Below are 138478 nucleotides of genomic sequence, written 5' to 3'. Positions count from 1 at the left end.
CTGGAGAGGAATGAGAGATGGGAGAGGATTTAAAAGGGGAACCGACAACTCACAGCGTTCCATCGCTCGCTAAAGAATCCTTCGACGATTGGCGCCTGTAGGACCAGCTGGGTATCGGTGGCACAAACTGACGGGTAGTCATCGGGGTAGGGATGTGATTTATGGAAGGTAGGGGTAGCTAGGAATGATTTAAGGTATTTAAGGAAGGATCAAAGCGAGTGATATAGCCCCGTGATTTACCATTTTCCCTTTTTAATCCTCTCCCATCACTCATCTCATTCCTTGTCTCTCCTCACTTCACTAACATCTACCATTGAAAAACTTCAAAGAGAATATGTTCCCATTTGGCCAAAATTAGAGATACTTTTTATATTCGATGTTTTCAGGCTTAACCTTTTGAAAATTCATTATCACTGAAGTAAAAATACGAATGTATCTTTCCACTCAATTTAATTCGTTAAAACTAGTTACGACGCATCGGTGTCTTCTCAGGTACCTGAGGATGACGCCGATGCGTCGAAGCTAGTTGTACGGAATAAAATTGAGTGGGAAGATACATTGGTATTTTTACTTCGGTGAGAGATCCTTTATGACAATTAACCTATTGTCCATAGTTAACCTGAAATATAGGAAATGGCACAGAGGATATAACAAACAATGATTCCCATAAGCCTCAAAGTAAGAACGAAAATCGAACAAAGGAAAACCTCCTTGCAATAATGATACGAGTATTATTAATGAAATTATCTCAAGTCGTCCAGAATTAATTCTACAATTGTCATTAATCTACTTCGCCAAATCAAAATGAGATAACAGTAACTTATTAATATCTTAATATTGATTAAAACATCTAAAAGATCCTAAAAACCATACGGTAAATAACATTTCTCTATCTATCGCCTGCCGTCATTCAAAATTTCGAGAACTTTCCACATCCTATGCCCTCCATTATCTGCTTCACATATTCCAAACTGGCTAATCAATCCCATGCGCCTTCTTTTTAATGTCTTCCACAGTCACTGCTCTTCATCCACTTCTCTCAATACTTAATTATCCAATCGCTCTGTCCAGCTTATCTCGGCCACCCTTTCAAGACCACATCTCGAGCGCCTCCAAGTCGTTTCTTCTCTGCTTGCCCCAAAGTCCATGCCCCGCTACCATATAGCTCCACACAAAGGTCTAACTATTTTCTCAATTTTATATTGACGAAGTTAGATGTGAAGAGACTCCTTTTATTCTTAAAGGCAATCTTTGATTCGAGGATCTTACTCAGTATTTCCCTTGAACTATTCCATCCGAAGTTGGAGACCTAGCTTTGCTTCCATAGAAGCAAAATCAATCCTTCATCTAACCTAATTCTGGCATTCTGGCATTAGTCCCTGCCGACGAGTACTTCCATAGACTTAGCCGTATATTATAATGGCTGTTTGGGGTGTATTCCATTTCTGAGAGAGAGCGTGTTAACATTTCTTCGCCTTCTTCCAGGACAACGATTTCGTAAGTGGAATCACCTTTCCTTGCACTACTGGTCCCATCCTTCATCTTTAAATCAGTTCTTCCATTGCTCTTCGCACATATAGACTGACGATTTTTGGCGACAGGGGGCACCGTCGTCGTAACTCCTTTTTCTATTTCCACTAATAAGAACGAAGAGGAAGTAAACCACCAAGCCAGACACGAGGATTTAGTGCCAGACATTCGATGGCAAAACTCAAGAAATAGTGATTTTTTCACCTTCTTGAGTGACATACGATAAATTCTTGGCAATGTTCTTTTTACTAATGTTATTCCAATGAATATCTTTTAGTAGCTATGTCAGTAATTGGCGATTCTCTAAGCTCCAGTCGCTCGTTCGTATTGGGATGTAAAGAAAGAGATGAGTGGTTTCAGATTAATTTTCTTTCGAGGGTTTTCTTTCTTAATTCCAGTTAATATCGCAGTAGTAAATATATTGAAGTAATTTCTACAAAAACTAAATTTCCATCAGCGCTACTGACCGCAGAAAATAAGCTTCTGTCCTCTCCACTTTTACCGGCTACCAACTAAAGGTATTCTATGCACATTCAAGAATCTTGAATTTTTACGCTTGTGACCACGTTCAACTCCAGACTGCCGTTGCTGTTCATTATTCAATAAGTGTAGCTAATCTCCTCTTCACTAATTAATTTTCTAGCAGTCCTTAGCACACACCCCTTTGTTTACTAGCCGGTTATACATTGTGCCTAGTTTCTAAAGTCTATCCAACTATGTCACCAAGAATTACAACATTTTGGTAAAGTCCAAAACGTATCTTAAACTGGAAGGTGATTTGAAAAGTGCGACTTATATGCACGAGGACATCGAACGAAAGCTTGATAAATGATCAAAAATCTCCCATTTAACGATTTCTCTAAGGTTTGCCATATTTAATTATTTAATATAAATTATTATGAATGTAAAACTTGATACCAAAAATTCAAGAACATAAACTCGCGTAGGGATCTTCAGACGATCTTCGGTTTCAGATCTTCACCCCTACAGAGTGTGACCCTAGGTGGTGGTAAGGGAGCCTCCCAAATGCTGCTTGAGAGAAATTAAAAACCTCCCACGGACCAAGGGACTAGTGGAAGAAAAATTGGAAGAAAAAATGAACTATCTTTTAGATCGGGATTGTAAGTATTCTTTTGAAAAAGGATGAGTCGAGAATATGGAGATGTAATTACCTGTTATTAGGCTCGAGAAGGCATATTAGAGCTTTCACAGGAAAATACTCTAGAAATATAATGGAATAGTCAGGAAAAACAAGAACCAAAAGAGTTTGCAGAAATAATGTACGTTGAAAGCACGTTTCCTCAAAGCAGACTCGTAGAGATCACAAGTAAGGAACTTTCAACGAGAATGTTAGCTTTCCCACCATTATTTCAGATTTGATTGGATGTAAGCTTAAGATGGCGGACAATAAAATGTAGACGAATGCTGTTACCTTTGGCTGCAAATATAATAATTTCTAATCTCAACTCTGCTAGCGATCAAGTTACAATTTCACCTGATTATGAAGATTCTAATATAAAGTTGACACCTTTCCTCTGATTTAAATATTCCCTGACTGCTCCAAGTGACTTAGGCTCATAGTTTCAAGCTTGATGGGGCAGAAGAAGAATGAAGACTTAAAAATGTTGCACTTTTCTACCAAACAAAAGATTAACGATGATATGCATATTGACTTAATGAGCCATTAGATCTTCTATCACAAGACTAAGACCCTTGTATCTAATGATGAGTGAGCGAAGGGCGCCGAAACGAGTATCGCAATAAATCTTTTATTCAATAGAACAGTGCAATATTTTGAATCATTTACTCTTCTTGTATACAACAATACAATTACGACTATCAAACAGTTATGATTATAGAACCTTAACCAACACCGGTAGGGTGTACGTACATGTCCTCTGTACGTACATGTCCTCTGTACGTAATAACTAACCTTTCACGGGTTTTAAGTTATCAACATATGGGTAACGAGTTCATTTATTCAAGGAGTTCTACCAAGTAGGTAAGGTTTTTAGTCGGTCCTTAACGCCCATTATCTTTTGCGTATCGTGAGGACTTCATTTTGTTCGCCCTATATTATTTAGTTCACTTCTTCTTAGCTTCTACCAGCGTTCACACTCTCTAAAAAGCCTTCTTCCTATACCCTGTTTCGCTAACATTCTCGCCCCTTTCACGGCCTTCAACACCCCACTAACTTTCAGTATTTCCTTCACCTACTTTCTCCGCTATTTTCAGATTTAATCCAGCAAATCCCTCTCTTCGCCCACGAAGCTATAATTTAATTGTTTGTCTCCCTCTTTGTTCACCTTATTTTCTCTATTATTCACTATATCCGCATCAGAAAAGCTTCCAATAATTTAAGCTCATCCTCTTACTTAAAATACCAAGTTACAGATCTACGCTCCATGTTAAGTTTGTACCATTTTTTTTATTACGCCTGTACTTATTGTACCTGTCATCTACAGAATTCGTCCGGAAAATAAGTGTACTGATTTTTTCCCGCCGCTCCAGGCGCGCCCAGCACCGCTCTGACGGGCTGCGATTGGAGGGGGGTATGTTGGCAAGCGACGCTGAAAAAGGCAGTCGGCTCTGAGCTGTGGTGTAGTGAGGAGCTCTGTTAACGCGAACCTCCACGCTCGACTCACGTCACGGAACGCGATGCCGAAGTTTTTGGAGCAGCGTTATTCCATCAAATTTGCGGTAAAGCTTGGGAAATCGTCTACCGAAACTGTCAATATGTTAACCAGGCTTACGGGGAGTCAGCCATGTCCAGAAACATGATCTTCCGGTGGCACAAGATGTTCGTGGAGGGCAGGGAAGAGGTCGACGACGAACCACGGCCTGGACGCCCATCAACGACACTCACCGACGAAAATGTGCGAAAAGTTCGCGATGTACTGAACTCTGATCGTCGTCTTAGTGTTCGGATGATAGCAGAGCAGTGTAATGTGCCAAAAACATAGTGCACGAGATTATTAGGGAGCAATTACAGATGCGAAAAATGTGTGCAAAGTTGGTGCCGAAAGTGCTCAGTGATGATCAAAGACTCAATCGTTTGGAAATCGCGACACAACTTGCGGATCACTGCAAAAATGATCCACATTTTTTAGAGAACGTTGTTTCGGGTGTTTCTGTTCCCGAAGATAAAGAGGAGTTTGAAAGGAACGCGATACGGGACTTTGGACGCCGTCAAAGAGGCCGTGACGACGTGTCTTCGAGAGGTTCCCGATGATGCCTTCGCGGGAGCGTTCCAGGAATGGGAACGCCGCTGGAACAAGTGTATCGACTCACAAGGGTCCTATTTTGAGGAATATTAGCTTAAGATATGTAAAAGTGTAATAAATTTTTTTTCCTGAGCTCAGTACACTTATTTTCCGGACGAACCCTGTATTATATCTTTATTGTGAATGCTTCTTTCGCTAATACAATTCTTCACCTTATATCCATACCTCTCTGCCTATGTTCCTCTAAAATACTGCTCAAGTACATGTCCTCTGATTCAACATGAAGATATCTCGGCAACAATGTTAACAAGGGGAAGAAAAGGCAAAACACCTAGATATATTCAAAGGAAATCATATAATACGCCATGCTCTGCACAAAAATATAAAAACTGTATTCAGATATAGTATTATACCCCAATGAAGCTCCTTTAATAGTAAATTTTTGATTTACGGTGAGTTTTCTTGAATTCCCTGATTTTTCCCGATATTCTAAAATTAAATAATATATGATATAATAACCCTGATTGTAACAGGTTACCTTGGTTTTCTAGATGGGTGGCAATACTTAAATTATATGTTTATGCAATGTCACTTTCGGTAGAAAAAAGAATGAGGATATAAAATAAATTAGAACGAGACATAAGATTTAACTCCAGGAACGAAGATACAGAAATTGAGGAAATGGAGGAAAATTAAGAAACCTACTCGTTTAAAGTACACATACATGTATTTGAGAACAGGGATAAAACAACAGGGATCATCTAAATTAGAAATAGAAACCATATGCCTAGGAAAGGGCATGATGGCCATTGATATATTGAACTCCATGCTAAATAGGTTTGATGCCGTTTGCAAGAAAAATCTTTTGGGTGACGTAAAAGTAAAATCATTTCTAAAGGAGAAAATGGAAAAACTAAATGGGAGGATAGATTGGATAGAACTATGATTGTTAATAAACAACAGCTCACTGATAAACATAACAGTTTCAGGTTTAATTTTGTGAAATTCCTTCATGATGAGGGTAAAAGAGAAACTTTACACTTCCACAATAAAGAATTAGTATTTCATGACCATGTTTTCGATGCTGCGCATCATCGAAACCATGGTCGTGAAATATTAATTCTTAATTGTGGAAGTGTAAAGTTTCTTTTTTACCCTCAAAAATTCACTGCCTAAAAACTGCAATTATTTGAAGATGGGACAACTTGATGGCAACATGTCAAAGACAGAGGTAAGGACATACCGCCGTTTTGAACAAAGGACTCCATGTAGAGTTAATGCGTACATCGACATGATAATCGATTCACGTCGGCTTGATTGACATAGAAAATTCGAACGACTCGAAGTATCAAAGCCGATAAATATTTTTGTACGTGATATGACGATAGAGACACTATCGGAAGTATACAAATCTGATTTTATCTGGACCTGAGAAGAGGGGCAGCAGTTCACACATGTTCACACTAGAAATCGTCGTAAAGCAGCCAAAAACAAAGGCCGAGATTTCAATAACATTAAGAATAAATGATATCTCTATCAATATACGCGTATTGATATCACACGATGAATGGCCATACAAGGTCTGTCCAAAAAATAAGCGAAATAAATCTGGGGTGGGGATTTATTGCAGATCAAAGTAAAAATTACTAAAATTCTACAAAAGAATACCCTTATGTATGCTCCCACCAGTCGTAGTATGCTTCCTCTTAGCCATCAACAGGACCCTCGTTCAGGCACCTCTACATGGCCTTTCTAATGTAATCCAGTGGTCCAAATTGGTACTCAAAGGGGTTATACATGGGTCGTACTCAAAGACCCATGTCTCGCCACCAGTGACCACCTACTCTGAAAATTTCAGGTCACGTTATCCAAGAGATCCAAGGCAAGATGTCACACAAACAGTCTTCTGACAGCACCTTGGGGACCATCTTCGCACACCTTTCTGATGGCTCTGATGGATGGGTAAGAATGCAATGCACTGAGGTGTTCTGAACATTGCACTCTTATGCTAACATCCTGACATTTGGGGGTCAACCAGAATTGAGCATGTGTCTCACGTTTTGCACTTTTTCAACACATTGTGTTGTTGATGGATGTCCAGGGTATTCCTTATCGCCAACCACCTCGTTACCCTGCCAGAACATCCTGTGCGAGCAGAAAACCATCACTTGGGACATTTCTCCATCTCCATAATCATCCTTAACTATGGTCATCGTTTCCGAACATAATTTTCCCAAGCTTAATGCACAATTTTATCGCATATCATTGCTCCATGGAAAGTGGCATCGCGAATTCTTGACGTAACCGTCGTACAGGGTTCCAGAATAGCACCAATCCGCACATTGTAAATGCCCGCAGTTAACTGACGTGGGTCGCGTTGCTTTCCCAAGGTCTTCCATTACTTTTACCAACCAAAAATTACCCCACTCCAGCGCTCTGTATTGGTCGGTCATGGCATCGGTTTTTTTGGATTCGTGTGGGATAATTTTCATTGACTATCTTGAAAAAGGAATAACTATCAACAGCGAGTATTATGCCAACTTATTGCAAAGTTTGAGCGAAGAAATCAAGCAAAAGCGGCCGCATTTGGCTGAGAAAAAGTGTTATTCCATCAAGAAAATGCACCAGCTCACAAAACCGTTATTGCAAGAGCTAAAATTCATGAATTAAAGTTTGAATTGCTACCTCATGCACCCCATTTCGCCAGATTCAGCCCCCTCGGATTATTTCCGATCGCAAATTTGGAAAAATGGCTTCGTGGTCAAAGATTTTCCAACCATGAAGAAGTGATGCCAGCAGTTAATGGCTATTTTGAGGAGCAAGACAGTTCTTATTATAAAAAGGGTATTTAACTTATTGAGCATCGCTGGGAACAGTGTATGGAGCTGAAAGGAGATTATTTTGAAAATAAATACATTTTTTCCAAAATTTTTGTGTTTTCTTTGTTGGGTGGGGTACTTCTGGGACTACCCTCGTATGTGAGAGTTGCCAATTACCATAGAGCGCTTCGCCAATACAAGTAACGTATACATACATCGTCCGCCGTGACCAATCACGAGGCCACTAGTTATACTCCCTAGAACCTCTGCTATATTGACGATCTAAATTAAGGTTCATGTGTCTCAGGATCCCGTCTATTTTCCTTACCCCTGTGACCTTGTTCACATCAACTACAGATTCAAAATTACTCGTCCTTTGACACCCTATTGTTCTCTCTTTCGCAATTCCCACCGTGAAGAGTTCCTTGAGGACCTGTAAACCTCGAACAAGGTTTACGTTATCGGGTCATATGAAGGGGGTACGGATTGGACGAAAAATCGGCATATTTATCTCCGCAACTCCCTGACCATCACAGAAATGTCTCTTTTAGGGAGCACACGGATTTGCGTTTGGGAGAAAAATGCTTTCATATATTAAATAAAATTAATAATTGATGTTATTGCTACGTTAACAATGTGATGTTGTGATATCCTTTTCGTCTACATTTGCAATTCTAACGCAAAAAGGATTGAAATTTAGATTAAAAGAATTGAATTTTTCTTAAAGTAAAAGAAAAAATACTCAAACGGAAAAATAAGGCAAATATTTGAAAGATAAATTTGCAATCCTTGAGTAGGAAGAACTCAAAATCATATTTTCTAGTGATAAAACTAAAGCTGAATATAAAAAAATTATGAAAGTTAACGGGAAAAAAATTTATTCATACATTAATTAATCAATTTGTCAGCAAACTTCTAGTCTACGTGAATTTCATAGATCAAAACATTGTCGCATTCATACTCTAAATGTTAAATTGCTGTACCTTGCAGAAATACATGCATAAACAACCTTTCATATCTCTTTCAGGTTAGACAGAAAAAAAGCCTGGCTTGGAGTTGCTTCATGAACTTGCTATCTTTTCCAAAATCCTCTTATATACCTGCCATTCAATGCTTGTGCGCGCTGAGCTGAACCGTTACTTAGTGTGGTGATAAACAAACAGGTGAATATAAGTTTTTAGTCCCATTCATTAAGGTCTTGTGCAACAAAATAATGAGATTCAAACTTCGCGAATGACAGATAAGCTACTCTAGCCTTTCGTTTGAGGTTAGGGTGTACGGCATGTGGAAGTGAGTTTCGCACTCATTTTTAACTTGCGGCACTTTTCCTTCGTCATTTAAGACATATTTTTCACCTCTGGCCGTACGGGTATACTTAGGGGCTCCGTGGCAAACAAATGGCCTTCTAAACAAAAGCGTGCCACTGATTCGGTTGACTTCTGGAATTGTAACAACTTTTGTGTGACCCATGAGGTAGTCCTCGTATATTAGTATACGAGATATCAATTGATTAATCACTTTCCGCTTCTCGAGGCAGTGGACTTTTTTTGACCTAAGTCAATTCCTCAAATTGTAAGTACTTCTCAACGACAACTGGCTCCAGCGGGACAGGATGTTTTCGGCTCCAGCGTTCCTTACGATTCAAGTAATGCAAGGCAAGAATAAATGTTCCCGGAAAAAGGTCTTTGTACAATGCTTAAGGTGTTATTATGCGAAATGTCAAGCTATTGACGCATCGTGACTGAAATCTAAGACAAATTACCTCATACGCTTGTGAATAGAGACTTCTTACTAAGTCATGATAACCCAACACAGGACACTCGAAATGTTTCTAGTCCAACTCCACAATGAAGAAGTGTTCGAAATCTGAATCCGAAGAAGATCGTTCGTTCCACTTCGCGCAGATGTCGGCTCGCACAAGCTCTAAACTGTTCTCCAAATTCGAATTTTTTGGGCATGCAACACTCAGGGCACAAGAGGTAGTGCCAGTTGTAAGAAAAAAATGATTTAGATAAATCCAAAAACTTAAGAACAGGTCCGGTGGTCAGACAATGGCGTCATGCAAGGACAAATAGGTTGCTCTACCCTCTAGAAAATTATTTCCTATCGGTTTAGCTTGGCTAAGAGATATGGAATTCTCACGAAATTCGGAATGAATTTCCTGCGATCCCCAAAAATTCTAAGGAAGGATCGAAGAGGTCGTAAATATATGGTTCCAGAAATCATTGAAGAAATATGCTGCTGACCCTATATGATTAAATCCCTCTTTCCATATAATACGTACGTTCCAGAATTGAATCGAATCCGAAGAAAGCTCCTCTGAGTGTTTCTTTTTCAGGTTTCAATTAGCGAACCTAAATAACACGATAAAAAATACCTCGTACTTCCATTAACTTAGCAATTTCAACCTCCCATTCCGGATTTTATCAAATGATAACGTAAGTATAACATACACTGGCCTTCGAGATACGTCTATCAAGCAATTTGTTCTGCAGGGGACATTCGAAAACCATAACTCATACCGTTACCCTCTTAATGACAATGCGATCCGCTCAAGAGTCTACACACGTATTCTTTCCTCCCCTCCTCCATCTCATCATGCCCACTGTACAAGTCCACAGAAAACAAGTGACTGGAGCCGTTTAGTTGATCAAAAATGCCATCACTCAACAGAATGGTAATGAAAAAATTCCCTTTTTTGTCATCCTATTTTCTACATAATAATCCGTGCAAGGGAAATTTTCACGCTGGCCTGTCCCTAATGATTTCTTTTGACTCAAGTTATCATTACAGTACAAGGATTCATCTCTTTGTTGTACGATACGCGTGGGGAACGGGCTACGCTGCACCAATCGTGGGCTGGATAACTCTCGTGCGGGACATTACTACGTGAAAACAATCTGACAACTCCGTACTGAGTGATTTCAGTATATAGTATAAGTTACAAAAACTAAGGCCTCACTGTTCATCGACTCTCACGGAACGTCCACATAAAGGGTGAGGGGTTCTCCTTCAATACTTGTCCCGACTATTTATCCATACCATACCTTCACTCTCGCATATCCTGTTCCCGAGTGATTCCGCCTGAAATTTTTATAGCACAAAATATATACCTGTATGTTAGGTTGTCTTTTTTAACCCAGTATGGCTGGGGGAAAAAAAGACTTTCTAGACCGAATGACAGAAAAAAAGCTAATAAAAAAGACTGGAATCCGAAAAAATAATCCTTTATACGGAATAATGCTCATTTGAAAATTACAAAAACTATGTTTGAAGTATCTCCAATTAATGGGAATTAAATTAAATGCCTAGCTTAAGATTTCAAAGTACGAGAAACAGTAAAATGGCGCAAGGACCACAATGAGCCCAATGAGGAAAGCCATAATTTAAATATCCATTTGGAAATTGTACACAAATGTCTATTACTGCTAGTATTTTCATAAGTGCATTCATAAGCTTCTTTCTTAACACTTCTTCAACGGTGTAATCTCATATTCATCAATTTATACTTCGTTTTTTCCTTTGTTTTTGTTTCTGAAAGATCTCCTTTTGCAAAGGTCATCTTCTTATTTTGCTAAAAGTTCTATTTCATTTTTTTCTTTCATTTCTTTTAAATGTGTATGTTAAGAATTGTATATTAATCTCTTTATTACATATGCTATTCGACCAAAAAAAGGAAGTGCTTCATAATAGCTACAAGGTGAGATTTGTCACTGAAGAATCTTAACGAATCTTTTTTGTTGAAATAGCACTTAATGACCTCTCAAGCAAGGGTGCCTTATTTCTATTTAAGTCCATCTAGACATTGAAAAGTATCTCCTGACATCTTCATTATCGTGAGATAATGCAAAAAGTGCTCTCGTTAATTTTGGGATAGCCAAATATTATTACAACCGCGGTCTGTGTGTTATTAAGAATAAGACTTCCAGCAGTGGTTTCAATTTGCACGTCTCCAGTTGCTGGTTTAATTTCTAGCTGTAAGGATTTCTATTTATCCGGAAAAATGTCTCGTACAAATTCAATGAGAGTGATCGAGGTCGAATAATGATGTGTGTTTGGGAAAGCCTTACATTTTAGAAGCATGGATGTAATCAAGAGTATCGAAGGGTCCCTTTTCAAATTTCAAATAGGAGTTAATTGGCCGAATGCGGGTCTGTCCCAAAAGTAGTAGGACTCATTTTTTCCCGGATAGACGGACGGACGGGCGGCCTTGTACGTGGTTGTAGGCGGAGGACTGCCCTGACGCTAAACAACGGGTAACATCAATGTCGACGATATTTTATACAATCTCTGTGAGGGCTTAATGAAACGTTTACATGAATTCTCAACTCGGAATTACATAATATGAATAGCAAAATATGAAAGTCAATCAACTTGTCTAGGAGTTTTCTATTGAACATACACTTTGGGGCCTAGAAATGAACTTGATCGATATTTTACCCAAAAATGGGACATGTATGAAAAAAAGGAGAAACAGAAATTTTGAATGTGACTGTCAACATCTAAAGTTATATTTAAATGAAGTACAACTTAAGGTACACCGGCTATCCACTTTAACCTTCTCGAATGCGAACGTAGACACCAATAATCTTCACTCACCGTAGTGATACCAACTGCTGCAACCGAACAAATAAGAGATACCAATCCTGCAAGACTTCCGTCGTGAAAAGTATGCGAACTCAGTAGGCCATCAGAAAAAGAAAACCGATAAAACGTACATGGAAGACTTCTTTGTGAAATTGAGACTATCAGCGGTTGTCGTCGTAAATTAACCTAAATAAGAGACTACAAGCGAGAGAAATGATTAATGGTAATGACTATTATGCACTGATTATTTGTAATGAAGTGTCTGAAATCACAATTATTAGTAATCAAATAATTCTACGCATTTTTAATGCAAAAATACGCAAATTTTGTTCTTTACAAAATTATGACATCTACATATTACCCCGCAAGCCGCCGTAAGGGCGTGTTAGGTCACCCCCCGTAAACGAGAACAAAACCACATGCAAAAATACACCCGAAGTCACGTATACATTCATACAATATCCTTTTTAACTTACCCGAATGCAAATACATATTATCAACTAACAGACACATTCACCTTAGGATGTAGTACAAATTTATGCAATAACGCATAAACTAGAATTTGAAAAGTAAGGAGACAAAATTCCAATATCACATGGACATGCAATATTCAATGATCTTCGCCTCCAAGGGATGGGGGCGAGGGGAATGTGATACAACGCTGCAGACAGCGGGAGGGTTCCCCCCCCTCACGGAGAGAGAACAGGGATGGAAGGGGGAACTTGAAAACAAACAAAGCAGAGTAAGCGATACTGTGATGAGCAATACATTTTTTAATGCCTGTCCCCTGCGGGAAGGGTTTTGACAACAAAACACACGAGGCTAGTGAAAGTGCATGCATTTGAGTAGAACTAATTATTCCCTGAACGCTGTGGGTGACAAGAGAAATTTTTGCTATCTATAACCTTACAATTGCAATCCTTAATAAATATTATGATGTATTATAGATATTATGAATATATTTTGACCCATGACGGGGAGCTATCTAAAATCTAATCAATTACTAACTAATTTAAGAAACACACTTTCTCTTTCCATGAGTCCGGTTTTATTATGAAATGTTGCCAAACAGCGCATAAAAATATGCTATTGCAAAAATATTGTCGGATGCTTCCACTTTGGGCTAACCAGGGCCGAATGCACTTGCACATGCGAGCGCACTGGGCCTTACTCCTCATATCATTCTTAAAACTGGACGAATGGAACGAAATCATCTGAAGTAACCATCAAGGCAAATGGTTTCTTCGTTATCGTGGAACAAGCAATGGAGCGAGGCACCCGCCCCGATAGTGAACACTCTCACGTGCTGGCGCACGTAAAGATGCTCGGCTCGATATTGGCAAACCAAGATGCTTGCCTATTCCACTCGAACCGGATATAACTCGATATTTCACTTTATCAATACTGATCCTAAAGGCAAAAATGACCTCAACGGTTGGCTGACCGAGCCTAGTGATCAATATAGCTACCACACTGATATAATAAATAGAAAAATGGGGAAAGACGGAGCACGAAGATTAAGAGTCAAGAAGTAAATCACCATCGCCCCACGTTTCACTTTTGCGTGCCAGAAATAACTCAGATAAAATACTTTAAAATGTCTTCAAGTCCCTTATTTTAAAAGTACCTCGTTACCCGAGAAGACTATCATTTCTCGGTACTTTTCGAAATCATTTGATCTTTAATGAGATAAAGTTGAATAATTTTCAAAAACATCGTCCCTAATGATGAGCTTTGAAAATTGATATGCTTGGAATTAAATTTACTGTAGATGAGTAAAAAAATATCTTTTGTCTTATAATGAACCATAATATTATTATTAGATCAAAGAGGAATATACGGATAATTAAACCACAACCACGAATTATGGAAAATGCGCCGTCATTATAAAAAGTAACATACTACACACTACATTCTAATTATACTTTTAAGTAATATTAATGGAAACAAGCAATCCTCTCATTAATATCAATGGAAAGTAAGAACATTTTCTTTTTTTATTAAATTTATGATATAAATAAAATATTTATTAATTGTAATGACATTAGCGGTATGTATTCCTCGAAAATAACCATAAATCGAGGAAGAGAAATAATTGATTTAAAAAGGATTGATATTATTTTAATGTGAAAGCAATTTGGAAACACACTTCCAAGAGGAAAAGACCCCCCAGCATTAATCCATACCCCACTTATTCTGATTTGCTTACACTGAATGATTGTGCACAATGCATGATTTAAAGGTAAGTATGAAAAACTGAAGAAGGAAACAACGTAGGGACAACGACTTTGGATCAAGAGGAAATACTCATTACGATGTGTCATCAGGACTCATCTAAATCCTATCTTTAACGAGTGGCAAACTGATTCCCTAGCCTTCCGGATCGTCAGACTAAATGTGGATCAATGATGTTCAAACCTCTCGTTAGCCCAGGTTGTGTGTCTAACAAATTGTGAATAAATGACTTCCCTTACACTATTTTGGGTTTCTTCTTGAATTGAATAAGTGATCCTGGCCTCTTGCATTACCTATTAAGTGCGCAAGGCGTATTTGTCGATTAGTATTATGATCCCTGGTTTTTACTTGTCTGCATATTTATTATATGCTGCTGTCGTAACTATAACATTCCTTAGTCTTGTCACTCTTTAGGGAACTCCTTGCAAATATTGACAGTGGCTGGTCTCTTTTCAATTTTGTTTTACAAACCAACCCCCTCACCTCATCTTTATCTACCCTATATTGGCTTTGCGCGGCTATTTTCTCTCTCCTCTCTCCTTTGAGTAATCCTGTCTTCTCGTCCGACGACAAAAATTCGACATCCTTGTCTTGCCCGCTGTGTTTCATTACCTATGGCTCTCACCAGTTGGACGACGCGAGCATTGTGCGTTTGAAAGAGTGAAATTTAATTCCACATACATTTCGCATTATTTTCGGGTGTGGTCATTTTCCTTCAAATATTAGTTGATAGACAACCCAGATCTTCCTAAAAATGCAATTGAAATGTGTAAACCCATGCTTAAATACACGTACCTACGCGCAGTAAAAATATTAGTCAAAAAATTCATCGAATCACCTGATGAAATGATTTAAATATATGAAGAAGTACTGCGCAGTACCTCATAGCAATTCGTTTTACTTAAGATGGGTCATTCACGATATTTACATGATACTTCATCAACATCATACTCGCCAGTTCACGCTCAATTTAACTACCTTTAAAAATATTAAATAGACCAATATTTTTGTCAGACCCACGACGTTGTCCATGGTGGTATTACAAAATACAGGTATTCACATGATACTTACCGTTAGTAATATTACAGAGTATTTATTAGTGCCTCCCTAACCTATGAGATAGCCTAAGCCATCCGTCTATCACAAATGGGATAATTCGTTATTCTATGGCATTAAAATCAAAACCCTACCAACTGGTTGGACAGGAAGGAGAAATAACAAAATGATGTAACCTATGTTACGCAGCACCTATTCTGAATATCTCCTCCGAATCGGAAGAAGAATAAAGAAAGATCTCAAGAACTTCCAACCCTGCATCAATTCCACTACCCTATTTACGAAGGACTACTAAAAGATTTAGTCTTTTAGAAAAATGTACACCAAGACATTTAGTTAGCGTACATATGTGATCGTCCAACCCTTTACACTTTGAAGCAGTGCCTGAGATCAGTGCGCAGACGGAGGCATCCAAAATAGTAAGTATGTGTCATATGAAGAGCTAACATTTCTAATCAACCGAGTCTTCAAGTCGAAAGATCATTGGTGATTGGTGGGGGTAGAGGCCACGCCGTACTCAGATACGCGAGGGGTGGTATTCCCAAACTCAGGGTAAGGAGGACAGTTCCTTTCTCTGTGCCGCCTTCCACTGGGAGGATAAAACATGGAAGCGTCCAAAGGCACCACCCCGGATGAGAATCAAGTCACCCAGGGTCAGCAACTGAACGCTTCTTCCTCACCATGTCTCGAGATGTAGTCTTCCTCTGCGCTATCGTTTCTATCAAAGGTCTTTCTTCTCCGAACGCTATACCATCTACTAGAGGCAATCACATCAGGGGTCAATGAGAGAGTTTTGACCCGGCGGTGCTGATGGGAAAACTAACTATAACTATACGAACACTCTTGTTTCAAATATTGAATAGTAATTAGTCGTAGTTAATCAAGTACTGCTCATGGGAAAGCGATAGTTCTGAAATAGGTCGCTTCCAATTTAAAATGAAGAATTTGCGCAAGATCAAGCATATCCTTTGTGGGGGGGGGGGCACCCGCGGTCCCACACCCCTTTCTACAAAAGTGTATAACAAATAGTATATACGTAAGATGCCATTTTGCCCACGAATGGTAATAGATCAGAATAACGTTGTCCGACAGCGCTGGGAGGAAAAGATGTTTTGGGTCAAGCGTAGCCTGGTGTCTAATCACCCTCTGCCATATATCCTAGCGGTGGCTTGCTGGATGCTATTTCAAAAATAAGCAAGATTCATCCCTGAAGGGCGCCGTGAATGGCACAATCATCTTAAATACAATTCGCTCAATCGCAATGCTCCGCGCGAAGCGAGGAGAGAACTGACCACACCCCTCTCGCCCCCTACCCGCCCTCCCCCAAACTACCCCCTCCTAGCCTCTCCCTCTCATTTAAATGCGAGACGCCGGCTGCGAGCGCCGCGCACAATCTACCCCGACGCAGAAGGATTCGCACCGCACCGCCGCCCCGAAATCACCACCCAGCCGCCGCGCTTCAGCACCCCGCTCCCGAGGAGAAGCACACCCCGGGACAGCGAGCGCTTCCGGCGAGAGTTGCCCTACGACATCTCCAAGGGGCTTGGGGCTTGCGGACCGGGAGAACAACGCGCCATCTCCTTCCTCACTCCTTCTCCACGTACAAAGGAAAACAACGTGAGTTGCATGCAGGACAAAACTTCAAGTTACATGCACATAATAAAAATTTCGAGAAATGGGAAACCAATGCTTATTTTAAGCTAACACTCAGTGCGTAACGGCATCATTTGCACAAATTATTGTTAGCCCCATCGTACTACGGTAGGATAGGTCATGTTAGCAAAATCAAAGAGCTTAAGTACAGAACAGAGAGATTAAAAAAATCATATTTCCAGCGAACGATAAGGGATCAGAATAGCATTATCCGACCGCGATAGGGAGGGGGGAGGAATTTTGGGTAAAAAGTAGTCTGATGTGTGATCACCCCCTGCCACATACCTTAACAATGGCTGGCAGGGTACTATGCAATAATAATACATAAAATACCAATTTTTCTCTCTCATGGCCCAGGTACCTTGCGGGAAACCGTTTAAACACTTAGGAATAGTTACGTTTCTCCAACTTAAAATTCAATTTATAAGTTCTCAAAAATTATCTTAGTTTAGATACAAAATTATTTGAACCCGAAATAATGTCAAAAATAAACTATATAATTGTGTATAAAGGTTTAATTTACTTTAATGTTTCTTATTTGCACATTAAAATTACTTGTAAATTGAATTTTAGCTTTGAAAAACCCTGGGTGCCCGGGGGTCGACTCATCACAGATATGACAAATAACCCAAGAGGATCTCAAACACGCGATCATCATGGCACGTTTTCGAGGCCCTGAGCGAGCGAAGTACCGATTAGAATACTTTTTCCAGGGCTAATTTTCAGTGATTTAACTAAAAGAATTCAAATATTTCCTTTTTCACTCACTTCTATTGATACGGAGTGCATATTTCTCTTTCACAAATTTCTTGTGTATGTAATCCCGTTTCATCCTCCTGAACTATGCTTAATTATGATTTTTCAAATCTTTATCTCCCCAACTATTGGACTAATTATTTGGCACGGAAATAAAATAATTGCCACTTTGTCAATCGAACTTAATGCTTTAATTGTACGACCCGGATTTCAATACATGGTATGATTTATCAGGTGAAGATGATACCATGTATTGATACTATTCACCTTCACCTAAAGATGATACGATGTATCCCGGGTCGTCCGATTAAAACAGTATGTGCAATTGGCAAAGTAGCAATTTTTCTGTAGTTGATAAGTCTGAAATAACCGATTTTATATATTTGGAGTTTTTGTTTAACCCGTTGGAGTACTCTTATCTTTTAGAGCCCTTCCGTCTTAGTCAAATCCATCATCACTATGAATGCTCCTCGAGGTGGATATCAGGTCCCATTCCAGTCAAATATTACTTTATGTAAAAATAATAAAAACAGTTTGGGTGTACACGGAAAGGAACGACATTGAAGCCCGATGAAGGGAACGCTTCACTCGACTGAATAAATTAAAAGGAAAATCAGAATGCCAGTTAGTTGACGTGCAACTTTTTCATTGAACAGGGAGAATTTCTGAAGTGTGTGTTTTCGCATAAAAACCGGAGAAAAGGGAATCTTACATTTTCTCCTCGGATTCCGACTTTTAAAATTTATTTTACCGTACATCTGATCCCAAAGTTTTATTTTTACTCGTTACCTTTTAGAATTGGTGCTGAGGCACTAGATTTCGACAGAGCATTTCATTTCTTCTGTAAATCACCGTTTAAGGTTAAATATGTAGCGAGTTATACCTACCGTAGCTGATGAAATTTAAACAATGATTTTGCCACGTAAATATTTCAAATGCAACATTAGTTGGCCATACTACGTCATCTGAACCTAATGATTATTTGGAACATCCAAAACTTGATAGAGTACTAAATTTTGACGAAGGAGAACTAGCAGTTTTTATTTCATCAAAAATCTCTTCTACAAAGGATCCTCCTGAACCCCAATTGCCATTAGGGCGATTATTTTCGAGTAAAAGTTTGGAATATAATTAGTTTTAACCAAGAAATCAAGTTCTGCCATTTCTTTGAGTTTACATACTGAAAATATTTTCTGGGTTTCTTTCTTCCAAGAAAACACAGCTAAAAGGATGGCCTTTATAGGAAAGATTTCACGCCATATAGCCAAAAAAAGTTTGAAATCCGCGCATGTAGAGGAGATCTATAAAAGATTGATGTGGACAGTTTAGGGTCGAAATGAGAGCCATCGAATTATGCACCTACAAATCATATGCACAATAGAAAAACAATAAACGAATTAAGTACTCACTCTACACTGTACTGTATACAATATTATTTTAACAATTTCTGGCCGTGTTTTCTGCAAATAGTTGTCATTGGTAGGATACACGTATCGTTGAGCCATCGAAATAAAGCGTATGTTATTCAAGTGGAGTTTCCACGTATATGTATTTAATTCGTCGCGTGCATACTGGGTGTTGTGTGATAATGACTAAAAGTATAGACTTTTGATTTTTAAACATAGGCATTTTTCAATCACTTTATGCCAATTAATTTTTAATGGAGGATTTGAAATGGGGGAATTATTCATGAACTCCATTTCGTATGAAGAATGAAATTTATCTACACTTGGAATATTTTCCACTAAATTGATTGAACGGATTTCGATTAGTTAGCATAGAATGGATGTTGTAAACATATTGTCCAAATAAATGCCAAATAATTAGAAATGAGTTGCGCTATCATAATAAAAATATTAAAAAGGTGAAAATGAATAAGGTATAAATGTCAAGAAGTGAAACGTGGAGAAAGGAGACGGTTGTGATTGAAGGAATGACTTATTAGACTTCAAAATGACCTCTTTAAATAGATCAAGAACTGTTTTGTTCACCTGAAAAACTTTGAAACCACCTTTCTTTGCTGAATTTAAATTAACTTATTCAAGAATGTTCACGTGAAAGCAATCACGTAAATCGTTGATGAGTAGTTGGAATTCTATGAAGATGTCATCACCATCACTATAAAAACACTCAAAGCCAATTTTCATTAACGAAGAAATCCTGGAAACCAGAGAGGATTCGGGATTAATTCTACTCGTACCCTAAAAAGAGCAATATTTCTGGTCCTAGATGTAAAAGTTTTTTGTATTCGTGAAGCATGTTTTGTGGGAGTTCATTGTGAACATTTATTCATTCGTTTTATATGCCAGGCATGAGAATGCAACGATGACAAAATAGGAATCAGCATAAATTGCAGAAAATGGCATTTTGTCAGGTTTTTTTCTGAACCTTGCCGTGAATTTGTAACTTTATGTATCTTATTTTTTTCCGAAATTTCTGGAAGGCAATCAGGATCTGCCAAAATGAATGGATGAAGACACTTTCTTTCAATCTTTCGCAAAAAACAAAAGATATGATTACATCTGGCCCAGAGTTTTTGCCTGATGTATACACGGAAAATTTATCACACATAACTCCCAGTATTTAAAGTTTGTGTTGAGATGACGGGAAAATGTGAGTGAATTTTGAAATTCTTAAGTGCGCATAGTTATAATTGATAAAGTTGAGTAGAATAAGACCATAATATATGATAATTAATGACAACGTGGAATACACTAAGAGTCCCTTCCGCGAATGGCATCTAAGTACTAGATAAATCCCATTTCTTGGAAAACATTTATAAAAATTTTAGAACTGCGATTTAAATACGTATAAACATCCTACTATTACTTCTGATGGATAAAAAATTGATATCCTTCAGAATTACTTTGTTAAAGAGTCAATTCACTATAGACTCTTTATCTAGGTATTAATTTTCGTAGAGTTGCGCAGTTTTATTCAATGGAGACCTTATGCGTAAAAGAATGGCATAGTAAAATTAGAAAGGACTCTTACAATGTAGCCAGAAACTCAGCAATGAAAGTGGCAGCGAGATAGGTCGACGATATAAGGTGACCTTGTGTTAGGGCAAGATGTATTCTTGGTAGTGTTCCACTGATACGCATGAAACATTAACGTTTAATAGTTTTACCCTAAATGTTTTATAAGGAATAGTTATATAAACCCAACGGGAAATAATAACTTAATGCTATTAATAATAGAAATAGGGAATGACAATCAATAATGTACATTTTTACTTTTGTTGGAGGGTAAAAACGGAATTAGATGACCCCATGAATAATTTTAGCTTTGCGTCAAGTTATTCTAAAGTTAGGACACTGCACGCCGCCGATCCGCCTGCCTGATTTATTAGGTTGGCAGTGTGATGAACAAGATGCCTCTTTTCAATCGACTCGGGGGCGTGCGTGGTGCAATAAGCGTAGGGTTGTCGTTGTTGACGTATGCCAATGTTAAGGTTAATCCAGCGGATCCGTTCGTCATGGAGTACGCATTCCGAGCAGGCCCTCAAACTCCTCTCGAATGTCATTTGGAAATGCTAAACGTTGGCTGGCTGATCGGAAGGCTTCCACATCCAAGAACACACCGCGCGCACGGGCGAGACACGTGATAGTTGGGATGTACATTGCTCGTTTAAAGATTCGGAAAAGCTACCCAGGCTAAATTACAGATGAATTCTAATAAAATATTTGCAAACTAGCCATTATCATCACGTGGACACCCAATCCGCCCAACCCAATGCTCTCCTTATCCCCGCTATTTTCATTTCCTCCGCGCACCTTCACCACCAACGTTACAAGTCATTAACTTATATTTTTATTCATTTACATAATACCATGCAAGCTCCCGCTAGTGTGTGTGGTGGGGGTGATTAGAAACCAGAATAATTCTGACCCAAAGTACTTTTCCCTCCTTGGGAGGTCGGACATCGTTATTCTGATCCCTCATCGTTAAAATTGCTAATGTTAGAATTGTATTTGTAAATCCCCCGATCTATTCTCTTTCTGGTTTAGCGCATAAAGAGAAATCCATCGTATTTCTGAATCCTGACAAATTAAAACTTTATCAGAATTTTATGGATTCCATCGCTAAATCTATCGTAGATTTCCAGTAGGGGTAATATTTTCTCCAATGAAACTCATGCTTGAATCTTTGAAAGCCCCTTTCTCCTTGAGTATCTATTTTTAAATAATAATAATAATATGTAGCCCCAATTTTAAAGTTTGGTGCGTAATTTCTCCTTGCCTTGACAGTGACTTGTAGGGTACTATGTAATAATAATAATGTAATAAAGATTCAATAATTTGAAATCATTGCTGCCGTTACGAATCAACCATTCAGGGAAAATTTTCCGCAGTTTTCCTCTCGGCACCCACCGCTAGCAAGGTGCTATGTAATAATTATAATAAAATAATAATCTCATAAAATGTATCTTGAGAAGCGTGGAAAAAACTTGATCATTTTCGGTATGAAGAAGGAGTGCATTCCTGTTTTTTTTAAATTTGAGAATTATTGCTTAAACGAGTTTTTCAAAAATTGTTTTATCCCTTCCCGACCGCTTCGCAACATTTTGCCGTTATCATTTAGCCGTCAGACAAGCTCATTCCGGATTTTCCAGCAGCCGAGACCTCCTTTTGCGATTTGACTAACAGCTAAGTATTCTGGCTTGTTTTTTTGTTTCAATATCTGTTTCGGATTTCATCCTCCACTGTTGATCTAATTAACGGGAAAATTATGGGTAGTAATTTACTGATTTCTTTCGTCGTTCCATTTTGGTGACGAAGCCGCTGCTTCTATGCGCTAACAATCATTGCCCGCCGGGGCTCTACATTATAAACTAAGCATTCAATTACCTTTTGACCATGAAATGTCGACAAATACGGGAAGAACATAAAAATAGTGAATTTCTGGAGAAATTGAAATTCCAAAATAATGACGCTTCTATACCTTCACAATACCCCGCATAATTTTTCTTACACCACTCCGATATTTGGTCTAAACCGCTAGGGAGTGGTCCGCAATATGCCGTTGTCTTCATTTCTCTGTAAATCGCTGTGTCGTCTGGAAATAATCTAAGATTGCTGCTAATGTTTAATTAGGTCGATTATATATATATGTATATATATATACATATATATATATATAAAATAAAATATATATGTATGTATACATATATATATACGAGGGTCATCCGGAAAGTAGTACCCGTTCGTGCCGCATGAAGTGCTGACGACGCGAGTAGCCGCTGGACGAGGTCAGATAGCTTCAGTGGCTTGTCTGCCTTCTCTGAGCCAAGTTGCGTGACGCTAGCATTGCCTGTGTTGTTTCTGTGATTGTTTACAATGTTTAAAAAAATTGAGAACGCCGCCAGTTGTGAAGTGAGGGCAGTGATTAAATTCCTCAATGCAAGAAACGTTCGCCCATGTGATATTCATCGCCAATTAAAGGAGGTGTATGGAGACAATGTAATGGACGAGTCGTCTGTTCGGCGGTGGTGTCGCAACTTCAACATGGGGAGGGGGAACACACACGACGATGAGCGTTCGGAGAGACCGTCTGTCATTACAGACCAACTGGTGAGCTCAGTTGACGAATTCGTGAGGAACGATCGGCGCGTCACAATTGATGACATCTGTGAGCATTTTCCCAATGTTTCTCGAACAATTGTTCATGAAATTGTTAAACACCATCTGCATTATGCAAAAATTTGTGCAAGATGGGTCCCTCGCGTATCTCAATGAGCTGGCGGCGAAGGACTATGCAGCAGGAATACAGAAACTTGTCACACGTTATGACAAATGCCTTAATTTGCTTGGAGATTATGTTGAGAAGTAGTTTAAAGTATCCTCTTTCAAATAAAATTTTTTATGTTTGTTAATATTTACTTTTGTGTCTTTATTTCACGAACGGGTACTACTTTCCGGATGACCCTCGTATATATATGTATTTATACATATATATATATATATATTTATACATATATATATATATACATATAAGAAATTTAAGGGCCCTATACCATTTTCCTGTGGCACTCCTGAAGTTATGCCTGACTATAATGAACTCAACCCTTAAACGACTATTTTAAGGATTTCTTAATTCAGTTCCTCACCTTCACAGTAATACCATAAAACCTTACCTTGTGTATAAATTTCCCGTAAGGGACCTTGTCGAAGACTTTCTTGAAATCTAAAAATACAGCATCCACAAGTGTATTCCCTTTCCCCGATTCCAGGATTTCATGAAGAAAATTACCCAATTGAGTTTTGCATGATCTGTTTTTTCAAGATCAGTGCTAATTACGGTAGATTTCGTTTCTACTGTCAAGAAAGGCCATTATTTCGCTCACAATGGTATATTCTAAGATTTCTCTTAGATTTTTCTTAGGTCCGTAATCACTATACCCGCTTCAGTAAAGGGGGTTATGTGAGATAGCTTTCAGTCGCAAGACGTTGAAATTCCTATACATTTGCAATAAAATATTTCTAAAATTTAAAAGTAAATTTATGTATTCTAGCGGAAATATTTTCAGGAGCTCGGGTTTTGTCTTTTAATATTTCGGAGCTTTTTTCAATTCCTTCCTCAGACGCTAAGATATATGGATATGTCGCTCATGAGCGCTTCAGGTGTTCGAGGGATTTCGAAGTTCCAAAAGAAATTGTTATGGACATTCGCCTTGTTTACGCAGCCTGTAACAATTTAAAAATTGTCTGAGTTTAAAGAATGCGCAATTGGACAATTCGCAAGTATTTCCCTGTCGTTTCCCAGAATTAGGCCACTTAAAGTTATCTCTTAATTTTTCGGATAACATTTTGCTTTTAGCGGCACGTGCCCCTTTACAATCAATATTTTTCGTTTTTCCTCAACATTCCATTAGTGTTTCTTCTGAAACAGTCTTTAAATTTCGGTCAATACTTTTCAAACTAGTTTAAACATTTAAGTGAACTTATCTGTCTCCTAAAGACCGCCCTGACTTCTTGTTGATCCATCTTAGTTTCTTAATGTTGTGTTTGATTAATTATGGAATAAATTTCTCTATTCTGTCGCGTATAATATTTTAATTATAATTTTTAAAACATTTTCCAAGTGGTTTATGTGTCAGTGCTGTGAATTACCTACTTGAATTATTGAATTTCTTGTTTTTATTTCTCCCTAAGCCAATTAAAACTCCCTCTATTGATTAATTATACTTGACGGTCTTCTTTAATTACTTTCACGAAGTCATTGTTTGGGCTACCGTGCAGTTAACGCAATTGAAATCCCATAGTTTGTGTCCCTATGAGTGTCGTTATCTCACAGCGTTTAAGGGTCTTCCTCTTGAATGCATGCACATTCATCGAGAATCAGTGAACTCTATACAGGTCTCATATTTATAATATAACATATGTATGTGTATATATACATATATGTACGTACATATACATATATATACATACATATGTATATATTTTTATATTATATTTATTTATTCATTCATATATATGAGTCATTAGGTCAAGGAAAAATTGAGCTTTTTCAGCACTTCTATTTTATTATTTAACGGAAAGGTGAGTTGTTACCTGGTTTAGGGATCCATTTCTTAAGTGCAAAAATTCATTTACAATCCACGTAATCCTCACAAACCAAGTAAACCACAACCAATCCAAGTAAATTTCACAAACGAAGGCTTATAACAACAGGAGATGTGCACCTGCACATAGTCAAACCATAATTAATATCTACCTTTCATATGATGTTGTTTATAATGGCTTATGCTCCGTTTTCGAATGCATTTAGGAGACCCGCCTCGGACGCCTCAGCAACAGTCCACGCATGTCGGATGCTTATCGGGAAATTTCGCTACTTCGTTGCCGACGCGTGACGTTTCCCTGACGAGACGAATATTTCCACCGTTTCACAACTCTTGACGAATATTATGAATGCCCTTGCCCGCCATATTATGCAGATGTATTACAACCCGTCATTGAGAAACGAACGACCCGCCGATGCGGCACCGCCTGAAGATGCACTTCGAAACGCCTCGGAGGAGATGGATGGGGTTTCTAAGCTGTAGGAGGGAGGAAGGGTTCTTCGGAAGGGGGTGGGAGATAAGGGTAGGATGCGATGCGGGGAGGGAGGGGCGGTCCTCGTCCGGTGGACATCTCGAGGAGCATCGATAGTGGGCAAAGGTGGTTGAGTCCTCGCGGAGGGGTCACGGTCACTGGACCGAGAGAGGTCGGCCGAGATGCCGCCCAGCAACGCCCGCAGAAAAAAAATAAAAATTTCCATCTTGCCCTCCACAACCTAGTCCCCATCCTCTCCTCGTCTTCCCCACCTCCACCCCCGCGACCTCCCTCCCACACTCACCCCGCCCTCCCCCACTGCTCTTCCCTAAACGTGACACATCCACATCCCTCCCCTCTAAACCGATCCGATAACGTTCGCATGGCAATAATCGTTTCGCCCAATTTAAAAAGTCGACGGCCCGCGGATAACAAGTAGCGTGTTTCCTTCGAAGTAACCGCCCTAAGGCTTCTCCTGTTGAATGGGGCCCTCTAGGGTGATGGAATGAATAAGTTGGAGGGGTTCGATGTTAAAGTGGGGAAAAGTGGGGAAAAATGGAGATTAGAAGGGATCATCGAAAAAGGTTATTTTCAAATAAATACGATGAAATGTTAAAAATTTCATTCCTAGCCACACTTAATCAGTGACCTTTTCCAGTCAAATCACTTAGCGTTCTCCTCAGGATTTAGGGAGGGGGTAAATTATGTTTTTATCCACCTCTACCACCAACTTAAGCCGAAATTCGAATTCTAAAATGTACTGTTTTGAATGCGCAACACGTGTTTCCATATTCTTATCGGCCATCTTCAGGGAAAACTTCAAAATTAGAAATAAATTGAGAGTGGATAAACATATCGCCGAGGGCTCTTTACGTATTGGAAGGAGTAACTTGTCCCGTTGACTCTCATTCTCATAGAATGTCTACCAATTAATATGGGTTTTTGGTGGTGCCTCACTACTGTTATACATTGATCCTGTAAGGCACTTAGCAATAAATCTGCCTCCTCCCCACGTACTAATTTCTTCTTTTTTTTCTCTCGAGCCGTCCGCGCTCAAGGAGCGTGACACATCGAATGGGCAAAGGTCACCTCATAGCCACACTTCATCAGCGATCGTTTCTCATCAAATAACTTAGCGTGGTACTCAGGGTTAACGGAGGGGGTAAATGGCCCTGATGAGCGCCCCTCCCGACCTAATGGGCTGCGCCACTGCCCCCGAGGACCGTCCACAATGACTTATGTACGGTAGATTTTTATAGATGATGCTCGTAAACTCAGAATATATTGGAAAAGATAAGCAAGAATCAATGACATCGGCGGAAAGGAATTATAGCATAATTTCAAAATCCTCCCACGAGGAAGAAATTTGATCATAAAAACTACGATTAACCTGTTTCAGCGCACGTTTTCGCTGAGTCCATCGCTTTTGGCCTTGTGGAAGAAATATCGAGTTTCAAATATACTCTCCCACCATTGGGATTTAACCAAGAGTTAAAATGTTTCGCCGGCTGTGTTGAGTGTTATAATATTTGGCATGGTAGGCAAAGAGGAAAACAACTCTTGCCTAAAAATTGTACTGTATATGGAGACTTTTCCCTTGAACAATGTGAGGTAAACCGAAGAAAAGAGGTTTCGAAATGACATCCAAAGGAACAAAAGTACTGAATGCACAGATTTATGAGTGTAAATTTAATGATTTTGTATGTTCTACGTCCATACAAAATTTAAAGGTTCAATATAGTCTTTATTGAAATGACGAGAAATACAGAGTAACTCGATCTGTACGATATAATCAATGCTATCAGGGGCCACTGGCTGGAAATGCTTCTCGTTCATTATCATATATTAAAATAATTTGGAAAAGGCTTGGGCACCAACTATCACTATCAAGGTATTCGCACGAAAGCGCTGTGTATCGAAACCGTGGGAAGCTAAGTAAAAGAGAAATGGAAATTTACCCTGTAGTTTTAATTTATTGCAATGAAACTCGATCTGAATTATGAATGCATGAACTGGCACTGTGACCTTTCCGTCACAAAAATATATTTCATCCATTAGATATGAATCGTAAATACCGAAAAAATGTAACATGAGTATTTTTTTTGGTAAAAGGAGAAATTTCATTAAATAAAATTATGAAATTTCATGCATTCCAGAACAGGATTATTTCAAGTTGAAAAAAGTCATAAATAACTGTCATCAGAATTTCTTTTTCTCCAAGATCATCCTCCCTCCATATAGTCAAAGGTTCTTCTTTCATTTCAGCTCTTTTGTTTCTTTTTTTTTGTCTCGACCTATGCCGGATAACCTCTCCAGCCCCTCGGAAATTGACGCTTATCAATAATATTAAGGAAATAACAGATTTGGTAAAACATTACTTTTTAACGAATGTTTAAGTCTGATAATCACATTATCTTTTAATGAGAAATGAAAAGAAGTTATTTGACGTATTTCTACCCCTTCATTTAATGGGAAGAATATCTCACAAGCTTGGTAATTTTTTCCCTAATTTTATAGTTCGTTCAACTTTTCATCGATAGACATTCATCCATGATTCGATTCTGTTCCTTTTGTTGAGATCAGCAATAAAGGGGACACTCTTACTAAATGGCCGATGTATTGCAAAATTTTTATGCATGAATTCGATCTTTAATTAAATCAAATTCATTCATATACGAAGTGCTCTTGTTCTTATTTTTCTTCATTTTATACAATTCACAGTTGTTTTTGCAGAGGAAATGTTTTCGATTTTTAAGCATTCTATTTCCTAGTTACCAACAGGGAACTGACTTCTAAAAAGAATACAAGTTCGTCAAAAAATAGCTATCTACCGATCAGGTATTTATCAGGACCATCAATATTTTATATTTAATCATTGTGTGCTTTTTAATACTTTTATTGCGGTATTTACGCATAAACTTCGAATAAGAGAAGAAGAATTTCAATATTTCATCGACCAATTTTGGATAACATAAATGGTAAACATAACAGTTCCAGGTTTAACTTTGTGTAATTCCTTCATTATGAGGGTAAAAAGAAACTGAACATTTCCACCTCTTAGACTTAAAATTTCACGAACATAGTTTCGATGCTGTGCATCATCATTTTCTTCTTACCTGGCATCAGTTTCTTTTTACCCTCATAACATAAAAGGTAATTATTAATTTTGGATTAACGATCCGCTTAGCTGAAATGTTTTATATTTTACAGAAATTAAATGAAGCCGTGGAGATAGGTAATGATCCCGCGGAACCACTCTAAGATTCTGGAAAACGTGGAAGGATGGGTTTTTATGGGCTAATTCATAGCATTCAGGAGGGAGGAATTTGGCCAGAAGATTTTGTCGGATCAGTTTAAGTTCCATCCCAAAAAAGGGATATAGAGGAGAGCAAATGATTGCTTAAGGAATGATGAGGATATGGTATCACAGGCATGGGAAGAACTGTATATATGAATGAAAATCGGGGAATTCATAAAATTGGTTAGGTTTGCAGCTTTGGCCAGTCAGCCAAAGGGCTACAGTCATTGCTGAGCGCATAAGAAAATCAGTTGCATAAGCATGGAATGAGAATCAATGTAAGCCAAACGAATGTTGAGATTTTTCAGAAAGAGAGGGGCTTTGTAACACGTTAGTATAGGAGGGCAAAAACTAGAGCAGGTAGAGGAGTTTTCTATCATAATTTCTATCATATAGTGTTTCGGACTAAGATGGTGAAAGTAGTACGTATATGAGAAGAAAATATTTCGTAAGCTAAAGAAGCTTTTACAAGGAGGAGAGAATTGATAACAGGGACGTTGAGTAATAATGTTAAGAAAAGGCTCGTTTAAACTTTGATACGGAGCGTAGTTATCCACAACGCGGGAACATGGTCGTTGAAGAAGGATGATCGATATAGATTGGAGACTTTTGAAATTTAGTTGTGGAGAAGGTGAAATGGGTAGAATGGAAAGCAAATGAGGAAGTGCTGGGTATTTATTTATTTATCGACTTAATTGGGCGAGGTTGAGACTAATAGTCCCTTCTTCCACCTAACCCTACATTACAGACATTATATTGAAGACAATCACATACAACTAAGCCGTAGATGGAGGGAAATCCACCTAGATGGGAATCGAACCCGCAACCTTTGGGTATGTTGGGGGAGGACAGGATATTGTTGGGAAAAATCATAAGGAGACAGGAAAAATGGATGTAAAGCATATTGTTTGGCAGTGGGAGGAAAATGTTAGGCGAACGAGCAAGGCTATAAATGAATAGGATAGGCAAGTTGAACTGAATGTGGAGAGGAGACGTGCGGAATTATAGAACGATTGATCCGTAAAGTGGGGATTCAGGTTTAGTTTTGTTAGGCGAGGCTGAGAAATGTTGGGGTGTTAAGTTTGTTAAATCTTAATTCGAAGACTAGCAAAAAATTCCAATGCTAAGGGAAGGGTGGTATAAATAAAATTCATCTTCATGGTTATTGTAAGGTAACAATTTACTCAAAAGCTGTATTGCACTACAATAATGTCGACGTTTGTTGTGACGCCTATGATTTCTAAGATCTCTAAGATGTCTTCAGGAACCTAGGAAAAGGTATTCCACATAGATAAGAAATTTGAAGGAAGAAAATTGAACCCGGTGCTGTTATACTGTTCGTTTAGGAGATTATCGTCTTTAGATTATGCATGTATGTCACCCGTAATATAGGGAATGAGGTCATTTACACACGCTTTCCTATTGAGCTTTAAATAGGGAAAAGTGACTGTTTTTAATCTTTAATGTACCCTAACTCCGAAAAAATAATGGCACTTTTTGTTGAAGAAGGACGACAATGGGAATAATGGATTCAAAGGACCGTTAGGAAGAACACAAAAGAAGTCAAAAGCTGGGGCGTTTTACAGCGGGTCGTCGATATTTGGAAATGTTTTGAGGATGAACAATGAAAGGAGTGGATCTGACTCACTCGGTGAGCGTGACTCGAATTTCCACCAGTATGGTTTCTGTACACACGAGTAAAGTTTTTTCCTGAATTTCTCAATCAATGATACATGCTCTCAGACATGAGAGAACTTTACACCGACCCGCGAACCCGCCAAAAAATCTAGTCCCGGAACAGATTCTGGGACCCGGGATTGCAATACCGACAAATCCAGGGATCGATTTTCAAAATCCTCAAATCAGTTAGAAAAATCTAAGGATTCAAGAATATTGTTTACAATGATTAACTAAAAAAGCAGCTACGTAACATATTGCGGTATTAACTACGAATACAATTACTAACTGAAACGCCCGGCTTCGTTTGAAGAAGGGATTTCTTCCACGCATTTAACATACAGACGTATGTCAAGTAGCATTTAGTCTCGCCAATATGTGACTCGTTTTTGTACCGAAATTTCTACACGTATGAACAAAAGTTTCATGTAAATTAAACCCATGCATGATTGTGCCGAATCAAAACCTTGAATGCACCAGCTGGTTTTCCACGGAGTGCAAAAAGTTGATGCAAATACTTATGCAAAAATACAAACACTTACAATTGACTCGATATCCTTGCTCCTTTGCTGCATTTCCTTGAATTTAGTGTTGCGACGCTTTGAAGAGGTCAACCAATGCGGAAATTTGCTCCGCTGACACCTGGAAATCCAAATAAATGTAGAAATTTAGAGAAAGTTTTAGAATTTGGCACAAACTAACATGAAGAAAAAAATTCAAAGTTTCTAGTATTTCTTTAGTACTATGTAGTAGTTTCTAGTACTTTTCACGAGTAAAGTTTTGCATTCAAATGGACGCCACCCGTCATCCCCGAGAAGGCAAAACTTCGAGCGAAACTTCGGAGAAATTTGTCGCCCGGCATAAATTTTCATTTGTAAAAAACGAATTTCTTGAGTTCTGGGATTTAAGGACCGGAATTTCCGATTCAAATATTTTCAGCGATCATTTCTTGCCGTGATCATGATCGAATCGCGTCATTGATAAAACGCGTGGGGGGGGGGGATTCTGTGATAAAAAATACTGGGTACACCTATTGCATTGAACAAGTGTCTACCACTGAGAATTTTACAAGTTCACGTCATTTGTGTCCCAATTATATACTATAAGAGCGTCTTACAGTAGCAACTTAAACTTATTCCAAAGAAACTGCGGGAGTTGCCGCAACAGTAACTTTAAACGGAGTCATCCGCTAATGTGCATTTCAATGCAACAATTTCAGAGCGTAAAAATCATTCGCCTTGACTGGGACTCGAACCCAGATCCCTCAATATCCGGTCGAGTGCTTTAGCCACTTAAGCTACCGAGGCGTCCTCTTAAACTCTGAAATTTTGGGGCTTTTAAAGGAACTAGATGTTATGACGAAATACCGTACATACAATGTCACATGTATTCGTAGTCGTGCGCGAGGCGCCACTGTCCACGAGGTTAAAGCCAACTTTAAACACGTATGGTGTTTTCCCTTTGACAAATTCCAAAGAAACTGCGGGAGTTGCCGCAACAGTAACTTTAAACGGAGTCATCCGCTAATGTGCATTTCAATGCAACAATTTCAGAGCGTAAAAATCATTCGCCTTGACTGGGACTCGAACCCAGATCCCTCAATATCCGGTCGAGTGCATTGTGACATTGTATGTACGGTATTTCGTCATAACATCTAGTTCCTTTAAAAGCCCCAAAATTTCAGAGTTTAAGAGGACGCCTCGGTAGCTTAAGTGGCTAAAGCACTCGACCGGATATTGAGGGATCTGGGTTCGAGTCCCAGTCAAGGCGAATGATTTTTACGCTCTGAAATTGTTGCATTGAAATGCACATTAGCGGATGACTCCGTTTAAAGTTACTGTTGCGGCAACTCCCGCAGTTTCTTTGGAATTTGTCAAAGGGAAAACACCATACGTGTTTAAAGTTGGCTTTAACCTCGTGGACAGTGGCGCCTCGCGCACGACTACGAATACATGTGACATTGTATGTACGGTATTTCGTCATAACATCTAGTTCCTTTAAAAGCCCCAAAATTTCAGAGTTTAAGAGGACGCCTCGGTAGCTTAAGTGGCTAAAGCACTCGACCGGATATTGAGGGATCTGGGTTCGAGTCCCAGTCAAGGCGAATGATTTTTACGCTCTGAAATTGTTGCACTTAAACTTATCTTCAGTTTTTAAATTTAAATCGTCTCTGGAGCAGTGGCGTGTATTTTCACTGATTTCACACCTTCATACTCATGTGTATAGTACCAAAATGATCAATAAAAGCGAGAGGCATGATATAATGTTAAATAAGCCATCCCCTTTCAGTTTTGAATGCAAAATTAGATGGCCTTTAGATCACAATTAGAAGGGCGGTAGTCAAATATCACTCTTCTGAGCTGTTTCCCTGGCAAGGATACATCGCAGTTATAGCAGAGGAGATGACTTACCTAAGAGGATATAATAAATTGAATGTAACGCCACGTTAGCGACCAGTGACAGTTGGTCGGTATCATATCCTTGATACTCACAGTCCTGGGGGGGGGGGGAGCTTATAAAGCAGCTTTTGGAGAAGGCGTCTAAATGACAAAAGAGAGATAGTCATCAAGGAAAATTAATATAATCGTAAGTTAAAACTATTTAACATAAAATACAAAGCAAACGCGCAGTAATAGTTAGTAAATACGTCCACCAGAAAGTAAGGACGGCTATGATTACGATTCAATGGGGATTCAGCCATTCTTCCGAGTGTAACCGAGAGGGGTGTGAAATGGGAATTGAGCGAGACTCTGGTAGACTAAACTGCATCATCATCACATGCAGTCAGCAGTAATTGGGAGTTAATCAATTATTCTCTACTGTAAACCTACTGTACTCTTGAATAGATAAGCAATCTTTTTCAAAAAATGTGTATGGCTTCTCTGAAAGATGTTTTAAATCCAAGTCAAAGGTTCACCGTAGTCCTATATCACGCTCTCCTATTACGCTTCTGATTTCTATTTTGTCTGCTTCCTCGAGTATTCTCCAGGTCTAATTGGCACTCAAGGGCAAGAAAGCGCAGTCGGTACAATGCATGCATTAGCGAATACAATCTCGGTGTACACAAACTTAAATACTTACTTTGCTCACTTCTATCAGCGCCAATGTCTTTCCTTCTGATGGGGCCGAGAGACTCATAACTGCGCACAACGAACATTCCAATATATTGAGGGTCAACGATATTCCTATCTTCTGAACAAGCTCGTCAATGTGCCTATTTCATGGCAAAGAGAGCTCTCCCGGATTTACCCTATTGGGCAAGCCTTCGATGGAGAAAACTCGAGGATCCATCTTTGGGACACCCTTTAATCTATGGACTTTTTTTGTGAGTTCAAATCTCTTTAGGCATCCGACTGACTCTGGGGGACAAAGGAAGGAGTGATACGACCGCTCAAGTTCCCGATGATTCACTCCAGCGAACAGTAAAGGACTGCCCCGCTCTGACTTTCTCATACCTTAGCCGTTCATAGAAATAAAAAAGCAATGCTTCTGGCCCAAACAATCATACCAGTGCCTCTGAATAAATCATCATATTTATTTCTCATGTATTCTGTTTACAAAAACATGAAACTATGAAAAAACCTGTTACCCCTGCGGAGTTCATCCTCCAAGTTTCAACATCTATTCCGTACGCTTGACTTGTTTATTATTTGTATGCTAACTGTATTAGGATTGATACATGTCGATTTTTTTGCGCTAAGCTTTTTCTGCAGGTAACGGTTGCAATGGATTTGTTCACAATGCCAGTGTTGTCAATGTGTTTCACTACCTCATTCCCGGTTGATATGCACCCATGCTCTTAGGTTTTCCCATCGAGTAAGAATTTCCGATATTCCAAAAACACGAAATTGTAGATTCTCCCTCGCGCTCTCATTCTATCAAATAATGAAGAGAATTCCACATGGGAGTAAGGGAGAGCCTACGATGGAGTAAGGGAGAGCCAACGATGGAGTGAGGGAGAGCCTGCGATTTCGCGTTAACAGGCTAAATTGAAGAGTTTCCAGAAGAATGAGGGAGGTTATTTTTCACGTAAATACAAATGAAGGAATCTCTACACTTATTATAATTATCTCAATTTATTAAAATACCTGCGCATTTACAAAACTGCAGATCCATGAGAGCTTCAGACAAAGAAATTTCTCATGAATACATTTCTTTTCGAATCACATTTTTGTTCACATAGAGATTTCTGATATTTGGTTATCATTGAAAATCAACCGAATGAAGCTAAATGCTTTTAAAGACCATGGCAGACTGTGAATCGCTCTTTCCTCACACAAAAGTAGCGTGTGTGTAGCCCAACGAGTGCTAAAAGAGACTCAAGCTCATTAGTTTCAACAAATTTCCAAAAAAGAGTTTCGACAATGTTCTCTTAAAGACAAAATACATTCTATCATGTTAGCTGCTCCTTTTCAATTAACTTAGGTGGTGTTAAAAAAAAAAGCCGAATGCTTCTTCTAGGTGAACCATAGGGTGAACCAGGGGTTTCAAAGGTAGCCAAGTCGAGAAAGGCTAGAACTACTAATATTAAGCAGTCTCAAGAACGTAGCATTTAGTATTTAGGGACGAGGAATGATCAGACTTTTTTGGTTAAAGACTCGATTTATACGAGCATATAGTATGTACCCACCAATTGGGAAAAACTCATTTATTCAAATGCATGAAAGTTAGATGCCATAACCTAGCATTGCCTTTTTTACTTGATTGTGTCATCGAGTTCGCTCTTCTTTCAACTCTTTTTCCCTTAATCTCTTGCATTTTAATCTCTGCCGACATGCTCCCAGCCTCCACCCACGTCTCGCCTGCATCCAATCTCCGGGAGGACTTTTCACGCCCTTTGGAGCCGGTGACCTCCGGAAACAGTCAATCTTTGTTCCCTTGCGGCTTGGTTCAACTTACTTAAACTCATGCTTGAGATTCGAAATGGGCTGCAAGAGGGGGGTGGTATCTTGGATTCAGTATTAATGGAGCTAGTCGCAACGTGTAGTGCACCAAAACGTTATGCTAAACATGAAATCATCAGATTAATGATGTAACGAAGGTTTTAAAATAATGCGTATTGAAATTATTATTAATTCGTAATAAGTGTCCCGTTTATTTCGAAACATTCTACGGGATGAACTGTAAATATTGGACTAGATTTAATAAAAACCATAAACACAGTAATCAACCCGAAGGTCGGTTTGGTAGGTGACGGTAGAGTTCACCCAGTACTAAGCCCGACGGCGTGTGAAATTCACACAGCAGGGTAGGGGGGCCAGTTCCCTTCTCTGTGCCGGTTATGGTTTCCCAGGACAACCTGGTACCCGAAAAATCACATAGCTTGGGTGGAGCTGCAGGTGCCCAGAGTGCCTTGCCCGGAAATCGAACCCGGGACTCACTGGTCCAACGCTCTACCCCTGGACTAGATTATGGTGTTATTATTTGTTGGGGTTATATTTTATATATATTGGGGTTATATATATTAAGGTAAAAAATTATCCTAACTACACTTTTTAACAGTTTTTTACACCTCTATGAGTTGCTAAATTTGTTCGAACAAGTTTTAATAAGTTCCCCGTAAATGCAATTTTCATCCGATTAAAAAGAAACGCTTGTTAGTTTTTCGTGAGCGAAGTCAGTCATGCCATTCAGTTAGTAATTAAGTAGCATATATTCATGATGAATATTTCCATATTCGTAATGCCAATCTTTGAATTACAGTGAAAAATACATTTACGAGGTTGAGGATGAATTTTCATCCCGGAAGTGTAGGCGCATACTGTTGTTGACGGAGTACGCAGATCGTGTACCGGCGGGTAATGAACGGGCACCGGGAATACAGGCGACGAGAATACGCTGTTCATCTTATTTTCCCTCTTCCCAGCATTGTGCCTCATTTGCACATGTTTTGACCGCATAACCTATAAAACCCTCAGGGCGCCCAATACTCGCGTCAGGCATCTATCGGCTTCCCTCTCCGAAGCACGTAATGCGGCCAATCGATTCAGAAATTTACGGCACCGCTGCCTATTATATCATTTGGGTGTTATGCCACTGAGTCCGTATTGATTATCTTTTCCCCATTTGCCCGATACAAAAAGAATCATTCAATGACATCACTTTGCTATCTAAATATTGAAGCGCTATTATAACATATAGTATCAACCTTCGTGCAATCGGTCACGATATGCGGTACGCATCGGTAGAGTCCAAACAAGTTCAATTTTTTAGTAACTGGTTCAAAAACATGAACCAATTTCTTACTCATTGAATTATCAATCTATATTATCACAGCTTGAAAGAATTTCCACCGCAGGATGGTGATTAGTTAAGCCAGAAATGCAAATTTAAAACAAAACATGGACGACGACCCACAGTTAACGGAACTCAGGCGGAAAAAAGATGGGGTTTTCAATAAATTGAATATCTGCGGATACTTCTGTTTTCCGCCAAATTTTCCGTCACCTTCGTACAATACTTGAGAAACAACAATCAAAAGGTACAGATAGTTACATCGAAGAGCATTGCCCACGCGCAAAAATAACGTTCTATTACATATGACGAAGAATTTGGAATCATTTTTCTCCATAGCAATGGCGTGCGTACGACATTATGCACCTTGGGACAATGCCTGTGAGGTAAATGCAAGCCATGAAAATAAATATTTTATTTATTGCGTATTTGCTATTAATACTTATTTTTGGATTCATTTGAGAAAAAATCAGGGAAGATTTTAATATGTTATGCAGTGTTACTAGTTACCGAGACTAGGTTTTTGAGGAAAGGTGAATGCAGAACGAAGCCTTTCGAGGTGTGAGAGGGGGAAGAGTTAAAAAATAAAACTACTGGAAAGGGAGGCATGGTTGGAGAAAAGATATGAGAAATTAGAAGGTAGGGGAAGTAGATGGAAGACATATTGGAAGGATATGATATGCCGAAGACTAATTGAAAGGAATATTTCAAGCAGGTGAATCAAAAGGAAGAAAAATGTTGGTAATTTAGACGGAATTATGTGAAGAAGCAATTATTTAGATATGAAGAATTGTTGGTTATAATGCAAGTTGTATTAATGTAAAGAAATTTCAATTAAAAACTTGAGCATAGGTGAGAGAATCAAAATCATTTTTCACTGAAAAGTTTTCATGGTCCATCAACATACTATACTTGGTGTACTTGTTGAAGATAGGCTTGGGACGGTCCCTAACGACTCAATACGCCACTTATGGCATGGACTTCTGCCACCTTACTCTTGTTTGCGCTGCATAATTTTCGTCTTCATCTCTTCATTTTTCTATCTGCCTTCATATTCCAAAAACCCTTTTCTCCCCTCCCCCCCTCTCGCCCGCTTACCTGACGTTCTCCCTTTTAATATGACTCCAGTCTCGGAAATATCTTTTAGTCTGTCTATAAGTAGCTTCCTCTTCCCCTAAACTGTTTAAAACTTCACTCATTGTCTTCGTTTCCATCCAATGTATTTTCTTCATTTATCTCCATACGCACATCTCAAGAGCATTTATTCTTGTCTGATAGACCATGCATCTAACCTCTAGACTAACTAATAATAATTAAGTTTATTCAACTTCGACTCAAATGTAATGGTGCTAACCTTCTCCGCCGCAGTAATCAATCCGGATGCTGGTTTTGATAGGTGAGGGTAGAGATCAACCAAGTCCAAAGGCATTTCAAATTCACATATTCAAGAGAGGGGAGGATTTCCATTCCTTGCGCCCCCTGCGGTTTCCCATGAATATACCGTGTCCAGGAGATCAGATATCTGGGCGTAGGATAGCGGAGGCAGGATTCTCCGATCAAGTGTCGGACGGACTGACCACTAAACTATTGCGTTGTTCCAATTAAATTACTCCTTAATGAAATGGAATTTTATTTCAACCACAGTCAATTGCTGGGCGTGATTTACAAAACCTGTTCTGCGCTGCTTTTCTCCGTTGTCTGCTGAGCGAAATTAAAGGCGGTCAAATTGAAACTATTTTTGAAAGTCCGATGAAATAAAGGTGTCAAGGATCCTCTGATTACATTTGATATGGATGTTGCATTATTAATTAGTGACCGACCTTAAATATATGAACTTGTCAATATCTTTTCACTCAGATGCGGATTCAAAGGATCCTCAAGAGGCAACTATTCATATGAATTCAGCAAGAGGGCCGGCCATCTCACTGCTATTCCTTTGTGCTTCGGTAGGAATTTATTTTAGTCAGCTATTAAAAAAAACATTTAATTTGATTTGTTAATCGAAATAGATAGCAAAAATTGAAATATTTCTCTACGGTATGAGGACATGTGTTTTAAATATTCTCTCCTCCTTGGCAGATTTCATATTTCTTCCCTACGTTTTACCCTTGAAATATTGCAAATATTTTATCTAGGCCCGTCGCTGATGGTATTGAAGAATAAACGAGCATTTTTGACAGAGGTCGGGTTTTATCTAAAAGTGTGCACAATGAAGTCTGTGAAAAAAATATTTCATTTTTTCTTCAAATATGCCAAAAACAAGCTTAACTAATTTTATTTAAACCCATCCCAGCAGATGACTTTTTCCGCCAGCTTAGCCTGGATTAATTAAGCTGACTTTGAATTTATTCCCATACTCTAAGAAGAGCACATTGAATAAACAATCACATAACATATTTAATGCCATGTCCACATACATAAGATGATTCCTTGTCTACAAATGTTTTGGTTTCATTAATCACTCCTAACAAAAGAGAAGAATAGATAAGCATAGATGTTTTAAATTAAATAAGGAGAAAGAGATTGATGATGTCTTTAAGAATTGAAGGCTACTTGAGCGCACCAATGCCGGCACACCTGTTTTTTAAATTAAATAAGGATAAGGACATTGTTTGTGTCTTGAAGAAATGAAGGCTACTTCTAAATACTTACCTCCCAACTCCAATGATAAAATTCTATGAAGGGAACTAGATACGATTTAATGTACGGGAGGTTGTCATAAGTAAAGTCATCTTGTTCATTTTTTCGCAATGAACTGAATTCTCTTGTACCGATATTAGAATCGATCTAAGTCACAAAACATTTTGTTAATATTTGCTGCTTGTCATACAATTTAATCATTCATGGGGACCCTAAAGAAACAAGGCCATTTTCAAGTTTTATAATAATTTCGGTTCGGATAGGCTCATTGTCAACTAAAAACCAAGAAAGTCAGATAAAATTATTTTCACAAAAATTCTCACTGTCTCTTTGGGGAGAAAACAATAAGCGATGATTTTTACAAACCAGCATATTATTTTATTCTTTGGATGTCATAGTCAATTTTATTTTGAATTCGGAATGGATACATTTCTCAAGGTGTTCCACTTCTGCGGTGAGGAAGTATATTTGACAGAGGAGCCTAATTCAATATGCCTTAAAAGAAGATTATGTTAACCCTTCAACGATGCGTTTCCTAAGCATATCGTAACTTCGGATAAGGACTGCGTTCAAGTTAGCCACAGGCTTAATATCAAAACGGACCCCTGCTTGCACTGCCCTTGCACTTCGGGCAGCGGGAGGGAAAAAACACACTCGCTTCCCTTGGGGGTGGCACGTTTCACCGCCCTTCGGCCGTCGCGGTGGAAGGGATGGGGGTACAGGAGGGTTGTTGTCCGTTCCCTGTTGAAATGCGGCCCTTGGCTCTTTTCCCCATCCCACAGGTTCTTTCCCCCTTCCCTCCCCATCTCCTGTGAACACGCGGAGGGACCGTGAGTCGTGGGGACATGGCAACACTGTCGCCACAGGCATAATCGGCTCGAGGGAAACCCGAAGTGGCGAGCGCGGTCGGGGGAGGTCTGTGAAGGGGGTGGCGGAGGGGGGGGAGCGCGATGAGGAGGAAGTGGTAGGAGGGGGGAGGGGGCGGGATTTTAACTCGTCGTCTGAATCAGTTCTCAGCAACGTCCGACAAGTGCGAGTCGTGTGGATGCAACGCAGGTCTCAGCGTACACAAGCGTGTGGCACGCCTGACCCCTCAGCCGGGATCCTCCTTTAAAGAGTTCGCTACGGCGAGCGCCCCTAGCGATTTAAGTTCACCACCGCCTCCTGCACAGCTGATCGAGGAAGTAAATTCACCGTGCGCATAAAATAGAGGTAAGCTCAGCTGCTGCCGCCCGGGAAAACCTGTTACGTTCACCGAGGCGCCCGTTTCCAACTCCGTTACAGTTCCCATTGCTTGGTTGATTTCCCTGGACGTAACACGGATAAATCGGAGCCGGCCGAACGCGCTAGAGTGAGCACGGTCATCGCCGCACACGTGCGCCCGACTAATGAACGCGAGACGGCAGAAGGAATCGAATCGTCGGTAAATAATAGTTATTTTTCAAATTATTATGTTCCTTGATCTATGCCCATCAACCTGACCGCATTCATAAGTTCATATGACAAGAAAAGATTGTTCACAATATCCTGCCGAGTGGAGTAGCAAATGGTTATGCCTGTTCGGAATGCGTTTTCGTAAAACCAGAAAATGATTGGTTTCCGATATACTGGGGAATCAGCCGGAAGTGGGCGCCTCTTGGGATCTCCGTTTCGTGAAAATTGAAATTCGTAGAAATGTTGTCCCCCCCCCCAAGATCCGGCTGTCCTGGATCCACGAATTTTGTCTTCGTTGAATTCTTAAGGAATAAGTACCAAGGAGGTATTAGCCTTACGGCGGGAAGTTCTAGCGCGATCGCCGATTTATTGTATACTTGAAAAGAGTGCGATTTTTACCAGCTGAACATAAGTAGAAGTAGTATCTTTTATAGCAAGATAAATGTGGAATTATTAAGATTTTTACTGTAATTGGGAATGTCTGTCTAATTGTATTTAATTTTCGAAACGTAGTGGCGATTTCTCGTGATTATGTTCTTTCATATTCCACGACAGTGGTGTCATATGTTGATTTGATACAATATGGAGGCCATGTATCAAAGGATAATTTCATTATTTATTTATATAATTCTCTGATTTTTTTAAATTGAGTCATTCGATGGTAAGAGCTTGTGACATCGTTAACTTTAGATGAATTTGTAAGGCATTGCATTAGGAGAGCCCTCTATATCTTTTTGTGTTCACGTTTATGTATGCTTGATACAAAAATACAGCAACTGGGGCGACTGATTTGAACTCGTTCTTCTTTTGGAAGCGACCTGATCGAATGCGATGAATAATGTTTCTCTTAGCAGTCATGAAAATGAAAGAGTGCAGGAAATTAGGCTGAGGGACAGTTCAAGACTATTATTCTGCGTAGTCGGCGGAAAATGGTAGGTTTGCAACTCGCCTCTGCTCCGGATTTTGCCACGGGGAAATCTGCTTATCGTGCTTGTCTGCGCGAATTGGAATGCCGTTCGACGAAAGGGCCGATGCCAAATTTTTCATTCGCCGTACTCTGGTCACGGTAGTGCAGGAAAACCTTTCCATGGTATGCTCGTACATCCATTTCGTTTGCTAAATGGTACTTTTATCTACACACCGCGATGGAAGCCTCAAGGGAATGTAGTAAAGGTTTAGGCAATGGTATTTTGCTTGACTTCGTGAAATTCCATAGATATAAATAAAAGAATAATACTTTGTAACGTGCCAAGGGCAGCTTCTCAGAGTTAAAAGGCAATTAAAAGTCATGGTTGTATTCCTCTGGAGATCAAAGACAAGTCTGGTACGACCATTACCACTCAACTATTACATATTCTAAGATTTAATATTAAGTTTTTCGGTGTTGTGAAATGTCTTTCTACATGATGTCGTAGCCTCAAGACACCGGAATTGGACAAGGAGATGTTTTCATCGATCGTTGTACAGTACATTCATAATAATCATAAAATCGAAGGCACAAACGAAGTTTTATGTGGCAAAGAAATTGACTGTAATAAATACATTTCATTCAAATAAAATTGGATTTCCGTGGGAGAAGTAAATTCTTTTATGTAACCGTGGAATTTTCATTGATACAACCGATTTTGTTTATGCTACCCTTTATTAATCGTATAGTGTAAATCTCATTTAAATATATTATAAATGAATGTCATCATGCATTTTTCCTCGTGTAGTATTTGTATTAGATCCATTCCAAATTTTTGGTTAGGGCTGCTGGGTGAATGAGGAAATATTAACTCTTGATCATGGAAGTACAGCCCTCGGTTTGGATGATTCGTAAAAGCTGTTGAACTTAAGAAATCAAAGGAGGCAAGCATTTGGTGTGCTTACTTCTGGATCACATTTCCTACCGTGCCACTGCTCTTAGGATTGATTCATAAACCAATAGATCACGAAAATCTCGCGTTCTGCTTTTTTTCTTGAGCCTCGGAATTTCCAAGTATTGACCAAAATAATGTTGAGAAACTTGAGAAACAAATTAATATTTCATCTACAACGGAAGTATTAGTGTACACAATTACGGTAGCGATACATTACCACAACAACTTGGACAAGAGGTTGTTGAATGAACAGTATGGTTTCACTGACGTACGGCAATTGCGCTACCTGCAGGATTCCGATAAGCCTTTCCAGGTGGTTTTTTGTGCGTTTTGTACTGAGGCACCACAGTTTACACTTTATATCATAACATGTTATTCATCGAATTTGTAATGCTTGGCCTTAATACTAATGATTTGTACGTGTGTTACCCCTAGATCCTCCCCCAGTACTTCAAATTCTTTGATGCTCTGGAACGTTTGATATTCGCGCTTACTCAATGGATGATGATACCAAGGCAGAAAAAATATATACAAGCATATTATATCTCCGTGCCCAACACGGCGCTGGAATCCTCACCCGCTTGTCAAGCGGCGTAGCCCAAAGGGGTAACTGCTTCAACTCTTCGCTTTGCAGCAGTTTGTTGCAAGCGGTGTTTCAACGACAAGTGGTCCTAAGTCACAGCCAGACCAACAGAAAAAAAATTCCGGCTGAATTTTTCTCCGCTTCTCACAGATTCAAATGCAACTTATTCAAATAAGAAATTCTGCTCTTACCCGTCCGCGTCTCACATATTCCGTGTATCAGGGGGCTTACTCAAGGATAACGTTATTTGATTTATGAATTTCCGCATTTGACAGGTGTTTGCCTTAATAATATTCTGCCTTTGACAAAGCACTAAACAAAGAGTAAGGAATTTAAATAAAGAAATACAGAATGATACTAGCCTACGATACCTTTACGTAATGTTTTCGTCACGCTGTCACGTGGAAAATGGGTTTTCGTGTAGTGCGATGTAATGTTGCATCCGTTTTACCTCCAAGGTTTAATAGTTTAGGGATATCGGGTAGCGATGCCGTGAACTGGGTTTCACTTGTAGATAATAAAGCAACGCTGATTATTTTCGAACATTAGTGCTATCCACATAATTGGATTGCATTTTACTCAAATTAATTTATCTGTCGATAATAATGGCCAGTTAGTTAAAGGTTTACTGACTTTTGAAATGGATTATTTGATAATGCTGAGTTTGTTTTATTTTTTTATAGATAATTACAACAGAAGCCTCTTCTCGGTTCTCTTTCACTCCTTTTTATCTTAAATCAAGTACCCCATTTTGGGCAAAAATTTAAATTTTCTTTCAAAATGTCATCGAGGTGCTTGAGACTTGTGGAACTGAACTCTTCGACCTTTAAACAAAATAAGAGATTCCCTAAAAATTTAGATACTTTTTTCTCTTATAACACTTCATTCTTGTACGATTCGCCATTTGCTGTCGCACTTATGTAATCGTAATGTTTCAACGTGAGTGGCGTAGGTCCATGCCTTAGACACTATCTTATCGGTCCCTTCGAGTAGCAGATGTGCTCGCGGAAAACCAACAGTGCGACAGTATGACTAACGGTAAATGTAAACACCTCTTTCATTTTTTCTCCAAGGGCGAAAGTCATTCGTTTATAGGAGTTGAGGGAAAATGGGCGAGTGGAATCGAGTGCAGCTGAGTTTATTACTACATTATTAATAAACAATTACCCGGCCTAACTACGGTACATTAAATAGTTTTAACGATGCCCAAGATCATCATTAATTAAAAGTTAGGCGGTTTAGTATTTATGAGTACATCATTTAGCATTACTACATTATTTAGTATTAGTTTATTATTTAGTTTCATTCATCACACTATGGATGCGTCTTCCAAAAGTCATATTTATTTCGACATGGATAATAATCACGACCAACCGTTACGGTTACTTATACCCATTGGGGATCGAGATGGTGCGGGGGCTAACGTACTGGTTTCCCACCCTGAGGGCCCGGGTTTAAATCCCGGCGGTGTTGAATATTTTTCAGAGGTATCTCGATCCCTACTTGAGGTGCTTTGTGGAGGGCACTTTGAGACAGTACGCCGTCCGTCGGATGGGACGTTAAGCAGTGGACCCCTTGGCGCGTTTCGTAAAGAGTAGGCTAATGCCGACGCCGAGTTTCTCTCCAACCTTCATCCTTTCCTGTCCATCCCCTATGGCGCAAATGATCTCAGCTGTCGGTCGTCTCCCCTAAATATTACTACTTATACCCATCTATAAGATGAATTTCTTTTTCAAAAATCAATTGATTCTCGCGCCACTTTTGGGCTGTGTCGCCGACCCTTTTTCATTTATAGACGTGACAAGGTAAGCGATTCAATATTTTTGATCAGCATTTCGTTCATGGAAATCGTCACAAACATTTTCCCTTGTCACCGCTTTTAGATGCGCGCTTGCAAAGTACGTCTATACACCAACTTCCCTTTGAGGAAACTCGAGAGAGAGAGAGAAATTTTATACGGAAATCAAAACTCTTCGGTCACATGGAGATGACTCCTGGTCGGGTTATGACAAATTCGAGAAAGCTCAACGCACAACACAAAAAAAATCAGCGCCAGCCGTAACTCGACATTCGACGTACGAACGGATGATTCGTGACCTGTACTACTAGAAACATCACGCGTGACAATTCTAACTTCTTGGAAGTATTCTTGTACGGTAATGGTAATGATACCAACTACTCCAATTGGTATTGAATTATGGCGTAATACAATTTGCCTTTGAACGGCTGCTGACATACTAAGACGCAGATGAACTCTCGAGAATTATTCAACACATTCCCAAAATAAGTGCACCCTTGAGATGGACTGCAACGCTGCAAATAAAGTCCCCAATGCGAAAGACAAAAATTCGAATGCTGCCTGTTAGCCAACCCAAATCAAATTTGAATTTCCTCTCATTTGGAAGTCCATTGTGCCACCGATACTTTTAAAATGGACATGAATGCGGTAGCGCACGGAAAATTTGACACTCGGTATTTGCGGTCCCGTTTTCGTAATCTTAAATGTCACGGCCGTCCAATAATAACCTCACAGTCGCTTCGGTTAATAAAAATTGATGAGAGGGAGGGAATATTTCGAAGACTACCAGCGGTGGAATCAATTTATGTGACGGGTATGTTCAAGTATGAGGAATCACTTGAGGCTAAAACCATCTGTTTACGTCAATGGGGACGCCAAGAATATATTTACTCACATCGACGCGAGCTCTCGCCTTTGAATGAATAAACAAAAGAAGGGGACGCACACCGATGGGACTTCGCTGTAGATTTCCCCTCAGCTCCTCCAATACTTCTCGAGCCGGACAATTCGGTTCTGTCACCTCTAAGTTGTCAGCCTAGGCAAGCGACAGCGATTGACAAGATAAGGATTCACATGCGTTTTGACCAAAGTTTGCGGCAGCGTCGATATATTCCCCTTCCAAGTGGTCACATGCTCCCCAACAGTCCCTGAATAGCTTTGGGTGACGCGACACTCGTTAAGCCCTGTAAACAATCTGGTACGAAGCTGTACGTCACTCGTAGCGGAAGAGGCACCCATCATTTCTCTTCCTGTTAAAATCTAATTGCGACTGCCTCCGGTCCCAAAATAAATAGTGCAAGGCTACTAATTATGCCTACGTCTCCCGACACCAATATTTTCTAATGGGAATCATTATGGCGTCATTTATACGTCGTTATTTTTATCTTTTTTCATGATGCAGCACTTCATTTTTTATTACAAACCGCGCGATTTGACGCATAGCTGTAATTCAAGCGCAGTTTTGCATGATATTCAAATATACAATTGTGATTCTGAAAATTACGCTATGGATGGAAAAGTTTTTGCAGTTAAAAATCAATGTGTATATGAAGGATGACTTTTTCATATTATTAATTATGTCTAAAAATTAATATGTTTCTCCAAGGGCCACGTTCGACATTTATTTTTTTGAATTTTTAATTCAATCTGAAGTAAAGTTGAACAATCTGGACGTCATAGAACGTAATTGCCTACTGCAGTTTTCGGTATCCGTTTGAAGATGCAGGTCCATTCTCATACGACGGCCCCCCAAACGCACCTCTCCCGCGCTCACTTGTCGACAGCACGACCTTGTGTCGGTGTGAATTCCCTGGCAGTCGAAGCAGGTGCTCGACCCTCCGCCTGCAGTGGTGGGGGAAAAAGAGAGGGGGGAATGAGCACGTGGTCTCTCGCTCCGCCGTGTTTACAGCCTCCCTCCCACCCTTATTCCTCCTCGTGCGCGACTCGGTCGCTCCACTTGCATCGGGTCAAAGAGACCCTTGACGCTAAGGGAAAGGAACTATGCAAATAAAACGATCGCCCCCATCCCCAGTGTGACAATGATTCCTGTCAGTTTTTGCCTAGCAATTCGAATCCTTAGACAGGGAAAGGGAAGTACATTCCTCCCAGTAGTGCTCAGCTTTATTTTTACCTGTCTGATAACATATAGTTTGGTGGTGTGTACGGTACTTGTTAGCAGTAGAAATGAAATAGCCCCGCCTCTCGTCAGTTGCCTGATCACGCCTCTGAGCATAAGAGCCCACTGAAGAAGACGGTTAATTACGTGATACCATAGGCATTGGCCTGTTGGTTTAGGCTCTTGCCGACGTAATATCCAGTCACTGTCCTCTTTTCGAATCCAAAAGGCGTTTGACGTCCGATCTACAATGTCTATTGAAAGCTTATGACACCTTGCGCAAGAGGTAGAGAAGATATGAGTTGAGGACGATGGAAAGAAGTCTGATGAAATGCTAATGACACCAAAGCGGTCGAACCGTGAACAAACATTCTTGTGAAATATGCTAAGTTGCCGCCATAATTCGATATAAAGTTTCACAATGAAGATCTAAAAAATATTTAAAAAATAATTATTCGCGCTACGCTAAGCATTCCATGATCAAGTTTACCATTCCCCTTTCTCTACTGTATGGCGATAGTATTAAATGAAACGCTTCGATTACTGTCCACTTGGTTTTATTATTTTTTTCTCTTCTTTCGTTGATGAGATTTTAGAGTGGATTGCGTGTTAAATTACATACATAAAAAGCGAAGATTATTAGATTATGAACAATAAACCGTCTTCGGAGTTAAGGATCTATTTTCCGTATATATGTCGTTTCGGCACTTGTTACTTCGGATGACTCGCGATGGAATGTAAATATTTGGAAATGAATTGCAATGAGAATATGATTTGCGTTCAGCGATTGGCGTTTTTCAGTGCACCGATTTTTTTACCTCATAAAATGTTTTGTTTATTTTTATGACGGGCAATACTCATGAGACCAGCCGGCAATACGTCAAAAGCCTCAGCTCAGTCGAAAGGAAGCATTCTAAGAATGTGTGAAGAACTGTTGCCATCCAAAGTAAAATCGCTTTCATTTCTGGAATCCGGGCACATACGTGAGACGACTAGCTACACCTGTGGGAGCACGGAATTCTAAATTCGTCGACGCTGTCGTGGATTTTTGTATGCACTCAAAGAGAGGGGTCAGTGACTTTGACTGATGGTATCTTGGCGGATCGCGACGAGTGTGAGAGATGATTGCTCCCACCCTTGGAACCGGTCCGATTACGAAACCAATCTGGTTTTTTAGCATCATGGGTACCCATTCATATTGGGATGCATCGTGATTATTATCGAATAATTTGAAGTTATCAGTTTTATTTTTTACAGCCCATCCCTCGCCTCGAACGCATTTCCAGCCAGCCATTCGAAATTCCAAGTGAAATTGGGGATGCGAGATTAGACTAACCACTGGAATGGTTTATTAATAGATGGAAATTCACTCTTTTGATATTCACCCGTGCAATTATCGCCGCTTCCCAAGGATTTAGATAGAGTTTTAGATGCAATTGTGCCCGCATTTCTAAACACGTCAAAATTATCTTGTTTTTCTATCCTACATTCCCGGTCCTATTTTCCCTTTTCATTTTCTGCATGCCCACATAATGAACGATAGAAAGGTGAAAGATACAGCTGGCGTGCACGAGAGTGGGGGAAGGCATATAAATACTTGCACAGATTGGGAAACAAAAATGGGAGTGGAGGAGACTACACTCTGGCCACATTTTCCAAAATACAAAATTAAAATATCAAACAGAGATTATATAGAGATCTTTGCAGTTCATGGAAAGGAAAATTAGGTGTAGAATAGAGTAATAATGTTTGCATGATTTCCAAGCTCTAAATTAAATAATAGAATGTACATGTGCTAGGCAAAGTGGAGGAGGAGAGATGATTGATTGATGGGGGAAATCGGAAGGAGGTAGGGGAATCGGATACAGAGCATTTTTGTTGGAGGTGGAATGCTGAAGACTGTGATAGAGGAGAGAGCGTTAAGCGAACGAGGTAGAAAAAGGACGGCAATGTTGACGGAATGGTGGTAGAGTGGATGCGAATTTGAAGAACAGTTTATTGTAATATGAGGTGTCAGTTTGTGTTGTTATGTGAGGCTTAGTAATGTACCGTTGGTTACTAATTTGTCCATCCAAAATACCTTAAAACGATAGAATACATAATATTAATAACAAACTTAACGTTAATACACCCACATGCTAGACCGGTTACTCCTTAAACTGTCCGTACGATAAATGAAGAAATCAAAGCATCCGAAAACATTGTCTTGTGTAATCCTCATTGTGGTCATTAAATAAGTTAAGTATGCATGGGTAAAGTAAATTTATTAAATTTATTCGTGGTGAAGTTGTTGCTTAATGCACGGAACGATCATGAAAGTGGATGCTTGCACGACAAATATTTGTTCTGGAGATGTTGAAAAATTCCCCTCGCCGGCCGATCGAGGCCACGCCATCCTCATCCAACTAACTCAACCTGGACAGTGTCACGCAACGGTCGTACATCTGAGCACCAAGGCAACGAGTGTCAAGGAGCAAGCGAGGGTGCAGACAATCCACTTCGATCGTGACAGCCCTCACGTTGTCAGTTCGCGGAAAAATACGCGGCTCGACATTCAGAATGCTCACCCCCGTACCCCACCTCCTATCCAACACTTTTTATCATCCACTTGAAGTGACAGTGATGACCCCCCCGCCGCACACGCACGCACGGTGCTATTCGCTTGCTACGAGGCGAGCGTGACTCAAAGCACACACAATTTATTGGGAGTCGTGATATTCGGTTAGTTAATTTTATTATTAAAGATTACTCGAAAATTGCTAACGGAAAGCAATAAATGAATAAGGCCACTCAAATATTAACTCCGACAACAGAGAGGAGATTCTTAAGAAGAGTTTTCGTCATGCGTAAAACTTCTCCTCCAAGTTAAATGAGACAATCTGCTATTACGCCAATGCTAACTGGAGTTTCGTTCGTGGCTCAAGCAGTGAAGAAAGTTGGATTATAATGATTTCCACTGTTGAGATGTATTCCACCCGACTCCATAGGGAAAGCCCTAATTTTATATCCTTGCTTAAATACGTGCAGAACATTTTTAAAGAAATTCACGATTTACCTATTCGTCCGTATGTGCAATCTTCATCTTAGTTTCGGATAATATTCCAAGAAAAACTGTTGCGAGATGAATTTCATGGTCTATTTTTTTCGCGTAGAATACCATTATATATTGTAACCGCGCATTTGCCAATTTACTCTTACGGAATGTTTTTGGTTGATATCGTGTTAAAATATGAAAATAAATTTCAAGTAGACAAAAAATATAAGTTTTTCATGGAAAATTTCTCAATTGTGCGAAAATATCGCGGAATGACAAAATACCCATTATTAACTTCGAGGTGTTGTCAAACGATTGTGATGTACTTGAATCAATTCGTCATCTTTTGCATCTGGACCATGGAATTGAAGAAGTACGACACGTTAAAATATTTTCTTGTTGTATTATGACAATTTAATAGCCTTCTTGGGAAAATTTAGTCAAGGTATACCTATTGGCTTTCAATATCAGCGTAACATCCACTAACCAAGCTTTTACAATTTGATCAACCGAAAGGACGTTCGTAAGTACGCGTGTCTTCCATCTTCCATAAGCGTCAGACTGAAGCAAGTAGCCACTTGATCTATTCGAATCTACCGTGTGCGTTACCACCGACAAGCTATGCTGATTATGTTCGAAATACACGCATATGTATTGAGTGAGTGAAGTTAAAAGTTAGAAAATTCAGACCAGCATCTGGCATGATAGTATCATTCACTTCGTATATCTTTATGCACCAAGGGTAAATTTAATGAATTTTAAGCGATGCCAATAAGTATTCATTATTATGGTCGATGTCGGAAAAAAGGGCTCTATGGCAGTGTCAATTCTACCTTCCACCGACACCCTTTTCCGTTTCCTCATAACGCTACTGAGAGGTAGTCGAGGCGGACAATTTACGCTTTGGAAGAGGCGATCATGATTAGGGGTCCTTTTGAACTTCGATACCTTTCCCTTTCGAGGGAATGACGCCCTCGAATGGCACGCCGAAGCTGTTTGCTGACCTGGCCTGCTCTTTGATCCCAGCTACGTAAGGGAAATCCCCACTACAGTGGTAATCATTTCGGGAGCGCGTCCGTTTCGCAATCAAGGAAATGATAACGTTTCCCAAGACTTGAGTGACATTACCAGCCTAAAACGCGCGCTCATCACAAGCGTGGGTTTCCGTATCAATCGTCTTGCGGGAAATATACGGTTTGTCACGCTTAATAATGTCACTCGAATCACGCCACATTTCGAATTCTAAATCGTTAAAATGAATTTTGGACCCAATTTCTATGTACTACCGGTTCGTTTGTGGTTATTAAAACATTCGTATTTAACCAGTGTACCCAATGCAGTTGCTCACTCTGTATGGACTACATGAAGTACCTAAAATTTTAAAATTCAATGCAATTGGAATTTCTGAAGTTTTATTCGATATTGCAGATCCAGCGACTAAAGGATCATTAATAACTTGCCACTTTCGTCAATGGAATGTGGGCAAATTATAATTCGCCATACAATCCGTAATGAAACTTTTTTTTACAGAATGCACTCCTTCAAAGTTTTATCAGTATAATGGAAAAATTATTTTCGGCGAAAAAGCCTACAGCGTTCATTCGCAAACGTACATGAACGGCTAGACGGTCAAGAAGATGGGTCGGTCGGGAAGATGATCAAGACGTAATTTAGGGAACTTCAAAGCGTTTACCCGATTTTTAATAAATACATTACTTAATCCTATCTAAAGAGATTAACAATAATTTTGACGCCATTGTGAGCACCCCCTCCCCCGTTGAAGAAATATTAATGAGTAAAAACACTAAGCAAAAATCGTTAAAAAAGTCCGAAAAAAGACGTCACTGCTGCTTATGAACACCATACTTCTGAGTGCCCTGTGATATAATTCCATCGTACTCAAATATCTTATTTTTAATTGAATATAATTCAGTTCGTCGGTTTCCTAAGGCTACGGTCTTATCGCTGACTAAGTTCGGATGCGGCTTCAACTCGCGGCATCCCTGTTCATTGGAGGGTGGTGTAGCGGCAGCTCGATTGAAAATGCAGGCACGGGGATTGCACCAGAATGCTCCATCCTTGTGCGGCGGGCAAGGATGCGTTTGTGACGGCGAATGAAATCCCCGACCTGGTTAAATTACCCTTGATGAAAGCCATTACCACCAATGGGCTGGGAATGACTCGCGAGCTGTATGAGAAGGCCGCTCGGTGGACCAGGCAGCTTCCTTTAAAATCTCGGTGCCATGAGGGTGGGAGTTGGGGTGCCTTTAGTACAGTGATTTGCCCTTGTTAAAGTGATTATTAGCCGGGTGAATTACCCTCACGCGGGGGGTGAGTTAGAAATATTCCCGAGAGGAAGACATGTCCTATCATTCCGATCCATGGATGGACATTTATGCGTTGGCTTCCCTAGTTATCCTATGGGACACTTGGTCTGCGAACTTTTTGACTTATGTTGGCGACTGTTGAGTGCTAGAGGCCAATGATGTGAATGGTTTGCTGGGAGAAGTAAAAGCACAGCGAATGTAAGATTGTAGGATCTGAAATGAATCTACAATGATGAAATTAATTGTGGGATCAGTAAATGATGACAAACGCATGTTCTCTCTCAGAGCTCGAGCTCGGCCTCCTGTCCTCAATTCAAACATTCGACTGCTCTCTTCGTAATTATAACAAACATCCGCAGATAACACGTTTTTTCGTAAACTTAAGCCATTCGACTAAATACGCTAATTTTTAGGCATTTCATTTTTGAAAATGCTATCGTACACATCTTTCTTGTTGCATAACTCATTTTACTGGAGGAAAAATCTGTTATTTTTAATTTCTTAGCTGAAAACATGGGGATTTGTATTTGTTTTCTCAGAAACTAGTTTTATTGTGACGCGTTTCTGTTTCCCAATGGCATCAAATCAACTTAGTCACTGTGTTATCGACAGACGGAAAATTTCTGCTGGGTGGAATATTTTTTCACTGAACTTATTAGATTTAATCGTACCATTGTTGCTTTCAATATCTCCCCATAGGCAATTTAACGTCATGAAAAACTTAAAATTACATCAGCCGAATTACTACAGGTAAGCATATTATATGCATTCAGAATATATGGCAGAAAGGAAGTTCTTGCATAGATGCTGGAAGGAATATTTTTACCCTATAAACATGCTTCAGTTGCCAGTACCGTATTTTATTTGGGTATATCTAATTTCTCTCTGCAGAGAATTTCATGCAATGAAAATAATTCGCACAGCATGATGTGCTAACAAATATTACACTCATATACCGACCTCTGTAAATATTCATTTTAAGTTTTGTGGCCCGTTCTTCCGTTTGGCAATTTCTAGGGATTACTCTCAGTTCGATACCACAAGTCCTGATTTTCATGACCGTTTCCATAGCTAAAGCAAAATTGGTTCTTAATTTTGTTTCGTCTACGACGGATATAAAGCGGGGAAAACGTCTCTTTAGTATCGTCATACACGTCCACATTTTTGCTTCAAACGTGGTTACATGATTACGGGAGGATTTTTTTGCAAAAATCTTGATCCTTCATTGGGAATCAATTGCATTGAAACTTGCTCAATTGTGAGCAAGAATTCAATCTGTACTTAATGAGAGTTGAGTAGCCGATTGTTTAGCCCCACATTATTATGACCGTTGGCATGCGAAGGAGATGTCCCTTTCAGTCCGAGGGTGAATCATATTTGTAATAAGAGTTAGCTATTTGTTCATATTTATCCGTTTAAAACGAACAACATGGATATTTATGTTCGTGTCTTGTTGGAATATAAACGAAGTTCATCGGCAAAGGCCGCTCGTTTCTTGTAAGGAAGTCAATATCTGTTGGTACCTGGTGGGTGATGAGGGATCAGCCACGGATTTCCGATGTTTGATTATCGGGTCGAGATGCCGGAAGAGTGTCGACCTTTCTCCGACTTCTGGATCTCATTGAGCATTTCATGCAGCTTCCGCCTCGGACTATTTTCCTTGGGGCTTTTTATAACTCATAAGTTCAAGGTGAGAGCCAAGTCCAGCCGGGCAGGGACGAGCGGTTACCATGTTGTCTATATCAATCGCTTTTACTTCTCAAAACATCATGGTTAGTGGTAGATGAAATGCTGTACCGTGAACAACGATTACATCTGCACAATACCTGTAAGAATATGCCTGTGTAAATTGAGCAATAATTTTCGTCATTGACCAATTCATTAAATTTCAGTGTTTAAGTTAATTTAATATGTTAAATCACTTGGTTTCGATGCAGTCATGACTGCGTATGGTGCGAGAGGAGAAAGAGGGCTTGAATCTGTCTGTGACGTGATACCTATATTTCTTTTATTTTTTCACCGTGGTCGAATCTACCAATATAATTTGGCGTCATAATAATTCCCTGTGTGTCGCAAGGAAACTCGGGTGTCCTGTACCTTTTTGAAATTCAAAGCCTTACCTTACCTAGAGGCTCTCAACCTAATTCCTCCAGCATAACAGTGACGCTTACTCTCTTCTCGTGGCAACTGTTGACACACCTAGCGAATTTCCTCCATTTCCTAATCTTATATAATTCATTAATTTACGTTTACTCCCACAGATCCCAGGTTCTGGCCGCGCATTGTAAATATGGCCTAACTATAGCGAAGTAACACCTCTGTTATACTTTCTCATTGCATTTTCCTTTAACCCATCTAATGGAAACCTACAGGAAACCTATAGCTTCTTAAGGCGGACCCGAATATTTTTCTAATGCGTTTATCCCATTTTGAAGTCGGTGCAACGCCTAAGTATATGACTTGTTCTGCAATTCTTAACTCGATTCCATCCATTATATAATTTACGTATTATCTTTTATTTTACGTCCAAACTTCATTGCCGTGCATTTTCTGATGTTTAATTCTAACCCCCATTCCCTATACCATCCGATATCATGTCTATTTCTTGTGAGATTAGCACGCCACGTCTGTCGACGTCGTGAATTCCCTGGAAATCGCCCTGCCGTCTGCATGACTGCTAATGTGGAAGCTTCCGTCGTTAATGTAACGCAAGAAGAGTGGGAGCCCTCTAAGAATCCTCTGCGGCATTCCTGAAATAACGTCTGTATATAATGGATCCTTAATTTAATTTACTATTGCGTGGTTTGTGGAATTTAATTATTAGTAATGATGACATATTTTACATCTGTTAACTCGGGAATGCCACTTGGTCCGAGAAAGTCATTCTTTCGGAAGCCATGCAAGTAATGCAGGGCTCTTTATGCCAAAAAATGGCCCTTCGCATTAAATTTTATCGTCCACAGAAAATCACCCAAATGTAAAAATACTATCTTTCCGATTGTGCGTTCATCTTACGGTGGATCGTAGGTAGCTCTTCGGATAAAGGAAAGCCATTTAATTCAGTAGAACGAGAACCGAATGAATACAGTTTTGCGTCCTTGGTGTGGATTTAACTCAGCCGTGCATAGCGCTCCAAGCAAACCTGAAGGTGGTTGAGAAGTGTCCACGCAATTACCAGTGGTTGACCGTTAGGCAAGCGGGGTGGTGGACGTGGAGGAAATGGGTCAGGTAAACAAGTGAACACGTTCTCACTTGACTGGTAATCACGTGGGGTGGGGGAAAACGGAAAATATTTCGAGGTTGCGCACCCCATTCTTAAAATCCGAAAGCTCATAATGCGTCTTCGGTTACCGATGAACTTGAGACCGCGACGATTATCTTTTCCGCATTGTCATAATAAGCAATGCTTGAGGAAAGCACGAAGTGCCAGCTAGTTACCTTCGATTTTCTTAGGAATCTCGAGTAGGGCACTGCACATGAATGTATACCCAGTGAAATGTTTTCTTTTTTGATAAGGAATCTTTCCAAAGAGGGCATTAACCTATTAACTCGTGCACAGAGGCAAATGGGACTATAATCACTGTTTCGGGCAGGTAACGCCTTTTATTTCTGAAAATAATTTGTAATGAACTTAATGAAGCAATTTACATTCAGACTGTGTAAGTGTTCACTTTTTACGAATTTTTTTGCCCCCAATCAGCAATTGTGCCGCGCACAATACATGCTAATTTGACATTTTCGCAATCCCATGAACACGGCGCCATGGAGAAACTACCGCTCTTTGCTCTCGTCCTCAATTGACCTCTGCTAGTGTGTCAGTAGTAAAGCTCCTCAATACCTATGGTGAGTACGCCACAATGCAGGCCTGTGCGATATTGGTGAAGTTTACAATGTTGACTCCGTGAACTAAATGGAAGTAGAGGACCAAGAGTCGGTTGGACGTTATCGTATTAAAAAACAAATCGCATTTAAATTGCTTATCACAGAGTACCTCAATTCATTTGAAATTAAATTTAATTATTCCTTCACAAGTGTCCGTCGTGTAGGTTCAATATCGTTAAGTTTCACTCTCTGTCCTGGAGTGGTCTTCAGGTTGGAGCAAAGACGCCTCCACTACTTGAAGATGCTTCTAGGATGGGGTGAAACTGCTGCCACCCGAATAACTAAATGATGGAAACCCCCCGAAGAAGAAGAAACGCTGTCACTGACTATACGTCGTGGACGTCTTCAGAGCAAATATGTATTTACAATGCACGATTATACACTTCTGCATAATTTAAAGATATTGTGACATGCTTCTATTCTGATGCACAGTTATTTAGTCAATTCAGAAACTGGCGACAGGTTCGGCTCCAAGATTAGGCTTGGTTTGGTTAATGACATCCCTGTGGTTCCAGTTCACTCAGGCCTGTCAAGCAAAAATGTCATATTAATGCCTTCTCGTAACAAAAGTCAACTCTAGGCGATTCGTACTGGGATTTATACTTGTACTCTAGGAATACGATGGAGTAGTCTAGGTCTCGCATTCTAATGTGGCGACTTAGAAATTTTGCTGCAGCCACCCAGATATTTGTGCTTTTTTCTTTATTTATTCCAATGGAGGGGACTAAATCTTCCGCGCATGTTAATATTTTTGTCGTGACTTACAACTGATTTCACCTTGATGGAAACAAAGTTATTCCTTTTTCCCAAATATTTATCATATTTAACTCCCCATTTCACGATTGCATTCTTGCGCACGTTAATGATTTTTAATAGGTTCACCATGTTACATCTGCAATACTGCAAGAAACACTCCATCAGCTTGCAATTCCTATAGTTTTCTATATTTTTTAAATTACGTTATATGAAATGTCGAAGCAAATGAAAAGCATGTACGGCCATGAGTCATTCACACAGACCTTAATGGGACATGGAAAAGAATTTCCCTGCTTACTAATGAGACCAGTTCTGAAAAAGGTTCTTAAGAGACGTCCTGCGAGTCCTGGCATTTGGTTTAAGTTTCCGCTTCATACCGCGGCGAAGAGTGCTAGCCTGGGAATATCACATTATTTGTGATTTAAAAAGCTTCTCAAACCCAGATTTTTTAATTGTGTCTAAATCAGCTTTCGGTTTAACTACCGTGAACGAAGATTTATGCGATTCTTGTCAGGGTTCTTGTAAATTCATATGAAACCATTAGAGACGGGGTTCTCGTCTTTGTCGTGGACCGTGTTGGAAATTTTTGTTGGGGCGTTCTCAATTATCCTTCCCGTCTCCTCTCCCCTCCACCACACCTCACGCCATCCTCATGTGCATTTGCCGCAACCGACGCAGTCATCTCATTCGGCATCATCGCCACAGCTGCTTTGGAATCCACCCATTTTCTCTGCCGCCTCCCCTCCCACCCTCTCCGTTCCCAGAACGAGAACAGCTTCTCACTCCTGGTTCCGAGGAGAGCCAGTCGATACGTATCACATCGCATGAATCGATTCCCATTATAGCCCATAAGCATAAATTACCCAGTTGTGAAACAACGAGATCGAAAAAGGGAAATATCTTCCTCATCCTGTATTACCTAAAACACGGAGTTAAAGCATTGCTCGTCTGACGATGATGCTATTGCCGTTAAATTACCTCGAATGTTCGAGCGATGACCGCTTAAAGTTTCTTAATTTTTATTTACAGTAAAACTTCTCTTTATTGTGCATAGGTAATCCCATTGAGGTCCACTTTGGAACATTGCGAAAAACACACATCAGTGCACTTAAAAGTCCGTCTTAATGAAATTCGAACCTGGAATTTTTTAGCGAATGCTTAAGAACCGCATCCAACGAGGTCGGGGCAGTTGATTATCCATCGTCATTCAATAGCTTGTCAATACGCAGCTTAAAGGTGCTAAATTTAAGCAAAATAAAATGGTGTTAAATAAGGCCTACAGGTAAAAAAGTGTATTAAATACTTGCATACAGGTACATTAGTAGACGAAAAAAAGAAAAAAGCTATGAGACTAAAAAATATATTATTTTTTTAGCGACGGCGCGGCTGGTATTCATTCGATACGAGCGTTGAGCGATAGGAAGAATTTCAACTTGTACGAAAGGCGAACTCAAATTCGAGTGAATTCGGGTTGAAGTGGGCAACTGGGAAGGGATATCATAGATACTGCCTAAGTGAGGCGGTCAATTCGTGCGGTTAAAGCGAGAGCGACCAAAGTCAGGTATTATCGCCGACGGAAAATCGTCAGCAGTTTGGTCGATCCTCCCGTTTGGAGCGGAAAGCATCCATTCATTCGCCCGCGTCACCAACGACAGGGATAAGCGACGAAATCCTCCTGTGCGAGTTGAGACTTAAGGAGCTAAAAGGAAGAAATGTAAAGCGACGATTGAGGTGTTTTCACAAGTTATTTAAACATAAGGTTACGTTATATATATATATATATATAACGTATACGTTATATATATATATATATACACACACGTTAGATAAACGTACGACTTACAAAATGATATTTGGATCGCAGTTGTTTGAGGGCACATATTTCTGTGCGTATAATAGTACGCCTACAGCGTAAGACACGAAACAGCTCGTCAAAAGCATTGTGGATTTTTGCAGTGCTAGGAAAAAGGCAAAGTGTCCAACAATAAAACTTATTAGAGAAAAATATTTTTATAAATAAATGAACGGGGGGCTACCCTTGTTTTACTGGCTTCCTGTTACCATAGTGGTTGAATAACTTCTTAGAATGTATTCTTGATCATACATATTCGGTTATAAGATACGGAGGAGTTCATCGCCTAAATATAGATAGGGATTAAGGATCTCATTTTATCTTAAAGTGGACTGAAGAATTCTTATGTATTGATTTTATTAATGTCATTGAAGTTCAGATTTGTCTCGTGGAAAAATACCTTTGTTGATATTATTAACTTATTTCTTTGTAATGCGGTGTCGAGAAATGAAAGGAAGGTGGCTGCATCCCTTTCTTTGTCCATCGTTATTTTTTAACATCCTAGAAAATCCGAAATAGCGTATTCTGTAACTGGTTATACTTGTTCACATTTTTATCTTTGCTTGGAAAACGAGTTTCCACCATTAGACGTTTTGGCTAGACAATTTTTCATTGATTTCCAGACATGAGAGAAAAAGAGGATTTTGTTATAACGTACTGAGAGCAAAAATATTCTTCCTGCGGCGCATTTTATGGCTTCGGAACCATCGAGAAAAATTTCTCCCGCGATTATACTGCACTTCGGGTACGTTTTTTGACGCCATTGCGTGCCATGTAATCCCTTCACTTTTCATATACGCGCTCTGCGTGTCCGCAAAACTTTCTCAGACGATAAAAGTATGCTCGTAAAACTGCACTTCTCGGGCTCCCTGTTAAATTTATATCACCAACCTCCTCATGAGAACTGATTTTATCTTTCATAATTTGTGAGTCCTGGGGACATACTAGTATTCTGCCGATTCTTTTTGTTTGTATTTAGTCATCGACAATTGTTTAAAAGTACTTTTCACTGTAGATGCTTGAGGATTGCATTCTTCTATGTTGCGTAGTATCAATTGTCATTTTTACCGTCAATAGCTCTACTGCCACATTTCTTGTTATTTCATTAACATCTTGCGAAACGTGGGAGCGGTATGTTTATGGGACGTTACTGCACTTCTACGATATGCTGCTAAATTCCACATCGAAGAACCATTCCCTTCATTGATGAACGATGGCACAATTCAAGCTGAAATAATTCAAAAGCCAACCACGCACTTTTTGCTTGACGGAGCAAGGATGAATTAAAGAAAAAATGGATGATTTAGAAATTGGATATTTACGAGAAAATTATGTAGAGTAACTTATTAGTTGGTCAATTACTGGTGAAATGCGGATTACTCTCGCGACTGTAAATAGGAATTAGTGGCACGCTCGAGAGAGGTTCGAGGAATGGTTTTATTCTCCGAGGTGCTTTTGCGGATGAGTAAAGGAGGAGGAGGGAGAACGTTTTTAAGCTAATATATCCCCAGTGAGTATTTATAAAATGACGAGCACGTGGGTCGACATGGTCAACACTTCCTCCTGAACAGCCAGTCTGTGAAAGTAAACAGAATTTCCCTTCTTGTACCACCACTGCGGTATTTATCTTAATGGATGGATCACTTTCTCTATTTCGCCATTTAAAAAGGTGCTCTCCCGCTGAGGAATCTGGAAGCATCAACAATTTTGCCGCGACGACAATGTTTTAAAATTTAATACATTGGCGCCGAAGTTGCCACCACAGTGGTTCCATCGCTGTGAATTTTCTCGTTATTTTGCTTTGATTTTACTATACCCTGGTAATACAATTATTTTAACTTTCTTTAGCTTCATATGTTTAAGCGTGCATGGAATTGTACTCAACATCGGCCTTAATGATACGAGATATGCAATTTCTGTAAAACCCTACTTTTTGATAGCTCGGTCTAGAAATCAATGGAATGGTATATCTTAATAGTTTCAACATTGGTCAATAGTCAAATAATTACAATTTTACCGTTAGTATTCGCTAATTATCCATCGGAAAATGTTAATTGCTTATGTTAATCGCTTCCATCACAATTAGAGCCACCTCGAGTCGTTTTTAGAGCTCGCGTCTACTGCGGAATCTACAACAGCTTACGGATTAGAAGCGGACTTTGCATCATGAACTTGCATGACATTTTTATTTATTAAAACCTAGTACAGAACTTTTAAGCGATTTTTTATGGACAGTACCTATGACATATCCTTGCTCAACTCTCTAAAGAGAACTTCTTTCAAAAGCTTAGAAGAAAGTGACATTTTGATTTTGTAGCACTACAAACTTGGAACTTTTTGAAAGCACTCGTTTGCCCTTAAACTTATGAAAACTTTTTGTATAGCACACACCACCTTGATCAGATGGGTAGCTGTGTACTTAAACAGAGAGACTGCGTCCATTCCGCTTGGACATCTTCTTTTCCACGGTGATCGTAATTTCTCGTCCAACAAGGCATCTGCGGTTTGAAAGAGAATATGCACGTTTTGCACGGCCGGCAAAATATGACGTGCGTGCATGCACCTTTGAGCCAGCCCATGGTGAACCCGAGGCATAAGTATTCATTTCCTCGGGGAGGTTTTCCTGCGCGTATTCCGTCTAATCCACAACGCACGCACACGTCCGCCTATGTCATCATCATCACTTTGTCTTTTCGTCCATTTGTCCTGGCCGATGGAATGAATGCCTCGACGGAGACATGAAGTATTCGTTCTCGGGAGATGGTCGTGAGTGACAGGAGCTATGCATGCAGGAAGGATAGGAGAATGAGAGACGTACATCGAGTACTACACCATTCCGGTAGAAAATTATTTTCAAAAGTAAGTTCTTGAAAGTAGACCCTTGCTTAGAGGAACATACATTTCCTGGAAAATGAAACAAATATTCTGGAAATGATGATGCATTATTTGATGCACTTATTCGGTAGGGTGGAACAAAATCTACAAGGGTGGCATGGTTCACTACCATTTGAGTCGTATTGAAAACTGATTATTGACAGGTAGATTGCAAATCACTCACTGTCATACGAAAATGTATTCGGCGCTTCTTGACGACTAGGCGATTGAAAAATTATTAAACGTTTCCTCTAAGTCACAATATTCACAAATATGCATGTACCCCACAGTAAGAGCGAGTGTAAAGTAAAAATTTAAGAACAAAATGCCCTGACTGTTATTTTCACGTAAACCTTCAACAACTGCCGACTCCCGATTCAATGACTCAGGGTCAAGTGCTACAGACATGCTCAGATACGAATTAGTGGTGTCTCACGAACGTAACTCAGAACGACAAGCAGGGATCTTTTCTGCGTAAAATGTGCCAAATGCAGATTTTTGCAAAAAAATTACCAAATGCCAAAAGTCTTCCAAAAGAGCAGGCTTTCCTCGGTTTTCCTGGTTGGCGGACGCCCTGAAAATCCAAGCATTTTTTTCGCAAATTTACTCTCAAAACAAATAACGGTTAGACCTCGCTTGCATCGATCCATTTTTCGTTGTACTACTCATTCACCAGGCAAAAGGTTCCCACACAATTCACTCATTTTTCGGTGATAGGGCGGAATGACGAAATAATAATACTTTTTCAATTTTCTCATCAATTTTAACATTCAGGGACTTCAATGAAGGTTTTAAATGTTAGCCTGAACGGGTAGGCGAGTATATTTCATTAAAATATTTCAAGTTGTTGCTGCGACGGAAGAGTAAATGTCTCCATGATTTTTTATTATCGAGTCTGACTCTTTTCGCCTATTCAATTTTCGTCGCAGATATCAGAAACCTAGCGTAGTATAGAATTAAGGTCTGTCTTTACGTAATTATCACCGCGTCGCTCTCCAGACGTTCTTCCCAAACTCCCTTCTCATCCCAAAGTTAGTGGGATTAAAAATAAATCAAAATGCTCCTTCCCTTGCGGTTGAAGCAATTGAGACGAGACCTTTCCGGAACAAAAAAATGGTACGATGGGGATACATTTTCACTGTAGCAGACTTGTGTATGCTGAATTTATGCCCCTGGAACATCGAAGCACAAGTAAATGCTTAGAAATATGTTCCTCGGCGGTAAAATATTTTTTCTTAGTTTTCTTAGAATCAAAAGGCGGTAGGAAAGAAAGATTCAAAGTGCTTTGTTTGGGAATGGAATATTGGAGGCTGTGATAGAGGGGGTCGGGAAAACGAGGAAGGGATAGGAATACGATAGGCATGTTGGATGGAGTGAAGGGAGGAAAGAATTATATGCAGCATTGAAAAGGGACTTACTGTACTGTCCTATGTCAAGTCGTATTTTTGGTTGGGAGAGGCAAGTTAATGTATCGTTGTACAATTGTTTATACTCTATCCATCCAAAAACCACCTAAACCGGTAGAATACCCATAGTAATAATTGCATTGATTGCAGGGCGTAAGAAATAATTTAGTAGCCCAAATTGTCGCTATTATGGTTTGCTTATGCAAATGTTAATGCTACTTAATTGCATTTGAATTATAAAATGTACAAATATATCTGCTATAAACTAGAATAAAAGGATGAAAAATGCATGTGAATTTTAATAGGGCTATTATGAGATGTGAGGAGGATTTCCAGGGAAAAAGTTAACATCGAGAGAAGTATCTTCTTCAATGGCAAATTATTATTCCCGACAAAAAGTGATCCGCCGTAATTCCAGGTATTCCTCTTTATGTTATACGAAGTTTTTACGACGACGCTCCCTCAATGGAACCAATTTGGCTCTGGCAGTCGCACCGCAGGAAGCTCGACTAAGGGCATTTGAACTCGCCTCCACCACGACTGACCAAGGTCCCGACGGAGTGCATGCTCCTTGAAACAGCGTTGAAGCATTATTATGGCATTCTTCCTCTTCCGCCCTCTCTGTCTCACCCATTGAATTTCCCGAGATCTCCTCACGGAGTGCGCCACCGCTCTGCGATTAGGAGTTCACTCTGCTGGCTGGAACGTCTTACATGGTTTCTCTTCATTACGTAACTGAGGTCGTCCTCCCGTCCTCTTCAGATCCCTCTCTCCGAACTAAAACACGATTCAGAATTCCTTGCAGTTTTCTTACTCGCACAGTGCCTTGACAATGGCAATAAATATGTATGCTTAAATAGGCTTAACGTGTGTTGTTTACGCATGTACGATTTTCATAGATTTGTATCATAATTGAGATGCCATAGAAAACTTTTGAATTGCATTATTTTGCCATCAAATTACGTACTAAATATAGAAACTCAAATAACAACAGCATTAAAACTACGAAACCTCAAAATATTAATATTTTAAATATCACGCTGCCATATTCATTGCTACGGCTAGATTTCAGTCTAAGGGAGCTCCACAGGCACACACACACACACATATATATATATATATATATATATATATATATACACACATATATAATACATATATATATATATATATATATATATATATATATATATATATATATATATATATATATATATATATATACACACACACACACGCAAATATATAAAAAACACAGATGTAGATTTTTAAACCATAGAAACACGAAGAAAGGACACTCACAATATGTTGTTTTGACGTTTCGACTGCTCGGGTGTCGCCTTCAGAATGGCGTTCTCGGGGAAGAGGCTCCGGTGATAATCATAAATTTTAAATAAAACAAATTAAAATGTATTCATTTGGTTTACTTGTACTCTTTCAAGCTAGCTCACTCGAGGTTGATTCCACAATCAACACAAATGCGGAAATATCAATGAGCTTCAAAGACTTAATCCGAATGACAGATCTCCCCTTTTCAATGAAAGTATTTCTAATTTATAGCTATCTTCCTAAAGTAGGTTGATCTTCGTATACCATACCTCCTTATTAATTTTCTTTATACCAAAATTACGGCAGATAAAATACATTCCAAAGCGCTGAGTAGCAGCAGGCGAGGGGTATCTGCTGTCTTGACTTTACCTCTCGATTAAAACACCTGCCCCCTTTTTTTTAAATATAGCCTTTAAACACTGAATCTTTTAGTTTTATTGTACAGCAAACAGCCATGGGAACAATAGAGATTTTTTCTGCATTAACCTGCACTAAACGTGTTTGATTTATGTCTGGTGAAAGAGAAGTACTTGCCACCTCTTAGGCAGCTTTTCGTTGAAGAATTGCCAGAACTGCGAAATAAATGCATCGTTCTGCCAATTGACGTTTCTTTTTAGCTTCCCATGCTACACTCTCGCCTTTAAACGCAAGTAGATAAATGACCTATGGCCATGCGTGGAGGTTTCGAGTGATCCCATAACAATGCGACTGTGTTCATCCCAGAAGGTCATCTACAGAAAGGGAAAATTGGGAGTAGAGAGAGGTGCAAGAGGAGGCGGATCGGAGTCGCCCTAATCATGTGGGCCGTTCCTCGTATCAGAATAGCCCGATGGCTAGCCAACATCTCCCTCCGCGCCCCCCCCACCAAACTGCCTCCCCACTCGAACACGATGAAACGCTTGGCCGACGCCGCGAGGAAGAGGTCTCGTTAATGAGCGTGTGAGTGTAGTCACCGTAGTCACCTGTCCTGCGCCGGAGTGGTCCCAGCTGATCGTCCGATACGCCCCACCGCCGCACCCGTCACCCCAGAGTCATGCGCCCGTGAGCCGCCCGCGTGATTTAAGAAAATCGGTCCGCATCATTTTCATTAAAAAAATTCCCTCAGCGTCCGCGCGAAACCATTCACTCGTCTGCTGAGATGCTCATCGTGTTCGAGACCGGACTCGGAAGGTGTATTGCTCGCGGTGCCGCAGACGGCTTGGCGTTCCCTGCGTTCATGTGCTCCAGTTCCCCGGACGCGGAGCTGCGTCGCCTGGACGAGGTACGGACCTTGCGCCTTCATACATATATGCCCAGCGTCGCCCTTCAGATTCGGAAAGGCTTTCTCTAAGAAGGGTTCCTCCCTTCCGTGCGATTTCATGTCTCCGTTCTTGGAATCCCTTAAAATATTTACCGCAGAGAGATCAGTGTTTACGGTAGAAGTGTGACAACAACGTGCACAAATTTACTGAATGGCCATGCACTGAAAAGATAAAAGCTTTTTTTGACGCAAAGCAAATTGACGCATAGCCTGTGCTCCCAATGCCCAAATATTTAACCCCATCATCTCACCAAAGTGTTTCATTTTCTCTGTTTAGTGCAACATTCATGACAGGTATAAACGCACGATTTCCTAGTTTAAAATCCGATAGATTACCGAACTTAAGGCTGCACAGGGAAATCACAACGGTTTCTGTTGATATCTTATATAGCCCTCTGTTTATAAGTATACTTTGAAGGTTTCTTCAAAACTATTACGTGACCTTTCGGACTTCCGCACAATATCAACGTCATTTCCGTATTGTGGATTTCTTAAGTTCTGCTAAGTGTTCCCATCTCTTCGACTACAAAATACCCATTCAGTTGCCCATTCCCTTTTCCTCACTTAATTTCTCTCTTCCTCAAAACCCTTAAGCATACTGATACTTGCATGTTCGCCGCCCACTTTTTGCCTTCTTCAAATTCCCTTCATCAACTTTTTCTGCCTCTGCCCAACATTCGTTTGTCTTTCTTCTTACCCATATTTTTTCCATCTTCCGTCCTCTCATCTCTAAGGCCTCCCTTTACACTCTCCTCTCGAAGAATACGCGTCTGAGCCCTAAAGCTTTCGTTGCGCAATTAAAAATGACAAGGTAACGGAATTTACGGCTGCGATTTAAAATTCATCGATAAACTGCTGGATCGCAAAAACTGAGATGCATCGGGTCGTTTTCATAAACTATTTTTAACTTCGGTATTTTAGCGCAATACTGACTCAATTACGATACCCAACCGATGAATACTTACCTAGAAGTTTCACAATGTTCGCCACACGTGGCTGTCATTTGGTGCCATAAGGTTCAAAGGTCTCGCAGAAAAAAAATCATTGAAGTGAGTCTCGGGAGCGGTATTTTCGCGGCCTTTTGACATGTTTGTCTTCTTGGGATTCACTTACAGTTAACGGATGCTTATTTCGACACCGTCTTTCTATCTATTTTTGTCACTAGATGATTTTGGGTTTCTTTGCGATGTTAAAAATCGACCAAGCAGAATCTTACGGGTAAGCGCGAAGAAAAGCGCTACTGTTCGCCAATTGACAAGAGAAGTTCCTCCTGCGGTAGTGCTACCTGAAACTCGATATGGTGTTATCAAGGTACTTATTTATGGTGTGGCAAGTGCTGGCAAATCACGCCTAATTGATTGCTCTGGCGGATTAACCGCTCACAGGCTAAATTAATTTAAGGATAATATCCTGAAAAAGAACGTGGAAAGACTACCGAAACTGAATAACAGGATTTATTTTTCATTATATTTTTTCAAAGATATTTTGCTCACAAATTAATACTTTCACACTTAGAAATGGCTGATTCCATCTATTATTATTAATGTAATAATAATGCATTAATGCATTTCGTCCATTATAATACACCAACAAACTATCTTGGGATTGCTAATTAGTTAACATTTGTGGAGAAAAAACAAGTGGAGTAAAAGCTAAAATAAAGTGTTTCGCAGTTTAATATAAATATTTAAATTTTGATCTCTTAGGACGAATTTAATGTTCGGTTTGTTCCCGGGATCCTGATAGGTTACTCTTAGCCTGTTTATCAGATGACCCAAGGGCCGAACCATAATACTCATGCCCACAGCGGGAATCGATCCCGCCACCTTAGTGTTAGCAGGGTAGTGTGTCACCCACCAGACTAATTCGGCTGGAATAAATCCCTTTAAGCCATAGTGGCTCGTTTGTATTGGTGTATCCATGATCGTATGTCAATGGGTTGGTTTGCACAGTGTGTATGTACATATCGCAGATGCAATATTCGACTGCTCTTAGGACACTTTCTGCCAAGTGCGGAGGCTGCCCAGGAAGTAACTTCTGTTTTCGTGTAGCACGAGAATAAGTGGACGTAGCGAATTGTTGCTGTATTGACGCACACAGTACGTCAGTACGCCTCGAGCTGCAATGGTCGGAAGGCTTGTCGTTCGTTTACAATAGCGGGTCAAAATGAACAATACAATTGAAATTCCCGCCAAATGAGAAGTTCGTTCCGACAAGGTTTTTACCGATAAAAATCTTCAAAGCTGCTGACATTCGTCGGGAAATTTGTACTCTGTACGGATCAAATGTGATGAGTGACAAGAGTCGTGCGTCAGTGTTGTTCGTTTAAGAGTTAACATAAATGTCCATGAGGATGACAGGAGTGGCTGCCCGTCTGGAGTGAGCAATGAACTGCACCTGAAAACTGACGAAAAGTTCGTGAAAACTGGTGCTTTACGCTATCTGAAATATTTGGGAGTTTTCCACAGATTTCTACGACCCAGTTACATGGAAACACGACTGAAAAGTTAGGCTACTACATGTTTTGTGCTAATCTCGACGTGGAACTTCAAGATGCCGTCATCGGTCGGTTGAAGCGCATTGCACCATAAACTCCTTTGCTATGTTTCTCGGCAGAAGTGTGAGAAAACTCGAGAGAAGTGATCACAGATTGAATGTGAGTCTACTATACACCTTTTTATCACTGACATTGATACGATAGAAGAAAGTCGAAGAGGTGTTAGATTTGGCTGGGGAGGACAATGTAGCAAAGGAAAATTCGAAGAAGCCAGTGAAAGCTTCAATGCTGAAATGTGCCATGTGTACCAATTTCTTTGAATTGAATATCGTTCGAATTACTGACAACAAAGATTAGTTCCAAAACGTTGAACAATAAAGAAAATGGATTGTGACTGACTGATGTGAACTCACCTCCGTCCACACAACCTACTTTGCAGAGTATCGTGTAGAAGTAGGAAGTGGGGGAGTGGCTGAAGTATGTTTCGAGAGTTGGAGGGATGCTGAGGAAGCAAATTCTGGGGAATCAGTTGATAGGGCGGCGAATAGTAGCCGTTTTGGACGGAATGAATGGGGGGCTCGTGGAAAACAGGAGATGGAGACGAAAATGGTATGGGGGAGAAGGTGTTCGTGGTGTTTATAAGGGCTTCCAAAACGTGCGACTAATTGTGAAGGGTTCTGAGGGACCGTCCAGAAACCATCTCTTATCGGTAAAATACCTATGATGTTTATGCCCCTATATCCCCGGAGCCATTTCATGGAGGTTCCACCAGATGAGTGGACGAAGAAAGAATCAATGCAAAGAATTCCAGACGACCCCTTTCTAAGTTCTAAAATCATCTTCAGGTTTATTCTTACGCAAGAATACGCTTAGCTCCTCTCCTGTAAGCACAAGGAGCGGATCAAAGCTCCGCCGAAGAGCGGAAATGCCATGCAAGTCTAATGTAATCACCCCTTCCTCCCTCGCCGCAGCGATTAGTGAACAGATAGATTAATCAATTGTGAAAATCGTTTGGGTTCACGTTCCGAATAAGTGTATGTGTGTGTATATATATATATATTGCAAACGGGCATATTTTCTAGTGGAAAGCCCCTATTCAGCAATTTACACTTGTTTGACGAATTAGGATTAAGTCGAAGTCAACGAGGCTCAGGTGATATAGTAGTTTACTAATCTAGTAGGAGCCACGTGAGCTTGGAGTTATTCCATATTATTGGTCATTGAGATGAAGAAATACATGAGTAAGGTCTTCAACTGAATTGTTTTGCCCTTTTTTAACGAAGGAATGGTGAAAGTATTTTCTTCTGGACTATATTGTTACGAAATGAACGCAAACTAGTCTTTAGAACGTTGTTTTTGACGCATCTGTGAATGTTTGAACTTGTTCATTATAACCTTATATTTCATTGCCCAATTTTAGTACTGGTCTTCTTTAACTTCACCAGTTTGATGGGCAATAATTAATTGAAAAATAGCCCTAAAAATATCCAACGTTCTCATGTAAAAATGGAAAGTGGTTGCGAAAAAAGGTGGGTGCATTTTAAGCAAATAAATTGTAAAGATAACTAGTGGTGACTATCTGATATTACCGTAATTTTTAAATTTTTTATGGATTTCGGAGTGTAATTTTGCTACGCGGTGAAAAGAGTAGATTGGAATGTGATTGTGTGCATCTGTACAAGTAAATTGCGCTAAGGGATTATTTTTCTGTCCCACGATGCCACCAAACAAATTTCGGGTTTTCATACCAATGCGCTCGTTTGTCCACTTAATTTTATATTACATTAGTTATAGAGGGAACTACGGAAATTTCCGCTGCCTATTAAGAAAACCTCCGCTTATTTTTCACGCCTAACTGGAGCCACGGATTGATTAATATTTGAGGTGATTTTTCGTTGATCTTACTTCGTGTGTTAGTTCAGCCTTGGTGCAGTTGCTCATTCCCGACTTGCGGAACCTACGGGCTATACCCGAGCTTGGGTATTTCATAATTTTTGTGCAAATGGAATATACACTTTCAGTTATTACCTACATTCCGAATAGGGCGTGGGGACCAGGAGAGCGGCAAATGCGTGGGCATTCCAACGCGAGGTCGTGGTCATTCCATCAGTTCGTTCTTCCTGAAAGACTACTTTAAATGCCGCTGGAAGGGGCAGTATCTTGCTTGGCTCCCGGTTCGTGTGGTTTTTAGAAAGCTTGCGATCGGCCACTCAAATCGCGTCCGCCCTCCCCTCCAGGAGACTGCACAGAACACGAAGCACTAGATATTTTATTTTTCAACTGTTTAACCAGCAGGTGCGCGCGGAGGATATCTCAAGTGAGAGAACCCAGGTGCTCTTAGAGGATTCTGCCCATAGGATTTTACGACCGTTTTTTTTCTCGCGCTGGAATTTCAAATTAACATTCCTCGTAGTTTTCCCATCCGCGGACGTTCAATAATTTGGTAAAAAAATTAATTGAGTTCCAGGGACCCAGGCAGTTGAAGTAAATTTGCACCGCTAGCGAAACGGAAGAAAAGTCGTTGAATCGCCACAAAACATTTATTCCTCCGGCAGGATTCGAACTTTTAGATTGATTGACCATTTAGCACAGCGATGAAAATGTTTGCCCAGCTGGCTTCTCATTATGATGGGCTCGAAATATGAAAAAAATGTCAACAATACAATGTTAAGATAATACATTGCCGAAGTTGTTTCATCAGAGACATGACATATCCCTGACTTTGGTGCTACCGAAAAATTTGCGTTGACACAAGTGTCCTGAAAAATTGCACTTCCACAATATTTCACCAAAATAGACAAAAAAATTTTTATTTCATAAGTGTCCCAATTTGAATGCACGTATATATTCAAATTATGTTTGAATATGCAAAATACAGGTGAGAAGAAAAAATGCTCCCACAGGAGACAGGCATGTATTTTTTCTCTTTGGCGAGACAATTAATTCTCTAAGATCAGATGAACGCATAGGATATATGTAGCAGAAAACTTAAGTAGCATATTATATTGAGAATCATTCTAATAATACCTGTTTAACAGTAATGGTTCATAATTTTTATTTTAAGTAAACACCCAATAAAAAATTGTCATACTCAGGGAAGGTCTGCCTACAGGCAATTAACTGCTTGATACCATGCAATACCAGCAGATACTATTGAGTATCCGAAGGGGTATGATACAATACTCTCAGGGAGAGGATCTAATCACAACCTCCATATGCATCAGGTAATAGAGGGGTAATTGGCTAAAGTAGAGACCACTTGTTAAAAAGCTATTGGACTGTGACCTTTGTAGGATCAGGAAAAGTGAGACATCTTTTCCCTCTGTGGCTTTAATTTCCTAGAATGTTTTGATACCCAGATAAGTACACAAATTGGATGAAGCTGGGAAGCTTTATCAATAATTTCAACTGCATATTCAATTTCCCTTAACTTATTCACTCATTTCATTTGAATGTACATGAGTGGATGTAATTAACATTGTTCATATTTTTCAGTCATTCACGCCTCTAAGTTTGGAAAATTATGATTTTCATGGGGCTCACGGAGTACTTATGAGTTAAAGGGTGCAATTTGATGCAGTTCTTTTCATAATTTATTGCTTAAATTACTGACTCCATTTATATGAAGTTATAGTGGATAAAAAGCACTGGAGCACACAATTTAGAAATAATTGAATGTTGACTGAAACTATCTGTTAATAAATTCAAATATTCACATAACTAAAATGCTGCTTTTTAGTGTGATATACATCAATTTTGATATGTTTTGGTGTATTATTTAAAGGTTTAATGGGTAGGAAATGAAAGAAAGAAATACTTTAAAAATTGAAACCTCCTTTGTTTAAAAAAACTGTCAAATCATGGAATTCTAATTTCTGTTTTTTTATTTCATCCTGTGATGTACATAAATACCACAGGTATTTTATAAATGCTTTCAATTTTCTTCCAGTGTGCACCAGAAATGAGCGAGACAACCACAGAGGTGGTGGAAGAGATATCTTCTCCAGCGGTTTCCTTAACGACAACAATATGGCCAAAATGGCCATTGAGCAACCTGCCAGGCCTCCTTCCTTTCTTACCTAAAGGTAGGTTTCTGAATAGTTTTAATAGTTATTTTACTTCTCAAGTTGATCTCATCAACCATGTGCCATTTCTATGTATTTTTCTCACTAGTGATGATAAATAGGTAAATGTAGGGAATTTGATAAGATCTTCAATTATAATTTGAATATTCTCATCCCTATGAAATTCAGCATGCTTTTCCAAAACATAGTCTTGGGTATGAAACTAGATGTCCTCTTGTTCAAAAATTTAGTTTCCTACTAGGTATTTAGGTCTTAGGAATGTCTTTCTTACATAGGCTATCATCCCCTCTAACATGTAGAAGATTAAAAATGTGGCTATGGTGGCAGTGGAAGAGAAAGAAATGCATAGATAGGAGATTGATAAATGAAAGATCACCTTGATAGGAGTAAAATAGGAGCAAATGCTGTAATTTAACATTATTTTCTGTTGAATTTGTGCAATTTTTTACTTTTGTTGTATTTTTTTCCTTCATTCAGAATCACTTCATCGTCAAGAAGAGAGCAAAAGGTAGGGTTACGATTAGGGAAGCTGGGATTTCTGAATCCAAAGATTCGAATGTTATTCAAATATTTTTTCATCACACATTTTGAAAGTGGCATGGGTTATTGACAGAGGCATCAGTAGAGAATTTCTAACAGGTAACTGGGAATTTTAATGAATAACATGTTTTCTGATCAGAAAGAATTTTTACTTTCATATGGCAATAAACCAGCAAGGTTAGTCATAGAAAGAGAAAATGATGCAAAGAGGAGACCTTGGGTCCAGGCTTACTCAATGGAGAGATAGAATGGGTACTAAGAAAATTGAAATCAAATAATACTATGGGGTAGAAAACATTTTAATAGAACTACATAAAAGTTTAGGATAAGGTGGGAGGAAGAGTTTTTATGGACTATTTCACAGCATTTATAAGGAAGGAATTTGGCCGGAAGACTTTCAAATCAGTTTTAGTTCATATCCCGGAAAAGGGAGAGGAGAGAGACAGAATTATACGTTTAATTTTGCTCACAGCTAATATGATTTTCAGAATCGTCAATAAGAGAATGGAGAACAGGGCAAATTAATACTCTTGGGATGATTAGTTTGGGTTCAGGAAGGGGAGAGGCAAGTGGTGATGCCTTTGTAGTAATGTGATCACTAATCGAGAGGAACATCAGGACATATTTGCCTATGTAGTACATTTCGGAAAGGCATTGGATAGAGTACATTTGCAAAAACTAATGACTATATTGCCGGAAATAGGTACAGATTGGAGGGATCCATCCAGGCTAATCCACAGCCTGTACATGCCTGAGACTACTCAAGTGGGAGGGGGGAACGGAGAGTCTGGACTAGCCCTGTTAGAAAGGGGAGTAAGGCAGGGTTTTCCATTATCACCTGTGCTGTCCAACTCTTACATGGGGGCAATGGCAAAAGAAGTATGGGAAAAGCTGGAGATAGGAATGAAACTGAAAATGAGATAGGAGAGAGACAGAATTATACGTTTAATTTTGCTCACAGCTAATATGATTTTCAGAATCGTCAATAAGAGAATGGAGAACAGGGCAAATTAATACTCTTGGGATGATTAGTTTGGGTTCAGGAAGGGGAGAGGCAAGTGGTGATGCCTTTGTAGTAATGTGATCACTAATCGAGAGGAACATCAGGACATATTTGCCTATGTAGTACATTTCGGAAAGGCATTGGATAGAGTACATTTGCAAAAACTAATGACTATATTGCCGGAAATAGGTACAGATTGGAGGGATCCATCCAGGCTAATCCACAGCCTGTACATGCCTGAGACTACTCAAGTGGGAGGGGGGAACGGAGAGTCTGGACTAGCCCTGTTAGAAAGGGGAGTAAGGCAGGGTTTTCCATTATCACCTGTGCTGTCCAACTCTTACATGGGGGCAATGGCAAAAGAAGTATGGGAAAAGCTGGAGATAGGAATGAAAATCAGCGTAGAATTCATAAAATTAGTTAGTTTGCAGAAGACTCAGCTCAACTTTGTCACTGAGCCAAGGGGTTGCAAACTCTGCCGAATGAATTGGAAGGTCACTGCGATAGGTATGTGATGAGAATAAATTAAAAAAAAAACAAAAGTTAAGTGGCTTTTGATAAAAAGAAAGGCTAAGTTAAACGTTAAAATAGGAGGGCAAAAACTAGAGCAGGTGAAACAGTTTCCATACCTCAGAAGTGTTTTGGACCAAAATGGTCAAAGTAGTAGGGGCATGAGGAGAAGAATTGGGTTAGGCAACAGTTTTGTGTGGCACAGAAATACTGTCATGGAAGCAGGATAATAGGAGTAGAAGGCTTTTGAAATGTGAGTGTGGAGGAGGATGGAAGAGTTGAAGTGACTGAAAGGAAAACAAATGAGGAAGTGCTGGGTAAGGTGAGTGAGGAGAGAATATTATTGAGAAAAATCACAAGGAGTTAGGAAATATTGATTCAGAGTATTTGATTTGGCATTGAAGACTTTGAGAGAGGGGATAATGTTGGCCAAATGAGGAAGCGAAAGGAATAGGATAGGCATGTTGGATGGAATGAAGGGAGGAAAGAAATATGTAGAATTAAAGAGCGACTTACTGTGGTGCCCGATTTCAGGTTGTGTTTCTGGTTAGGAGAAATTGTATATGCTGTCTCCATCCAAAATCTATCTTAACCAGTAAAATACCCCAAAAAATGCACTGAATACTGTGGAATATTAATATGCTTAGCAGTTGAAACCTCACAATTAAGTTGAAATTCAACAATTCCTTTGGTGTAGAGCCTTCATCCAGCTCTTCAAGTGCAAAAATGTCTAGCTGCCTGTACATTATTTCTTTTTAAACCTCTGTACACAGTATTTCTCCGTTTATTATTATAAGGATTTTATGTTCCCCATGAATCATGGTGTACCAATGGGAAGTTTAAACAATAAAACTTAAAAAAAAAAAAAAAATGTGAGACATGCCAAGCATAAGTGTAAATGCTAATGCATATGGATGAGGAATGTATAAATAATGAAGAGGCACTTATGCATTGATGGGAATCTATTTTAGATGGTATATGCACTGAGGCATTACCTGCTATGTTTTTTTATGTTTTGCTCAATATTAATGGTTTCATTTTTTCTATAATGTAGTTCCTGGTCACAAGGAATCAGTTGGAATCCTTCAGCAACTATCACCAAGGGTCATCAAGACAGAATGTGTACTCACAAGAAGATTCTGGACTCTATCATCATCAAATGTTGTACCAAGTGAACCAAAAGAATCAATCCCTGCTACTCCAACAAGAGTACAGACCATCAGAAATGGAACATCTGTGTCAACATCCACTGTTCCTCAACAAACACCAAGCATAATGAAGAAACAAGATATATTGTCAACATTATCCCTTATTACCTCAGCTTTGCTGAAAATTTCAATATTCAAGGGAATTTCCAGCATATTGCCAAAAGCTATAAGACCATCAGCAAATTTGCTGAAAGGGGAATTTTTAATGAATATAGCTGTCTACTCTGGGTTAATAGTTCTTGTGATTGAGGGTTCTGGGTGTTTGTTGGGACTGATAGCTGGAGCAATGCCTCCAGGTTTAATTTTCATGATCAGTGCACTACTAATGATGATGGTAATAGTTATTATGACAATTGGACATGATCCAAATGCAGAAACTCATGCTTTACTCTCTCAATCTTCGTTCATATCTCAAAAGAATAGCAAGCTAAGGTGATGTTCATGCTGTTTTGATTGGATGCTTTGAAGCTTTGGCTAAAATTCATGAACAATGGGGTGTTTGGTCCATATTTGCTACTTGACTGCAGAGTAGTCATGTATTGGAGGTGAATTTTGCTGATGTATATAAAATACTTCGACACATGCTTGTGGTTTGGCCACCGCAAGTTCTCAAATGTCTTTTAGGTCCTGTCAAATATTTTTTCTAGTTTTTGAAAGATTTTAATGCTAAATAGAATGAAGTTGGCACGAGAGGTTTAAATTAGTACCCAATTTTTGGAAAATATTTTGACCTGTTCAAATAAAACATTCTGAGTGATATCAATGGTGCAAAAATTGTATTCATATTTTTTTAAATATTAGTAACCAAAAATCATTCAAACTCCACTGGATAGTGATTTTCATTTCTAACTCTTTCATAAAAATGAAAGAATATTTTGAAAGGTGTCAGTCCATATATATGATGTAATTGGCTGTTAGTTCTGTCCTGAATGAGCAAAATTATTAAGTGCTTATCAAAAAAATACATATAATCCCAACAAAAACTCCCCAGAACATGAATAGTTTTATCATATTTTGATAATTCGATTATACACTTAATTTTATGAAAACTGATACCCAACGGCTGTAGATAATTTATTAGCTTTAATATTTACCAATGCCAGAAGGTGGTATGACTTAAATTTTGAGACTGAACTAAGGCAGTTGATACAAGGTGCTGTCAAAAGCACTGATATAGGGCTACAACTAAGCTGAAAGGTTTTACTACGTGATGAATGAAAAGCAAAAGGGCACATTCAATGTCATGATTTTCCTAAACCTATACCGTGATGACTGCAACTCAGTTCCTTCAACTTCAGACTGAATATTAAGGAAATTGAATATTTGAATCATTAATAAATGGAATGGATGTTGTATTTATAATGGAGTGAGTTCTGCTTGTGTGAGTAAATTGAGGGAGTGAGTGTGTAACTATTTAAGTAGGGCTATATGTAATTGAGTTTCAGAATAATCTCTTAAGAAACTAAGAAATAATGATAAGGTGTTAATGCAGATTGAAGACCTGCAAGAAAATGATAAATTTTTTGTATTTTAATAAAGTTTCATTCCAAATGTACCTGATTACTAAAAAATGTCACTAATTATGGAAGAAATGTTTAATGAAATATATTTTACATCTCTGCATATGCTTTGTTTTTATTACAAATTTTTTCTTAGATGAGCGGTTTACTAGATGTGTGGGGAAGACTGAACTGATGGTTGGTGACAAATAGAGATTATGCCTTCAACCCGGAATTATTTTTTTTTTGAGGGCTGAAGGGCTTACTGTGATTTCAACTCTTAATAATTCACCAAAAGTTTAATTAAAGGTGTCTTTCCAAAAATAACATCAACAACCTCAGCAACAATGGTTAACTACACTAACTTTAAATCAATTTATAAACATTTCAAACAGCTACAGGTTTCCATCAAGATAATCTTATTTTACTTTTTCACTCTTGTCATTGATGAATGGCCTCATTTCTTCAACGTTTTGCTCATTTATTCATTGAAAAAAAATTAATATTTATGATATGGTAATGTTGCAGAAAATTCAATGAAGTTCAATTTGCTAATTATATTTATGTCGTTGAATTTAAACTAAAAAATTGAAATATGAGAGCTAAGAGTGATACATAAACTGCAGATTCGCTACCACCACTCAATTATAATAGATTTCTTCAATGAAAGCTATTAACAATTGATTACCTCGAGAATATGCATGCATATTTACATTGGCTTGAATGTTTACTCAGGTTTTCAACTAGAGTCGCAAGCTCATCAAGTACTATTCTTGATAATCACTAATTACAATGATTTGAAAACTGCATTATATGTACTTGATGTAGGACTATCCGATCACCATATCATAAAACAAATTTTATTCTAAATGAAGATCTGACACTAATATTAAGAAATTGATCTCACAATAGAATGTTAAATCACTGAAATTCTTGCTCTCAAAGGAAAACTGGCAATTAGCTTTTTTTACAGATTCCACAGATGACACTTTTTCCCGTTTGAATGCAAAATCCCAACAATTGCAGGGATTAAAACACATAGTCATGCCTGAAAAAGTTAAGCAAGAATTCTGCTCCAGAAATCTATGGTAATCCAGGGAGGCTATTGCTAGATTTCAGTAGTTACATCATTCGACCGCATTGTTCTTCTGACAGAAAATCCTAATCAGTAGAACTTTTCCCGCTTGGTGAAAGCAAGTGAAGTTGTTGTTCCCATTGACAAAAATTACGCTGATGAAAATGGTGTAGAAAACTATCAACCAATTTCACTTATATTTCAACTCTCCAAACTTTATGAATTATTTATTCTACAGACTTTCTGCCTAATTAAATAAATTTGGTGCACTAACACCCAATGGGGATGTCATAAAGGCAGTTATATAGAAATTGTAATGCCATAATTTCATGAATTTTAATATAGAATCTTAAACTGGCAACCAGAAAGTTCTTGCATTGATTATAGATCTCACCAAAGCGTTTGACGTAAGTGGTCATACTCTGCTCCGACGGAAGAATTGAAAGTTAGGTTTAAGAGGGCGTTCCCCTGAACTGCTTGAACACTTAATGATTGAACATATCATAGAGAGTTGAAATCACAGTTGTGTTACAAGTGACATTTCTTTATAATTCATGTTCTTTGGAAGTTTTAAAATTAGTTCACTATTCCAACTTCTATTCATTATAGTTTTCCATGGCATTGTTTTCAGGAGGTCCTCAGTGGGCCAGTCTCAGAAAGTATTTTTAATACAAAAAATTGTTTTGAGAGGATATCATATCATACCCCTTGCAGACCTCTACAGGAAGAAATGAGCATATCAGCAAAACCTTCAGCATAAATATGTAATAATTTGTCCACTGAAGAATAATCTTTATTTCCTTCATACTAAGAGGATATCCACTCATATGGTATGAGAAATAGCAACTACATTCATGTCCCTCACTGAAGGACAATGATCTCTTGTAACAGCTACTCAGTAAAGGGAACGAAAATGTATAACTTCCTTCTACAGCGCATATCACCAGAATCTACACAAATATTTAAGAGCCAAGTAAAAAATGTCATTCTGATGAAATATTATCATACCGTTTATGAATTCTAGGTAGATAACCAGAAAGTGTAACCATGTAGAGAGTATCTTATCTATTACTTGCCCTTTTTTTGCACCCATTATTTCTTTTCCTGAAGAACCCTATACCTGCATGTTGTTCATGCATGATTTCCAGATAATAAATATTAGCACATAGGGTTAGGAGGTGATGATACCCATACAGTGATCTCCAGTTTCAAAGCCTGAAATTAGGGATTTACCCTATCATAACAGGATGTCATTTATGATGCCAGTCTACCACTGCCTTGCTATGGCTGTGGATTTCAATGGTATCAGGTGAAAAACAAGATGATCTTAACTTCATAAATGCCACTTGCCTATCAATGCAGCAATTTCAGAGAGTAAAAATCATTTGCCTGGACCGGGATTCAAACCAGGATCCCTCAATGTCCTGTCGAGTGCTTTAACCCGTTAAGCTATTGAGGCGTCCTCTAAAATTCTGAAATGTTACAGCGTCTCCCGCAGTGTCTTTAGAATTTGTCACTTACCTAGTTGTGTTACACTACAAATGCATAGTCATTGACATTACCTGTTCTCTCCATTATTTTCCAACACAATTTGGACACCTGCACTCTTCTCTGCTTTTGAATAAGTGTTGTAGATGGCAATTATGTTAATATTATTATTAGTGGTCTACCATCTAAGGTAGGTTTTGGATGGACATACTCAACATCCCTACAATTCTTAACATTATTTAATATGAAATTCAGGCACTCTACACTACATTAAATGGTTCTTCAATTTTAAATAACCTCTACCTCATTCAATGTATGACAGGCCTAATAAAACTATTGCCTTTCTGCCACAATGAAACTGTTGGGAAGAAAACCAGATGATTCTCATCTCATCAATCTAACATATGCCATGATCATTATTTGGCATTTCAGTGACTAATAAAATGAGCATGGGTGTGGAGAGGATGTAAAAATGGAAGTAATGCTCAGTTGGCCAAAATGCCAACCCCGGTCTAGAATCAAGTACATGCTTACCTAAACTTGGATGGTGGGCAGAGCAGATTATAATTCTCCTTTATTGGTCCACTACAGGGAATTCAATTATTGGCACTTGACCAATACAGAGCATATCCACTGCAGTCTCTGAACAATGTGATGACAACTTGATGCTTGCCACACTATGAAGTGGAATTTTAAACCATGAATCATCACCAGCAATTTAATGAAAGCTTACAAGATGCCAAAATTGAAAATTTGTAAGTAAAAGCATAACACAGATTTTAACTTTCTTAGATTTGGCACATGATTAAAACATGATTTTCAAAAGGTAAGTTATAAAAATAATTTTGTTCTTTAATTTCAAATACTTTCTACCTCCTTCAGTACATGACAAAAGTAATAGTTTTACTTTTCTAATGACAATATTGGGAACATATACAGATGATGCTCACCTTACCAATCTAAATCTTGCCATGCTATTTACTTGACATTTCAGTCACTCCATTTGAGGTTGAGTACAGAACCATTTGATCAACTCCCAGAATGCGCAATTAAAAAAACAATTATCTTACTTTATTCCCAGCAGCTAAATTAATATGCTTCCAAAATTTATTAAATTTTCATTTATTTTGGATCTAAACAAAACTTTCCTGTTTGACACTGACTGATTTGTGATGTGGCAACATTCACTCTAACTATTGCTTGAAGGACATTTTCTTGATCTGCACATATGATTGCAAGTTGCAGACTTGCAGAGTAAACACATCTACTAATAGCTCAGGACGGTTTTTCACTTCTATACAAAAAATAGAGGAGCCCTCATTTACTCATCTTTCCCTCAGTTTCTGCATCCAGTATTGTGGTGGGCAATGCAAAAATTAAAAACCTTGGATTTTCTAGTTGTTGAGTTACCAACACATAATAAAATTTCAGCTCTGCGCGACACAATTGTTTTTCCTGATTTATATAAACAAATCATGAAACAAAATCCATTGCCCAATGGATATGCTGGGTGGGGTCTGTTGTACCTACTTTATGTAAAATGGCAAAGATTTACCTTAAATAACAGAATTTATAAAATTCTCAAATATTTCCCTGCTTATTATGCACCAACTTTTAAATAAATGATTCATTGCTCAAAAAAAACCAGTAGTGTAGTCGGGTTTAAGATATGATACAGATCATATACAGCAGCCATAAGTAGGTCGTACTGTGCTCTCAAAGGATGCATTATAAATATCCCTAAGTATTTCAAATTAGGAATTGAATCATGGGCCTATCAGAAATGGGCAGTAAGAATCCTAGGAAAATTTCCAAGGGGAAATGGGCAGTAAGAATCCTAGGAAAATTTCCAAGGGGAAGCAGTCGTAGACCCTACTTTAAAAGATTCAACATCTGGCTCTTCCCTGTTTGTATATATTTCATACTATTATCTCACCCATGTTTGCCAAGAGCCCTGGGAATGCTGGCATGAAATTCTTTAAAGCACCAACAAGAAAGTATAAGGATATAGATAATTTTTTGTTATTGAAATCTTAACTATATCAATTCCATTGTCATCATCAATGCTAGACACCTGATGAAATCATGCCCCTTTCTCTAGGTAAATAATTTTATTCATAAATGACTCTACAAATATACTCTTATTACATCTCGTGATTCCTGTTTTGGGTTTCCACAATATACATCACTTATATTTTTAAATATATGCTGACTTGGTAATGCCCACTCTGTGGTGTCTGCAAGGAATATGCGCTGACATTGTGAAGTGTTCCATTCTTCTTACAAAACATGCCATATTACCTATTATTATTAGGTTGGGATACATTTTGGGTGTACACAACCACAAATAAATATTTTGACTCTACCAACAAAACTTAATATCCTATTCGAAAACATACCCCTCTTCATCTCTATATGCTTCCTTCCTTGCATCAGACATCACTAGACCTGCCCCTTACTCGATTGCCTAACATTCTCCCCTCCGAGAGAATCTTCAAAATCCCACCACCGCTCAATATGCCATTCATCCATTTTTCCTGCCTCCTTATTATATCTTCCAAAAATCCCGTCCTCACCCACTGCCTCATTTGTTTTCCTTTCAGTCCATTTCACAGTCTACATCCTTCTCCAGACCTTCATTTTAAAAGCATCTGATCTTTGTCCATCAGCCTGCTTCAGTGACCATGTTTCAATGTCGTACATAGCTACACTCCATATCAAAGTTTTATGAGTTTTTTCTTAATATCCTTACCCAACATCCCTGAGATCAACTCCCTCCTCCTGTGATAGCCTCTTTGCCTATTGCTACTACTTTGACCATGTTGGTCCAAAACACTTCCGAGGTACGTTAACTGTTCTACCTGCTCTAGTCTTTGCCCTCCTATTATAATGTTTAACTTAGCCTTTTTCTTTCTGGAAAATCACATAACCTTTATTTTATTAATATTGATTTTCACCCCATATCTGTCGCACTACATTTCAATTCACTCAGCAATGCTCCCAACCCCTTGGCTGACTGACAAAATAAAGTTTGGTAATCGGCAAACCTAACTGATTTTACCACTTCCCCGCCCACTTTCATTCCTACCTCCAGTTCTTCCCCCACCTCTTTAATCATTTCCTCGACATATATATTGAACAACAACGGTGAAAATGGACAACCCTGCCTTACACCTATTCCTAACACTGCCAATCTGAAATTCCTGTTCCCCACTTGCACCTGAGCAGTCTGAGACACGTGCAGGTTATGGATTAGCCTCCTGTCCCTCCAATCTATTCCTATTTTTTGCATTAATCTTGTTAGTTTTTCCCAATTCACTCTATCAAACGCTTTTTTGAAATCTATGAAACAGGCAAATACGTCCTTCTTGTACTTCATATTCCTCTCGATTAGTGATCTCATTACTGCGATGCATCACTCATATGTCTCCCCTTCCTAAACCCAAACTGATCATCCCCCAAGTTATCATTTGCCCTGTCCTCCATCCTTTGTTTGATGATCTTAAGAACAATTTTAGATGTGTACAAAATCAAACTTAATGTTCTGTAGTCTTCACCATTTTTGAAATAGAAGCTAACACTGATCTCTCAAAGTCTTCTGGCAAGATTCCTTCCTCATAAGTACTGTGATTAAGTCCATATGGAGTCTTCCTCCCACATTTTCCTAAACATTTTAGTGGTTCCACAGGAATATTGTCTACTGCCACTGCCCTAATCTCACTTAATGCCCTTTCTATCTCATCGCTGAGTATGCTTTGACCTAAACTATCTTCATCTATGTCATATTCTCTTTCTATGACTAAGTTCTTGGTCTCCTTGTTAGCCTAATTATATTTTACCATACAGTTCTATTTTTTCCTTCTATCTCTCTCATATTTTTTGTTTCAACTATGATCTTTCCTGCTATCCTTCCACCTGAAATATCTATATTTCCTCTTTCCATTTCTTACTTTATATTCTCTAATTTTCATGTCCTTGACATTGTCCCTATAGGAACTAATAAACATTATTATTATGCACTAGCTGCAATGTACATTTTAACGATTAGTGTGCCATGACGAAATACCAAAGTATGACTACCATTAATATTACAGCAGTGTAACTAATTCCTTTTTTCTAAGCAGATATTAATTTACTGACCAAAATGATGTTAATGAAAATATTATGTACCACCTAAAATAAATGACCAACGCCACATTTTTTATTTATTTCCTACATATAGTGTGGCATAAAATACGTACATGGCTTTCATTACTACTTACTTTTTGACCCGTTTTCAATTTCCTGATTATTTTTTATGCCTACTATACTAGCACATTGTGCTTTGTGAACTTGCTACTGCTACTACAAAAAGCTACTACATAAAGTTTCTTTGAAGCACTGCTCCATCTCTTCCATGCACCTACTCCAGCAGACTATGTTTAACATTTAATACAACATCTGTCCTAATTGACATTATCATTTATTTAAATTTCTTCATGTCCATCCTATTTAAATTGATTAACGAGGGATAGGAAGAACTGCAGGTAAGAATGAAAGTCTGCCGGGAACTCATAAAATCAGTTAGCTTTGCTAGTTGATTGAGCTTTGGTCTGAAAGTCATCCAAGGGATTACCAGCCTTGCCGAGTACATTGGAATTTCAGCATGATAGATATGGGATGAGAATTAATTAGAATAAAACAAAGGTTATGCAGTTTCCCAGGAAGAGATATTCCCACCCACATCTTCACCCACAAGGACCACACTCAATTTCATTCACTAACCTTATACATTTCCATAAGACAAACAAGTTTAAGGCACACAACTATTTGAAAATATATACCTGGTGCATTGAACCCTAGGTTACCTTGCCCCACAGGGCATCATTCTCTAATGCCAACCCCAAATGAATTGAAATTGCTGTGGCAGAGTTTTTATTAATACTTACTCAACTAGTTTCTATACTCGCGAACATTTCAGCTTTCTTGGCACCCAGAAAATAATCATTGGAATGTCTAGTGGCATCAACTGAATTTGAAGCTGGAAACTCACCAGTTCATAGTCAAATGCTAGACCCACTGGTTTTCCATGTCACCTTGTGTGCAAATGATATGAGGAATGGAATCTTACCTATTATGTTGTTCACTTACTGCTGTAACTATTTTCCAACATTGATATATAAACACAAGAAATATGATAACCGTTTGATGACATCCATTTTCTAGTAGGTGATTTGGAAAATTCAATATTATCCTGCATTTGTTCCAGGTATGCCTTTATCCAAGGGAAAACAAGATTACATTATTATTTTTCAGTTTTTATATCTGAAAACTCAATGTGCATATGAAAAGTATGCCTGCATACAATTAGAATATTTAACACCATTGATTGTTTAACTCCTACATAGATATTATCCTACAATAACGAATTTAATTTGCCTACTATATATGGCAATTTTCAATGAAGCGATTCTGCTAAAGGTCATTTTTGTCGAGGGCTGATCTATGCTGCAACATTCAGACATGTTTTTTGTTTATATATTTGGATTGCATGACCTTCCCACTTCAAAGTAATCGTCTTTTTTTATAAAAATAGCATAGTCGATGCTAAGGAAAAAGCTTGAATGTCAACTGGCACGTACTCAAATGTCCAAATTTTGAAAGATGGATCATACTTGCCTTTTCTTTACTTTTTCCAATTCCGCTTTACCATCAACATTTGTGATATCAACAATGTACTTCACCTACTGCACAACTTGCATTTTGAACCTTCTGATGACACTGTGTAAAGAGTATTAAAGCAGTCGAAGTAATCTCGTGAATTTATTGTGAAGAAAACGATACCACGAAACCAGAGGAGATCATTAGTAGGTATTTTAATTACTCCGAATGTTTTGTGGTATTCTTATATTGGTGACCACTAATTATTTATATTTTCAAAGGTTTTGAAGTCGCCGAAACAAGTTGTGAAATCTCCCGTCCAGGATCTAGATAACAATGGCGGAGAAACTCTTAGACAACCAGCTGGCCGCAGTCAGTTCTTCACGAAGCAGTCAAATTAACTAAGAGCATCTCACAGTTAATCACTTGATTTAACAAGTTGTTATGGGTGGAAGTTATCTTTTATCACGTTATTTCACCGATACTCAATTTGGTACAGACTGCTTTGATACCCTTTAACCAGTGTCATCTGGAGGTTCAAAATCGCTAACGGTTTCAAAATTCAAATATACACTCGTCTTATTGGTCAATAAGAAGTGTCACGTAATTTAAAAAGTATACAATTGTCTGTTGTAATCAGTTGAAGTACCTTCCGAAGCGCATTTAAAAAAAGATATATTCAGAAAACATATCCAACATTGGTTTTAATTTTATTCTGTAAACAGGCATGCACCTTCAAATTCATCTAAAGTAAGCTTACCTTTTTATTTGACTCGAACTTCCCCGATTAAATATATTCAATGGGTGATCGTGGCGGGTGGTGTAGGCAGGGTTGCTCTTTATCGCTTGGTTTGAGGCTCTCTCGTAGGCTGAGAAAATATGGGTGGCAAGGGACAGACTTGAGTTTGCGTTGAAGTATGGCTAGGATCAATTAATATGCAGAAAATTAAACTTTTTTTGCATTCAGCCAGGGAATTTTTGTCACTTCTGACTTAATTACAAAATCATTTTGAATGTACCTGTGTGATGAAACCCGTTTATAAGAACTAAGGCAATGGAATCTTCGAGAAAAGGGAAAACGATTTAACTCTCCATCTATTGCAGAATCATTAAAATAACTCATTGAAAACATGAGTAATTTATTTTCTAGTATAGTTTACTTGCAACTGGTTGCGAATTAATTGCCAGTAAGAGAGAAATAAATTACATGAACAACATTCAAAATGCAATTGATGGTACACGAGATGCATCCCCATTGTAGTCAGTAAAAGTTTCTGGAAAAAACATGACAGCAGATGCTTTAAGACTACAAAAGTCAGTTAAGTAAATAATCTTTTAGTAGGGCAAGGTTGCACTGACCATCTGGTGTAAAATTAGCCCACAGTAGTGACCATCAAGGACGTCTTTAGCAAGTAATAGTCCTCATCTCTGTGTATAAGATTCATGGATGACTTTTAAGGAATTATTTTGTCCAAATTGATTGCCGGTAGCAATCAGGATCTCAAAGTTGTGCCCTGGTTTCATACAATCCATGACGTTTCCACTCTAGAGGTGATATCAGAAATATCTACACTAGTTCTGAGGCATTTTTGGCCATTCTTGTTCAGAAGGGTCAAAGCACTTACTTACTTACTCAAACAAGTGTACAATTGTAATGCATGAGAAAATTTTGTCACAGCACTTGGAGGGAGCAATAATAACTCTATATTGGTTTCCTTAACACCATGGTTCATTGTCTGAAATAATACCACTTTCTACGGCTAATTATTCCCCTTGGCCACATATGCTTTTCAGCTTAGGTTCAAATACTACACTCCTTTTTATGTGAATTGTCTTTCTTATTAACGAAAATGGCATAAGGATTTTTAGGGTACCAATTTTTTAACTAGCTCCCAATGATAACGGGATTCTTCCTCTAGCAGCATTGTGGAAAAACAACAGTTAACCATCATTTTCTTTGCCGTCTTCCCATCTTTACATGTCTATTTCCGAATGTGTGATTGCATTAGACACAGACCTAAAAATACACATTGACAATGAAAACCTCAGGATGTCAAAATACACTTCCAATAGATTCATAATTACATTTTCAAATCATTATAACCGATATTGGTCCACAGACCAATATGAAATGCTGTGGCATTTCCTATAACATTTAAGTCACATGTTATCTCTGTTCATGTCCTAGTCCTCAAACAGTCACCTTGTGTCGAAGGCCGTTATCCACCTACCCTTTCTCTTTTACAATGCGATCGTAGCATGCCATTGAAATGAAGAAGCTAGATGAAATTTGACAGGCCAGAAAAGTAAACATGACCACTCATGCCACTTGCAACCTTGGTATTTCAATAGCCCTCCTCTTCATGTGAAACTGGTTTTGGGCAATGGCTGAAGTGGCAGCCTACTTAGCTCATACAAGAAATATTATCAGTTACAGAATCACAGCAGCCACTTACAAAGGTGAGGACTAAATAAAGGAGACAAGGCAATTTTCTGTCTATGATGGGCATATTATTCACCATTATTTGCATGCTCTACCTTGGATAGCAAACCTCAAAAATTGGAATAATTTTATGATTGAAAAGATAAATTACATTCGAATTAAATGGTAGGAACAACTGTATAAAAGTAATGGTTTCAAGTACCCTGGGGCTCAGATACTGAGGGTTACAGATATTAGACTAATTGGCAAGAACAATCAAATTGGACCACTGTATTCTTTGGGCTCTGGATTTTAAAGGGAAAGTAAACAAGATTTGCTACTTCAATAGTTTTTATTTTGATTTACTGGAAACACATTCAACATGTAGTTCACCATTTGGTAATACATCAGTCATGAAAATTTTTAACTTAATTAAGAAAGTATGGATGATTTACATTTTACTAACCATATTTAATAATAATCATTTACATTATATTTACAGATTGTGTAAACCAAATAAAAATATAATGGGATCGAGATGGTGGGGTGGCTACCGTACTGGCTTCCCACCCAGTGGGCCCAGGTTCATATCCCGGCTGTGGTAATATTTTTCAGAGGTATCTTGATTCCTACTTGAGGTGCTTTGTGGAGGGCACTTTGAGTGAGTACGCCGTCCGACGATGGGACGTTAAGCTGCGGACCCCTTGGCGTCTTTCGTTAAGAGTAGGCTAATGCCGATGCTGGGTGATGCTCCACCCTTCATCCTTTCCTCTCCATCCCCTATGGCGCAAATGACCTCAGCTGTCGGTCCCCTCCCCTAAACACTACTACAACCCCATAAAAATGTAACAGCTAAGTAAATTAGATTGGATAAAATAACGAATACAAAAGTGACAGTTTTAGAAGTACACACAGAACACTTCTTTCCAAAACCTTTTCCAGAGTATATATAAAATTTAATACTTCATTATAAATATTTCGGAAATAAAACCTATCACACTTGACTGATCGAATGACTGACTGAATATCTGTAACCCTGGAAAAAATCAACAAAAGTTTATTAATGAAGGGTACAACATGCAGGATAAAATATAAAATGAATAATTTATTTAATTTTAATTCATATCTTACCTCATATTACCAATTATATTTTTCACTTGAACATCCTCTGATTTGAGCCTTTATTTGCAATTCAACCTTTAATTCATGAATTTTGGCCATTGCAATAACAAATTTGTGAGCTGGTGCATTGTCTTGATGAAACAACACTTTCTTCTAAGCCAAATGTGGCCGCTTTTGCCTAATTTCTTCACTCAAATGTTGTAATAAGTTCGCATAATACTCGCCGTTGATAGTTTTTCCTTTTGAGGATAGTCAATGAAGATTATCCCACACGCATCACAAAAAACCGATGCCATGACCTAGCCTGCAGAAGAAACAGTTTTTGCCTTCTTTGGGCCTGGTTCTCCCTTTTGAAACCATTGTTTTGATTGTTCTTTTGCCTCGGGTGTGAAGTAATGGACCCATGTTTCATCTATAGTTATGAAACGACCCAGAAATTCTGCTTTATTGTTGTAAACAAAGGAGCAGACTCACCCAGAGTAGAATCCAGTTCAGCTTTTATATTGGTTGGGCTGAGGCCGTTCAAATAAAAGTATTGTATCACAGAACGATGACCAATTTTTTCCATTTTCACAAATTCCCGGATAATGTTCACTATTGATGGCTGGCAAACAAATACTAAACAATGGGGCATCTTCAAACTTGAAACATATGCAGGATATAGATTGCATTCTTTCTAATACAGTGATATTTTTCAAACAACTGCCTCCATCTCTATGTAAGGCCAGGTATTTCTGGGCCTTCCTATGCATCCTCCCTAAAGCATTCAAAATGCATGCTCTAGAGATAATCGAGATTTGATGGCACTTGGCAGACCCCAATAGAATACTTCGTAATGAGCAATTATACATCCATCCCTTCCCTCTTCTTTTGGAAAAACTGACCTCAAGGGTAAACAAATCCAATAGTTCCACATGCTCAGTTGCATATATGCCATGACCAAATCCTACAATCTTTGTAAATACTATATGCTGTATGCTAACCATATCTCAGCAATCATCCCAAGCCATGGCATGTTAGCATACAGCATATTAAATTAAATAAATTATATAAAAGTGAATGATGTCAGTTGTAGACAATTCCATTGGTATCACTTGTAGTATCATCTTTGGGGATTTCAAGGATCACATGAAGTTTCATATATGCACATTATACTGTCCCTCCCATGCAGTAATGAGCTATTTAATTAAGTATTGGTAGTACTAGTAATTAGGGTGGATGCCCGACAGCTTAAGCTAATTTACACCAATAGGGATAGGTGGGTAATTTGATATAGCTATTATGTTCAGAGAATTGAGGAAGGGTTGAGAGAAACCCCCTGTCTTCATCAGCCTACTCTCTACTCCTAAAGAAAGCAATTAGGTGGTCCACAGTATTACCTCCCATCCAATGGATGGCATACAGTAAGTGATTTTCACATAGCATCCCAAGTAGGGATTGGGATACCTTTCTGTAGATCCTGCCACCCCTGGAATGAGCGTGGACCCTCAGGGTAGGAAGCCAGTGCATTAGCGACCCCCACACCAAAAAGCAGGAAATTTTACAGTAGAAATCATTGGCCTAGACCATATTTGAACCTAGTCAAGGCAAATAATTTTTACGCTTTGAAAATCCTACATTTTGGCCCACATCAGCAAATGAATTTTCATGGTAATTTCATGTCCCTGGAAGAAATATTTTTTACTCTTCACTATTCCTATATTGATGATCATAAGCACTACAAGGGAAATCAATGGTCTTAAAGTACTCCCATAATACTACTTTTCCCCATTTTGGGATAAGAATCAACACTATCTAACAACCTTAACATTATTAATGCCATGAATAAGCCCATAAAAATCCTTCCTTTCCCTTTATTCTAAAGCCTTAAGTAGTTCCTGTAGGGATATTTCTCCAAATTTAAATTGTTTTATTCTTCTCCCCATTTATCCCCTAAAATTGGATTAATAAAGAAGCACTAAATTATAAACAACCTGCATCCAATCCCAGGAAACTGAAAATTTATGATCCTGCTTCTAAATTTATGCTTAACCACAGTAAAATCTGGTTCCTCCCTTTATCTCTGGACATTTTCTTATGGTTTGTTTCACATTTATCGTGTATTAATCTCTCAATACTGTAAAAACTTTGATCCTATTGAGTCATTTAAAGTTCTGTTCATCTCATTGGTTAGGCCACTGTGAATAATGCTCTGTTGTTTGGCCACCGTATTACAAACTCCATGTTCAAACAAACAAATGAGTACAAAGCAAATTTGTGCATAGAATTGCATTCAAATGCTATCAAGAAATGTTCTTACCACAATGCATAAACATACAATAAATAATAACATAACCTTTCTTCAAAAATTACTTGATAACAAAATTGATTCCTTAGATCTCCAAAGTGCAATACCTTAACACAAGGTAACTCTTTGAAATCAGATATCTTGTACAAAATTACACTGACTATTCGCCTATAAGCCAGATCCCAACGAAATATGCCAACAGTGGTGGTTATATAGACCTGTTTTCTACCACACCAGGATCCCTTAAACATATCTTATTAAATATACCTGAAGAATTTTAGAATGCTTGTTATTCCTGGGTGGATATCTGTACACGTCAATAAGTTGTTCCTAATGCCCAATGGTGAATTCAACGTCTATTTAATGACTACAACTAAAATTTATCATTTTGTACCATCATCTGGCCTGTAAAAAATACTATATTTCTTATGTTCTGTGACCATTTTTAAATTTGGAATATTGTGAAATATTGATATATTGCCTATATTAATTAATCTCAGTAGGGGTGTATGCGTACCAGAATACCATCTAAAATGTCTTTCATGCATTGCAAATCATATTTTAATCCTCAACGAGTATGTATCTTTATGTGATTTGTACCTAAAAAAGAAATGTTTTTTTTAAATTGTGGAAATAATCATGTTTTCGCCTTTCTCAACGTGAAAGGTTTATTCCCACCAATTAACATTAAATATCTAGATAAATGTAGGAAACAGGAACTCCATAGCATATTTACCACAGTCTAAGGGGTAATGCAAAACACCTTATGATTGATATCCTGCATTGACACCATGGCCATGTAGCAATAAAATACCTTGCGGAAATGCCATATTTCCTCAGCCTTATCAAATGTTATTGATTCAATATTGAATGAACCTAGGAGGCTCAGGGCAAGCAATACATTTTTAAGGTTGAAATAACCAGCATAAATGGAGAAAATAGTGGCACTTTCAACCATAGAAATCAACCTACAGATTGGTTGATAAGTGCATACCTGTGGTGAAATTCACACGCATGTGGATCAGTTTTAATTCCCTGCACCACCTGTAGTTACCCAGGAAGATCTGGTACGCAAAAAGTGCAACCAGGGAGCAGAATACGTAGGACCGAGAATGGAAAAATACAGAATTATTTTGGCAGGAACACAAATGTTTATTCATTATCAATAACAATTACCAGAAAACACGACTAAAAGGAAACATTTAGAATTGAGATATTGCCTGTCATGCGAATGGTCATTGAAATATATTTGCCCAGGAATCTATTATTTTATTTTTTCCTATGGCTACATTGGTTAGCCGTTACATATCCTTAAAAATTAAACATGTCTTGCTTACTTAAAAAATGTACTTGAACCGTCAATATATATTACCCATGAAATGAATGGGCTCATTAAATCAAGCTCTTTTTCCAGAATATGGAAACAAATGTCTGTACCAAATTGAGTATCGGCGAAATAACGTGATAGTGATAGAAAGTGATTAACTGTGAGATGCTCTTACTTGATTTGACTGGTCTGTGAAAAACTCACTCTGCGGCTAGCCGGTTGTTTAAGAGTTTCTCCGTCATTGTAATCCAGATCCTGGACGGGAGAACTCACAACTTGTTTTGGCGGCTTCAAAATCTTTGAAAATATAAATAATTAGTGGCCATCAATATAAGAATAACACAAAACATTCTGAGTAATTAAAATACCTACTGATGATCTCTTCTGGTTTTGTGGCATCGTTCTCTTTACAATATAATTCATGAGATTACTATGACTGCTTTGATACCCTTTAACCAGTGTCATCAGAAGGTTCAAAATCCATAACAGTTTCGAAATTCAAATATACAATCGTCTTATTGGTCAACAGGAAGTGTACCGTGATTTAAAAATTGTTCGATTGTCTGTTGTAATCAGTTTAAGTACCTTCCGAAGCGCATTTAAAAAAATGGCATATGCAGAAAAAATATCCAACATTGGTTTTAATTTTATTCTGTAAACAGGAATGCACCTTCAAATTCATCTGAAATAAGCTTACTTTTTTTTGATTCGAACTTCCCCGATAAAGATATCGAATGGGTGATCGTGGCGGGTAGTGTAGGCAGGGTTGCCCTTTATCACGTGGTTTCAGGCTCTCTCTTAGGCTGAGAAAATAACTCTCTATCTGTCGCAGAATCTTTTAGATAGTTGTCTAAATATGTATACAATGAGAATAGTATGCTTTGAGAGACTCCTCTTTCACATATCCTCCTTGGGTAATATTTCTCTTCAAATGTTGATGGTTCAAAATTTATTTGACTGGTTAGAAAATCACTGACTGGAAGAAGAAAAATGCACATTTCGAGATATGGGGAAATACTTCTGCCAGAAGCATTCAGGTAAAACACACTGGGATAATAGAAGTTAAAATCAAGCCCGAAGTTGGACCAGAATGCTCTTGTCTTTTTAATTCCAGAACCAGCTTCTTTCTGAAATTATCATGTTGTCAGAAATTGCAGTTCTTTTGTCTTTTATATTGCTTAAAAAAATATTATCAACCTGATTATAAATGTATTTGTGCCAAGTATGATTTTGCCATTGTGACTTTGGTTATTTGTTTTCCCAATTCAAACCATGGAAATCTCAGCCCTATTGAGAGTTTCTCTGCACATCTTGTAGAAATCGTTTTCATTTTCCACATCCATAGATCCACATCCTTCATTAAATAAGGAATAAAATGTATCTCTCCACTGTCTTTTATTCACGTACAACCAGTTTCAACGCTCAAGCGTCATTCTTTCCTGTCCATCCCCAATGGCAAAAATGACAGCATCCGCCCGGCAAGTGGAAATTTCCAGCTTTCAAGTCCCAGCCTAGGAAATATTTTTGCACTCGTGATTAACCTGATTCCGCCTTCCCCACCTCTATTGTGTTCGTCCTTTATATGCGTGCTTATCCCTTTTCCTTATATCTATTTCTATGTGAATGAGTATTTGTTTGCTGTTGGGGTGGGATTTCGTGTTCGAGCATATATGTATACATATATATTATTATTAGGTAATCTACCAGTTAAGGTAGGTTTTTGGATGGACACAGCAACTAAATAAATATTTTGTGACTCCTAACAAAACACAAAATCCAGCATCCCACTCTACATTAGGTCTCCCTTCATCTCCGAGTACTTCCTTCCTCTCTTCATCCCATCCAACATCCCTATCCTGTTCCTTCCCTTTCCTCGTTTGCCTAACATTCTCCCCTCTATTACAGTCTTCAACATCCCACTGCCGGTCAACACCCCCTTCATCCACTTTTCCTGCCTCCATACGATTGCTCCCAACAAACCCCTCTCTTTGCCCACTATACCAAGTACTTCCTCATTTTTTTTCTTCTCTGTCCATTTCACCTTCTCCATTCATCTCCACACCCACACTTAAAAACCTCCAATCTACGTCTTTCCTCCTGCTTCAATGACCTTGTTTCCGCACTGTACATAGCTATGCTCCATATCAATGTTTTTATGAGTCTTTATATATATATATATATATATATATATATATATATATACACACACACACACACACATACACATTTATGTGCATAAATATACACACAAACATCCATATATACAGATGTGCGTGCGGCATCTATACACGTTCAAGATAACTATGAAGCCCTGGGCGTACGGTATCTACACAAGTACGGTAATATGTATGTACTTTATATACTCTATATCATGGAAAGACAGGAAAGAGAAATGATGTCGAATCTTTTAAAGTAAGGTCTATAACTGCTGGCTCCTGGACTTTTTCCTAGGATTCTTCCTGCCCACTTTTGTGGTCTAAAGATGTTCATGTAGTATACGGCAATGCCATATTTCAGTGTATTATCAATAAATGAATAAATAAATAGAGCAGTGCCACTGTCAACCAGGGTTACAATTTTTCTCAGGAGGTAGGATCCTGTTGCAACTTTAGGGCATGGTTGATCAACATGAACTTCACAGGATATAGACTCATAAATACTCAATGATAACTCACCATATTTTCAGCAAGTTATGGATTTTAAATGAATGTGCATATTTTTATTCCAAAAATAATACTACTTTGCGGCATTGGCAACTATCAAGTCTCGTACTGGAAGTTAATTCATGATAAAAAAAATTAAAAATAAAGCCAATAGGTTGAGTTATGCCATTTTACTAAATATTCCATTAAAATTTTATTCTGTACATACAACTTAACATGACAATTGCATTTATAATCTTCATGATTATCTACACGTGACCCCTTAATACCAGTACAAAATGGCTACTAGTTTCACAAATATGCCATATTTTACACTATTGTCCATTTTCACACTACATTAGTCATTTATTTGCCCATTGCAATCTGCTTCATATGGTTAAGAGCACTTCCAGCCTTAAACCATTCAATATGCCGCTCATCCATCGTGTGGTTTAGGGTAATGGTCTCTACATCACCATTAGCATGCTTGATTTCTGCTGCGATTGGCTGAAAAACAAAAGCATATGCAATGAGTAGGAGTTATGTCAAATTCATATTTCATTCATTTCTATTCAATGCCAATAAGGGCCAATTGCAAATACATTTAGTTTTAACAAGAGTAAAGAAATGATGTAGAGTTCATTTAATGCCAGCTACCACTAGGTGAACGTTGTTAATGTTATTTAGGTGACACATGGGACACATTTCTGAGGTATCAATAATATAATTATTACTTTAATAAACTTATTTTTCCAGGAAAAAAATAATCAACACAAATGAGGGCCTGATAGGAGAGTCATACCACCCTACACTATACCTTGAACCTAATGATTTTAAACATGAAATTATAAGGGGGGCGGCGGAATTCCCTCCCCCTAAGCACAACAGCCTAAGATTTCCCTGGAAGACCAAGCTTCCGAAAATTGCACATTTTGAGTGAGGTTTTGAAATCATCGTCCTGTACCCACAACCATCCAGTCAGTAGCTGAATATTCTCTGTACACCCCATTAACCCAGCTAAATCCAAAAAATTCTAAAAAGATAGAAATTTCTCCAAATTTCCCAAAAATGGATACCCAAAATTCATGAGGAAGAATTTCTGTGCAGAGTCAATTTCAGTGCTTATGTGAACATAATGTGTGCTCAGGGTGGAAAGGGGTGCGTTAAGGGTTGGGAGAGAAAGAAGGGATGCGGGCCGTGTCCCCTGGCACTTGTTATGCATTTTGAGTTATACCAGCTGAAGAATAACAATAAACCAGAAAAAAGAGGAAAACTACCAAATATTAAAGCCCCATTTTGAAAGCCTACCTGTCCTGGGGCTAAATTGGAATTTCCAAGTAGTGAAATTTTGTCAGTTGACTGAATTTTGTCATAATCGGAGGGGTTAGAAAAGGTCAAAGGTAAATGCCCCTGCTTCTTTAGATTGGCCTCATGAGTACAAGCAAAGGATTTCACTATTCTGGCACACCTTCCGAGGTGGCAAGTTTCCAAAGCTGCATGTTCCCTGCTACTTCCCTCACCTGTTCCCAAAGAGAAAGAGAGATCCCACATTAAAATTGTAATGGAGAAAAAGTAATTTTGATGCACCATATATACTCACATGCTACCACATGCACCTTTATTCCTCAAACACCAATTCTGAAAAATAGATTGTTCATGTCATAAATGGGTATGTCCCTTCATTATGTGTGTCTTTTTGGGTGCCACTCTTTCTCTGCTTTCCTCAACCTAAGACACCACCAGCAAGGCTTTGTTCATATGACCCGGTTTTCACTGGCTACGCATCAACAAGTTTTGAATTCATTGTTACTGTTTTGAATACAGTGATTACTTGCATATAGTTTTGTGTTGTTCTGTAAATGAATCAGTGTATAAAGTACACAGAGGGCTATGGAAAATGAAAGAAAACAGTAATCAAACCCTCTGGAAAAATTAAGTTGTAGGATTTGAATTGATTCATTTGCTACAGGATATTATTTTGCTATTCTTCAGCCATTTTTGATGTATTGATTTCTGAGACTTTCTTAAAATATCTGTATTTATTACCACACATGATAAAACAAAGCTTTTCCTTCCATCAAGAGTTATCAATATAGTTAATCTACATATCATCTAGATTTTTTTACATGATTCAAATGCATAAAAATGGGGTGCACCTCTTACATGGATCTAGACAAAGTGCATCAAAACTATTAATAAATATATGCAACCTCTTTGGCAAGGTTTCTAACCACAGGAAACAATGAAAAAATGTTGCTGTTAGGTGTCACTTACTAAAAAAGAAGCCCAAGGGTTAAAAGGTTGACACTGATTTTGTATTCTAATGAACTCCTTATGGTAAAATTAGCCTGGATTGATCATAAAAAATTGTTGCTGTTAGGGTGCATTAATATACGAATATCAGAATGAACAAAACCCAAAAAATTTCCACCTGTGTTAATGAGGATCTACAAACCGTAGTTTTCATCTCCAACGGCACACCACTTGATTCCTTTTGACTTGTAATAATGGACAACCTTAGGAACACCACCCCAATCTCCAGTTAGCTGATTCTGAATTTATTCATTTCATTATTTACAGGATTCACAGCGCTGTATTTAAAATAAGTGATTGAAATATTATCATTATATTACAGGAATGAGTATGCATGTCTTCATCAATATATAAAAAGAGTAGTAAAACAAAACAAGAAATAAAATGTTAAAAATTTGAAATTTTCAATAACTAGTTCATATTAATCAATTATGGCTTCATATTTTTAGCCTCAATTGTAACAGTGCAATAGATGTTATTCTCACCAATGGTAAAAAATATTAATACATAGTTTACTCGCAAGGAATAACTACTCACTACTAAAGTGTGAGTAAGTACACAGTTAACAACAGATAGTTAACTTTTCGATGGTATCAAGCTTAACCTTGTGAACATTCATGTTGTGGAATAATGCGATGAAACTGGTAGTGCCGGATTAATAAATTTTTGTCAATTTACAAAGTTTGTCTTATTCCTCCAGATGGTTTACTCCTACTTTATTACTGGATTAGCTCATACAGGGAACTTGTTTTGACTGGGATCAATAATGAAATTTCCCAACAAAGGACTCTATATAAATAAAAATATTGTTCTGGTGTATAACTTGCTTTAAGTACATGAAATCAGCAATTCAAATAATGGCTTACCCATATATGTCATACTACTAGGTACCAGAATTTTAGTTGAAAATTGCTGTCCAGTAGACTGTGCATCTTTATTTTTTAATAAAACTTCAATTAATAGAAGTACAGTCTACAAGTGATTATATACAGCTTTTAGGATGAACTGGTGTTATTTATTGATGACTGAAACCCTATTCAATATAAAAAACTTAAAATGGGACAAAGTAATGGTACTCACCCAATGCACATCTTGTTTGAAATGTTATTAAGATGTCCTCTGTATCTTAGCCATGGACCAGCAGCCAAAATATGATCTGTTGTGCACTAGCCCTTGACCTGAAATGTTCAATTGCTAACATTACCAGTTTGTTTCAATAATTTTCCTTATTATTAACTGACTTGACAAACATTTGAAAGGTAATTTTTATCAGAATCACATTTTATATTATGCCATATACCTTATTAACCTCTATACTTGCCATTACAATAATTCATCTCTAACTTTCACGGTTAGAGTCACAAAAAAAATCCATTTTATGCTGAACTATATACGTATGACTTACCTGTCTTTATACTTATGAATGACGCCTAACCTAAGTTATCAGGAAATTTTGTATAAAAACCCTAATGTAAACAAATAGCACAACTAAAGTTGCACATTTATAGAAACAATCTAACTTTAATGAGGACTGAAAGACCTTTTCCATGCCAGGTATCAAATGGTTCCAATAGCTGCAACTGCTGTGACATAGGGTCCACATCCACTCTCAAAGCCTTTCCATCAGCAGGTGGGGCTTGGTATGTGTCCTCACCAGGATCAAATCAACTCTTAAGAAGTTCATCACCAACAGGTGAATCCAAAAGGAAAGCCTCACCTAGAGTGCGCCAAGATAATTACAGTAATGGATTTTTGCAATTCCAAGGACAAAATACAAACAAAACAGTCCACACAGTTCAACTATTTCACCCACCATCTTTTCTCTTTAGTTTATCTGTGAGCGGGTTAAAGCTCAAGGTCCCAGCAATCGCTAGGCCAGTCACCAACTCAGGGGATGTCAAAAATGCATGTGTTGCAGGGTTTGCATCATTTCGTCCAGTGGAATTCCTATTACATGAGGTCACTATTGTTCTTCTCTTCCTTCTTCATGTCTTTCCGGCCCCACAGACCAATGCAAGGACCACAGGCATTTGCTAAAATGATGCCTCCAAAGTCTTGCAATGTTTGGGCCTAAAATCAACAAAGTAATCAGAAAATTAAAAAATCGGTAACATCATTTTATAAATAAAACAACTTTGCATATTATTCAATTCTGCTACACAAAATAGCAAAGGTGAACTCAGGCATTCTGAAAATTTTGAATGAAAATAGTTCAGAGTTTCCGACTCAGAAGTGTCATCAAACACTGGTGTCCAAAGCTAACTTGTTCCACCCTTATGATAAAGTTATCATGAAGAGTTATATATTTAAAATATTGGTATCCAACAAAACTTCCTGGTTGGAAATCTATGGCTCTTTTGTTCAAAATATAATACATTTGTTTCTTTCCAAGCATCATTGTTGAATATAGTATTATTAACATCCATTATCTGCCATTTAGGTTAGGTTTTTGATGGACATAAGCTACTGAATGGCATGGCAAATGCCTCTCTAACCAAACAAAGACCTGATTTCCAACATTAAAGTAAGCCCCTCTTCAAGCCCTCATATTCCTTCCTCACTTCGTTCCGTCCAATATACCTATGCAATACCTGCTCCTTCCACGCTTGCCTAACATTCTCCTTTCTTTCAGTCTTCAGCATCCCACTGCCAACCAAAATTCTCTGTATCCATCTTCCAGGGGCCCTTTGGATTTCTACCAGCAATCCCCTCTCCTCCCCCAACTTACCCTACACCACCTCATTTGCTTTCCTTTCTGTTTGCTTAACCTTCCCCATCCTTCCTCCTTCTCACGTACATTTCAAAAGCTCCAATCTATGCCTTCTGTCTTGCTCAATGACCATGTTTCTGCACTGCACAAACCAGCCTCCATATCAAAATTTTGACGAGATTTTTCATAACATTCTTACTCAATTCCCTGTCATCAATGACCTCCTTCTTGTGAAAGCCTAATTTCTCTGCTGTTTTATCTTTTTGTATTGCACGTTATACTTCATTATTACTATATTTTGGCCCTGGTCCAAATCTGCTCCCGGGAAAATGCATATTGATCATGTTATTCCTAAAACTATAACCAACCATATTATAATATAATTGATATCTTCCTGCATCTCCAGGCATTTCCCATGTTTGCCTATACATTTTGTGTGGTTTAAACCAGATACTTATAATGGATCCATGCTGCTTCCAGCAATTACCACCACGGTGTAGGTGAGTTGATGGACAACTGTTTCACCTCCAGTCCTGGAGGTGTCTTCAGGTCGAAGTGATTTGCATTGCAATTTGGCGGTTGACTGGCCGGGAGCTCTCTGATTGGCTCTCTCTTAGCTTCGAATAGTAATCACCCCTCTTCCATGTGGAAGTCAGGGTGAAGCCGTCCTCACGGTTGAAATTGCTTGGATGGCTTGGCCAGGCAGTATCTCCTATGCACAGCGGCCAAATCGCAACGCAGATCACTTCAACCTGAAGATGCCTCCAGGACTGGGGGCGAAACAGTTGACAATCAACTGATCTATGAAATGGTAATTCCCGGAAGCAGCATGGATCCATCATCAGATAGATGTCGCGGAAGCCTTAGGATCAAGTACTTATTAGATTAACCCATCTCCTGTGGAACCCTATTCCATTCTACCTGTGGCCATCACTTAATTTTAGGTTTTAAGGGTGCTCCGACCCCTCAGGTCATTTTTCACCACTGTCAATCAATTTAAGAAAACAATGCTTATGAGTACATTTAAAGGCACTTCAAATTAAAAGTTTCTTAAAATAATTTAATAAATAGATAAGGAAAAAGTAATTAAAAAACGTAACAAAAACAGACCAACAGAAATTGACCTACATCTTACATAGAAGGCCAAAAGACCTGCATCTTATATAAAGGCCAATGTCCTTTAAAAATATTATAAGGTGGCTTAAAACCTTGGGGTCATCCACTAGGATTCAGCCTAGGTCTCTTATTATGTTCAGCCTTTCAAATACCCTGCGGTAAGTTTCACCCCCCCTCAATGCATGTCTTTGTACTTAACCATGACCCCCAACCTCATTACCATCTCTTCCTTCGCCTACTGTCACATTCCAATCCCTAATCACTATCAAATATTTCCTTCTAGGAACAGCAGCAATTATGTCCTCTAACTGATTGGAAATTTTTTCTCATATTAATTATTTTCTTGCACCAGGAGCACATACAGATATAAAGTCAATGAATTAGAGGAAAAACAGGCCATATGAGTTGCACAAACAAAAATGGATTTTCCAGAGGAAAATTAATGTAAATATTTAAATAATATTATTTGCAGCAGTCAACTGATTTAATGCAGGTTATTACTGAGGAGAATGACTGAGTAGACCTTAGGCTGAGTACATTCCTTAGTATGTACATAGTATGTACATAGAGGTATAAAATTATTATGAGACACAAGCGTCTATAAGGTGCCCTCAAATAGCATTAATGCCCCCTCATGGGTGAACTATTAAAATTTTCAGATAAGGTCTAAAAATTATGGTGTAACATACCAACTTTAATTAAAAGAGGCTAGCCATTCTTTTTGGCTACCTCACCAAGTTTAGAGTTAGGATGAGCAAGATCAGGAGTGAATGGTCCATTCACATGAGGCTCCAATTCACATAGATTAATTTCAATAACCTATGAAGAAGAGATGATTCTAGAAATTAGCAGATGACTTGCTTAGTCTCAGCCATGATAGGTTTAAATCTGAACATATTGAAGACTAAATGATTCCCCTTTCCACTAGATAAAAATTACCAACCAGGCCTCGATATTCCTTGTCATCTTTAGGTTTAGGTTAAGAAGATAGAAAAACATTGAAACTTGGTTGGCAATATGTTTTTATTTGTTGGAAAATTGCTATTACATATTTTGTCACAAACTAGCACATGCTAGCTCATTCAATTTATTTTGAATCGATAAGTTTTCAAGCACACTTCATGCCTTTTTACCTATACTTTTAAACTCTCCCTGGGGTCCACTGAATACAAGCATCAGAAAGAATTGAAATAGCTGCCACCAAATTACACTTATTAAGGAGGTTTTTTAGGCCACTTTATAATTGGGATGGAATATTAAGGAAATCACCGGTTTAATTGTGACAGCACTATGATAATGATTTAAACATATTAACCTTATTGGTGAATTAAATGATACATTTATTTACCAGAATAAGACTATGAAAATTACTTCAATGGCTGGTAATTGTATTGGAAACTTAATTAGAGGGGACGCGCTACAACTTACATTTGGACATTTCAGTTCCCATGGAATATCAGCCATGACATCAACAGCAGCCTAGTCCACCACCATTTGGTGTGTGAGAGTCTGCTCCAATCATGAGAATCCCAGGTAAGGCATAGTTCTCCAGAATAATCTAAAAATAAAATAAATATAGCAATGAACAGAAATGATTCAGAATGGCTTGGGTTTACCTTCAATTTGCTGATTCAAATTGTGTCCTCATGCACAAAGTCATCTTCATTTCCATCTAACACATTTCTAATTTTACATTCTTAAGAAGGAAATAATAAATATCACTTTTGACTTCCTCCAAGGATATTTCCAGGCAATTAAAAACACTAGAAATTGACTGCAATTTCATTCTTTTCGTCTGTATGATACCATGGATTGGTGCCTTATAACCTTTCTTTCGGGTTCAAGTGGCAATTTTTAGCCATCATAGTTCTCATACACAATCACAGACAATCTCTCTCCGTGATGGCGTCCCAGGAAAATCTGGCAATGCACATCCCTGTACCTTATTTTCTCCCTTCAAGAAAAGCACTTATGCTGATACAGTAATCCCATTCCTTCTGTGATTTATTATCCAGTTCTTTACACGTTCCTCAAGCTTTGTCCATATAAGAGCACAATAACGTAAAGATTTTTTTACTAATATCTGCATTTACTAAATCCACCTTCTGCTTCGCCTATTCTCACATTGTCGTCTAAGTTGGAAGTGGACCAAAATGCCTTTGAACTGTCTTGTTTCTGTGTTCTGAAGCATTACAGAAGACTTCAAGTTTAAATGAAATACTGTATGACAATATTCTCTCTTAAGATCTCAAGATGTTCAACTTTTGGTGCCATGCTTAGTTTCTGTCAGTATTTTGATTCATTGAAAATGCATGAAAAGTAACCATTTTTAATGGTTTTACAACACTCATACTACTTAAGGTTGAGTGCCCGTAGACTTTGACTTTAATGGGAGAAATGAAGTGTATGTAATAGCAGAGGGGCAACATCCCCATTAGATGAATGTATAAGTTTCACTGCAGCACCATGTGTGAGATATAATTAAATGTGCTCCATTGAATGCATTGAAGATTTACTTGAAAACTTTAAAGGAGGCACTAAAAGAAATATTCAAACTCTATTACATACTCCTTGTTCAAAATACTGATAGTGTCTAAACTTGTAATTTAGGCTACCATTTTCTATGCCGAGTGTAAGGAAAAAATACTTAGCAGCAAGTATTTCCGTTGCATTGGTTTGAGTATTATAGCTCAAAGTTATACCATATACCCTCGGCACATAATTCTCAGGCTAATTTCAGAGCACATTTTGGACCAAAAAGGTGTTTTCTGGGCCAGGAAAATATAGTACTTGATAGTATCTTTCACAGATAAAGGTCATCATTATCAAGAGATTGAATATTGCTAAATTTAAAGACAGCATTTTGGATCTACTATTAAATTAAAAATATCACAATTTGCTACACAGATGGAGGAAATCCCACCTGTGTGAACGTTTTTGGCATATGCAGTTTCAAAAATATAATATAAGCTCTCCCAGCTTATCAAGCAAAGACAAGACCTATTTGAAGAGGGGGAAAAAAAAGCCCTGCCATCATGGAGCACACGTTGGAATTTTACATTTTCAAAAGAATCACATTTTAAAGCCAGTCAACAACATAGTTCACAAAATTCACTCTACTCACACATGGAAAGGACACACAACATTAATCATAGATTATGCTTTTCGTTGTGAAGAGCATCAATTTCATTAAAAAAATATCTCAATTATTTTTTTATACCATAAGTGGTTTTCAACTAAGAGCAAACTTTTTTAAATTACTGAATCTATTGTGCAAAAATATAATTTTTGGTATAATATTGAGCTTTTGACATGTCGGTAAGTTGGTGACTTGATCAGATGAGTTAGAAGGAGGAAGACAAAAGCTGAAGTTTTGGACAAAGAAGATAAGTTACCGGGGGAACTCATATTAGGTAGAGAAAGTGGGAAGAGGAAACATTAAAAGGTTGTGGGATGTTGAAGGCCACAATGGAAGAGAGAAGGTTTGATAAGCGGAGTAGAAGAAGGAAGCGAATAGTCTTTTTAGACAGTATGAAGGAAGGCAGAAATTATGAAAAGAGAAATAATGTAGGCTAAACAAGAGAATATTCAAATGACACATAGAAGTAAAAAGTCATCAGGGACCATCCAAAACCTACTTTTCATAGTGTAAATTAAAATACTTAATTTTGATATACCTCAACCAGTATCAATGCTTCGTGTCTTTACTAAGAGGTCTATATTTGTTGTAGACTACTTGATAATGATATGAAACACTGAAATCAGCAATGGAATATTAAATTTAAAGTGTGAAAAATTATGAAGTATTTTTATTTGTACTATGTCTACATCTGCAAGGTTGATTTTCTGATGATTTATTTCTTTCCAATAGGTTAATAAAAACAGATAGGATATGTGAAAATTAATTCAGATAACATGTAGAATTCCTTTGGGTAGGTAGAATTCCTTGAATAAATGAAAACCATGGTTTCAAAATGATAAAGGGCTCATTGACCACTGAATAGGTAAACTTTGTATTTTTTCATAAAAACTTCATTATTCTACCACTGATTTCAATGCATAGGTGACATACTGTAGTCAGGTATTAGTACAAAAACTGGTAGTAATGTAATAAAGCTAAAGTGAAAAAATGCAAAGTTTACTTATGCTGTGATTGTGAATTTTCACAAGTAGAGCCCAAAACCTTCAATTTGAAAAGTTCATTGATTTAACGATTTGTAGGTGTCTCTTTGAAATAGTACTCATACGGAAGTATGTAGCACAAAGTGGAGTTCATATGCTTGATGTGAGGAGTGCAATTGTGTTCAGATAGGGTAAACTTAAAGTTTCACCTAAGGGGATGAACAAAAACAGTGAACCATTCCTGAGAAATTGAAATCAATCTTACCTGAAAACTTACTTAATGGATACTGAGCAATGAGGATATGTAAACCTTAAGATTCTACACATAAAAAGTTTTTTATTGGAATTTGTAGAATAATTGGAGATAAAAAAATATCAAAATTTACCTAATGTGTTGCTTCTGAACAATCTGACTGATTTTCGACGTTCACCATTCAGTCCAACATTATCATAACCCCTGTAAAAACCAAATATCACCCAACCCATCTATTCTAACTACTTTGCCCTTCAACCACCCCTACCTCATATACTCTGTTTTGTGGTTCACCTCGCAATACCTGCATACTTCCATCCCTCCTTTACCTCTTCTTTCCCAAACCTTCTTCACACCTATACCTGCACCCTCCTTTCTGCATTACTGGATTCCTTTTCCTTTGCATCTGAGAATTAGGAAATTTTGACAAATTGCTAATTTAGAGAATCTTCGACTGTGACACTGTAATATAAAAACAATGGACCACTTATTAAATCCAAGTGGAAAATTACCTAAAAAGTCTGCTTGACTCAGTATCAATTCCACAAGGTTAAACCTAAAGGTGTTAAAAATACTATCATATGATGACAGCTTGAAACATAAACACATCAAAATAATCCAGTAGAAATGGGGCTAGGGAAAAAAGTTATGCATGAAGAATATTAATGGCTTACTACAGAATAAGGGCTACAGAACAAAGTGAAAGCTCCAGTGTTGATTCAGATTATTCAGTTTTACCGTAGCCTGGCAGCCCAAAAAACCGGCGAACACATCATTTATAGGGCTCATAGGGTAAACAGCTCTTAAAATAAAAAAACTGGTACCTAGTTTTCCGCAGCTCCGGTGAAAATACAAGAAGCAAGCACGAGACCCATATTATTCCAATAAAACCATCAGTCCAAACGCTGCTCTTATTCAGACAAATGATACATTTTCTTCAATAGAACAGCTAAAATCAATACGTATTATCTTCATTGGGTATTTTGCCGAGTACAGGATAGGTTAAACTTCAGATGAGGTAACTAGTATTTTCGGTAGACGTTGACATTTTCGCCAGCTTAAGATTTAGTTTCAAAAACCGGTCTTAAACGACAATAATTAGATAATAAAAGTAATGTAGACCTATTTCATTTTCTCTTCTACGAAGTAACGTTGCGCCTGCTCAACTGTGATGAACTCATTTTCAGTAAGTACATGCAGAGCTAGTCATTGATTGCGTTCGTAAACTAAATATTTTAAATGTTTTTTAAAGTTTTCTTTAATACTGGTTAATTCGTGTAACTTTCGCTGCTCATTTTTTATTTGAACGTTGGTGTCTCTATCGTTGCGTAGCGTTGGAAGCGTCTTATTCAAAGCGGGATCTAGAAGTGATAATTGTTTAATTACACCTGCGGAATGCGAGGTGAGTACAAGTCATTTTTATGCTAATGCTATTCAATTTTACCTGTAATATCATGGAATGAGCTAAGTTCGCCGTGTGATACTTTAGAAATGTTTTATTCTAATTATCATCCCGGCAAGTAGTAGTTGGCACAATTATCACTCCTATCTTAGTACTATGTTGATAATGTTTAACCATTTAGCGCTTGTGGCCGCACTGAGGTTACAGTTTCATTTTTACTGCAGACATATTTGCCTGTAAAAAGCTGTGATCGTATTTTGTGTGGTAAAAAGATTATATTTTAGAGGCTTTTTCGGCACGTTCGTTCAGGATAACCACCGGTTCAAATATGGCGCCCGCATGAAAGATTGATTATTACTTGGCAACAGCTTTAAGGATCAACTCTGTGAAAAAATCGAATAACTGTAAAATGGATAGTAGAGATGATGGGGGTAGCAGGTAATGATAAAAAGTGCAAATTGTACTACGCGCATCTAAGATTTTGCGTGATGGATGATATGCTGATTTTGGTGAATGTTGGAATCCGGTTGCTTTGTATTAGCTCCTGAGTTCATACATGAGTACCTTTTGGATTTTAACGCGTCAAGTGAACCTTCAGCTCTTCACCTTTAGAGCAATAATACTTTTTCTCGTTTAAATTGTCGAAATAATCCAAGATACCACATAAACTACTAGTTTATTTTAGTGGAGTTTTAAATGTGAAATTAATTAACTTAAACTTATTATAAGCGAGTGAGAGTATGCGAGATGAAATGAGCGTAAGTGAACAGTGATGTGGATTAAAAGATGGCATCATTCGGTTGGGGATGAAACAAAATTAGTGACAGAAACGATCATCATGATATTCAGTCATGTCCATCCTTTGTAGTTCTTCCCCTGTCGGCAGCCATATGTAACAAATGGATTCTTTTGAAATTTTCTCTGCAAGTGTATTTCAATGTTGGAATTATACCGACAGCATTGAAATACATTTGCGGAGATATTGTATTAGCAATAGTTAACGAAAGAGTGTATCTTGAAGTTACTGTTGTAATATTCGGCATGATATAGTACCTCAATTGGCATATTGCACTCGGATGGAGGGATTTAAGTTTATCAATTTTACCATAGTTTTCAATTTAGCAATGAAGTCAAAATAGTTGTATAATGATTAGCTGAAATGGTACAACAGTAGATTCAAATTAACCAGAAAAAATGTATAATGTTTAACTAAAAAATATGCAGTCATTAAATAGAATCTTATGTCTCTAAATCTGGGAACCGAAATAGGTGCCTAAATTTGCGCCCTCTCACTGCGTAACGAGTTTGGGCACCCTTCAAGATGGGGCCCTCCCTAAATTGAGCGATTTTGGACGTTAAATGACGAGTTTGAAACAAGCTTGTATATTTATATGTATAACTATGCATGTATATCCTCGAAGTCACTCACATAAAATAAATAGAAAGAATTTATTTTTGATTTTCCAAAACTTCTGTCCTAACTTCCTTCAACAGCTGCTAAAGTTGCGCGAAGATACGCGCTAAAATATTTTATTTACATATTAAGGTGTTATTTTATGCAAATATGCTAAACATGTTTGCATAAAATAACATTTTAACTTAATTTCATCGTAACTTAAGTTAATTATCCAAGTCGATCAACGTTTACCACAATCAAGGACTCATGTGGGGCATTTTACCTGTAGAAGATATCAAAACTTTGCGAATGATACACTCTGGGGTAATATTTGTGAACATTTTCTCTTCTCGTATATTTACATTCAACCCTGTAAGTACCCTTAAGGGCGTGTAGAAGAGGGGTTCAGGCCATCACTCATCAAGGTAATTGAATATTTTATCACATTGTGTCAATTATATTTTAGGTTCGAATTTTCTTTGTACTGTTTTGGTCACTTTTGGTCTCTAAGCGGGTACCTGAATTTCTTGCCGCAATGGATTTTGGAAAGGTAGATACCTAATACTACTACTGATTTAACGGCATACAATAGGGAAAGCTCTCGTTTACCGTGACCATTAAAGAAACCTTCCTTGTATCATATTGTTTCCCTTTCGGGTGATCTATAATGCATGCACTAAGCGCTTTGCTGTATTCCATGAATTTACCTTTATATACCTGCTTTTACTATTTATACTGCCTTATGGTCTGATTTCGGTTTTGATATTATTAAAAAATAAAGACATATAAAGACATTGTAAAATAATCTCGCAATAAACATCCGCGGTAGTGGCGAATGCAATCCGCTGTGGCTATTCAGATCGTATGCTGTTGAAACATTTATAATGTGGCTTTAGAGTAAAAATACCGAAGGTATGATTCTAACCGTCTGCATTTCCTTCATAATATGTTACAGAATTCGATAGTACTGAATTATTTCGATTAGTAAGGGATGCTGCAAAGATTTATTTGTGCCTACCAATGTGATCATAACCTTAAAATTTAGCTAAGAAAATTTTTATCTCGAATATATTTACTTCTTGAAGTAAATTAACTAATAAGATATTCACGCTCCACAATTGGAATTTGTTATCACTATATGATCGGCCAATAGCGATGAAGACATAGCGTCCTTCAGTCTTATTAATCATAAATTAAATTTCTCTGCCTGATAAAATGCCTAGATGTTTTTCATCGCACTACCGAGTTATAAACTGTATGAGATATCATGGAAAATTGAAATGCGAAGTTATTATTATCAATTTTTCCTTAGTTTTCCATGATTTAAATGTTGATTTGAAATCCAAATAACTCATAAGTTATTACGATATGCGTCCAAAAAATTCACACACGTCCATAAGATTGACAATTTTGTTCCAAGAATAATTAAAATGGATTCTTTTCAACCAACAAATGGGACAAGTCTTTTTGAGATCCTGAAAAAGGAGACTAATAGCATCCTGAGATATTAAAATTCACCGTACATTTCAATTCCAGCTACGCCTATTTGAAAAGACGATGTCGACGGTTGGGCGATTCTGCGAAAAACCAATCAGTCTAAGATTAAAAGAATAACGTATCCGTCACATATTTTTGTTTCTTTCTCCTAAAGTTTATTTTTACTTCCCTTCTTTTCTCATTTAATTCATCAGCACCCGTCCACTTTTTAATCGCGATCGCTTTCCTCCGGGCATAATTTAATTTTCTCACTTTTTGTCAACGATGCATCACCAATGTCTGTAGATGTCATTAGTCGCCATCGACTTCATCATTTTGCCTCACCTTGCCAATGATCCTGCCCAAATGCCTGAATGTGTAGTAAACGATGACGGGATACACCAAAAGATAATAATAGGACTGTAAAGTGGAAAAAACTTATTACAATTTTTTCGTAGATAGATTTGATGCTTGACAGGACTTTTAGGTTTTTAATTCAAGGGGATGTTTCATAAAATAATTTTATATTTTTAAGTAAAAAATGTGAATTTTACTTTCGTTACGTTTACGTTAAAATGACTAAAACCTTTTAAAGTGTAACGATACCTCACCAAAATACATTTTTCAGCACTCCTGAGTTTTATGTGCACTGATAGAATAATGCGTTCTCATTTCGAACACCTTACCTCAAGTGTCTAGCCAACTGAAAAATAGTGTCTGACGCGCGAAGCTCGAATAAGTGAAAAAATCAAGGGAAAACGTACGGGGTGTTCAAATTAATGAGAATTTCGAACCGTATGCATACTATTCAATCACGACGTAATTTGTAATCGGCGACACCGTGTTCGGCTCACTGTGCACGATTCGACCACGCTAGCATTTTGGCCTCGTCTGTTCACTTATCTCGTGAAAAACTTGAGTATTAAACATCGTTGTGGAAATGTTAGCAAAGAAATCAATTACGGACGAAAGTCACTTGACACGTAGGCTATAATATTTAATGTTGTCATACTTTTATATCAAAGTATAATATATTTTAACTTGATTAATATATTAGTATTAACGTATAATTTAAGTTTACCAGGATAATTTTTTAAATCGATTTCTGAATAATCGAAACTTAACTGGCGTTTTCAAGTAATTTACTTTATTATTGGTTTTCTTTTTTGAATACAAAAAATTGATTAAGAAATGGAGAGGTATAATTCTATCTCGACCGCTTTTAGTAAATAAAGAACGGATGCATGTTGGATTGAAAGCGACGATTGTTGAATTTGGTGTTTGAATTTGATTCCTCCTGCACCCTCGTACAAGACATTTAGTCCAACGTTTCAATGTACCTTAGTATTTAGTTCCGCGGAATCGGTTTTGCCCATTTACAGGGTTCGTCCGGAAAATAGGTGTACTGAGCTCAGGAAAAAAAAATTTATTACACTTTTACATATCTTAAGCTAATATTCCTCAAAATAGGACCCTTGTGAGTCGATACACTTGTTCCAGCGGCGTTCCCATTCCTGGAACGCTCCCGCGAAGGCATCATCGGGAACCTCTCGAAGACTCGTCGTCGACCTCTTCTCTGCCCTCCACGAACATCTTGTGCCACCGAAAGATCATGTTTCCGGTGGTGCCAAGTCCGGGCTGTAGGGTGGGTGCGGCAGCGTTGCCACGCCGTGCTTGGCCAAGAAGTCCGACACGACAAGCGCGGTGTGAGACGGCGCATTGTCGTGATGCAGCCGCCAGATGTTTTTGATCGCTGGCCGGACGCGGGCGACTCGTTTTCGAAGCCTGTCGAGCACTTGGACGTAAAATGCAGCATTTACAGTTTGTCGTTCAGGTACAAATTCGTAGTGGACGACTCCCCTTTTGTCAAAAAAGACAATGAGCATCGCCTTGATCCGAGATTTGCTCATGCGAGCTTTCTTTTGACGGGGTGATGATGGGGTGTGCCACTCCGCACTTTGTCTCTTCGACTCCGGGTCGTACTCAAAGATCCACGTCTCGTCACCCGAAACAACGTTCTCTAAAAAATGTGGATCATTTTTGCAGTGATCCGCAAGTTGTGTCGCGATTTCCAAACGATTGAGTCTTTGATCATCACTGAGCACTTTCGGCACCAACTTTGCACACATTTTTCGCATCTGTAATTGCTCCCTAATAATCTCGTGCACTACTGTTTTTGGCACATTACACTGCTCTGCTATCATCCGAACACTAAGACGACGACCAGAGTTCAGTACATCGCGAACTTTTCGCACATTTTCGTCGGTGAGTGTCGTTGATGGGCGTCCAGGCCGTGGTTCGTCGTCGACCTCTTCTCTGCCCTCGACGAACATCTTGTGCCACCGAAAGATCATGTTTCTGGACATGGCTGACTCCCCGTAAGCCTGGTTAATCATACCGACAGTTTCGGTAGACGATTTCCCAAGCTTTACCGCAAATTTGATGGAATAACGTTGCTCCAAAAACTTCGGCATCGCGTTCCGTGACGTGGGTAGAGCGTGGAGGTTCGCGTTAACAGAGCTCCTCACTACACCACAGCTCAGAGCCGACTGCCTTTTTCAGCGCCGCTTGCCAACATACCCCCCTCCAATCGCAGCCCGTCAGAGCGGTGCTGGGCGCGCCTGGAGCGGCGGGAAAAAATCAGTACACTTATTTTCCGGACGAACCCTGTATTTCCAGACTCTTTATGTGGCAATCGCCACTGGTTTCAATTTTATCACTCTGATATCATTTAACAGTCACAGATGAGTTCGTATGCAGAGTAGGTGGACAATCTCTCCATAAGCAAGAGAGAATCGGAATATCCATGTCGTCTTTAATTTTGTTACTACTCGGTTTTTAAGGTAAATATTTGGTATGCACGTAGATGTATTTAAATAGAGACATGTATTTGGCAGTTGAAAAAAAATGGTAAAATATTTTACCGCCTTTTTGAAACGCCCTCATTGTTTTTTAACGATTCTTGTTCTTCGGTAACAGTCATTAACATAAACTGAAAAACGATGATGATATGTTTAATATGCAATCAGAAAATTTCTGCTGATAATGGATTCTATTGTCGGTGGAGATTTGTTCTTCAAATGCATGATATAAGACCTCTTTGTCGATAATTAGCAAATATCACAGGCACAGCTGAAAATAAAGACTACATTTTCTAAACACTTAATAAGGTGTTAATCGGTATATACGAGGTCTGTTGCAAAAGTATCGCGACTTTTGTGTATTTTCAAAAATTATTTATTAATTCATGACTATCTCTTTTGTCCCCTTCTAAGTAATCCTCATTAGATATTATACACTTGTGCACAACGTTTTTTACAATCCGAAGCACTTCAAAAAATCATTTTTATGATCTTGTTCAGCTTCTCCTTCGATGCAGTCTTTATCTCGTCAATCGTAGCGTAGCGTCGTCCTTTCATGGGCCTCCTCAGTTTCGGGAAAAAGAAAAAGTCACTGAGGGCCAGATCTGGGGAATACGGTGGCTGCGGCATCATTAGTTTATGGCCAACAATTCGCGCACAAGTAACGATGTGTGAGCAGGGGAGTTTTCATGGTGCGAAAGCCAATTTTTGTGCCTCCACAAATCCGGCCGTTTGTGGCGGATTGCTTCGCGCAAATTGCGAATAACTTCTAGGTGATATTCCTTATTTACCGTTGTAACTTGTGGCAAGAACTCATGGCGCACCTCGCCCCTGCCATCGAAGAAAACTATACGAGGTATGCTCAAAAAGTATCTCAAATTTTGAATTTTCGTGGGTTTCGTATATTTGATTTTCGATTTCTTTGTGGCGTTATCTTGGTACTTATGTCTCTCACATATGCCGAAAAGTTCGGTTATTTTGAATGTTCAGTTAATTTTTGGCAGCTGTTTTGCTTGGACGTGTTTTGGTTTGTCTTTGATTTTAGTCGGTTCCAAAAAATGGATCAAAGGATCTGTATCAAATTTTGTGTGAGAAACGAAGTTAAGTGTGCGGACGCATTCTGAATATTGACTGTGGCATATGGAGAAGCTACCTTAGCCCGAAGAAACGTTTATCGGATGGTACAAAGTGTTCTCAGAGGGCCGAGAAGATGTGAACGATGAAGAGCGTGCCGGATGCCGGGTCATGTCAACAACAGATGAAAACATAGATGTAGTGAAGAAAATAGTGTTGGCCAATCGTCGAATCACCGTTAGAGAAGTTGCTGAGGACCTAACCATATCGATTGGCTCGTGCAATTCGATTTTTACCAAGTTTTGGGAATGACACGGGTCGTCGAGAAATTCGTACCAAAATTGCTCAATTTCGGCCAAAAACAGCGACGCATTAACATTGCTAATGAGGTGTTGGACTCTGCCCGCGACGACCCAAATTCACTCCAGAGGGTCATAACTGGTGATGATTCATGGTTTATGGTTATGACGTGGAAACTAAAGCTCAATCATCCCAATGGAAGCTGCAGCACGAGCCAAGACCGAAAAAAGCGCGCCAAGTTCGGTCGAATGTTAAAGTTTTGCTTACGATATGCAGCTCTACAAACATCAAATCGTATATTCATTCCAGTTTTAAGTATTAAAAATTAGCTGAAAATTTTGCAAGCTTTTCAGGTGTTGCTTTTTGAGTTACTAGTGAAAATAGTTAAGGTACATATCATCAACTTCTTTCCTTAGTGAATTATAATTATTTTACGCCGCCAACAAACGTTTTATTTTTCGACCCGAGTGTCGATTATTAAGTATCCATATAGATAACTTCAAAAATCGGCCAAGATTTGATATTTGAAAGACAGAGGTAAATTAGTCAACTCATTGCACTGGAATGAATAAAAACCTAATTTTTTTACTCATAGCAAAAGGTGATTAAGTTTGCTAGTTGTTCATATGAATTGAAACCGTTTCACCGACCAGAACCAAAATTTCCATGACTATGTTTTATGACTCGTAGGAGACTATTATTTATACAGAATAAATTACTCCACCCTTATCCCCAGCTTTAATTCCCTTTTCGTACGAAACAATTACCTAATATCGGCGAAGAGTAGAAGTTCATTTAAAATGAAGATTTGTTTTCAATGAACGGCGAAGGAAGTTTCTCCGTGAAGTCACTTATTTTGTAAAATTAAAAGTGCATCGTTTTTGATTTACCCTAAGTTACAATAGCCGTAATACTGTATTTGAGGGCATCAAAATGTATTCTAAAATATTTATCCTCAACCACGAACTCTGTAAGGGTCTTTTTTCACAGAACATTCACGCTGACTTTAAAGTTTACAGAGATCAAAGAAATTCACTCTAAGAAAAGCTTCAACGAGACTATAAATACAGTTAATGTCTCATTAAAATACTTTATTAATATTTTCTCAATTGGTATGAAAGATAAAATCTTAAGGAGAGAAATTTTAAAATGGCGACTGTCTTGAATTAAAAAAAACGAAAAGGTTTTCAAAAATTTCAAACTTGATTTTATTGGATCAAATTTTTGCAACAATATTAGAGTATCTTCAAGAACTTTATTCCTGTCATCATCATTGGTCGTTCAACCCTAAGATTGGCTGACTGTAGCCCTACATCCTACTCTATCTGATGCTAATTGGCTTACTTCCTGGTATTTTTTTCAATGTGCTTTCTTATTTATTTGCCTCATGTATTTATCCCTTGGCCTTCCTCTTGGGACTTTTCCCTCCATTTTTCCCTCTATTTTTCCCTATATTTCACTCAATTATATTCTTCACGAATCCATTGTGCGCCAGGGTGTGGCCTGTCCATCTGGTTCTTCTTTTACCTATGGTGTTCCATAAGGTCCGTTCTTCGTCTATTCTTCAGTATAATTCTTCATTTCTTATTTTATCCGTTCATCTGATCTTAAGCATCCTCCTCAAGCACCAGGATTCGAAGGCTTCTAGTATTTTCTGGTCTACTATTCCGATGATCCATGCTTCTGATCCATAGAGTGTCTCGCTCCGTACAAACGTTTTCACGCATTGTTTCCTCGTATGTAGTTATAGCTTCTTTGAACACAGTAGTTTTCTTTTCATTGTGAATGCTCTCTTCACTTGAGCTATACTTCGCTTGATGTCTGTAGTACTTCTTCCGTCCCATGCGATGGTACTTCCGAGTTAGGCGAAGGAATCCACTTGCTCTAATTTTTGTGATTTCATTATGACTACTGTATTCTGCTTCTCTCCTCCACATACTAGGTTTCAAGTCTTCATATTGTTTCATTTCATGTTGCATCTTTGTAGAACTTGATCCAATATGTTTAGTGACCTTTGAAGATCTTTCTGGTTTTTTGCTATCATTGCAATATCGTCGGCGAAGAGTAGCACGTTTATCTCTTCTCCATTGATCAGAATTCCGTTTCTTCTGATGCATTGTGCTTCTCTTATTGCCTCCTCCTGGTACATGTTGAACAATGCAGGTGAGAGGTTGCATCCTTGTCTAACTCATTTGTTATTTTCATCCTCCACATGGCTTTTTGCTTCTTGTATAGCTGATGGATTATTATTCTATCGTTGTATTCTATTCTGAGTTTTTACAGCAGTCCAAACTGTTTATTTATTCCTGAAAAGTTATAAATTCGCATCTTTCAAAGTCCATGCACAAATAAAAACTGCGCGATTTTTAGGAATAAGCCATTTTTTCAAAGGAGTGATCAAACAATAGCCTTTCCTCCCTTTAGTCAGCATTCTCCTGACTATCAGTTTCCACATTCTGTTGCCAATCAGTGATGCAGGCGGTATTGACATCAACCTTTCCTTTCTTATCCAAATTCCTTCCGGCAACCCTCTCTGTTCCCCCGCCACACCTCGCATTATTCGAAGCAATGCAAATGCCAATTTTTCTAATTTTACGTTTTTGTTGTTGTTTTAGCTTTTTATTTGTATGTGTTATAACTTCTCTTAAGGTTCCAATTTGCATATATTGCTCTCACTACAGGCTTCACATTTAAAAGTAACTAGCTGAAATCCTGTTGGAATTCCACTGGGAACAAAATGATTAGAGTGGAAGATCATAATTAGAAGTTATTCATTTTTACGCAACCAAAATATCTTTTTTGAAAACTTTTATGTTTATCTAGTGGACCAAAACGTTCAATTCTTCATCATCAAATATCCTGTGACAAAGAAGTCCAATAAATATTTATTTTATCTCATGCTCGAGGTCTATAGGCACAGTGGCTTTGCTCTTTGGATTTTTACGATTTCTCTTTGGCTTTTAAATCCCTATCTTTGGTTATTTCTTTTTTAATCTCTTTACAGCTGGTATAGTTTTTGTTATCCTTTCTAAATTATATAAATTTTTTAATAGGTTGCTAGTATATACCCTTAAGTGAAATATCTCCCTGTGCTCCTGGACTCCTGTTTGAACGTAATTTCTGATCCCCAAATGGTTTCTAGTCTTATCATTTGGATCTTAATTCTCGATTGCTCTTCATCCCTCCCCGTAATCAATTTTTTTTCTCTTCTAAAACATCTCTAATTTCATCCATTGAATTACTATCTACCAAAATGTACCCTTCTATCCACGTAACCACCTACAAGTACACCTTTCATATTGTTGCGGTCATCGAATTGTTTTGTCTTTTTTTAATTTTCCCATCTATTCCGCACTCCTCTCATTCACTTCTATTTTCTCCTTCACCCATACAATTGGTCAAATACTGTAGTAAAATTAGGCGTTGAAGGAATAACCTAGCTACCCGGGTAAGAACAGTTTTCGCCAGCATTTAAGTACTAGGGCCACCGAGAAGTGTACTTTTCGTTTCTCCCTATGTCAGTTCGAGGAAGCCATATTTAAGTTCTAAAAGTTTTGCAGATATCTCAACATTTTTTTATGTTTAATAAAATTAAAAACGCCTTAGAAAATATATATTCCTGGGGAGAAATCACTGAACCCCTGCGACTTTTCCAAGAACGCATTAAATGTTTCGTATCGTACCAACCAAATTTCTAAACTCACGCATTGGCTTCTATCCCCCCGCACTCATAAATATTCATTACGGCCTCTCTCAGTTTTGCAACGGCTTAAGCAAAACAGAATTTTAAGGCGTGGTGGACCCGTCAGATGGGTAAGGAATTGCGTACTTCTTCGAGGCCGACGTCTCTCCGACTGAGGCACTGGTAGATTAACCTCATCAGGTGAACTTCTGTTGCATAAATTTGGTAGGAAAAGTCATCACACTTAGAAAAAAACTCATATAGTGAGTGATCTTGGTGTCATCGGTGTAATGGTTACCCTACTACAAGTGACTTACTCTCCTAAAGCGGTTATTTGGCACTTACGGGAGGATAATCAAAACTTCCGAAGTAATGAGAGACACCTGTGAAAATGTTTGACAACCGTTGCCCTAAGGACTTTACTTAATCTCCACTTGGCATGAGAAGCGCTTCCTCTCTTCTTTTACTTTGTTTGTGTTCAAGTTTTCAAAACGTCTTTTCTCAATTGCTTCTCACGGAAAAGAAAATTGGAATTGGTAGGTGTTATAGTATTATATCGTAATGGTCGGAGTCAAAACAAGATCTCTGCAGCTACATACGTCCATTACGGCGTGGTATGTTCGATCAATGCCCTCAAGGTGTATTTGATTCGGTGTGCGGTTCTATAGAACAGGCACAATACTGCCTTCTGCTCTTTGTGATGGAAAGACGGGATGGGGAAGAGGATGTGTGCGAGGACAAAATGCGTTCCGATGACCCCTAGAGCTGTGCTGGCGGGAGTAATAATTATTGCTCCTGGTAGGGTCACCCATGCCAGATAAGTCGAAGGTTAGGAGCCAGACGAAAGGTAGTCCACGCAGCGTCTGTTCCTCAGTGAGGCGGCTGCAATGGCGTCTGACCCCAGTGGGGCGGCCAGTAAGTGATGGTGTCACGTAAAAAACAATATTGAGGAAGGCAACGGGAAACCACCTCAATTATCATTCCCAAGATTAACATGATGGACTATACAGATATTTTGAGTCCTGGCAACTACGGGGCTCGGCCAAATCGGCCGTGTGTCGTGCCCGGCAGCGGGGGAGGCAAGGCTTCCGCGGTCGTCATCCGACGAAACCCTTGCAAGGGAAAACCAGCAGCAGCAGGACAGAAGACACAGGAGAAGAAGACCACATTAGTTAGAATAGGAACGTGTAATGTTAGGACAATGATGAGGACAGGGAAATTGGAGAATGTTAAGCGAGAGATGGAAAGGGGAAATATAGATATTTTAGGTCTATGCGAGGTGAGATGGAAAGATAGCGGGGATTACTGGAGTGATAAGTATAGAATAATATACAGCGGCGGGGACGAGAGCCAACGAGGGGTTGCCATAGTATTAAATGAAGAGGTAGGAAGAAGCGTAGTCGACATAGAGCAGGAAACGGACAGAATACTACTAGTAGAGATAAAAGCAGAATCGACGAACTTGGTTATTATTCAGGTATACATGCCACCGAGCAACCAAAAGGAAGAAGAGGTCGATAGGATATACGATCAGTTAGAGGACATAATCGCGTGTGCTCCTGCAGGGAAACATTTGATAGTGATGGGGGATTGGAATGCGACGGTAGGCGAAGGAAGAGATGGTGACGAGGTCGGGGACTACGGTTTATGCACGAGGAATGACCGCGGGGAGAAAGCATTTGAGTTCTGCAGGAGACAGGGGCTAGTCATCACCAACACTTGGTTTAGCACCACAAAAGACGCAGGTATACATGGAAAATGCCAGGTGACTCAGAAAGGTATCAGCTAGATTATATCCTGGTTAGACACAGGTTTAGGAACAGTGTGACAAATTCGCACAGCTTCCCGGGAGCGGATGCGGACTCTGACCACAATTTAGTTGTTATCAAATGTAGCGTCCGTTTCAAAATGATAAGGCAGGGGCGGCGAGTTAGAAAATGGAATGTAGAAGCATTAAATGGTTTGAAAAGGAAGGAAAACAAACAGGCGGTAGAGGAAATCATGGAGGATGGTAAAGAGCTAAGTAATATCGGAGAAAAATGGGAAAGGATCAAGAAAGGGTTGTCTAAATCCGCAAAAGACACTATGGGAACCGTTAACGCTAAATGGACTAGGAAACCATGGATCACGGATGAGATGATTACAAAGATGGATGAGCGGCGAAAATGGAAGAATGTAAATACAGAGTTAGGCAAAATGAAGTACAAAGAATTGAACAATAAATTGAGGCGGGCAACAAATAAAGCAAAAGAAGCATGGTGGAAGACGCAGTGCGAGGATATGGAAAGTCTGCAGAGGAAGGGTGAAATCGGTGCGCTGTACAGCAAAGTTAAATCGTTATCGGGAAGTAAGAAAGGAAGAGCTATGCTAACAGCTAGAGATAAGGCGGGTAAGGTAATAGTTAACGCAGGAAAGATCCAAGAGAGATGGATGGAATATATAGAAGAACTATATAGTAAAGAACTTAGAACAACAAAGTTAAACATTGAAAAGGAATATGACGTAGAGGAGGACAACTTAGGTCCAGGCATACTAGACAATGAGATAGAAAGGCATTAAGGGAGATGAAACTAAATAAGGCCGTGGGGGTGGATAACTTTCCCGCGGAACTTTTAAAAGGCTTAGGAAAATTTGGGAGGAAGAGGCTATATGGGCTGATCCGTAGTATTTATGAGGAGGGAATCTGGCTGGAAGACTTTGTGAGATCAGTTTTAGTTCCTATTGCGAAAAAGGTAAAGGCTACATCATGTGAGGACGACAGGACGATATGTTGACATCCCACGCAACTAAAGTTGTTCTCAGGATCATAAACAAAAGGATAGAGAGTAGGGCAAATGATTACTTAGGGGATGATCAGTTTGGGTTTAGGAAGGTGAGAGGTACGCGTGATGCCATTGCAGTAATGAGATTATTAATCGAGAGGAATATAGAATACAACCAGGAGGTATCTGCCTGTTTCGTAGATTTTGAAAAACGGTTGATAGAGTGAATTGGGAAAAACTATTGAGTATTCTGCAGAAAATAGGAATAGATTGGAGGGAAAGGAGGCTAATCCGCAACCTGTACATGTCTCAGGCTGCTCAGGTGCGAGTGGGGAACGGGGAGTCCGGATGGGCAGTGTTAGGAAGGGGTGTAAGGCAGGGTTGCCCATTATCACCGTTGCTGTTCAACCTGTATGCAGAGGAAATAATTAAAGAGGCATGGGAAGAACTGGAGGTAGGAATGAAAGTGGGCTGAGAATTCGTAAAATCAGTTAGGTTTGCTGATGACCAAGCTTTATTTTGTCAGTCAGCCAAGGGGTTGCAAGCATTGCTTAGTGAATTGGAAATTCAGTGCTACAGGTATGGGATGAGAATCAATATTAACAAAGCAAAGGTTATGCGATTCCCTGGAAAGAAAAAGGCTAAGCTAAACATTAAAACAGGAGGGCAAAAAGTGGAGCAGGTAGAACAGTTTACGTATCTCGGTAGTGTTTTGGACCAACACGGTCAAAGTAGTAAGGACGTAAGGAGAAGAATTGCGCTAGGCAAAGAGGCTTTCAAAAGGAGGAGGGGGTTGATGACAGGGACGTTGAGTAAGGATGTTAAGAAAAGACTCGTAAAAACTTTGATATGGAGCGTAGCTATGTTCGGCACGGAAGCGTGGCCATTGAAGCAGCAGGATAGACGTAGACTGGAGGCTTTTGAAATGTGGGTGTGGAGAAGAACGGAGAAGGTGAAATGGACAGAGAAGAAAACAAACGAGGAAGTACTTGGTATGGTGGGCGAAGAGAGGGGTTTGTTGGGAGCAATCCTTTGGAGGCAGGAAAAGTGTATGAAGGGGGTATTGACCGGCAGCGGGATGTTGAAGACTGTAATAGAGGGGAGAATGTTAGGCAAACGAGAAAAGGGAAGGAAATCGATAGGGATGTTGGACGAGATGAAGGGAGGAAGAAAGTACTCAGAGCTGAAGAGGGACCTGGGAGTAGGATGTTGTGTTTTGTTAGGGGTCACAAATTATTTTATTAGTAATTATGTCCATCCAAAAACCTACCTTAACTGGTAGATTACCTAATAATAATTTATATATATATACATATTATATATACATATTATATATACATATTATATATACATATTATATATACATATTATATATACATATTATATATACATATTATATATACATATTATATATACATATTATATATACATATTATATATACATATTATATATACATATTATATATACATATTATATATACATATTATATATACATATTATATATACATATTATATATACATATTATATATACATCTATATATATAAAGGAGAGTGTTTGTTTGTATGTATGTAATTTGTTTACTTTTTTGCTGTCATAGAAACAGCATTTTGCCAACTATGCCAGCAGGATACTTTTGCAAGAATACTATTATATTCAGAATTGCCGAGATATTATACGTGGAATACATCAAGGAAAGTCTTTTGTAGAAGAAAAATGGGCAACTTTGATCCTGAGTATAATATTTATTCATGTGACGCATTGGGCCGAGTCTACACAGTCCATCCTAACAACGCCGAATGTTATTTTTTAAGAATGCTTCTACATACCATTAGAGGACCTCGCTCATTTGCAGAATTAAGAACGGTAAACGGAGAAATATGTGAGACATTCAGAGAAGCTTGCCAGAATTTAGGGTTGCTAGAAGGAGATCAACACTGGGATGACTCATTGCGAGACGCCAGTTTGATTTCTCTTCCAGGACAAATCCGAATTTTGTTTGCCATCATAATAACCTCCTGTAATCCATCTAACCCAAAAACAATATGGGAAAAATATAAAGAATCAATGAGTGAGGATATACTGGCTAAAGTTCGAAGTGAAAATCCTACATTGATTATTACGTTTAACTCCGACATTTTTAATAAAACTTTGATTATTTTGGAGGAAAAGTGTATCACCATGGTTAACAAGACTTTAGTGGAACTCGGTCTTTTTGCACCTGTACAAGATCAACAGGGTGTATTTTATCCAGATTATATACGTGAAACTAGCTACAATGTCTTAGACTTAGAAGCATACATCGCGGATAAAAAGCCACTTCTTAATGAAGATCAGAAATTCGCATACGAAACAATAATGGATCAAGTAGATAAACAAGAAGGAGGTATCATTTTTCTTGATGCTGCTGGTGGCACGGGAAAAACATTTTTAATTAATTTAGTTCTCGCTGAAATCAGGGTTCATGGAGAAATTGCTCTAGCCGTTGCATCTTCAGGTATTGCAGCGACATTAATGGAAGGAGGAAGAACAGTCCACTCTGCCCTTAAGTTGCCACTTAATATTTCCCGACAAGAAAATCCCACATGTCATATAAATAAAACAAGCGGCCAGGCACAAGTTCTTATAGAATGTAAATTGATAGTATGGGATGAGTGTACGTTGGCTCATAAAAAATCTCTTGAGGCCCTCAACGCAACACTTCAAGATCTTAGAGGAAACTGCAGTTTAATGGGAGGAGCTCTGGTACTCCTGTGTGGAGACTTCCGTCAAACTCTGCCTGTCATTCTAAAATCGACTCCAGCCGATGAAATTTATGCCTGTTTAAAACATTCTGTTCTATGGAATCATGTCCAAGAAATTAGCCTTAAACAAAACATGCGAATCCTCTTAAGAGATGGGAATGCTCAAAATTTTGCAAATAAACTTTTGGAGATTGGAGAAGATACATTAGTTATTGAAGCATCTGGTATGATAAAATTGTCATCAGATTTATGTGTATCGGTGAAAACTGTTCGCGACATGATACAAGCAGTCTATCCTAACGTTAATCAAAATTATAAAAATTTAGAATGGTTTCGAGAAAGAGCCATTCTTGCTCCTAAGAACGATGATGTTAATGAAATTAACAAGGAGATACTAGCCATGCTGCCAGGAGACGTGATTGAATATATAAATCGGTTGATACCGTAGTGGATGCTGACTAAGCCGTCAATTATCCAACGGAATTCCTAAATTCACTTGATCCAGCTGGATTGCCACAACATCGCCTTATACTTAAAGTAGGATCTCCAATCATTTTATTGCAAAATTTAGATCCACCAAAACTCTGCAATGGGACACGATTGTGTGTGACAAAATTGATGAAAAATAATCCAGGCAGTCATTTTAACTCGAAAAGGAAAAGGTGAAATAAATTTTATTCCACGGATACCTCTAATCCCAACTGATCTTCCCTTCAACTTTAAAAGATTATAGTTTCCAGTCCGGCTAGCTTTTTCAATTACCATTAATAAATCACAGGGACAGTCTTTAAAGTTTTGTGGTGTTGATCTAAGATCGCCATGTTTTAGCCACGGGCAACTTTATGTTGCTTGCTCCAGAGTAGGTTCGCCTAAAAATTTATATATTCTTTCTCCTGGATATGAAACAAAAAATGTAGTTTATAAACAGGTGTTAAATAAAAAAGATTCTTAAATTTGTATGAAGTAGTGTATTATTGTACTTTATAATTTGTTGTTTTTATTTATGTAGTATATTTATATTACTGTTTCTCCCTAACCCGTGCAAAGCCGGGTATTCAGCTAGTATTATATATACATATTATATGTATATATAAAGCATATCACAAGTGTAAAAATATTTCCTTGACCGGGACTTGAACACTGTATTTGGCCAATGTGGCTCATCTCTCTCTTCTGGCTATTTGTGCCATGAAACGCACTGTTTCTATTCTCTATGATGTTGTATGGTTGTTTACCCACTGCCCTTTCCTCTTGTGTGTTGTCTATTTCTCCTTTGTGGGTGAAACAGCCCCCTGGTGTCATCCCTTGGCCAAAGAATCGGGGCACTTGGTGACATGTAACATCCGCAGATCTCTATGTACATTAAGTTTCCTCGATAGGTTAAGTGGTTGGATCATTCGCCCGGAAAGTGGAAAGATCCTGCGTTCAATTCCCGGTCAAGGAAATATTTTTTTCACTTGTTATCTGCTTGATTCCGCCTTCCCCACCTCTCCTGTCTTCGTCCTTAATGTATTCCTACCCATTTTCCTTATATCTAGTTCCCTGTCGCCATATGACCGGATTTCATGTTTTTATGTGTGTGTTTGTATATGTGTATATATATATATATATATAATATTATAATTTGCTTTTTGTGATGGATTAATTATTATTTAATCCCATTATATGCCCTCAGGAAGCTGTATGATTGATGGCATTGTTCCTCTGTATGCGTCTAAATATACATTTATTGGCATTTTTCTTAATTTCTCGGAATTTTAAGATATGCCTAAGCATTTGACCGTATTTGACCTAGATACTTGTAGTTGTTAATCCTGTTATTTTCCAGCGAATCCTTCCGTTTTCTCAACTTGGTGAATTCTTCTTCTGTCCAGCATTTCCCTCCCATTTCCTCTCTTCCCCCATCGCTGCATTGTAATTCACTATCTATCAAGTAAACCCGTTCCATGAACTTTGCAAAATATTTTAGCAGTTCATATCTTCTTGGAATACTTACCTATCGGCACGGATTGCCTATCGGAATAAGCTTTTCTTAGTTTTACATACCGTAGAATACTGAAATTCACTAGGAGAAAAAATAAGCTCAAGGTTTTCCGTACCTCATTTCCAGAACATCTTCTCACCACTTTAACTTTATTCCTCAACTAATAGTATGCCTTTCCATCTTTCATCGTCATCACATTCTCGAGATAGTATATATTGTCATTACAGAAATAATCGAGACTCTGCTATCAATTTACAGAAATGAATGAAATAATGAATTTAGCTTAATTTAAATATCAAAATTTGTTGAATTCATTAATTATGATATGAAATTATGAACTCAAATGTGTGTTCTCTTTTTATCATCGTTATTTTTCGGTTTTTCTGGAAATTTTCTCAAGAATATTTACCATTTTACTCCAAAAAGTTAATTCTATACCTTTTGTAAAATAGTTTGTGGAATAATGTGTTGTATGATCAGAAAAATATATTTTTGACCAGTAATCCATTATTAGGAGTGTATAAGGACAAGTCAATGACGCGGGACTGTGGCGAAAGAATATTCTTTTGTGAAACCATCGCTTGTTCATGAGATTCTCACGCCTTTTTATGACAGAAGCTGTTTTCGATTATTTTGGTGCTCCTCGATCCGTAAATTACTATTGGAAAAGATTTCATAAAAGAGGATGCCTTTTTAATCCTTTACTGGCATGGCATTTAGTATCATGTCATGTAGTTGGCGAAATAAGGTGCTCATAAAACACACTGATTTGTCTTTACCATTTGGAAGCGTTTTCAACGAAAAGTCTCGTTCTTTGCATGACCAAGATCTCAATGTTCAAAAAAACATTAATGCGAGATTTGAAGTAATTGAAGGTATGAAAGAAACGGAAAATTACATGGATTCAAGACTCTTCTTCATATTCCAGAGTTGATAAAATTTACCAGTCTCACTTTACATCACGTGGCCATTCCGTTTCGTGTAGATCGTCACCGAAAGCATGTGTGTGACATTAATATGAGCTTTATTCTCTAACCAAGTCATAAAATCGACCGTACTCAATAGCAGTCTCAAATAGGAGTGGATATTATGCCGGGAAAGGTCAGTCTTCCAAGTGGACTCATATAGGAGTCAACCTACATGTTTAATTGCAGCTTAATGTGTTTCTGCTGGGGACATACAAATCAATTATTTTCCGTAGAATAAAGCTGGCAATCCTATTCAGATTCAAATCAGATTTTAAATCTTCTGAAATTTCATTTTTTTAGGCACCGAACGATGCTTTTTAACACATTTCCATATGCATACTGTTATTGATAGTAGCTGTTAATTGCATGGCAAAGGACACAGATATTGGGTCAGTATCATCATTGTGGGCTGCGTGCGCCGCAAGAACAAAACATCAAGAACTATTTTTTGGGAGAGAGATAAATTAAACATAATGTTTGTTTAAATCACTGGCACTGCTATTGATTTTGGTGTAAGTCGAAACAGAATTATTTAGATCAGCTACTTCTACACGCACACATTAAATTTTAATGGATGTTTTCATCGTAGACAAGGATCGTATTCGAAGAGGAATTCTACAAGGGGATTTTTCAGCTATCTTTGGGTGAATATAAAAAAACCCTCGTATATGTGTATAATTATGCATAGAAACGGGGAAACGTATGTGAAATTTGCAGTGTGAAATTTAACTTACTAATTCGATCAATAAATTGAGAGTATCAAGTTAGAGATATCTGATGGTGTACGCCCTGTTCATTTGAATCCAAAACGACTTGGAAGTTATACTGGCGAGTTAAAGCACAGTTTTCACTAAACATTATGAATTACTTCCATTTCTTAACTTTTAGTCCAAAAATCGCTAGGAACACAAATAGATTATGGGGTAATGGCAAAGTGGTTCCCCATCCTGTGGTTTTCAGGGCCTTTTTTACCTGCCATATGGAAATAGTTCAGCTTTTGTAATGCATACTTGGCGAAATCGTTTGTCAAAGTGCTGAGTTTCATCCATGTCTCACTGTAGAATGCATAGATATGCCGAACAAGATATATGAGAAAGTGGTGATCAAGATAGGCGGCCAAAGAGGAAGCAAGGGATTTGCGAAGGGTGAATCGACTCCTTGTAATTGGTCCCCACACGGATTTCGTTGACTGCTTGGGATTATACCTAGGGGTCCTGAAGAGCATACTTCGGCTTTAGAATATTACTCTCGGGGAGCATCCACTATTAGTTCATCTTTTTAAAGTTAAACTACCCAATAGACTCTCTATAATTCTAGGATGTTCACTTGAAATACATGTATTTTTATTTTTAAATAATTTCACACGGTAAGCTTCCATCGGCGTAAAGAATGTGATTTCTCAAGTCATGATTACTTCATAGCTTAACGTATTACTTATTTTATACGATATTTTTCCTTACCCGGCGTCATTTTGCATACGAGTACCTCATTTTGCTGCAGTATTTTACGTCTCCGCGAAATAACGACAAACATTTTGCCCTTCCGCATAACTCAAATGACCTTCATCTTTCTCTACATTCTAAGGATGATATTCAACAAAAAACTGAAACTCTTCAGAAGATAATCTGAAAAAAATTGTGTATACACAGTTTTATGTGCACACTTTGATGGGTGAATATTTATTCTATATTACATATTATTTTATGTATTATTATTTTATCTCATATTATTACTTATTATACGACTAGTAGACATAAATCAGCCCCCTTCTGTCTCAAGGGTTGGTTTAGAGTATTATTTATTTACTCTGTCATTGAGTTTGCCTAGTTCTTTGACCAAATATTTATTCGCTTTCCCGTCTACCAATCCAATTTGGCTATCTAGTCTAGGGCCCCTCACCGTAGTCAACTCCTTTCAATTTTCTTTAGCAGTCATTATCAGCAAAATACCGATTCAAGGGTAGGTTTAATTCCTCTTTTTTCTGGTTCTCTGGTCTCTCCATGCATACTTGTGTAAAGGTTGACCATTAAATATAAAATTTTGATGGAAAAATCTAGGGTCGACTTATTTACGAGATAGGTATCTACGGGTGTAGGAAGTTAAAAAAGATGCTATTTGAGATTTGAGTTTAACCTCCACAAGGTCACATTCCGAAATGTAATGCCATTACCTTCGTGCAGAGTCATATATATGATTTTTCGTACCGCAAAAACTACTGCCGCTATTGATGCCTACTTGTTGCAGTACGGCGGCGAAAGCGAACAGTTTGTAAGAGTACCATTTGAGCAGTAAAAGCAGCAATGACGGTGAAATTCGGAGCTCACTCATAACCTACTATCAATTATAATTGTCTTTACTGTTGATAGATGGAAAAAATCGAATTTAATATAGATTGTTGATTGCTTAACTACTGCCATTGCTAGGATGAAATTATACTCTTTGATTCATTCTCATTACTTGAGAACATGCATTTCATAAAAGTTCCCAGGTTATAGTTAAACTTAATTAACTAGAATTGTCTTTCCGGCAATTAATAATTAAGGATGAAGTCTAATTACGCACAAGATATGTAAAAAATAAAAATTTTAAGTTAAAATTCGTGGGTCCATCTATACATACACGAAAAGATATGTTCATCGTTTTACCTTCTCAGAACTTCTTAGGCAAAGAAATGGCCACGTAATTTGAAATTAATCTGTCTTCTATGGCGGCAAATATTTAAATGTAAATTTAAAAGCACCCTCACTCTATCGGCAAATGTAAGAAAAATGTTTGACAGGACGTGATGGCGAACATCCGAATCCGTGGATGAAGTGTTCTTGAAGTCTACGGGCAAAGATCTGCCAGTGATGGTTTCACTCGTCTGTATTCTAGAGCCTCATCTTTTCCTCGCGTCCGTGCATATCGTTAACTTTACTGAAGGCGAGTAAAGAGTGTCAGAATATCGTGGTGCGACATCCAGCACTGAATGGAGACACAATGTCTTGATGAAGTTCCGAATTACGAAGTCCTTATTCACTACTATCGGTTACTTCTTCAAGTATCTGAATTACGTAGTCAACGCTTTCAGGTCTGCCTTATCGGCTTTTCTTTTGACCTTGTTGTGTTGTCAAATTCGACGCCAATTTTAGGTCGCATAGCGATGATGCCACATTACAATGTAAATCTAACGCTGCTATTAAAATATTATTCCATATCTAGAAATTATGTAAAAATCGAGATTATTGAGAAATGGAGCTCTCATATAAGAGCATCGACGATATCGAAATCATAAGATCCTATATCGATAAGCTCGGTCAACAACATGTGACTAATGGACGGGAAAAATAACATTAAGAGGCACAATCATCATACATGTGCGATATGAGGTTTGAAATGCGATGCCGCTTCTTCACTTCTCTGGATCGATTGTTTGCCAATGTTTCAGTATTAAAATTACATTGATATCCCAATTATTATCGAATAAGCTTAAGCATTTTATTTGAGATAGTGCTCTAATTTTAATTAAATATAAAAAAATTTAATATAAGCGATAACTGATCTCTAGATTTTCTCATCTTTTTTTGATTATCTGCGGTTTTCGATCCACTCCATTGGGGAGGATGACCGAGCCAGGAGTTGACGCCATATCGCACTGCGTCGTCCCAATTCGAGCATCGCACGCCCCCTCCTTCCGCGTTCGTGACTTTGCCATGAAAAGGACGCCGGCGCTCTTTTCTTTCCTGGCGCCATTCCTGCGTTCGCGGGAAAAATGACCGACTGCAAGGCATTAATTTGCAGAACTATTCGATCGATGAGTATCGAATGAAATGGCGTCCATTTTCGACGTATTTCTGCTGTTTAAATATATCTCTGTTATTAATTTTTGAAGATCAGGTCATCATCTCTCTCCAATGCTCACACATTTCTCCCTCGTCCGATTCTATAAGCAAACTTGTAAGTGAAGATAAAGGAATTAATAGGTCTCCTATGTGGCTGCGTTGTAGTATGGAGCGTTGGTCTACTGACCAGAGGTTCCCGAGTTTGAACCTTGGGTCTTCATGGCTCCAATTGGAATGGAGATTGTCCCATTTCGGCGATCCCTTCTGAAACGCACGCGATGAGAATGTTTGGTTGCGGGAAACCAAAAAGTGGCACAGAGATAGAAAATAGCTCCCCTAACATGAATGTATGTATTTCACACGTTGTTTTGGTCATTAGAATAAATGATAGCCGAGTCACCAAACAGGAATATAAGAAAAGAGTAAACGGCCTGTGGCAAAAGGGTAAACGGAGATACGAAGTAAGTCATGGGTGAATGTGATGGATGGGGCACTCAAGATGAGGGATATTCGGACCCCAGGGAGCAACGCACGAAAGTATGCGATAGAGGCTACAGAAATATGGTAGGACACGCCGTAATGAATGAGAATAGTTACTATTTGTTATAAAAAACCCTACAAACTAACGCTAGGGTGTGTGGTAGGGGGTGATAATTCACAAGATTGCATATTAAAACGGAGCGAGTCTCCTGAAGTAAACAAAAATCTGTATCTGCATTTCGCTTTATCCATCCCAAATTGGAGGGCACGAGGGTGTACATACGTGTATGACTTCGTTTGGGGTGAGCTCTAACCTACCTACCTATTTCCTCAACTATCAAAGCCAACCTTCGGGTTGATTACCATGCTGATCATAACCTCTTCTATGCTGACTTGTTTCTTTATCAACTTCTTGAATTAATGAATAGAAAATATTCATATGCGGTTTCGTTTCTCTTGGAAAGGAAATCACCATCGCTAAGTTCATTAAAATTGAAGGCCAATCGCTCCTTGTTATGCTAATTAAGGGAAATTCCTTTGGAAGGTTTGCGTTAGCGACGAATATTTTCATCGTGGCTACAAAATTTCACTGCTCCCGCCGTAACGAAAGATTTCGGAGTGGCCCCCATCCCGCTCCCGCGATATCTCGTCACCCTTCCGCCTTCTGTGGGTGCCCAGCCCTTCCCTACCCTTGCCTACCCCTCCCTCAACCCTAGCCCCACTCTGTCCCCTCTCTCTCCCACTCTCCTCCTCCCACCGATCCCAGGCAAGAAGCCCAGCGTGGCGGGGCCGACGCCACATTCGGTATGAATGGAGAGGAGTCTGTATTAAACCGGCCCTCTAGGGGAGAGGGCAGGGAACGTTTTCCTTCATCATCGTCGTCATCATGAGTTGAGGGGGTTGAGGAACTTGCTGCTGCGTCGTGCACCAGCAGTAGTTAAACTTGCCAAACGGCGCCCACGCGGAGGGCAATGGCTGGGGGAAGGATATTAGATTTGTTGGTCGTGGATCGGGCGTGTTTGAAAAGGCAGGGGAAGGGGGGTCGGTGGTGCCGTGTTGCTCTGAGGGTGGTGGAACTGGGGGATGAAGTGGGGGGGATCGGGGCGGCGGTAGACTGGGTAGGGGTCGCTGAAGTTTTCGATCTGCGGTCCGCGTGTTGGTCTACTTCTCCTGGGAGCACTAAGCTGTGTTATCAGAATTCAGGATATCCAGCGGATGTAGAGGGCTGGGCATTTTGACCCTGGGGACCGGCATCTAGATTGTTGTCATCCCCGTGACAACCTACGTAAGCAGTTCAATTCATTGTAATAAGAAAAGAAAGTGATGTTGGTCGATACTTTAAATGGGCTTTGTTTACCTGAAACAATTATGAAATTCCGTTTACTTTATACGATTAGGGCGCAATTTTGTTTAGTAATATTTCAACAGTCAACTTCGAAAGATAATAATCCCAAATTATTGTAGAAGAGATCACCATAAGGGTAGGGGTATTTATTACATATTTAATCCATGAAGGTGAGATAGACGGGTTTTTATCTGGATGTAGCTACTCGTCAGGTAAAAAATGGTAAACTAAAGTATCATTCTCCATTCAATGAATTGAATCGTCGTGACTCGAGTTAACTGTATAAAAAGCCTTAGAATGCGAATTGCGTATTGTTACTCATACCCTGTGAACTGTCAGTGGCCCTCACTTTCCCTTTCTCTAGCTTTTTATCTTGTGGATTATAGAGAAATATTGCTGAGGGCTTAGTTGTGGCTAACACACGTTAGCTAATTGAAGTAATAGTCACACACAAAGTGGTTGTGCTGAGTTGCTTGTCGGCCGTGTTATACTGGTAGGTAATGCTCCCACCTGCAAGACCAGAAGTGATGAGTTCGAATTCCGCCTAGGGAATCGGCGTTGTGTAATTCTGATCTTTCGGCCTCTGGGAGATTTAACGACAAGAAAAACCTTTTCGGGATCTCAGGATCTACAGTGCTTGGGACACCAGAATTATCATCTCGAAAAAACCTCTTTACGACATTTTTATCGTTCATCACAAATGGTTTGCAAACGGTTTCCCATATCCTGGCACATAGTGAGAACAATGCCAATGCAGCGACCATAGCATTGTCATGCTATTGTCTCACCAATATTAGACATTAATGGAAGTTATTTTTTGTGCAAATGAATGTAATTTTTTGCGTATGAATGCTTTGTTGTTTTTGTGTGTGAATGAATATTCAAGCTTCATCTCATGTGTTGTGTTTTGGTAGCCTTAGTCCTTTTTTGGTCAATTACTACCAGTCCCTCTAACAGCTCATAAGTTATGCATCATCCAAAAACGGCATATTTTAATAATGATGACTTTTTTAGCCCTCATTTTTAACGACTATATTTTTTCCCTTGAAAAACGATTTCTCTTTAACATCGAAATTATGCATTTATTTCCCAGAAAATTTATTTTGGGGCAATATAACCACACTAGGTAAAGATGCCTGAAAGATCAAGCGAAGCGGAATTTAACCGGTGGGGAACACAGAAGTGACACAAAAAAGTAAAAAAAAACACATAGAGCGAGAAGAAAAAGTGAGGAACTCAGACGAGCATTGAATTTTCGGTGGAAAACCACTTACCTTAATGGTGGTTATTTTCTATCTGGTTAGTGTACTAAATGGTTTTTATGTACTTATATGTGTCACGCCTATCTCAGCCGATGTTTACATATTTATTTATTCATTCATATGGATATAAATACAAGGAAAAGGGATGGGAACAAGCAAAAAAGAAAATACAGAAATATCCGGGATACGCAACCTCTAAGTATATCAGATTGCTCAGGTGCGAGTTGGGGATGGAGAGTTCAAATGAATAGCGTTAGGAAGAGGAGTAAAGCACGGTTGTCCATTATAATCTGCGTTGTTCAACGTGTACTATGTGGAGAAAATGATCAAAGAAGCATGGTGAACTCTGGAGTTAGGAATGAAAGTCGGAGGGGAATCTGTAAAATCAGTTAGGTTTGCCGATGACCGAGCTTTAGTTTGTCAGTCAGCCAAGGGGTTGCAAGCATTGCTAAGTGAATTAGACATTCAGTGCCACAGATATGAGATGAGAATCAATACCATCAAAACAAAGGGTATGCGTTTTTCCAGAAAGAAAAAGGCCAAGCTAAACATTAAAATAGAAGGGCAAAAACTAGAGCAGGTAGAACAGTTCACATATCTCGGAAGTGTTTTGGAGCAGCAAGGTCAAAGTGGTAGGGACGTAAGGAGAAGAATTGCGCTAGGCAAAGAGGCTTTCACAAGGAGGAGGGAGTTGATGACGGGGACGTTGAGTAAGGATGTTAAGAAAAGACTCGTAAAATCTTTGATATGGAGCGTAGCTATGTACGGCGCGGAAACGTGGTCATTGAAGCAGGAGGATAGACGTAGACTGGAGGCTTTTGAAATGTGGGTGTGGAGAAGGATGAAGAAGGTGAAGTGGACGGAAAGTATAACAAACGAAGAAGTGATAGGTATATTGGGCGAGGAGAGGGGTTTGTTGGGAGAAAATCTAAGGAGGCGGGGCTAATGTACTGGCTTCCCACCCAGAGGGCCTGGGTTCATATCCCGGCGGTGCTGAGTATTTTTCAGAGGTATCTCGATCCCTACTTGACGTGCTTTGTGTAGGGCACTTTGAGTGAGTACGCCGTCCGTCGGATGGGACGTTAAGCTGCGGACCCCTCGGCACCTTTCGTAAAGAGTAGGCTAATGCCGACGCCGGGTTTCTATCAACCCCTCATCCTTTCCTGTCCATCCCTTATGGCCCCTCAGCTGTCGGTCGCTTTCCCTAAATACTACTTTCTACCCTTAGGAGGCAGGAAAAATGGATGAAGGGCGTATTGATCGGCATTGGTGTGTTGAAGACTGAAATATAGGGGAGAATGTTAGGTAAACGAGGTAAGGGCAGGAACAGGATAGGGATGTTGGGCGGGATGAAGGGAGGAAGTACATAGAGATGAAGAGGGCCTTGATATGGAGTAGGTTGCTGGATTGTGTTTGCTAGGAGTCACAAAATATTTATTTGGTAGGTGTGTCCATCCAAAACCTACCTTAACTGGTAGAATATTTAATAATTATAGTAATAAATATTTATATGTATACAGGGTCGCACCCAAAGGTGGTAGGACTGATTTTTTACAAGAATTTTATTGACGATATACTTACATCGACTTAATAATCTTCAAAGTATGCTCCTTGAGCTGCTACACACTTAGTATAACGTTGCTCCCATTCCCCGTACGCCCGCTGGAAATTTTCTTTGGAGATGCCGTTGATGACCCTCGTCGAAGCCTCTTGAACGGCCTTTATCGAGTCAAAACGTCGTCCCTTGAGCTGTCTTTTCATCAGGGGGAAGAAGAAGAAGTCCGGTGGTGCCAGATCGGGAGAATAGGGCAGGTGCGGCAACGTGGCAACGCCGTATTTGCCAGGAGCTGTCTGACGACGAGCGCGCCATGGCACGGCGCGTTGTCATGATGAAGCACCCAGCAGTTTGCGATGGCCGGTCGGACTCTTTTCACGCGTTCTCGGAGGCGGGTGAGCACATGCACGTAAAAGTTCGCATTCACAGTCTCCCCTAGTGGGACAAACTCCTTGTGAACCACTCCATGACGGTCGAAAAACACAATCAACATCGTTTTGATTTTTCATTTGCTCATGCGAGCCTTTTTTGGACGTGGGGACGCGGAAGTGTGCCATTCCGCGGATTGTCTTTTCGTTTCGGGGTCATATTGAAAAACCCATGTTTCATCACCAGTTATCACATTGCCCAAACAATTTTCATCTCGGTGTAAATTGGCTAACACTTCTTCGGAAATGCGCACACGCGTTGCCTGCTGGTCGACACTCAGAAGTTTCGGCACCATCTTTGCGCACACCTTGCGCATGGCCAAATCCTGTGAAATAATACGTTGGACGTTAGATGCAGATAGACCCAACTGGTCTGCAATTTCTTCACTGGTTAAGCGTCGGTCTGTGTTCAGCAGTGTCCTCACTGTCCACATTCGTGTCGGTTCTTGCCGTCGACGGCCGTCCGGAGCGATGGTCGTCTTCAACGAGCTCCCTACCCTCTTTAAACAACTTGTGCCACTCAAATAATATGGAACGGCTTAAGGCAGTGTTCTCATAAGCCTGCTTGATCATATCGAGGGTCTCAGTTGCCGTCTTCCCGAGTTTCGCACAAAACTTCACGGAATAACGTTGCTCTAAATTCAGATTCATTTTGTTTTTCGACGCGGACAAAAAACTTGCTTCAGTAAAAACGGTGCCCTCACTCAACGATAGCCCGCAGGCGACTGAGGTTAGTGTCGGTCTGTTGCTAAGAGTCCGTTCCACCTTACCCTTGCCCGGGTTCCATTCCCGGGCCAACCTCTCTGGGCACAGCAGCTCTACCCAAGCTATGTGATTTTTTGGGTATCAGATCTTCCTGGGAAACCTAAACAGTCACAGGGAAAGGAACTGGCCCTTCGACCCTGATGTGTGAATTTCACACGCCGTCGAGTTTAGTATTGGGTGAAGACTATCATCACCTACCAAACAGACCTTCGGGTTGATGGGCGTTTATGGTTTTATATATTTTTACATATATTTACAGCGGCCAATACATATGGTTTTTCCTTTACTATTAGTTCTTCGTATTGTCTCTTCTGCTCCCGAAGTTCCTCGTTTATAACTTATTTTGCCCATTTGATCTTAGACGTTCTGCTCAGCAGGGGCCTATTTGGCTTGCTATTACAATGATCTGTGAACGTATCTATGTATATAACACTTCACACGAATGTATAAAATTACAGTAGCACTCTGTAATGAACTATCTAGAATAGGAACCGGCAGGTTCATAAGTTTCTCAATGTGAATGTTCATTTAATATGCCTGTTTAACTTATTTGCAGTTCTACAGTGATGAGACCTCACAGCTTCCGGTTCGAAGCTAGGCCTTTTCAATGACAGCATCGCACAGTAGATTCTCCAGGAGTGAGAGTAAGCTAAGGTTCCGAATCTTCTACTGGTAAGTACCTCGGGCATCTTTCTAAGAGCCAAGTATACGCTAAGTTTTGAAGGACTATCGTTAAAAAGCCGATTTCCGACACTGTGATTGATGCGGATTGTTTAAAGTAAGACTACGCGTTTCTTGATCGTCCATTTGTTTTTTTAATCATTTCCTTAGATGGCGTGTCAGCATGTTGAGTTGCGCAATGCTGAGTCTTTTTTAGCCATGTGACGTGCACGCAGGTTGTACGATGAATTAGCTATCGACCGCAGTGGACGTATTGATTTTATGAATTTTTTGGGGAACGAGATAATGTACGAATTAAATCACTGCATGGCAATTAGTAGTTGTTATTATGATTGAAAGAACTAATTTTTTCAATACACACTATTACTTTTTTGCAAAATTATATAATTTGCAATTGAAATACTTCAGTCTTCTCCATGTGTTCTTTGGCTATTTTAGCATACAGATGAATACCTCAAAGACCATTACACAAATGCAACTACTTAGACTTTTCTTTCCACCTTTCTTGACCCCATTACAGCCACATGACAAAGGAGTGATTTTCGATCGAGGAAAACATTTTACGCAATGCATCCGTTTAGTCAAATCGAACGGTAATACTATGAGGTCAAGGTTTGGCTACTTATCTTTCCAGTGCACTTAATTTGAACCTTATTTTCTAGCTTCGTGCCACTTCGCGAGTTATCTTCCTTGCGAGGTTAATTTTGAACTCAGCGATCGCTTTAGCGCTATATCAGGGCCTCAATTTTTCGAACGACCGAGCACCCGTAGATGATGGTCTCGGCTACACGCGTTCGTAGTGTGGGTCCTCACTGATATAACTTTTCGTAAGGTGGCTTCAAGTTCCCCTATATGAGCGCGCTTAAGCGTATCCATTACCGAAGAGCCATAATAAGCAGACATTCCCTTGCCGCACGTGAAAGCAGTATGCCATCTGCTGGTAATTTTATGGGTGACAACCGTCAGGCTCCCAAAAAAATAGAACTTATTAATAGGAAAATGAAATTATACAGTGGTTCATTAAATATAAGATCCTGAATTTAATTTTTAAATAACTGTGTACGCTGCCAAAACCGTGTAAATCGGCAAGTGTTTCCTCATGAAAAAGTGAGAGACAAGCTGGATATTCTTCGATTAATCAAAGATGCGGTTTTACTGGAAACGGTTACCTATCTTCGACAAGCACTTCAGAATATAAAAGAAAAGGCAAAAGAGTTATGTACAAAAGAACATGTACAAAATGAAAGATTGCCAATGTAAAAGTTGTTTTTGAAGGACGAGTGAATATTATTTGTGTTCCAAGTAAAACAAAGGCTAAAGTAAGTGACTTCA

General features: G+C 38.7%; 1 protein-coding gene and 1 pseudogene across 1 annotated transcript; one reads left to right on the top strand and one right to left on the bottom strand.

Annotated features, from left to right (window-relative positions):
* Positions 1-16840: 16840 nt before the first annotated feature.
* Positions 16841-77767, top strand: LOC139686366 (uncharacterized). Its single transcript, XM_071583555.1, has 3 exons — positions 16841-17068; positions 72748-72883; positions 75991-77767. The coding sequence occupies exons 2-3, from the start codon at positions 72760-72762 to the stop codon at positions 76578-76580; spliced, it is 714 nt and encodes a 237-aa protein (XP_071439656.1). The 5' UTR covers positions 16841-17068; positions 72748-72759; the 3' UTR covers positions 76581-77767.
* Positions 77768-95921: 18154 nt separating this feature from the next.
* LOC139686409 (aconitate hydratase, mitochondrial-like) lies at positions 95922-103249 on the bottom strand (annotated as a pseudogene).
* Positions 103250-138478: the final 35229 nt, after the last annotated feature.

This window comes from Hetaerina americana, unplaced genomic scaffold (assembly GCF_022747635.1).
Source record: "Hetaerina americana unplaced genomic scaffold, ioHetAmer1.1.p SCAF_14, whole genome shotgun sequence".
NCBI classification, from domain to species: Eukaryota; Metazoa; Arthropoda; class Insecta; order Odonata; family Calopterygidae; genus Hetaerina; species Hetaerina americana.
The sequence above is the reverse complement of the archived record's forward strand: the minus strand, read 5'-3'. Positions and strand labels throughout refer to the sequence as shown.

Excerpts from the sequence above, each read along its gene's own strand:
- LOC139686366 (XM_071583555.1), top strand. The coding sequence starts at position 72,760 with ATGAGCGAGACAACCACAGAGGTGGTGGAAGAGATATCTTCTCCAGCG. Across the intron at positions 72,884-75,990 it reads CCTTCCTTTCTTACCTAAAG|TTCCTGGTCACAAGGAATCA; the intron begins GTAGGTTTCTGA and ends TCTATAATGTAG.